The sequence below is a fragment of the Podarcis cretensis genome (assembly GCF_951804945.1).
Source record: "Podarcis cretensis genome assembly, chromosome: 11".
NCBI lineage: Eukaryota > Metazoa > Chordata > Lepidosauria > Squamata > Lacertidae > Podarcis > Podarcis cretensis.
The window spans coordinates 9,024,312-9,168,490 of NC_137180.1; the positions used below are offsets into that span (position 1 = coordinate 9,024,312).

The window sequence follows — 144,179 nt, forward strand, 5'->3', positions numbered from 1 at the left end:
CCTGGTGCAATGTGGACAGCACATTGTCATGCGCCTTGATCCTTCAGTGTGCTGTAAATCAAGACCTAACCTGCAAGAATTGATCTCTAGTGAGTTAGATGAAAGGATCTTGCTTCTCGGGAACATTCATTCCTGGCCTTTAGCAGAGCAAAGCCAGTGTGCCAAATGTGATATACGATACAGATTACAGTCCAAAAGGAACTTGGCTTATTTTGCTTAGGACCTTTAAGAGACCTCTGATCACGATGAATTTTCTTCATCCTGGTGAAAGATAAACTGTAAACTTTAATTCAGAGCTAACTTTTGGTGAACTCTATTGCACTCTCCCCTTCAGGTTTCCCAACACTTGCATAGTGAATGATGTAACTTACGTTTTGAGTAATAATAATTCTGATTTCAGCCAAATGAAGTTATCACGTTATCTGGGAAATGGCTAAGATCACTGAGTTATCAGGTGTGGCGATCATATTTGAATCCAAATGTCACTCATCTAGGCCAGAGCTAGCAAAACATAACATATCTTTAAGGGTGCATAATGTGGCTAGCACACTCTTTCCCCACATGACATAAAATTAATTGAACTAGTGCTAGAATGCCTTTGGTACATACAGTCAGTGCTTTTTTCTAGAAAAATAGGTGCCAATACTCACCATGAAGTTGTTTTAGTAAGTACCACATTTTTTAATAACTGGAAAAGAGGTGCCAGTACTACATAACCTTGAGTACCCCCTGGGGGGGGGGAGCATGGCATGCAGGGTTTTTATAGCCTTATTTTTTTGTTGAGGCCATTTTGCTTTTGAGGCTGATAGAAGAGTTTGGATTTGATATCCTGTTTTATCACTACCCTAAGGACAGGGGCGTACGAAGTGGGGGGCAGAGGGGGCGGTCCACCCAGGGAGCCACTAGGGGTGTGTGTGACAAGATGGCCTCTGCCTCCCCCCAGCTGCAGAGCGGCCGAGGGCACACGCAGTCCATACGGGCGTCCGTACGGGCTGCCTCTTGCACGGTAACCGTACAGGCTGCCATGCGTGCACACTCCATATGGGATGCCGCACATGCGCAGTCTGTATGGAATGCCGCACATGTGCAGTCTGTATAGGCTGCCCTGCCCTGGGTGCCGGAGAGGGCTCCTCCGCCATTGCCTAAGGAGTCTCAAAGCGGCTAACATTCTCCTTTCCCTTCCTCCCCCACAACAAACACTCTGTGAGGTGAGTGGGGCTGAGAGACTTCAGAGAAGTGTGACTAGCCCAAGGTCACCCAGCAGCTGCATGTGGAGGAGTGGGGAAGCGAACCCCGTTCACCAGATTACGAGACTATCGCTCTTAACCACTACACCACACTGCATCTACCAAATAAACAACTTTGATGGCAACTTAGGGTACCATGGTTCGACACTTGAAAACTAGACTTCGGAAAGCTTGTCCATCGGTTCAGTTCTCTAGTCATTAGCTAGGAGAACAGACTGAACTTGAAAACCTGTTGCAAGCATTGAAGTAGGTGAGAAATAAAATACATGGGCAGGGATGATGTTGATTCCTCAGCATGAAAACACAACTCCTCCACGCACTTATTTTGGATCGCCCAACCTCCTCTGTACAAGCCGTCAGCATTCAGTAGGGAAGGCCCATAAACTGGTTAACTGATTTTATAATGAATTGATTTTAGAATGCTGTATTATTTTACTGTTGTTAGCTGCTCTAAGCCCGGCTTTGGCTGGGGAAGGCGGGAAATAAATAAATTTTATTATCATCATCATCATTATTATTAAGGAAGGGGGGAGCCTGTTTTAACAATGACTCAGATTTTTAAATGAGTACATCTGGGAAGGTCCTCCAAAGTCCGTGGGGTGATGGACTGAGATGGCTTTTTGAAATTAGCATGCTAATAGTTTCAGAGTGTCAGGCCGTATGTAGTCAAAACAGCACCAAACATACACGAGAGGAAGGTATAAGCAGACTTGGGAGAAATCACAGGGTTTGAAGATGTGCAACAAATTTGAATAAAATAATTCCCATAGTGAACCCCCCAAAACCAGCCCAGTGAGGACTGAGCATGCTTAGTGGACATGGAACACTGACTGATGGTTAGGATTAAACAAACAAACACACCCTTGGGAGACGAAATAGAAAGAGAAGCTCTTCACACTGCAACATTTTATTGCAGGCCTGACTTGTGAATGTTCTATTTTCCTTCTGTAAGCCTGCACTTTAGTTGCCGAGACTCCCTTCTGAAAAACGCATGTTCAAATGTGTTGTCTTTTTGCTTTGGCAAAGCAGCAACATGAAATACTCTCTGTGCGCAACAGCCCCTACATGCTGATAACTGAGAAATCCCGGCTACATCACCCGGTGAGGGTGACGTTAAAGCTTCAGTGGAACCGTTCTCAAAACATTCAGTAGAATCGACTGATTTCTTATGTTTATATAGATCTGTGGAGCTTATTTAACTGACAAATTGGATTTTATTTCCTAGTTAACTATATCTTTCAATGACCGATCATCATCGAAACCTGAAGTAAATGCTACCTGATTAAAGTAGTAAAGGTTAAAATATTTAAAACACATGCCGTAGACCCGAGAAATCAAGTCAAGATGTGTATGGGTAAGAATTATTAGAGGGTTTATGAAATCTGCCCCGAACAAATTAATTCATCTGTTTAGCCAAAGGCCTGTCAATGAATTCAAGAGCCATTTTTAAAAAGAGAACATCTGTTGCATATTTAAAGGTTCTGTTTATATGTGAATATAGTGGATTATTCTGTCCAAGGGAGGATACACAGTTTACATAAATGTAGTCGGAAGTTAATTTTAAATTGCTCTTATGTCACCGAGGATCAAGATTAATCTAATAATTCTAACAGGTTTTTTTTAACTCTCCAGGATGCATGGAAGAAGGTGAATTAGATCTGGATTGGGACTGGGAAAGAGATACAACAATATAGTATAAACACTTTTACCAACAACCCTCTCCTGCTTGGACTACGGCAATGTGCTCTATGTGGGGCTACCTCTGAAGGTGACCCGGAAACTACAACTAACCCAGAATGCAGCAGCTAGACTGGTGACTGTGGGTGGCCACCGATACCATAACACCAGTCCTGAAAGACCTACACTGGCTCCCAGTACGTTTTCGAGCACAATTCAAAGTGTTGGTGCTGACCTTTAAAGCCCTAAACGGCCTCAGCCCAGTAGACCTGAAGGAGCGTCTCCACTCCCATCGTTCAGCCCAGACACTGAGGTCCAGCGCTGAGGGCCTTCTGGCGGTTCCCTTCCTGCGAAAAGTGAGGTTACAGGGAACCAGGCTGAGGGCCTTCTCGGTGGTGGCGCCTGCCCTGTGGAATGCCCTCCCATCAGGTGTCAAGGAAATAAACAACGGCCTGACTTTTAGAAGACATCTGAAGGCAGCCCAGTTTACGGAAGTTTTTAATGTTTGGTATTTTATTGCTTTTTAAATATTCTGTTGGAAGCAACCCAGAATGGCTGGCTTACAATTATTACAATTCTAATAATAAAATGTAGGGCATTCAGATGGAAGCAAATGAATAATAGTCCTTCATCCCCCCCCCCCCCCAAATATGCTTTTCTTCTTCTTAAACAAGCAAAGGTTGTAGGGGTGGGGGAATGTAGTCCTTCAAATGTCACTACAACACCCATCATCAATGATCATTGACCACCCCACAACATTGGGTGGCGATAACCTAGAGCAGTGTTTCCCAACCTTGGGTCTCCAGCTGCTGTTGGACTACAATTCCCATCATCCCTGACCATTGGTCTTGGTAGCAAGGGATGATGGGAGTTGTAGTCCAAAAACAGCTGGAGACCCAAGGTTGGGAAACACTGACCTAGAGGGTCTCCGGTTCCCTACCCTGGTCATAAGGGCATATTATTCAAAAAGCAATGAGGCTTTTAATTCATGACTGAGAATGCCTTGGTTGCCCATATTAACATTCTTTGTTAGGAGAAAGATAGAGGAAGTGTGGTGTTATGTATTGAGTTGAATAGGATCTAAAATGCAGCAGTCTGATTGGTCTCATGTGGCCTCATTCATTTTCCTTGAAATTTGGTGGTTCTGAGTGCCACTGCACATGGTATTCCTTTGGGTCAATTGCATGCACTGGAATCAGGGGACACTGTCTTGTAATGGTTCTATTCCTACCACATATGGTGATTCCAGAAGGGAGTTCTGATGTGGTTCTGCAGGGATATATTCTATTGCCCATGGTTGTTTTTTTTAAATAACTGTACATGAAACTGCCAATAAAGGTCACCCAAAAGTTTGGAGTACAGTAGAATGTCATATGCAGGCTGATGTCACCCATCTCTGTCTCCTTTCTGCTGAAACCAGGCTTGACAGCTTTGGGCCTTGAACGAGTAGCTGGCCATAAAATGTGGAGTGGCAAATTATATGGCCAACTCCTGATTCAAAACACTGGCGGATGTGGTGGGCAGGAGGAAGGGTGCTGCATCATATCCCCTTCTTCTGCTTTCTTCCTGCAACTTTCCTGTAACCAAGCAGGGTTCCAGATGCGAGTTTGCTCTCCCAAATGTGCTTCTGGGACATTGGTTGGAGGAAAAACACTGGCAGGGGGCAGGGGAAGAGGAGCTGATGGGGGGTGAGATTGGTGGGCAGGGTTAACACTGAACGGGAATAAGTTAGAAGAAGAAGAAGAAGAAGAAGAAGAAGAAGAAGAAGAAGAAGAGGAAGAGGAGGAGGAGTTTGGATTTGATATCCCGCTTTATCACTACTTGAAGGAGTCTCAAAGCGGCTAACATTCTCCTTTCCCTTCCTCCCCCACAACAAATACTCTGTGGGGTGAGTGGGGCTGAGAGACTTCAAAGAAGTGTGACTAGCCCAAGGTCACCCAGCAGCTGCATGTGGAGGAAGCGAACACAGTTCACCAGATTACGAGTCCACCACTCTTAACCACCACACCACACTGGCTCCCAGTGTGTTGGAGTTCTAAGGGCATTTGGAGGCACATGTATATGCACAATCCTCTTTTCCAGGACGCTTCTCTGTAGTGGAATGAGGGTCTCCTTTCTGCAGTGGTTTCATCCAGTGCCTTTTCAACTGTCAGGAGTGTGTGCAGGAGCCAGGCCCTGTGACCAGTAGGGCTTCGCAGGACTGGGGCCTTCCTAAGTTTGTTCTGGAGAGGCAAGGCGCGGCCTCACAGGTGAGGCCAATTGGTAACTCACAGCACCTGGTGGCAAGAGCTGGAAAGGGATATAAGGTCAGCATTTTCCCTTCAGCTCTTTGCCACAGCAACACGTTCCCTGCCTTGCTGTGTTTGACTCTTTGCTTCTTGATCCTCGGACCCTTTGACTTCGTGACTCCTTGCTTCCTGACCCTCGGACCCTGGTTCTCTGACCCTCGGCTTTCTGACTCCTGGCTTCTGGTCTCCCGTTCCTGCTCCCACCCCGCCATCTTGCCCCTGGTCCTAAGCCAGGACTTCGATCGCTCGTGAACCGGACTGTGACATCAACCTTCCTTCTGCCTTGTCTGCTTCTGTCTTGTAGCAGATCCTGGGCTTTATCTTTGCGGAGAGCTTAGGTTATAGCATGCTATGCTTAATGAACCAGAAGTATGCCCTAGAAAGGCCTGTGCCAACCTCATGCCCTCTAGATGCCGAACAGCAACATGCAGCGCCCAGCATGGCTGCAATTCCCATTGGCTCCATGTATGGCTGTGGTGGGCAGGGCTGATGGGATCTAAATATACGGAGGTTGCTGCAAGCTTCCCTACGAGTTCTAGAAAACGCCCAGCACTGCCCCTTGTCTCTGTTTTGCAAAAGATTATTAGTCACATTAAACACGCTGTCCTTTGGTGAAGTGTGTGACTACAGCAATGTCTTGGAGAACACCCCTGGGTTCTCTGAAAAATATTTTGAAAGCCACTGGTTTAATATATCAACAAGTTATATTAAGGGACATGGGTGGTGCTGTGGTCTAAACCACAGAGCCTTGGGCTTGCCGGTCAGAAGGTCGGCGGTTCGAATCCCCGCAATGCAGTGAGCTCCCGTTGCTCGGTCCCTGCTCCTGCCCACCTAGCAGTTCAAAAGCACGTCAAAGTGCAAGTAGATAAATAGGTACTGCTGCGGTGGGAAGGTAAACGGCGTTTCCGTGCGCTGCTCTGGTTCAGCAGAAGCAGCTTAGTCATGCTGGCCACATGACCTGGAAAAACTGTCTGTGGACAAATGTCGGCTCCTTCGGCCAGTAAAGCGAGATGAACGCTGCAACCCTAGAGTCATCCGTGACTGGACCTAACGGTCAGGGGTACCTTTACCTTTAATATAACAACAAATTATATTAAAGGATGCAGATTGATCCGTCATTCTAAGAGTGTCCATTCATTGATTTGGTGTACAAAATAGTACAGGACATCTGGGAAACCTACTATCCACAAAGTTAAACACTTCCCGGTTCAGAAAACCAGGCTCAGGGTGGCCAACAACAAATTTAAAACACCTTATTATTATTCATGTTTTATACTGTATTTTATGCTGTTTTTTGTTGCATCAATTAATTCATAATTCAAAAATCAATTTAGGGGGAAATCTATTCAATAAACATTAGATGATCACCAGGGCTAGCTGGCTAAATTAGTCCTCTTTGGGCCAGCGAGGAGAGCAGGGGAGAATTAGCTGTGTGGGATCGCAGAGCGGGTAATCTTCATAAAAAGGGGAGGGGGAGGGAAGGAAGGGGAATAAAAGATCAGGCTAAGTTCTAATTGAAAGCCAGGTGGAATAGCTCTGTCTTACAGGCCCTGCGGAAGGAAGTTAAATCCTGCAGGGCCCTGGTCTCATGGGACAGAGCATTGCACCAGGTCGGAGCCATCACTGAGAAGGCCCTGGTCCTGGTGGAGGATAATCTGACTTCCTTAGGGCCCGGGACTTCTAAAACATGATTATTCATGGACCTTAAGGTCCTCTGCAGGGCAGACCAGGAGAGGCCGTCCCATAAATAAGGGTATCATGCTCCACCAACTGGATGCCACTGTTGCCAACAATCTTAGTGGGGCTGACTGAAGTCATGTCTTCTCCAGCTGATTCCCTCTGTAGAACATCTGTTGTTGGCAATATGGAGACAAGTCTATAAAGGTCCCGTAAGCCACTGAAAGGTTCTGATCCCTCTGTTTATTTACCTACATGTTATACAACTTTCCCTTAGGCTCTCAGTGAGGCTCGCTGGCTTTTTAACAGTTTGAACACTGGCTAAATGCCACTCTGAAGAAATTGTAGTTTGTAAAATGGCTGTGTGGTCTGAGTTAAGAACGCACAGGAAAATAATACACTTTGAAAACCCCACACATTATTTTTAAACTGCAAAGCCAACACCCAGAAATTTCAAAAGCTGCGGTTTGTGACAGAGGTTCTCCAAGATGTGCTTATTTGTCCAGAGGCTCTGGAAACACTGACATAAAACAATGGCTTTGAGTGCTTTAGGGGTTTAGATAGGAGGGGAGAGAATGGAATACTTCTGGGATGAATGGAGTCCAAACCTATGCATGTTTACTCAGAGGTAAGTTCCACTGAGTTCAATGTAATATATTCCCACATAAGTGTTTACAGGATGGCAACCTCAGCGAATTGCAAATTAATATAATCTTTTCAAACCTGAAAAATAAAGAAGATTGGCAAACATACTACACAAACTAAGATACAATTGTTGCAAAACCCATATATAATAACATCCCATGCCGACTTTACAAAACAAGACAAAAATAGAATTCCATAAGCAAAGACATTTTAGCATGTTGTAGTAGAATCAACAAAAAAGCTCTAAGTTAAAAGTGCTAAAAGATTGTAAGCCTGCAGGCAGGGCTCGTCTTTAGTGTTATTTATCATACAACATTTTGTTTTGCAAGAGCTTTAGAAACAATTACAACGAATAAATAAAGCACGTGGTTACTCAGAAGTAATCCCCACTGCATTAAGTGCAGATTGTTCTCAGGGAAGTGCGCATAGAATTGCAATCTTAAGCAGGTTTGTAGACAAACAGGAGTGTGGAGGAGCTCTTATGTTGCACCAAAGCCTTCTGTGTCAAAGAGGATGCAACGGTTGATGAAAATAGGAATTACTCCCATGATACTAATTATTTATTGCGGTACTTGTTTTCTGTCACCATAAATAAGGTTTATTGAGGTTAAGGGTGGTACTGAACACTATTCCTACTTAGAATAGACTCAATGAAGTTAATAGACATGATAAACCCAGGTTCATTAGAAGGGGTCTACTCTGAGTAGGACTTAGTTGAATACAACCTAAAATACATTTGTAATCTCCAGAAAGCTTTTCCTTCAACTACTATGCCTGGTGGGAAAGTTCTGTTGTGTTCTTGGAACCATGTTCTTTCTGTCTTTTTTTCCCTTTTAAGTGAAGTAACTAACACATAATAAAAAAAAATTCTCTGAAGGATAATTAATTACTTTGATTCAACGGAACCAGAGTCACCATAGAAGTGAGCTTGTTTAACTTCTCCTCTAAGTGTTCACATGCTTTTTTGAGAAAAAGAAAACAGGGCCATTCCGCCTAAAAATCAGCTACAAATCCAATAGAACTGACAAGCGTCGTTACGTTGCCCATTCCAGGCAACTGTGTAAGTTGAGTGTTGCTGACATGATCCATTTATGGACAATATTTATTTAAGGACACGATTTCAGAGTTTCTTCAGGTCACCCATTAATTAAACAGACACAGTGGGGAAATGAATCAACAGTACATAGCATTTGTAGAATTAAATACTTTCAAGATTACGCAAGCTGAAAGACACACCTTCCGATTTGCAACACATTTTGGAAAAGGTAATATTTCTGACTGGCTAGGCAGATTTTTGGCTTGGGAAAACATAAAGTGGCATATTATAGGTGTATAAATAGAGTATAAAACTCACTATAACCTTTCTGACAACATACTTCAGCATTGGTAAAATACTTTTATTTTTAGAACTAAAGTCTCCTCTGAGAAAAACTGGCCTAATGATTTACAAAAAGGATTGTTGATCACTGCAGAATTACTGTAGATGCTCTAGACTGAAATGAACATTTGCTCAGCCTAAAGCTGCAATATTGTCCTATTTTGAAATATTTCTACATCATAAATCATAGTAACATTAGTCAGCATTTAAAATGCTACTGTGATATCCTTATATCTTACCCCTTTAGTCCTGAGAATTTTCTAGATTGTCCCTGATCCAGAGTTTAAAAAAAGGTAAAAGGACCCCTGACAGTTAAGTCCAGTAGCAGATGACTCTGGGGTTGCGGCGCTCATCTCTCTTTACAGGCTGAGGGAGCCGGCGTTTGTCCGCAGACTAGTTTTTCTGGGTCACATGGCCAGCATGACTAAGCCGCTTCTGGCAAAACCAGAGCAGCGCACGGAAAGGCCGTTTACCTCCCTGCCAGAGTGGTACCTATTTATCTACTTGCACTTTTTGGTGTGCTTTCGAACTGCTAGGTTGGCAGGAGCTGGGACCGAGCAACGGGAGCTCACCCCGTCGTGGGGATTCCAATCGCTGACCTTCCGATCAGCAAGCCCAAGGCTCAGTGGTTTAGAGTCCACAGTGCCACCCACGTCTCTTGATCCAGAGTTTACCAGGGGGCAAATAAGACCAGCAAAACCAGGACCTGCATTTTTTCCATTTGTGTTAATTTGAACCATATTTTTAGTGTGCAATCCTCTGCACATCTTCCTATGACTAAGCCCCACTGGACACACTGGGAGTTACTTCTTGGTAAACATGCAGAAGATCGTGCTGTCAAGAAAACAAAATTGCTGAAAGGCTTGTGGTGGCTTGAGGATGAACAGTACGCTGAAGTATTCTTTGCTTGCTTTCCCGGTGATTACAGATGACACTCCTCCCCCAGAATAAAAGTATATCTAGCCCAACTGTGAGGCTTGTTCTTGCAAAGAATTATGGTTTCATCCAACAGAACATGTATTTTGATTAAGTACCAGTTACATTATTTAGACCAGAGGTGGCTAACCAGTGGCCTTCCAAATGTTGTCAGACTCGAACTCCCATCATGGGAGTTGTAGTACAATTCCATCTTGGGAATTGTAGTACAACGTTTGGAGAGCCACAGGTACCGTATTCTGATTTAGATAAAACAATGGCAGATGAAAATTGTGCTACATTTTAGGACAGGACAGATTATGAGACAGTAAGCAAGAGTATTAAAAACCAGAGGTCAATGTGCTAATTCATCTGGCTCAAGGGTCAGCAAACTTTTTCAGCAGGGGGCTGGTCCCCTGTCCCTCAGACCTTGTGGGGGGCCAGACTACATTTTTTTGGGGGGGTATGAATGAATTCCTGTGCCCCACAAATAACCCAGAGATGCATTTTAAATAAAAGAACATATTCCACTCATGTAAAAACACGCTGATTTCTGGACCGTTCACGGGCCGGATTTAGAAGGGGCCTTAGTCCGCCTACCCATGATCTGGCTGATAGATTTCTTTATATCTTGATCAGGAATATGGAACGAGAAATAAGTTTAGAGAACCTAAATGTGTTTTCTATCTACATTTATTTTTAATATTGCTTATTCTAATCAAGTGCATTCTATTTTTGATGTGTTGTACAGTCAGTTTTAAGGTAGGTGAGGAAGAATGAACCATTATGCATATTGGTAACATGCAACTGGCCTCAGACAAAGTAGTCTGCAATATTACAATATCTGGGGTAGTTCAAATATGAAGAATACCAATCCTGATACCAGCAATGAATACCTTTTAAATTCCTTGCAACTCTGCTGTGTTGCATCAAACACAGGATAAGAAAATGGTGAATAAGTTTGCAGCTGGCGGATAACCGAGGACACACGATCTGCTTCCTGTGTATTGCAAGAAAAATGAATTCATGCATCCTTCATATGGTTAAATGTACAGCATGTGCTGTATGGGCAACTGTTTTGTTTATATATTTAATTTGTATTCCCCCTTTTCACCAAATGGTCCTCAAGGTGGCTCACTGAGATCAAACAAATTCTGTAATAAAATACAACTAAAACAGCAATAGAGCACCAAGTAAACAACATTAAAACATGCAAGTAAAACATTAATTCAGTCAATCAAAGACAACCAATTAAAACCAAGAAGAGCATATTTTGAAGTCCGTTTATAGATCTGCCTATATAAAAATATTTCAGGTTGCAATCCTAACCCCTGAATTCAGTAGGACTTATTTATGTGCAAACATAACTGCACAAAATTCCAAACATGAGACTTATGATCTGTTGTTCCCTAGAACTGCCACTCCCCTTTTGCCCACAAGGTTTCTTTTTGGTCTACTTATATTTTCAGCAAAACAAACCACCAAGAACACACCTGTCCATACAAAGGGATCCCCAGTTTAAGGTACTCAGTATGCATTGTGTTCTGCAACCACTTCCTAATTCCCAAGCATTATGTATCTATGCACACACCCCTCCGTGCTTTTTTTGTATCAGCATGGATTTGGTGGCATATTAAGTTCAAATAAACAAAAGTACTTAAAAAAAATTAAATACAGAATATTGTTGGTCCTCAAGGATAGAGCAACAATAAGAATTTTCCTGATTAGTGCAGCTAGCTGGTTTTCTAAGACCCCATGTAGCGCAATATATATAATTTCTCAAGGGTAGGCAAATCCCTATTGTTTATTTTATCAGCATTTAATGTCATACATGGACCTATGTTCACAGATCACATTTAAGTAAAAGTGTATTTCTTGTGGCATTGCTTCAGAATGAAAGTAGTCAAATTTCCAATTGTTTGTATATTTTGGCTAGTGCCAGTTCGTTGGTACTAGATTACATTTGATTTTGAGCAACCTCCCTTCAATTCCAAAACAGCTAGTGTGAAATTAGAGTAGAGATTTCCTTGTGCTGCAATAGTACTCTGGTGGTTCATGTTTTGAGGATTAACCAGCTATAAACCATCTTTCATAGTTTCTGTTAAGACCGTGCTCTTCTCCAGAGACAAATGGATCAAATATCTGCTACGTTTGGAACTGGAAATCTCTACAGGGGAAACCGTAGTCTGATTTCGAGGCTGTAAATCAATTACCCAGCGCCAGATTGGTGTGATTACTGTTGCGAAGTCATAGAAGAGCAGATATGGAACACCCATACTTTTCTTTGTGCACAAGGGCATTATTATTAATTATTCCTATTAAAATTGCCTATGGCTACTTGAATTATCTTGCTTGACTGCACAACATCACGAGAGCACTATTAAAAGGGAAGCTTTTAATATCTGATGTATTATTGCATTTTAATATTTTGCTGGAAGCCGCCTAGAGTGGCTGGGGAAACCCAGTCAGATGGGTGGGGTACAAATAATTGTAATTGTAATTATATGAATGATGGCAAACCGGAGTCCGAGCAGCAGCTTCCCCAAGGTTTGGGCTTCCCATTGTAACTTAAGCCCAGAAAGCTACTCGAAGGAGTCCAAATTCAGCAGTGGGTTTGTACTACAGGAGCAGACAAAACACAGAACTGCTGTTGAAAGGCAATTTCACAGCAGCACAGCAGGCAGAAAACCGGCAGCCGCTGAGATTTCACCCCTCCCATATCCAAGAATCTCCTGACGAGTCTGCTGATTCTCCTGAGAGGAGGAGCAGCGTGCTGCTTTCTACTTATTCAGCTCCAGCACCAAGTCAGTCAGTCAGTGTGTCGGAGAGAGAGACTGAGTGTTAGAGATCGTGTGTAGAGATAAGGTTACTGCTAAGAGCAGCTGCAGACACTCAGTGCAGCATTCATTTATGCTTAGACCTATTTAGCTCTGTATAATAATAATAATAATAATTTATTATTTGTACCCCGCCCATCTGGCTGGGTTTCCCCAGCCACTCTGGGCGGCTTCCAACAGAGATGAAAAATACACTAAAATGTCACATATTAAAAACTTCCCTGAACAGGGCTGCCTTCAGATGTTTTCTGAATGTCAGGTAGTTGTCCATCGCCTTGACATCCGATGGGAGGGCATTCCACAGGGCGGGCGCCACTACCGAGAAGGCCCTCTGCCTGGTTCCCTGCAACTTGGCCTCTCGCAGTGAGGGAACCGCCAGAAGGCCCTCGGAGCTGGACCTCAGTGTCCGGGCAGACCGATGGGGGAGGAGACGCTCCTTCAGATATACTGGACCGAGGCCATTTAGGGCTTTAAAGGTCAGCACCAACACTTTGAATTGTGCTTGGAAACGTACTCGGAGCCAATGTAGGTCTTTCAAGACCGGTGTTATATGGTCTCGGCGGCCGCTCCCTGTCACCAGTCTAGCTGCCGCATTCTGGATTAATTGTAGTTTCCGGGTCACCTTCAAAGGTAGCCCCACGTAGAGCGCATTGCAGTAGTCCAAGCGGGAGATAACCAGAGCATGTACCACTCTGGCGAGACAGTCTGCAGGCAGATATATAGTTTTGTATCATAGTTGTAGTTATAGAATAAAAGAAGATATTCTACAGAGCTGCTCTCCGAGTCGTTTATACACTGCCAGACTCTGCTGGGCGACGACTGTATTGTGGAAGTGAATCCGGTGCTCACAGCTCTAAGCTGCGAGTCCACAGCACTTTGACCTGCTCCTGTGTAAAAGGTGGTCTCTGGAAGTGCTACCCAGCTCGCCTAGCCCAGTCGGGGTTGAAGTGCATGAGTCCAGTTGGTGACACTGGCTCAGGGCGGTGCTGATGGGCGCAGCGTTTTCCCCCAAGATGGCGGTGCACTGATAGGCTGCACCTGTTGAATTTCTGCCTGCTGAATCACGATGCTGCCAGAAGGCAGCTCTAGGCGCAACAACTGCTCAGTAAAGCGGCTTTATTTTTATTTCTTTTTCTTCACACAGCTCCTTGGCTTTGACTCCTTTCTTCCTGCGGTCTGAGCTCCAGCCGCCGCGCCAAAGGAGCAAGCGGAGACTGCGAGCGAGCGCAACAGCTCCGACCTCCCTGCGAGCAAAGTGAGAACTGAAAGCAGCAAAGGGGGTGAGGGGAAGCACCAAACTTCGTTATCGCGAGAATTGGCCGCGCGAGCAGGCATCAAAAGCCGTTCGTTTTCCCACTAGAGATAGGAAAAAGCTTAGAGTCGGGAGTTTCCTAAGAGCAGGAACTCCTGCCTGCTCCTCTCCTTGGCTTCTTCTGCTCAGCCCCGCATCGTGCCCTGTGGGAATTCTCCTCCTTCGGCGCCGACAAGCGAGGGTGAGACAAGGAAGGGGAAATGGAGCTCGGATAACAACCAACAGACTCTGAGGCCGGGCGGGCAACTCTGTACTGTTTAAGTCTAGGGCGATTTCATCCTGAGAGGAGATGCTCTGTGGAGACCCGGACCCCGCGAGACCACAGCTGGATCTCGCGAGACCTTGCTGCTCGCTTCGAACTAGGGCAGCTTTGAAACCCCGGAAGTGGCAGAAGTTGCGGCGGCTTCTCGGCACGTGAGTTCGGGGCTTTTGCCTCGCGCGGGGGAACTTCCTTTCCCCCAGCCCGGAAGTGCCCTTTAATTCCAGTTATTCCTGCCTACATCTTAATGCTAAAACAGTGAACAGGGCTGACTACTGCAGTCGACACCAAGATAATATCAACAAATATCTGAAATGTTGTTTACAGGTAATGTCACCTGTAAATAAACAATAAACGTCCATTGAAAATGGCAAAAGTAGTTTCTTTCCCAAATAGGTTTAGGTTTGTGAGCCCTGCCCATGTTTCCTAAGGAGATTTAACAAACTGAAGGACGTCGTCCTCTTTCTATGCTCCTCCCGAAGGAAACATGCAGATGGGGACAGGTAAGTTTCTACAGAGATTTTTTTGTATGAGTGGGACTGGGAGGTAGGAACTAGGTATGTGCAAATAGACTAGTTATTGTCTCACCTTTATACATTTAATCCACTTACATACCGTCTTCTCTTGTGTATCGTTTACTACAAAGTTATGCCTTAACTATGCTTTCTCAGCCTATTTTTTGATTTAGTTTTCCATGTTAATTCGGTGCAGTTCTGTTACAGTAGATTTTGACAGCTCAATGACTAAAGGGATTTAGCAGCGAAACGTCGGTTTACCGGAACAGAATCCGAACACTGAACCACTGGTATATCACAAGTGGACTCTTTATTTACTGCGTTTGCGATTGTTCAAGATAAAATATATTTTGGAAAGAGAAGAAATGAGCACTGAACCACTAACAAGTGAACTCTTTATTTACTGTGTTTGCTGTTGCTTAAGATAAAACTGATTTGGGAAAGAAGCTTCTTTTGCCAATAGTAAGGTTGCTTACTATTTGTTTACAGATAGTTGTCTTGGTGATATTATCTTGCGCATCTGAATGCTGGCTTAGAAGAAGGGTCTCCTGCAGTGCCTTTGTGTGAGTTCTTGGGCTGAGGCTGCTCTAACCTGATGTCAGGGCTGCTGGGGAATCTGTGGCCCTCCAGAGGTTGCTGCATTTCAGTTGCATTTTCAGCATGGTCAGGGGTGTTGTAAGCGCAGGCCTTACCCTTCTTTCATGTCGTATTCATGGACATAGCTAGGATTTATGTTTGGGGGAGGGGTTAGGACACCCACCTGTTATCCTCCTCTGTCTGCTCTGTCTAGCAGATTCGGAAGTCAAAAAATAAAATAAAAAGTAACACCAGGGAGTACCTTTCCCGAAGTTAACAAGTATATTTTGCAAAATTACAAAGAACACGCCTTTTCTCATCTTATTTTCTTTTTCATTTTACCTCTTGGATTTGCTGAAATGCTTCTCTGCATTTCCCTCAAATGTGGTTTTTGTGTGCGCACTCAGTAAGCATTACCCATGGAGACGCTCCCCTGCCATCATCACCCTTAGCCAGGTTTACACTCTCCGCAATGTACCGAATGACTGTTCTAGGGTACAAGGGGAGCTTAGCTGAGCAAGAGAGATGAGCAGAACCTTTTCTGTGATAGGATAAAAGATTTCTGCCTCTTTTACTAGATCTGCTATGTCCAGCTCTTTCAACTGCTCTTTGCTGAGTTTCTTCTCCTTCCACATGGTGTCCATCACTCAGTCGGGTTGCCAGTTGCATCGCTAGAATGTGCCACAACATCATCCAAGTGACTTCAACAAGCATTTCAGTTTCAAATATTATGATTATTTCTACTTTTAGTTAAGTCTTTTTATTTATTTACTTGATGGGGGCAGCTGCCTCCCCCTGCCCCCTGGCTACGCCCATGGCCCTATTGATTCAAAATAGATAAAAGAAAGCACTTCTTCACACAGCACATAGGTAAACTTTGGAACTTGCTCCCACATGAGACAGTGATGGCCACCAGCTTGGATAGCTTCAAAAGAGAATTAGATAAGCTTATGGAGGCTATTGGTGGCTACAAGCCATGATGACTACACTAATGCTGCTGAATGCCAGTTGCCGGAAACCGCAGAAGACGAGAGTGGTCTTGTGTTCGGGTCCTGCCTGAGAGTTTTTTACAGGCATCTGGTTGGCCGCTGTGAGAACAGGATGCTGTTGGCTTGATCCAGCAGACTCTTCTTACGTTCTTACATTTACTGTCCAGAGGATGTGGTTAATGAGCGGCCTATAAATACCAATAAACAAATAATTGTCTTTAGCTTCTGCTCTCTTTCCTGCCACCTGCTGCTTGTTGATACAGTGGTACCTCGGGTTACATACGCTTCAGGTTACAGACGCCGCTAACCCAGAAATATTACCTCGGGTTAAGAACTTTGCTTCAGGATGAGAACAGAAATCGTGCTCCAGCGGTGCAGCGGCAGTGGGAGGCCCCATTAGCTAAAGTGGTGCTTCAGGTTAAGAACAGTTTCAGGTTAAGAATGGATCTCCAGAACGAATTAAGTACTTAACCCGATGTACCACTGTAATTGAGTCAGTTTAGTCACACACTAGCCCCTTTCTCAAGAGATGTTTAGGCTGCAGCTCACTGCACGCTTACCTGGGCCAAAGTCCTTTTTCAGGGCATCAAACTGTCAGCATTTTATACTGATTTTCTGCAGATTGGTATTTCATGAAGAACCCCACTTCAGCTATGCTTGTCACCTTTTAAGAAAAGAATTATAATTATAATTGAGGGGGAGACTTTTTGTCCTAAGTGCAGAGCACTTACTCCCTCTCATAGGGATGTACGAGAAGAAGGGCTGGTTTCTTAGCTTGATATGATGCCTCACCTGAGATCTCCTAAAGCCTGGATGACTAACCCAAATCTCTGCAGAAGATGCTCGACTACAACTGTTGATTGCGTGTCAAGACCCCGCAGCCACCCCCTCATTGGGAAATAACACACACAAGGACATGGATATTAGGTTTATGTTACTGGGCAAATTTGGCCACAACTTTATCGAATTACAGAATGTGAGCAGTATTGGCTTAGGCATTGATTGGACCTGACTATATCTGACTCCTGCCTGATGTGCAGGAAGTCTGGTAAGGGTAAACCACCGGATGGAGGAGCCCTGTCAATGCAGACCAACTCGAGCTCCCCCTGGTGTTCCCATCGGGGTCGTGTCATGGCCCTAGCCTCTGACCCGGGCTTCGGACAAAATCAGTACCCCCGGATTCCTTTAACGGAATACACTTAAGCTTGGAGGGGCAGGTGATGGCCACACCTCCCCTCCCCCCCACAAGGTCAAACAATGCCTAACTGCAACCCTAACAAAGTTGTGACGATTGCTACGAGGTAGGCGAAAACCAAATGGCCCGTGCCAATTTGTCAAGTGGAAAAATTCCTACCAGGCCCCTCAACAGCGACCAACTGCAGTCCATAGCAAGGCCAGTGCCTAAAACCTGCAAAATAGGGAGGGAGGGTGGGTGATTGAGGAAGCGAGCCAAAGAGGAAGCCCGCCGGCTCGCCCCTCCGATTTAAACAGACCCGGCCAAGCCCCCCCCCCCCCCCGGCCAGCGGATTGGCCGGCTGGGCTCTGACATGGCTGGGATCCCCCGGTGGGGAGTGGGTGGCCATACGGTCCAATGCAACTTCTCTCCACTGGGAAGTGGAGCAGATCTGCTGGCCATACTGGCTGGGGCTGATGGCAACTGGAGCCCAACAACATCTTGAGGGACACAGTTTTCCCCCTCCCCTGAAGTGAAAAGTACAGTTAGCTGGTGTAGTGGTTAAGAGTGGTGGACTCGTAATCTGGTGAACTGGGTTCGCGTCTCCACTCCTCCACATGCAGCTGCTGGGTGATCTTGGGCCAGTCACACTTCTTGAAGTCTCTCAGCCCCACTCACCTTACAGAGTGTTTGTTGTGGGGAAGGAAGGGAAAGGAGATTGTTAGCTGCTTTGAGACTCCTTAGGGTAGTGATAAAGCGGGATATCAAATTCAAACTCTTCTTCTTTTTTCCAGCATGGAGATGTCATTATCTGGGACATTATGTTATGATAGCATTTGTTTCGGGTGTTCCTTTATGGAGGTTGATTGTATGTTCGAAATGTCTGTTAATGATACTTGCCTCTTATCTTGTTAATACTAATTTTTTGCTTATGCTTGTTTCTTTTCTCCCTTTCAGTTTTATAGGTATTTGGGGATCCATGCTTATCTATAACTAAGAATGTCTGATGATTTGGCAGGTGGGTGATTTTTCTGTTACCTTGAAGAGAACAGTGTTAGGATGTGTCTTGATTTTTGCAGGACTAATTTAAAACAGTTTGCATCCTAACTTTATGTGGGCTTATTCAGAAAAAAAAGAATAGAATTTAATTAAGTACACGCCACTGAATTTCATTCAGGTTGAAACACTATTTTTGTTGTATGTGATTTTTAACAGGCAGATGGCAAGTTGGAGATAAATGTCTTGCTCCTTTTCCTGAAAATGAGAAGCTTTGTGAAGCCACAATAACATCCTTGGAAACAGATGAAAATGGGAATTCCTTTGCAGTTGTATCTTTTAGGGGCTCTCAAGGAAAGAAAATACTAGTAGCAAAACTCTGTAGCATCAAAACCAGTAAATATGCCCAGAAGAACTTAATATTTGATGACAAAGATTTGGAGAAGCCTCATTTCCCTGGCAGAAGATTTCCCTCATCTGCAGTTGACTATGAGCTGTCTAAGGATGGAGATCGGATCCCATATACAATTAATAGATACCTACGTGATTATCAAAGAAAAGGGGCCCTGTTTTTATATGGACACGCTATCTGTGGTAACGGGTGCATTCTTGGAGATGACATGGGCCTTGGAAAAACTGTACAGGTATCTTACCTCCTTTCTGCTATTCTAAGGACAAAAATGTGTTGATGTCTGGAGCAGAGTAAAGAATTGGCTGAATTTTGCGAGGGTCTCTTGTGTTCATGATGATTTGTGCTCGTGATGATATTGGGAACTCACAAATTCTGTTGAGTTGCCAGTCATTTGAATGATTGTGGTTTCCTGCTTTTAGTGGTTCTAAGTTTTCGCTAGGGGCTACCATCTCTGTTTGCTCCGCTCATCAAGCCTGCTTACCCCTTTGTCAACTCCCCCTCCTTCATACCTGGCCAACCCTTTACACCTGACCCTTAGCATCTCAGCTATGTCTTTGCCTATCCACCCCACTTTGGTGAAATTCAACAGTGTGTTTAGTCTGTGCCAAGTATTGCAGCTTGTCAGGTGGAATGATCACCCTTTCCTCTCCAGAGGTGGAGGACAAGGGCGAAAAGCCCATTGCATGAACTTGTGAGGACAACTGAATTTCTCCTGCCCCTTGATTTGTTCTGCTTCTTAGTATTGTGTTTGTCTGTAGCTGCTTTGATAATATTTATACCTAGGTTTCATAATTAGATAATTAACAAAACAAAACTTAGTAAGCCACAGCCACTCCCCCCCCCCGTTTTTCTCTCCTCAGTTGAGAAGCCTTTAGATGCTTCAGGTGTTTAAAAAACCCCTCTAGAAAGAATTAAGCTAATGATATTAATGAGAAAGTTGGGAGTCCATTCTTCTGTCCTGACCATGATATTTGATAAACCTGGAAGGCAAACAGATGGTGAGACTGGAGTGAGGTCTTTAATTTTGCCAGAATTGTCACAAAGTGGGAAAGAACTTAAGACAGTGATCATGAGTATACAGTCTCTACGCTTCCTTTTAAAAACAAGGCTGATTTCCTCTTGCTTTTTTTATATTGCCTGTTGGGGAATTTTATTACACTCTTTCCCAGACACTGGTATATACCACTGATTGCAAAATGACAGTATGTGAGGAAAGATAGACTGTAAAAATGCTTTCTTGTCAGCGTGGGGAAGGAAGCCTGCAACATTATTTTCTCAGAATGGCAATTCATTCTTTCACTCCAAGGATGAAATAGCACTCTGCTGTGTGAGACATCCAGGGATTAAACTCCAGACTGGTTTTATTCTACAGCTTCTTTCCATAATTTACCACTTTCTCTTTTTTAAAAAAAAGTTTCCATGCATGGCTTGCCACCTATTTTGTGTGTCATTATACTTGATAATAGCAGTGGTTCATGATGAGAACCAGGAATCCAATTAGAAGCATCTTTTTCACAACAGTTTGAATTTCATTGTAAGCTGGAAGTGGATATGTGGACGAATATTTTCTTTTCTTTTTAAAAGTATTTTTCATGGAATTTTATCCACATTACCCAAATAAAATAAAACTTCATGAGACAAAAAACCAAGCTGAATCCAAACCAAGGCTGGCATGGGATATTACATTTACAAGAAGAAATGATAAAGCTGGTTAATGGATGAATATTTTAAACTTGCCTGTTTTTTTTTCATCCTGGTCACCTAGCTGAACAGTAAAATTCTGGTTTAAGCAGGACTAGTTTGTGAATGTGATTAAAGTAATATTGACTTTTAATTCTACAACAAGCTAAGGGCATCATTGCATGTAACTAAATTAGTGAAATCAAAGCAAGTGCTGCAAATTGACTTATACGGGTCATTTTCTGTGCCTACATGGTTCTTTTTATAGCAAGGGTGGGGAATCTGTGATGCTTGATCTATTTTTGGGTTCTAGCTCCTATCTACCCCAGCCAGTGTGTCCAAGGGTCAAGGATGATAGGTGCTGCAATCCACCATCTGGAGGGCTACTGTTTGCTACCCATTATTTATATGCTGCCCATTCCATCTTGGGACTTGCATTAGAACTGGACCTCTGGTGGCTCCAGATGCCCTGGCTCTGATTCTGCCCAGGAAGAATGAGTCCTGTGTATCAATAAAAGGAGTGAGATTCTCCTGGCAGAAGAGGTTGGACTCCCTGTTACACTTGCCAGCACAAATTACTTGCATTTGTTGTCAGGAGGACTCTCCTTTCTGCAACCCGCACATTTTAGGAAGGGCTAGTTGGCACATGTTTCCTCATCTTGAGAGCTGGAGACTCTGTGACAGATGAAGAGTGTTTTGGGTCCCTTTCCTTGCTTAGCTATGGGACGCAGGTGGCGCTGTGGGTTAAAGCCTCAGCGCCTAGGGCTTGCCGATCGAAAGGTCGGCGGTTCGAATCCCTGCGGCGGGGTGCGCTCCCGCTGCTCGGTCCCAGCGCCTGCCAACCTAGCAGCTCGAAAGCACCTCCGGGTGCAAGTAGATAAATAGGGACCGCTTACCAGCGGGAAGGTAAACGGCGTTTCCGTGTGCAGCTCTGGCTCTGGCTCTGGCCAGAGCAGCGATGTCACGCTGGCCACGTGACCCGGAAGTGTCTCCGGACAGCGCTGGCCCCTGGCCTCTTAAGTGAGATGGGCGCACAACCCCAGAGTCTGTCAAGACTGGCCCGTACGGGCAGGGGTACCTTTACCTTTACCTTTTACCTTGCTTAGCTGTGGGATGCTGTATTTAGTTGCAGCAGTGGGGCTGGCTGAGGTTCTGTTGAGATTCCTTGTCATTGGAGTCCTGAGGCAGTGTATCTATATGAGTTCTGAGAAAACATGTCTTAGCAAACTATCTTTCCCATTTGTTGTGAATCTTAACTGCTTTTTTGTGGAAAAGGCCGTTTCACCAGTTGAACCATCATCAAATTCCTGCTTGTTCCCACAGTTCTTTTGATATATGAACAGAGCTATGTAGTCTTCCGCTGTGCATCAGAGTTTTGTTCGGAGTGCAATTTGGTTATTATTTTCTCTTAAACACTTCAACTTGCGTTTCTTTCTAGGTTATTTCCTTTCTGGCCGCAGTGCTGCACAAAAAGGGGACACGTGCAGATATTGAAAATAACATGCCTGAATTTTTGCGAAGAACTATGAAAAAAGAAATGCCATCTGCTCCAAAGAAAGTAAGCTTAGGGCAGTGGCGTAGCGTGGGGGGTGCAGGGGGGCCGGCCGCACCGGGCGCAACATCTGGGGGTTAGGGTTAGGGGGCGCAAATCCACGGGTTAGGGGCGCAAATTACTTGCCTTGCCCCGGGTGCTGACAACCCACGCTACGCCACTGGCTTAGGGGCATCTTGAAGATACAACAATACAAACCGTTTTTAAGTGTAGATATGCTTTATGTATGTGAGGTTCTATGGACCACAATTACACAGCGTGACCCCCGCAATATGTTATAGAATGTGGTGGTTGTTGGTGGCATGGAGAACTCTGATCCATAGGCTTCTTCAACTCCTGTGATAATTGAAGGACCATTTGCTGACCCTTCCAGTAGCTTGGAGAATAATTCTGCTTGCCTGGAAAACATTTTTTGTGACCCCAATAGCGCCTAAGCAATTTCAACAGGCTTCAGATAATTTAAGTGGGCTCTTGGTTCCTAACAAGCAGCTGAAGTGGGGATATGTTTCACTTCCCCGTTAATATACAGGGGGATTCTTCCACCTTCTTGCCTCTGTACTTCTCACGCCTAGTTGGGCTGGCCTTCGCCATGACACTTCTAGGTTCTGCTTCCTGACCTACCTTCTGTTCCTACCTCTTTCTTAGTCAGCTGTGTTAAAATCCCTAGGTGCTTGGTAACAGGACACAGACAGATCTTCCTTCCCTGCTTTGAGAGGGTGACTTTCCAAGGTTGATATAAATTAAAAACAGTGGATTTTGAGTATTTCACCTCCATCACCACAAAGAGTCCTCTCTCAAACTTTGCTTGTCACCAGATTTTGGCTAGGAGCCAACTGACACTCTTTGACTGTTGGCATTCCCTTGCCATCTGTTCTTCCCCTCGTCTTGGGCATTTTCCAGGTTTGCTCCAAGTAGGCATGCTTAGAACTTGCATGGTCCTGAGCAAAAATGGGGAGAGGGGTGTTCCATCAATGGGCAGACTTCCGTATGGGCTGCTTTACGCCTCAAGGGATTCAGGTTACATAAACTTGCCATAGAAACAAGATGGTGGCTACATTGAAAGAAACTCTTCTGGCTGGGTCTTAATGAGCTTGAAGGACCTTTTTTTCTGGGTTCCTCTCACTGTGCTGTGCCCAGGCAGCTGTAAAGTATAGGATAGCATAGGAATATTAACAGTGTGGGGGTTTTGTACTCAGACGCAGCTTGTATGTATTCAGCACTTTGTATCTGGTTCAGAAACCACATCACATTCTTCTTTCCAGCCTTTCCTGATTGTGGCACCCCTTTCTGTCCTGTATAATTGGAAAGATGAATTGGATACCTGGGGCTATTTCAAGGTGATAGTTCTGCATGGCAATAGAAAGGACTACGAAATGAGTCGAATCAAGCAGGGGAAATGTGAAGTCGCACTAACAACATATGAAACCCTTCGCCTTTGTTTGGATGACCTTAACAGGTAACACAATTCTAAAAATTACCTCTACTGCAGACAATGAGTGTGGGGTTGTTGTTGTTGTTGCTGTTGTTGTTGCTGTTGCTGTTGCTGTTACATCCTAAAGGTACTCTTGCAAACCTAGGACACTGAATGCTTGAAACCTTTGGGAGAAATAAGAGAAAATGCATTGAGCATATATATTGTGGCTGTAATCCTATGCACACAAGTTGTCAGTGGTTCCATTGCAAACTGTGGGACTTAATTTCCAATTAAACATGCATAGGAGAATGAAAATGTCTTCAACTGCATTGCAGAAATATATGCGTAAAGGGGAAACGGTCAAATTTTTGCTTGGAGTGGAGAAATACTTCTCTAGTGTTTTTTAATTGCAACTAGTGACATTTGATGAAGTCTGGGGCAGGGAACATTTTGGCAACCACCAGTCAGTGGGAGGGTGTAGAGGAAAGGGCTGTAGCCAAAAACACCACTCTCACTCTAGGCAAGCTTCAGTAATGCAATAGAACCATGATATTTCCGAAATGTGAAACATTTAGCGCTTTTATTAAATGCTAGCCCTGTTTCTTCATGTAATTTTGAAAACTTTATTCAGTAGACTGAGCACCAACCCTAATTTTTACCCTAAAGTATGAATCACACTGAAATGGATTCTTGCTGGATGGCAAATAATGTATTGTACTTGGTTTAATCTCCCGGCCATCAGTTCTAAGTCATTCCTAATTGGTGCGATCAAATGTTATCTAGCCCTGCCTGTAGCTGTTAAGTTATGGCTGTTATGGACTTCTTTGGATAATTACAAAATCCCAGCTGAAAGTTATATTCAGTTTCTCTCCCCGTCTCCCTTCAAAGATAAACCCTTTCTCCCTAATACAGAAATCAGTTCTTTTCACTTGCTGTTTGTAAGGAGTGTCAAGAATTTCTCTGTAGCTCTGTAGCTACAAATAAGCAGGAATGTCTGGTCACAATCAGTTGGCACAACCCAGTCAGATGGGTGGCAAGCAAGCAAATAAATTATCTATCTATCATCTATCTATCTATCTATCTATCTATCTATCTATCTATCTATTCCCAGGGAAAGACAAGCCAGGTCTTGCTGATCAAGCCAGGTACCTGGGCATCTCCGAATGGGCCCTGCTGGCTGAGCTAAGACCATATTAGGTGTTCTGCAAGCTTGCAAGTACTATACTGCACTTGGCACCAGTTCCCTGAGGTGTGGGCAATGCTGACTTAAAAGGCCCTTGTCCAGTTCTGTCAGTACTGACATCTGTGCTGGAGGGGATGTCAATGGGTGCTTCTCTCTGAGAAAACCAAGCAAGCTATGTCCACAGGCCAAGGAGGCTCAGGGGAGAGGTTGGCTCCCATGAGTGGAATGGTCTGTATTTTCCCCTTATCTGTTTCTTCTTCAAGCTTGTATGAGGGGCTGGGTTTGGGGGGTTGTCATCGTCATCTGTATAATTTATTATCACCAAATTTCTGAGGGTGGTGGAACAGCCAAGCACCAGAGGGGGGTTGTAGGGAAAGTGATGGCCTTTCAGGTATTTGGGGCTTGAGCCATGACAAAGATGTAATATGGAGCATAGATGAGAGGGAGTGCTTTGAAATGTTCTTTTTAAACTTTTCAGCTACATTTTTTAAAAAAACTTGCTGTATTTTTTTTTTTTAAAAAACCCTTTTTTTGTTTTGATACTCTGTACTCTCATTCTCCCAGAACCATGGAAAGTTCAGTCTTGAGTGTCATTGTTTTGCATAATATGGGAAACCTCATTGGCAATAGCTTATGAAATAATATATTTGGAGGATTTAGGGAGACTCTCATAATTTCTGGTTGTTTTCCCAGCTTAGAGTGGTCGGCTGTCATTGTAGATGAAGTGCATAGAATCAAAAATCCGAAATCACAAATAACCCAAACCATGAAGGCGCTAAAGTGCAAGGTTCGATTGGGACTTACTGGGACAATTCTGCAGAACAACATGAAGGAACTTTGGTGTGTCATGGACTGGTAAGCACAATAAAAGTGAAGCTTGCAAGTATAGGTTGAATGCTCATTCACTGTTGATGCCATTTTATTATTTATCTACATACACAGATAGTGTTTTGCACAGTGTTTGAGTTATGGCACGGCCAGTTTTATAAATGCTCTAATACCACGTTTCAGTCCATGTGGTGACATGGATATCACTCTTAGGGGTACATTCTCTGGTATCTAGAAAATGAACATATTTAAAAGTATGCATGGGAATTTAGTTAGCCAGCAGCTGGAACACAACAGCAGACAGAGAATCTGGATCTTTGGTTGTAGAATCCTACTGGATATGTGAGTGCTGGAGTGACACACAAGAAATCACAGCAGATGGAAGAAAGAGGTCACAACAAGAATGACAATATGTCTACTGATTTTTTCCTGTCTCTTAGGGCTGTACCGGGACTTTTGGGTAACGAAGCACGATTCAAGAAGGAATTTTCTGATCCAGTAGAACATGGTCAGAGGCACACTGCAACCAAAAGAGAACTAGCAACAGGTCGAAAAGCAATGCAGAGGCTAGCTCAGAAAATATCTCGCTACTTCTTAAGGCGTACAAAAGCTCTTATAAATGATCAGTTGCCCAAGAAGGAGGACAGAGTAAGAATGATCAGCTACAATAAATTTGTCCATAGCTTTTCAATGTGGATTTAATGAAATTTGGCGCTGTGGTGTAAACCACTGAGCCTTGGGCTTGCCGATCAGAAGGTCGGTGGTTCGAATCCCCACGACGGGGTGAGCTCCCGTTGCTCGGTCCCAGCTCCTGCCAACCTAGCGGTTCGAAAGCACGTCAAAGTGCAAGTAGATAAATAGGTACCGCTCCGATGGGAAGGTAAACAGCGTTTCTGTGTGCTGCTCTGGTTTCGCCAGAAGCGGTTTAGTCATGCTGGCCACATGACCTGGAAAAAACTGTCTACAGACAAACGTTGGCTCCCTCGGCCAGTAAAGCGAGATGAGCGCCGCAACCCCAGAGTTGTTCACGACTGGACTTAACTGTCAGGGGTCCCTTTACCTTTACCTTTACCCTTGTAGACATATGGGGTGGGTGGGAGATCCACTCTGTCTTTTGCAAGTGGGAATGCACATGTGCAGCTGTGTTTGTGCACTGGACTGGGGCTGGTGGGGCTGTCAGGTGCAGTTATGGGAAATCCATTTGCTGTTAGCAGTGCTCTGCAAATACGTAGGCATGAATGGGTCTAGAGAAGGACTGAATTGTCTCCTTGATTGCTAAAATGTTTTTTTTCTAGTAATTTTAGTATTGTGAGTCAGTGTAAGGAAAGGATCAAATACTGCTGTTAAGCAATATTGTTTTTGTCATTAGCAATTTTTCTCAAAATAGGACTTTCCACAGACAAATGATTTTTTCACATCTAACCTTTCATATTTTGCCCAGAATTTGTAATTACAAGCCCAAATAACCCCCATAGCTCAGTCTGCAAGCTTAACGTCTTCAGTTCCCATGCAAAAATTTGTTAATGGTCCGGAGTTCTGAAGATGTATTCATTTAAAAGACTAGTGAGAGGCTTTTTGCTCTCATACTTTCTTTTCTTCTGATAAATGCATGTAAAAACCTAATTGAATTGTTAAATGGAAAAAGACTGCCTGGGCTTGTCATCACCATCGTGAAAGAGTGCATGCATTTCACTTGTCTTGCCTTGTACGTTGAGCATAAGAGTACATTTTAGAGAATACACAATCACACATACTTTTAATAAAGATGCACATTTGTCTGTTGCTTTTCCTTCCTTATTTATACCTACCTTTTAGCCAAAGCCTGTAATAATACAGTCTAAACTGGGCTTTCTAAAGAGAAGATTAACAGCAATGCCACTCGGTTGCCTTTAATCTTGCAGCTTTCATTTCATTTCATTCTCTTGATAATGTGAGTATATGTTCAAGATACTTTTGGATTATTATAGCACAGCATGGTGTTGCTGCTTTGTGGGTGGCCTAAATTCAGGAGTGATCCTGGGATTTCTGCATCCTGCTGGTTGAGACCAAAAGATGTCATGGAGATGCCACCCATGGTCTTTGAGAGGAAGGATAAAGTTTGTCATACCACTGTACAGAGCCCCTCCCTCCTACATCAGCAATTCAGAATCTCAATGGATATCTAAAGAGCTGGCTGTTTCCCTTTATCCCCTTTGTGTTCTGCAATAGTATGTGCCAGGAAATGGCAAAATAGATCTTTTAAGAGCTTCGAAATCTTTGTAGCCTTACACTGATGCATTTTGAGTCCTTTCCTCTCCTGCACATACTGGTTGCAGATTGAGAAGGATTGCCGCAATTTAACTTTCATATTCGTGACAGATTGTGTCATTTAAATCTAAGATATTAGCCAATGACACCCCCCCCCCCTTTTATATGGTGCTAAAGTTTACATTTATTTTGCAACAACAATGAAACATCGCATTGAATTAGGCTGTGCCTGTCACGATCATTATCTTCTTGCAATTGTTCATAATAGCTTAACATTTTTATTTGTGGTGTTTTCTTCCCCTCGTTTTGCATTTTATCCTGCCAGATGGTTTATTGTTCTCTGACCGAGTTCCAGAGAGCTGTGTATAAGACTGTGCTGGAGACAGAGGATGTGCAGTTGGTGCTGCGAGCAGGGGAGCCGTGCAGCTGCAAGAGTGGCCGCAAAAGGAAATATTGCTGCTACAAAGTAAGATGTTTGGACAGGTTTGATTGTACTGCCAAGTTCCCTTCTGCAATGTGCAACTGGCACACTCTGCTCTGCTTCCATGCCGACTTTTCACTCATGGATGTGAAAGTGGGGCACAGACGATGGATACAACGTGGAATAAAACTCATTTACTCCTCTGGCAGTCTAGGTTTTTGGATTCCCAGTACAGTGTTACCTCTGGTTGTGAACGGGATCCATTCCGGAGCCCCGTTCGCAACCCGAGCAGAATGCAACACGCGTCTGCGCTGCACGGGTCGTGATTTGCTGGTTCTGCGCATGCATGTGTTGTCATTTTGAGTGTGCATGTGTGAGCGGTGAAACCCGGAAGTAACCCATTCTGTTACTTCCGGGCCGCCGCGGAATGCAACCTGAAAATGCTCAACCTGAAGCATATTTAACCCAAGGTATGACTGTACAGTGGTACCTCGGGTTAAGTACTTAATTCGTTCCGGAGGTCCGTTCTTAACCTGAAACTGTTCTTAACCTGAAGCACCACTTTAGCTAATGGCGCCTCCTGCTGCCGCCACCACACGATTTCTATTCTCATCCTGAAGCAAAGTTCTTAACCCGAGATACTATTTCTGGGTTAGCAGAGTCTGTAACCTGAAGTGTATGTAACCCAAGGTACCACTGTACTTTCTTTTACCACTCACTTTTCTTCTTTCTATTTGGATTTCATAAGCATTGAGGTTGAGTTACTCAAAAAGTCATTATTAAATAGCCCAAACATGTTGTTGTTGTTAGACTTGTTAGTCTTAGGCAGGGGTGGAGGAAGGGGGGTTCAGTCTGCACTGGGTGTCACCACTGGGGGGGGGGATGTGACAAAATGCCGGGCGGCACTCAACGTGGGGCCTGCAGCATGCTGGAGCCACGCGTCTCTCACGCGGTAGCTTGGGCGCGTGCAGTCTCCACACTGCCCAAACGGTTCGCCCGCTGCCTCCCCCCCAGCTGTAGGGCGGCTGACACTCCTCGGAGGCCCCGTGGTTTGCCCGCCCCTATGGGTGGCTCACCTCGCCCCTGTGCGTGCCACCCCAGGCACCCAAGGGTCAGCTTCCTCCACCGCTGGTCATAGGTTTGGCATTTAAAGTATTCAGGAACACCCTTTCATACTTAATTTTTGATACCACATAAAGTTTTACACGTTCACACTGGAGCCTGCTTCTTCAGATGCAAGTGTAGATTGGCTGTCTACAAGTGAATGTCACCATTATTAGTTACACATATAAGGCATTAATGGAACGGTGTGGGAAGCAGCAACTTGGGGCGTGAGGTAGGGGGACTCGGGGTCATGATGTTCAAAAGCAGTTGCATGTGCTTAGGCTCAAATCAGACATAATGCCAAATTATGGTTTGCCAGCTGAGAATAGTTTTGTGGGCTCAGGAGCTCTTTCCACTGCTTCTCAACTTCCTGGCTTTCTTAGTCCATAGCTTGCAGACATCCACTTTCGACAGAATGTGGTTGGTGCCTCGACCCATGGCTTGAAGTGGGTTTAGAAACCATAGCTTCAAATTCTAGTTTAGAAGGGAGGTACTAATCATCGGTTGCCCATTTAGGTGTCATGGCAAACCTGCTGATGAAAATGAGGGAGGGAGTCTGCTGGGCAGGCTTCCAGTTGCCGAACCAAGACTTGGTGTTTCAGCCACATCGAGCCTTTGTTTCACGTAGGGTTAAGGGACTAAGCTGTGTAGGTTTTGAAGGTTACTTCCACTGCCTGTGGTCTTTTTGCACTAATACAAACATTTGCTTTACACGATTCTCTGTGCTATTATAAACCTTTGTGGTGGACGGTTTCTTTGCATTTGTGCTCTCATGACGACTGGCTTCAGCCAAAACAGCTGACTTAAAAATAAAATAAAATAAAGCCCCACAAATAGACAAGGGTTGAAGAATAACATTGTAAAACATTGTTATGTATGCTGTACTTTTTCAGCAGCATTGGTAAAATAGTAGTAAGCAGACAACATGTAGAAAATAGTTGATGAAAACACTTCTGGAAAAGTGAGGTCCTTTTTCCTTGAATATTAATTTGTTCCCTGAGTGACTTTTTTATGGTGCAAAATCACATTGGACTGATCTGCTGGCTGATATTTGTTCATATATCTGTACCCTTAAAATATTCCAGTTGATCTGAAGTTATCCATAAAGCAGGCTAGTCGGTTACTTTTTAAAATATGGCAAAATAGAGGAGAAGGTGGGGAGGATTGTGAATGTTTTGTGACATGTCCTTAGAAGTTATATTGCTAAATCATGGTATATGAAAGAATAGCTTTACTATTGTATTCTCGTGAGATTCATAAAATGCACGGTCTTAATTTTTTGTCATGTTTACCTCAGTGGAACTACCACAGAGTAAATGGTCAGTGAATCATCACCTAAAAATCAGCCAGGCATGGCCGGGAAAGTAGTTATTTGATATAGGCGCTGATGTCATTGCTGGTACACTAGGAAGCTGTTGGATTATACTTTCTGAGTTGTTTTAGGTTAAATATGTTTTAGATGTATGTGAAACAACACCCTGAATCCTAAGCATACGTAGTTTGGCATTAATTCCCTTGGGAGTAAGTTTATGTATGCGGGTGGCACTGTGGTCTAAACCACATAGCCTAGGAATTGCCGATCAGAAGGTCGGTGGTTCGAATCCCAGCGATGGGGTGAGCTCCCGTTGCTCGATCTCAGCTTCTGCCCACTTAGCAGTTCGAAAGCACGTCAAAGTGCAAGTAGATAAATAGGTACCGCTCTGGCAGAAAGGTAAACGGTGTTTCCGTGCGCTGCTCTGGTTCGCCAGAAGCGGCTTAGTCATGCTGGCCACATGACCTGGAAGCTGTCTGCGGACAAAGGCATATGAGATGAGCGTGCAACCCCAGAGTCGTCCACGACTGGACCTAACGGTCAGGAGTACCTTTCCCTTGCCTTTAAATCTATGTAAGATCATAGCCTAACTTTCCTTTAAAGAAAGCAATGAGTGTTAACAATTGTGATAAATGGGATACAGTCCCTCAGGGAATACTCCAGCATGGAAACGAAACACTGGGGTGAGGGAACCTTCCCCAGGCCTGCGGCAGCCATGAACCCTAAATTGGCCTCATTTCCAGTTTAGGGGAAATTGAGGTTAAAAGGTAAATTCTGCTTGAAGTTGCACCTGCAGCTTTATTTCCTTGCATCTTTATCCAGATCTGCTGAGATTGGATGACACCAATAAGCAACAGCGTTAGAATTCCAGGATTATAGTCTGAGAGTCAGAGAAATGTGTGCCACCCTGTGTATCACCCTCTTCCACGCACTGACAGAGCTACTCAGTTATGGTTGGCAACAGGAACGGCCAACAAGTTGTGGTCATTCCGCTCTTTTGCAATTAATAGGCACACATGCCATATTACTGTGTCTGGCTATAAAGCCAAACCAGGCGATCAGAGACGTAAAGTGCTTAAACACTGTTGTTTAGTCGTTTAGTCGTGTCTGACTCTTCATGCCCCATGGACCAGAGCACGTCAGGCACTCCTGTCTCCCACTGCCTCCCGCAGTTTGGTCAAACTCATGTCTGTAGCTTCGAGAACACTATCCAACCATCTTGTCCTCTGTCGTCCCCTTCTCCTTGTGCACTCCATCTTTCCCCACATCAGGGTCTTTTCCAGGGAGTCTTCTCTTCTCATGAGGTGGCCAAAGTATTGGAGCCTCAGCTTCACAATCTGTCCTTCCAATGAGCACTCAGGGCTGATTTCCTTCAGAATGGAGAGGTTTGATCTTGCAGTCCATGGGACTCTCAAGAGTCTCCTCCAGCACCATAGGGGTCTTAAAAATTTTTTTAAAGGACACCAACCAATCATCCAGTTTTTTCAACAGGCATGGCCATTTGTATAGAGGTGGGAGGAGGGAGATCTGTGCTATAAGTTTGTACTGTCTGAGAGAAATTATTACTGAGCAGTAAAATGGGATGCTCTGCACTGTCTGCATTCTTTTCAATGTCGTGCATTCAAAAATTCCTGTCAGTTGCATGCAAAGTAGATGCACAAGGTGGTTGAGAGTGGCCTGTACCACTTCCAAGTGCAGGTGGGAACAGTACCATTTTCGAAAATTCTGCCAGAGCTTCCTGCCAGTGAGCTGCCTTGAGCTTCTCTTCCCCATCCTAAGATGGTTAATTTTTTTATATATATTTCTGCAGACAAATGCTCATGGCGAAACAATGCGGGCATTATATTTCAGTTACCTGACGGTCCTTCGAAAGATTGCTAACCATGCTGCACTGTTACAAACGAACCACACAAGCAAACAGCAGGTCAGTCTGCTTGAACCCACAATATTTTGAGGAAGAACTTAATGGCTAAATTACATTGCTTTCCTCATTTTGATGTTTTGTTAATTGTTCATATTGTTGAAAATTATTTCAGTCATATTCAGCTCATACAGTGGTGCCTCGCAAGACGAAAAGAATCTGTTCCGCGAGTCTCTTCGTCTTGCGGTTTTTTCGTCTTGCGAAGCAAGCCCATTAGCGGCTTAGCGGATTAGCGCTATTAGCGGCTTAGCGGATCAGCTGATAAGCGGCTTAGCGGATCATCTGATAAGCGGCTTAGCGGATCAGCTGATAAGCGGCTTAGCGGCTTAGAAAAAGCGGGGGGAAAGGGGAAAAAACCTGCAGGAACTCGCAAGACATTTTCGTCTTGCGAAGCAAGCACATAGGAAATTCGTTTTGTGAAGCACCTCCAAAACGGAAAACCCTTTCGTCTAGTGGGTTTTCCGTCTTGCGAGGCATTCGTCTTGCGGGGCACCACTGTATTCAGAAAACACAGTACTAATTCCTATAGCTTTTAATCTATTTTTCAACCCTTAAAGTTAGTTGGATCATCTTGCTCCTGTAACTGTTGAAAAAGTGTTTTAGATTTCTTCTTATGCCCAGGATGTTAATTACAGATTTGCCAAATTTTATCCTCCTTCTGCACAATTTTTGTTTCATTTCAGGAAGCCTACATCACAAGGGTGTGCAGCCAAGTGTTTTCCAAATTTCCTGATTTTGTGAAGCTTAGCAAAGATGCAGCCTTTGAAACCATTTCTGATCCAAAGTATAGTGGGAAAATGAAGGTAAATATATGGATTGAAGTATACATTATGTGGCAAAAAATAGTTGATATTAGCTTTCATGGTTTCTTTAAGATAAAGGTCCACTGTTTACATTTCCATTACCATGTAATTCCATAGAAACTGGGTTTCTGTGCAAACAAATGTACCATCTATGTGCATGTTGAATCTCTTGTGGATCACGTTGTATATATATTGAATTTGCCTATTTCCACCCTAACTTCATTGCAGGTAAGATGTCTGGAAAGAAATAGACCAGAGCACACATGGAAAAGAATGAACCTTCTTCTCCATGTAATCAGGTCCCTGGTTTTACAGTCTTTTGCATTTTTATAATCTATACTTTACTACTACAGATGCACTTTAAAAAATGAAAATAGTAAGACACCAGTAAAATAAAGGCTTTAATCAGATATTGTTGCCCTCAGGAGATTCGTTCTAATTTTAAACAGTCTGCCAAGCTTCAGCTAAGAAAAGGTTATGAAAATATTGCAAAGACAGCTTTTAAAATTATATTTTACTTCAAAAGCTCAACTGTTTTAATTCTGGGGTTTTTAACATATAAAAAGGCAGGGATAACCTATATCAATAAACCACTACGGCTGAGAAACTGAGCAAGAGTGAAAGAGCTGGCTGAATAGCTAGGGCAGTAATAAGGTGGGGTTTGGGATTTTTACTTTTTATTGCATCAACTTGTGCAGTTTCCAAAGTATTTCAGCTCTGCCGTGCCCCTGCTTTTGTTCATCCACAGAGTATCAAGGATAGCTTCTGTGTGAAGTAACTCAGGAGGCGCCTGACACGCCATTACTGGGCACCACTTAGTGAATGTTTTTTCCTGAAACAAGACAGTTAACGTGTCCTGCTGATCAGGCCAGTGGCCTGTCGAGTGTGCTGGTCTCACAGTGGCCAATCAGATGCCTATGGGAAGCCCCAGAGCAGGAACTGAGAGCTTCCCATTGGTGATGCCCAACATCCAGTACAGTGGTACCTTGGTTCACAACTGTTTTGGATTACAACCGCATCAAACCTGGAAGTTTGTGTCCCTTTTTTTGGATTACAACCCATTTTTTTTGGATTACAACCCCTTTTTTTTTGGAGGCCCCATTGGCGAAAGTGCGCCTTGGGTTACAACCTGTTTTGGTTTACAACTGGACCTCCGGAACAGATTATGGTTTTAAACCAAGGTACCACTGTATTCAGAAGTAGGCTAGGTTGAGAGGTAATGACTGGCCTAGTGGGCTTTATGCATTTGAACCCTGGTCTCCCAGGTCTTAGTCCAACACTCTAACCACTACACCACATTGGTTCTCTACTTGTGTCAGTCTGCTTTGGGCATTCTGGATTCATATAGTTTTCCTTTTCAGTCTTCTCTATTTGTTGCTTGCCTTTCTTCTGATCTGCCCTGTGGAATACTGAAATACCTACCATGCTGTGGAGTCCTCTTAAATTCCAAAATGACATGACATTGGTTTATTTTCTTTAAGCAAAGTGGATTTGTTTTCAGGATACTCATTTGGGAATTAATTATGTGAGCATATTTGTTCTCCTCACTTTCTCCCCTGGTTGTTTTGTAGGTAAACTCATTTTACCCTTTAATTTGACCTCCTTGTACCTAAGAAAATAAAATTGGAGTCTGAAATGGCAGGACTTAATTATTTTTTTACCCATTAAAACGATCCAGTTTTGACAATTTCTAATTGAATTGAAAACCAAAGCTCTCCAAATATTTCCAGTTCGTGCCTCTTCAATTCACCGTGAAATTGGATGATTGGGCCTACAGTGTGGGTTATGAACAGTACGATTGCTGCTTTGTATTCAAGATTTTATCTGCCATTATAGAATGAATCAGCTAAGTCTCCTCTTGTCATTTGGAATGTTTTGCTTTCAGGAAAATCTGTGCAAATTAAGAGGTTAAGTATTTATCACTGAATCAATAGCATTGTTTAAATATTTATTGCCCATTGGGAATAGGCTACAGACATTGGACAGAAAAATTCCTCTTTCCCCTTTTGTGTCTTGCCTCTGCACGGTGTTCTGGAATTACTGTTTGCCAGATGTGGACATGCTCCTTTGGAGAATAACAGTATCACTGTTATACAGAATGCTCTGGATTATTTGCTTCCCTACCAGAAGAGCATTGCGTGTGGGCGGATTATTGGCATTTCAAGGTCTGTGCAAAGTCTGGGAAGCCACGACCTACTGTAAACAGACCAACAGAGGACACTGGGAGCGGGGAAGGGCATATAGCTGGCTGATTATTATGAGAAGCCAAGTTCCAAGAAGTTCTGAACTTGGATGTTGTTCAGCAGGCTTAAAAGGGGGTTGGCTCACTTCAGGGTGACTATTACGCTCTGGGGTTTATTAAAAATGTCGTCGTGTGGTCATGGCCTTGTAAATTAAGGGTATCACATGCTGGGCAGCTACAATGCTACAAATATGTGATTTGCCATCCTTGCATTGTGTTTCCATTAAGATCACACCTCCTGCACTGTTTCGTGAATTTTCTTTTATAGCTGTTTTAACCAAAGCCATGCGTTATCTGTACATTTTGTAAAATGTTTATTTTATACATGTTTAAATGAGTGCGTTCGCACAACTGTATCTCTGATCATTTGATATCTTCTTACGGAGCAATCCAAACACAAGATTCACTGGTGTAAACGGAGGTTGGAATAGGTGCGTCTCCAGCAGAATTAGCTGGGTCTGGGGTCTGTCAGGAGCTTGTCTTACACTCGAGTAGGACCCTGGCAGAGATACATGCCCGAGTGGCATGTTCTCTCCCTCCTGGTCAATCGTTTGGGAGCTTCAAAAGCTTTCTTCAGCCCGAACATCACAGCGACCGATGCCAACAGACACCGGCACACTTAGGGATCCGCAGAGTCTTCGCAGCTTGCGTAACAGACCTCAGCAACTCAGCATTTTGGCTAATCTACTTTATTTACATATAAACACACACGGAGCATTGCAACATGGCTCCCCCTCTCTCTCTAGCATCGGACAGCAAAGAGAAAGAACAAAGGACAATAGTCCCACTTCATGTAACACAGTAACACAAACATCCTGTCTCCGTCACTTCCCACTTTGTGGAGTCAAAACATACACTGTCATGTGAGAGACAAAAATCCCACGACTGCAATCATGGAGCAGGAATTCTAACAGGCTCACCTGGGGTTAGGCCAGCTGGGGTCCCTCATCCTGGCTCAGCTGGCGATACACTGGTGTAAGCCTTTCATTCTAGCACAGCTGCAGCTCGCCTGGGGCAAGTTCCACAAACGGGGCATTCCGGGGTAGTGGCAGGGGACAAGCCATAGCAGGGAGAGATTTACCCCCATTCCAAACTCTAGCCATGTCAGTCAAATGCAACCCAGCATAAGTTACATTGGCAAATAGCATGGTGTAAAGCAAACACAATTTTAAAAGCTGGTTTTGCCTCTGCTAGGCTTGGGATGGCTCAGCTGGCGGTAGGCCTACTTCTGAACAAAGTTTGGAACAGGGGAAGTTTACTCCAGGATAATATATCCCAGCATAAATTGCACTGGATTCCTGCCATTTCCATTGACCTGCTCATCTTTTTAGTTTGTATGAGGTCACTTCAAATCAGTTGACTTGTTTTTTCTTCTTCTTCTGGATTTGTTGTTGTGTTTTTTAAATCCACAACTTTGGAAAGTTGTAATATATGTGAAAATATATTTTGCCTGAGGTTTATTCAATAACTCTTTTCTATGGTTTACTTCCAGGTCCTTCAGAAACTTTTAAATCACTTCAGAAAAAACAAAGATAAAGTGCTCCTTTTTTCCTTCTCAACCAAGGTGAGCTTCATCTGATTTGTAACAAAACTGACTATAGCTTTCTTTGTTATATGGTTAAAAACCAGTGTACTCTTATTTAATACAACTCTATTTAATACAAAGTTTTAATACTAGTACAGTTTTTAATACTAGTACAGTATTTAATACTAGTACAGTTCAAATGAAATAGAATAAAATGGTAAAAAAGATAAAGGTAAAGGACCCCTGACAGCTAAGTCCAGTCGCGAACGACTCTGGGGTTGCAGTGCTCATCTTGCTTTACTGGCCGAGGGAGCTGACGTTTGTCCGCAGACAGTTCTTCTGGGTCATGTGGCCAGCATGACCAAGCCGCTTCTGGCGAAACCAGAGCAGCGCACAGAAACGCCGTTTGCCTTCCCGCTAGAGCGGTACCTATTTATCTACTTGCACTTTGGCATGCTTTCGAACTGCTAGGTTGGCTATTTTGTATTTTGTATTTTTATAGAAAGATAGAAAGTCCATGTTGGCCTAGTAGGTAAAATGACTGATGTATTTTGTAGGCTGTCATGCAAAATATTGCGAATAATGCTGTAATTTCTAGCTTTCCGTCTTCAAGAAGTAAAATGGGTAAATTCCAGACTTGGAACTTCTGGGCACTCTTCTAAGCAATGGGATAATAGTCTTTGTATGAGCTAATAGGGGCAACGTAAGAGAACATGGAACTGACTCTAACTATGTATAGTAAAGCCTAAGGCATTGAATATTTCTGCATCATCATCCACTTAAAGTATTAAATATGATAATAGCCCAGTCTGCACATCACAGTAATTCCTAGTTCATAGTTTACCAGGTGATTGCTCCTGCTTTGTGCCTGCCTTCAATCCAGCAGGAGCAACAAACCATCATCCCTCAGCTTAACGGTATAACTGAACCAGGAGCCATGGTTTGTTTTACTCAAACAAACCATAATTCGTAAGCCAAGACCAAACCTTGTTCTTGTTTGGATAAAGTCAAACCATGACACCCCCCCCCAAACACTTTTGTGTAGGGAAAACTTGAGAGTATTTCCTCATACCCCATAATGATCACACCTGTGGCTGTTCAGTTGCATGCTCCCTTGTGCGCATGCGCACATAACAAAACAGATGCATGTACAATTATTATATTATGAAGTTCTAATGCTTTTCCTTACACAGAAGGATTTCCTTATAGGAAAAACGTAAGGTGTGAGGCAGCTCTTGGATAAACTGAGGATGCAATCCTGTTCACACTTCCAGAGGGTAAGTCCCATTGAACTCAGTGGGACTTACTTCTGAGCAGAGATGCGGGTTATCCTATGAAACTTTCTTGTCAGTGCCCAGGCCAAGCTGTCTTGCCTCCTTCTCTTATGTGTGAATTCCTGCAACTGACTAATGGGACTTGGGGAAATGGCACATGAGATAAGGCAGGGTTGCCTGGATTGAATTAAAAAATGAATGTAAACATTATCTGAGTTCTCCATATCAAATTAATAGTTCGTTGCTTCCACTGGAAAAGCACACACTATTTAAACATACCACTGCACTAAATGGAAAATGGAAAACGTTAAGTGTTTCTGCAAGTTAATTAAATATTTGTGATTCTATGACTTTGGAGAAAGAGTGATGGTAGGAAAACTCTGAGCTGTTACAGACCTTCAAGACACTTGATCTGCCTGTTTTATTGTGGTTCTTTTTAAATGGTACTAATTGCCTGGTCTCCCCATCTCTTCCACCAGTTGCTTGATGTTCTGGAGCAATATTGCATGGCATCTGGGCTAGATTACCGAAGACTCGATGGAAATACAAAAGCGGAGGAAAGGGTCAAGATAGTAAAAGAGTTCAACAGCATGGAAGAAGTTAACATTTGCCTCGTTTCTACAATGTAAGAAAACGCTGTGTCTGCTTTTGTCTAGGTAGTTAAGAGATTTATAGCAAATTTACTGCACTCCCACTTGATTGATCTTGCATTTTGTCACTTCCTTGGGAAGAAGCAATAACATTACTGTCTGCTGTTATAAGACTGGGAAGTAGACTGCATCAATCAAGACCATTAGGGTAGAAATGAGTCATATCCCTTACGTATTTCCATATTTCTTCGGTCTTCGTCTTCGTCTACCCTTTCTGAGGATCGCTTGAGATTGAAAATGACGAGTGATAATATTAAATAAATAAAAGCCCCCCCCCCTTTTGTTCCCCTTTTGGAACCAGAATAATCTTGAATGCAGTTGTTTTCGAAAGCTACCACCCTCAGTTTCGTTTGAAAGAAATTAGTAGTGACATGCACAAATAGAAACTCAGAAATTCAGTTTAAAATTCAGTTATGGGCCTCGGCTGTATTTAATGCTTAGAGTTAATCGGTCTATATTTTTCACTCACCCTTCACAATATCACACCCTTGTTTATAAGATGCCATTTTGTTTGTCACTCACGAAGCCCCCAAAAAGAGACCATTCTGTTTTGCTGTGTTTAATACCAATACAGTATAATAGTCTTCAAGGCCTCCCACTTATAGGGCTAGTTTCAGACAGTAGCATTGGGTGATCATACCTGCTATTCTGTGGGGTGTTGCAGGCTGTTTAACATCTATATGCAATTGTTGGGAGATGGCAACAGAGGTTTGATGTCAGCAGTGTGCTGATGGCCCCTAGTTCTATTTTTATGTTGCAGTTTGATGCAGTGGGGGAGGGTAGGCTGGATGAGCGCCAACAAGTTGAAGTTATGGCCTTGTGGATTCTTTATAATTTATAGTTGGCTTCTAGGTGTGGGAATTGGAAAATTTGCCAGTTGTGGATGGGATTGTGTTCCCTCTGAAGGAGCAGGCAAGTACAGGTAAAAGGTAAAGGACCCCTGGACGGTTATGTCCAGTCAAAGGCAACTATGGGGTTGTGGCACTCATTCCGCTTTTCAGGCCAAGGGAGTCGGTGTTTGTCCACACAGCATTCCAGGTCATGTGGCCAGCATGACTAAACCACTTCTGGCGCCACGGGACATTGTGACGGAAACCAGAGCACACGGAAATGTCGTTTATCTTCCCGCTGCAACAGTACCTATTTATCTACTTGCACTGGTGTGCTTTCAAACTGCTAAGTTGGCATGAGCTGGGGCAGAGCAATGGGAGCTCACCCTGTCAAACCGCCGACCTTCTGATCGGCAAGCCCAAGAGGCTCAGTGGTTTAGACCACAGTGCCACCCGCTCCCCCTAGCAGGTACGTAGTTGGGGGGGGGGTGATCCTTGATCTGTCTTGTCGCTGGAGGGCCAAGTTTCCACAGAGACTAGAAGCACCTTTTCATAACTTGGAGTAGTACGCCATTTGTGGACATTCACGGACAGGGATGGTGTTGCCACTGTGACCCATGATGACTGGAACATGCTGTTTGTAAGGCTGCCTTGAAGACTGGTCTGGAAGCTACAGCTAGTGTATAATGGGATGCTGGGTACAACTCCTACCCATGGTATAGATTACCACTGTTAAAGGAGCTGCCCTGGACTTCAGTTTGCTAGTGGGCTAAATGAACAGTTTTGATATTGACCCACAAAGCCCTAAAGGGCTTAGGACCAGGTTATCTGAAGGAACACTTCCTGTACAGGCTGGTCCAGTCACTAATGTCATTTACCAGGACTCTCCCTGTTGTGTCACAGACTGTGGAAGCTCATCTTACGAGGACCAGGGAGAGGACTTTATTTTATTTTATTTTGTGGCTCCCGCTCTTTGGAATAGGCTCCCCTGCAGAAATAAGGCATGCATCTACTGTGATGCAATTTCAGGTCTGATTTCTGATGCCAGCCATGTCCCCAAGTTTCTTAAAACATTGGGCTGGCTGTTAATGCTAGTATATTTATTTTATTGTTGTTCCTGTATTTTTAATGAATTTTATTGCAAACTGCTTTGAGATGTTATCCTAAAAGGTGGTATATAAATATTTTAAATAAACAAAGTAATAATATTGTGTCAGGAAAAAATAAGCCTAATTAAAAACCCATAATTTTTCTCAGCTATTTTTCTTTTGTTTTCTATTTTTAATTCCAATAACTTTTCTTAAAAGAGAAGACCTAAGGTATGGGGAGGGTATTTTTAGTTACTTGAAGTTATTTCCTGCCAATTGAAATGTAATAGGATTAATCACTGGAATTTGGTGGATTGGGTTCAAAGAGAGACTGCAAACCCATGTGATGTTATTGATGTGATGTAAAATTCCTACAAAATGCTTCCGATTTCATCTTTGAAGCCTACCCAGAATTTGAGCTGCTTTATTTGTAAGGAAAATGTGTTCAATATGCAACTGTTGGAGAAAAAAATGCCACATTGACACATATAATTTGACTCCCTGGAAAATACATGCAGGGTAACTTATCTCTGATCCATGCAAAAACTCTGAGGATTTTAATGAAAGCAAGTCATCACATCTTGTCCATGCAACTTGTCAATATGGTTGAGGTTTAGCCAATTTATTTAAAAGAGTGTCTTCTTAATGGCTTATTTTGGATTGTTTTCGGTCTAGTTTATTAAGTGGTGGAAAAGAATTGTTGCAAGGAAAGTAGAAGCATAACATTTTAAAAGTTTAGTAAGCTTCATTTTCTTGGAGTTTTTGAACCCAAGTGAACATAAATTGTGTCCTGTCCCTTCAAACTGAAGTACAGCACATTAGTTTAATTGAATGTGGCAAGCGACTTTTCCTGTAAATGGAACAACGTAGTTAATGTAAATCTCTGTACCCCGTTCTTTCATCCTGTATAGCTTTGGGGAAGAATGAAAATGACCTTGAGGTATCTTGTACAAAACAACATGGTTGGAAAATGTACATTGTTTGTAGCGTAATAAATGTGAATGTCACTTTCCATCGCTAGTATTGTGAGATTATGGAAGATGATGGGACAGTAGCTCTATTGCACAGGAACAGTGAAACTGCAGTAAGTTTGTTCGTTATGATGAGAGAAACACTATTTGTGGTTTCTACCATAAGCAGTATAGTTAGTGGCATTATTTATAGCCTTTTGGAAACTTGAGAACTTTCTGCCAGTTTGTCTAGGAAAAATGCTCGTAATAATGCTACCTTATGTACAAATAGTGATCTCATTTAAAAAAAAAACACATTTCTTCACCTCTTTGTTTCTTCTGTTGTTATAAAGGGCTGGTGGACTGGGGCTCAATTTTGTTGGTGCAAATATTGTTATACTGTTTGACCCAACATGGAATCCAGCGAATGATCTTCAAGCCATTGACAGGTACAGTCAACTTGCTAAAAACTGGTTACTTTGAAATATAGATGTCGCTTCTCTTTTTTATTTCTCTTTTCTTCTTCTTTTTGACCCTGGACTTTGTTTTTTTCAGAGCTTACAGGATTGGCCAATGCAGGGATGTGAAAGTATTTCGGCTAATCTCTTTGGGGACGGTGGAGGAGATGATGTACTTACGGCAGGTTTATAAACAGGTAAAGTTTTCACTGTGTTTTTGTTCACATTGCTGATTTTTTTATATCAAATCACTGCACTTGTTAACCAGTTGTTTGTGTAAAAATTAAAGTTGACCTAATATAACATGATCTTTATCTTTGCTTTATGGCTTTTAAGCTAATTTAATAATTCTCATATATAATTTAAACTCTTCCTAGAGAGAATAGAATGAAAGAACATATACTAGGGTGCCTGCAATAAATGTTCACATTTAATTCATCATTTAATAGTAAAGGGCAACATTTATCATGGCAGAGGCATAAATAATAAAACACCTAAACACTTCTGACACTCCCCTTTATTTCTTAAGAAGTACCTAGTTCTTACAACAAATTATCAAGTTTCACTTTCATTTACAGCATTTGTGCCCATGCTTTTTGATTTTGAAGCATAAGTACATATATAATTGCTTTGGGTCACATTAATCTTTTTTATATACAGTGGTACCTCAGGTTACATACGCTTCAGGTTACAGACTCCGCTAACCCAGAATTAGTGCTTCAGGTTAAGAACTTTGCTTCAGGATGAGAACTGAAATCGTGCTCCAGCGGCGTAGCAGCAGCAGGAGGCCCCATTAGCTAAAGTGGTGCTTCAGGTTAATAACAGTTTCAGGTTAAGAACGGACCTCCGAAACGAATTAAGTACTTAACCCGAGGTACCACTGTACTTTTCTTTTCTCACTCCTCTTCTCTCTTTTCTTTGTTCCTTGCTTCACTTCCTTTGTAGTCTCTCAACTGTCCAAATTTAGATTATAACTTCATTAGGGCATGGAACCCTCTCGCTGCCTGTGGGGGGGACTCCCTGGTTCTGAATGGGGTAACTGTGCCCCTGAAGGACCAGGTGCGCAGCCTGGGAGTCATTCTGGACTCACAGCTGTCCATGGAGGCGCAGGTCAAATCTGTGTCCAGGGCAGCTATTTATCAGCTCCATCTGGTACGCAGGCTGAGACCCTACCTGCCCGCGGACTGTCTCGCCAGAGTGATGCACGGTCTAGTTATCTTTTGCTTGGACTACTGCAATGCACTCTATGTGGGGCTACCTTTGAAGGTGACCCAGAAACTACAACTAATCCAGAATGCGGCAGCTGGACTGGTGACTGGGAGCGGCCGCTGAGACCACATAACACCGGTCTTGAAAGACCTACATTGGCTCCCAGTACGTTTCCGAGCACAATTCAAAGTGTTGGTGCTGACCTTTAAGGCCCTAAACGGCCTCGGTCCAGTATACCTGAAGGAGCGTCTCCACCCCCATCGTTCTGCCCGGACACTGAGGTCCAGCGCCGAGGGCCTTCTGGCGGTTACCTCGCTGCGAGAGGCCAAGTTACAGGGAACCAGGCAGAGGGCCTTCTCGGTAGTGGCACCCCCGCCCCGTGGAATGCCCTCCCACCAGATGTCAAAGAGAAAAACAACTACCAGACTTTTAGAAGACATCTGAAGGCAGCCCTGTTTAGGGAGGCTTTTAATGTTTAACAGATTATTGTATTTTAATATTCTGTTGAAACCTGCCCAGAGTGGCTGGGGAACCCAGCCAGATGGGCTGGGTATAAATAAATTAAAGTGGTGCCTCGCAAGACAAAAATAATCTGTTCCGCGAGTCTCTTCGTCTTGCGGTTTTTTCGTCTTGCGAAGCACCCCGATTAGCGGATTAGCGGATTAGCGCTATTAGCGGCTTAGCGGCTAAGCGGCTTAGCGGCTTAGAAAAAGGGAGAAAAAAGCGAAAAAAATCGCAAAGCAAGCCCATAGGGATATTCGTCTTGCGAAGCGCCTCGAAAAATGGAAAACCCTTTCGTCTAGCGGGTTTTTCATCTTGCGAGGCATTCGTCTTGCGGGGCACCACTGTATTATTATTATTATTATTATTATTATTATTATTATTATTATTTATTACATTGTAAAACGCCGTATACACCAGTGGTGCTCTATAAATAAGCGCCCTGATAAACATTAGAATTTTCTCACATTGTTCACTGGTCTTCTAAAACTTATCTTCTCATGGTTTGACCTAGTGTGTTGTCTGAACCTGGGCTCTTCATTGATCTCTCTCCAGATGTATCACAAGCGGTAGCCAAGGTTTATTCTTGGATTTACAGCTCATGGTTTGCCTGGAGAACCACATCACTAAACCATGACCTAGCTTATGGCAAGAGGATCAGAGGAGGAGTGCAGCAGCTGCAATCTCCTCTGCAGGGAACTTTATTATTGTGTGTTTTCAGTAATGGGTTATGTACATTAAACTCCTTCAACGTTGAACTCCTTCTCTTGACACCTGGCCGATAAAATATTAAAATTAAAATAAGAATTACCCAAGAACCAACATTTAATGGTTTTAACAATACTGGGTTATATCCAACTAAGTCCTACTCAGAGCAGCAGATCCATTGAAACTTACGGGCTTAAATTCATGAATTTTAGTGGATCTATTCTGAGTACGACTTAATTTAAACATTCTATGTGGAAATGAATTCTTCTCTACACAAGTTGCAACTAATATTCCTCTTGAAATAATTTGAAATAATGAATGTTACTAGTGTTGGTCTCACTGTTTGTTTGGGGAGGAGGAAAGTAATATTGCTGGTAATGTGATCAGTTCAGAATAAATAATTGTAGAGGTCCTGAAGTTCAGGTCTTTTACAGAAAAACACTGTCAAAACAGATCAGTTTTTAGGCCAACTACCTTTGACAAGACTTTAAACATTCTTAAAAATCCTGCCCACTATACATTTTGTTAATTAGCTTACAGGCAGCATTAATGTATGTTTGAGAAACTTGATTGAAATCATTGCCTTGTAAATTCATGTGAAGTTTCCCAATAGTATTTTCAGATGATGTCAGTCCATGTATCCGTGTAAAACCTTTTTTTTAAAAAAAAATCACAATGCCGTTTTTGCAAACAAATTATACTTTAAATTGTGTTGGGTCAGGATTTTTGACCAGCAAGTGGTGATTACACCTTTTTGTTAGATTAGGAAGAGAGTATTGCAGATATTAATATTGTGCAGTTTGAAGCGACTAGAAGCATAAGGCCTGACTCCTCTTGGAAGAAATCATTGTCCAGACCCATAAAAATATGATTCAAACTTTTACGTGCAGAACTCTTCAAAAACAGAACATAAGCATCAAAGCACAGGCTCCAGCACAGGCTCAGCATCTTAGACATAAAAGATAGCTCCAAGAATTAAAATGGTGCCTCTCTCCCCTATTCTAGCCTTCTTAAGGCTATGCAGCTCTTTTTGGAGAGCCACTATCCTATCCTTTTGTTCTCTATCAGAGAAAGGCTAACAGCCACCATCCCTTCAAGATGGCAGATTTGCAACTCAATACTTTTGTCATCTGATCTCAAGTTACAACACTCACATGTTAGCTAGCAGAAAACAATAGTTGGTTAATTTTCAACTCATCCAGAGCTTTGAGTCCACTTAGAAAACTACTGTGGAAAAAAATGCCAATGTTAGCAGTACACATTTAGCCATTTTAAACCTTTATTGATACACATACATTTTCCATTTCTGTGTCAATTAAACCGATTATGCTTCTGGCATTTGGCAGTTCAGGGGACAACAAGCCTCACAACATGGTACAACACAGTAAGTAACAGGTGAAACCTGCAAAAAACATTGCAGATCTGTAAAAGGATTTCTCCAGTGTTGGGCTCTAAGCAGCCTTGAACAGGAGCTTCATATTGCTTTTCAGGCATGTAGATTTTTCAGGAAGGATGAGCGGCAAAGGATGTCTTTATTTTCCTTCTATCTCCAATGTCTTCCCTTATTGTGCTATATATACTGTGCCACCGGCCTCAGATCTGAGCATTTTATTGCTCTACAGCAAGGTGGTGGAAAGTGAGAGTAGTGGGAAACCTTTTTTCACCAGTTGTGGTCCCACATTGGATTTTGCCCGTTGACTATGAGGAAGGGACAAGTAGGCTGTTTCTCAAGTAATATGAAAGCCTTGGTGGTGCAGATGTAGCCTGTGGATCATATATTGCTTTCCCCTAGCTCATGTTAACTAAATTCTCATTTGATTGTTGAGGATGGTGGCAGTGGGGCTGTCGCCTATGCCTGGAGATAATCTACTTCCTAGCTTGTTTATTTATTTGCAGTATGTAGCTGGGTAGTTGTTGGGTGTGTTGCAAAACAGTGTATCTGCTGGAGTACATTAGCACAGTTATTTGGTTTCCTATGTTATACAGGGTACACAGGAGACTTCAGAGCACATTTTCTTTATTTTCCAATAACATTATTCAGGTTAATATTACTCCACAATGGTGGCATCTGCCAGGGAAAATAAAACACAATATTTTACTCTTTTAGGAGTTTCTGCCTGCTCTGGCTAAATTGGCACATAAACTGTAAATGCCAGGAAATTCTGACATGTTGCAGGAACATGCTCCTGAATTATTATTATTTTTTTATGTTCTACTCTGTTTTAGCAACTGCATTGTGCTGTAGTGGGAAGTGAAAATGCCAAGCGGTATTTTGAGGCTGTGCAAGGATCAAAGCAACACCAAGGAGAACTTTTTGGTATTCATAACCTTTTCAAGCTTCAGGACCATGGATCCTGTCTGACAAAAGAGATTCTGGAGGTGTGGTGTTTTACCTTTGTCCTTTTGAATAATATTTGTGCATCTTTTCTCTGTATCTTACCAGGCCTGTGAAGAAACACATGTTTTGAAATGTGGGAGGATTTTCACAACAGTAAAGTTAGTAATGTTGCTTTTCTCACCACAGAAGAGAGATCCAGTCTAGTTGCTAGTGTAACTTTTCCTTAACTTGGGGCTGGGGAAACTTTTTTGTCTCAAGGGCAGCATTCCCTAATGGGCATCCATTTGGGGGGCACATGCCAATGGTGGCTAGGGCCAGAGGCAAAGAAGTAGGCCAAGCAGTTGGCGTAACCCTTTGTACAGTAGGCTACCTTCCAGTCAGAATAAGAATAAGAATTTATTATTTGTACCCCGCCCATCTGGCTGGGTTTCCCCAGCCACTCTGGGCGGCTTCCAACAAAGATTAAAAATACATTAGAATGTCACACATTAAAAACTTCCCTGAACAGGGCTGCCTTCAGATGTCTTCTAAATGTTAGGTAGTTGTTTGTCGCTTTGATGGGAGGGCATTCCACAGGGTGGGTGCCACTACCAAGAAGGCCCTCTTCCTGGTTCCCTGTAGCTTTGCTTCTCGCAATGAGGGAACTTCAGCATCTGGGCAGAACGATGGGGGTGGAGACGCTCCTTCAGGTATACTGGACCAAGGCCCTCTTTACACGCAAGCAAGCAACCAGCATGTTCACAGTTCAAAGAAACATTCCAGCCAGGCAAAAGTATTTGAGAAGGGCACAGAATATCCCCAGACAGAGAAAAGGTATAAGCTGGGAAGAGTTCTGAAGGCTTGAGCTTCCTCACCACCACATTAACTCTATATTTTAATATTTATTTGTTTGAGAAACTCCTAACCTGCTTTTCATTGAATATGCTCCCAGATCAGGGTACATCGTAGTAATTCAAAATGAATACAGTTAAAGCCAGTATAGTTCCAAAGAGCAAACAAGAAACAACTTACCGTATTTTTCGCACCATAGGACGCACTTTTCCCCTCCTAAATAGCAAGGGAAAATGTGTGTGCGTCCTATGGAGCGAATGCAGGGGGGAGGCAGGCGGGAAAAGCCCCCAAGAGCTGCACACAAGCTCCATGTGGCTCTTGCGGGCTTTTCCCCAGGAGGGAGAAGGGACTGACTGGCCACATCAGTCCCTTCTCCCTCCTCGGGGAAAAGCCCCCAAGAGCGGCGCACTCTTTAAAGGCAGCGTGGCTCCTGCGGGCTTTTCTACGAGGTGAGGGAATCCCCCCACCTCCCGGAAAAGCCAGGAGAAGCCCCTTTAAAGAGCGCGCGGCTTCTGCGGGAGGTGGGGGAAGCTGCAGCAGATTCCCTCCTCCAGCGGCAATGTGTAAGCAACTCCTCTCCCACTTTCCTGCTTCAAAGCAACTACGGAGGAGGGAAGGAAGGGGACCATGGATCCTCCGCTGCTGACAGCTGCAGCAGATTCCCTCCTCCGTGATTGCTTTGAAGCAGGAAAGTGGGAGGGGAGCAGCTTACACTTGTGTAAGCAGCTCCTCTCCTACTTTCCTGCTTCAAAGCAACTACAGAGGAGGGAAGGAAAGGGACCATGGATCCTCCACTGCTTGCGGCTGCAGCAGATTCCCTCCTCCTGGGCTCCCTTTGAAGCAGCAAAGTGGGAGGCGAGCAGCTTACACTCGTGTAAGCAGCTCCTCTCCCACTTTCCTGCTTCAAAGTGGAGGGAATCCACTGCAGTTGCGAGCAGAGGATCCATGGCTCCGCTTCCTTCCCTCGAAGCAGGGTGCGGGGGTGCAGGGGGGAAAGACGGCAGGGAATCGATGCCAGGCAGGAAGACACAACCACACTTTGACCACTGAAAGTCCACCCCAGCCTCCCCTGATTTCCACTGAGACGGCCAGGCTAATCTTGATGGCCATAAGTCTGGCTCAGCATTATTAACTGGACTTAGATAAGCCATGGTTCCCCTTCCTACCCTCCTCTGAGGCTCAATTTAAAGCAGCAAAGCGGACAGGAGCCGCCCGCTTTGCTGCTTTAAATAGTTTAGTGCAACATTTTATTCAGAATATTTTTTTCCGTATTTTCCTCCTCTAAAAACTAGGTGCGCCCTATGGTCAGGTGCGCCCTATGGAGCGAAAAATACGGTAAGCAAGTCCATCAAGGGCAGAGATGCCCATCTGCACCAATCAAGCTGAATGATTGAAAAAAACACACACAAAAAACACCTAGTGCCGAAAACCCATCATAGCGCCAGTCGAATGTGAGAGGAGGCGGCATTCCCTGAGCAGAGCGTCATTACAGTACTGAGAAAAACCCTCTTGTTTGTTGCCACATCGTGGATATTTTAGTTATTCACATACATCGTACCTCAGAAGTCAAACAGAATCCGTTCCGGAAGTCCGTTCGACTTCCAAAATGTTTGGAAACCAAGGCGCGGCTTCCAATTGGCTGCAGGAAGCTCCTGCAGCCAATCGGAAGCTGTGGAAACCACGTCGGACGTTTGGGTTCCAAAGAACATTCGCAAACCAGAACACTCACTTCTGGGTTTGCGGCGTTCCGGAGCCAAAACGTTCAATATGCAAGGCATTCGACTTCCGAGGTACGACTGTGTGTGTGTGTGTGTGTGTGTATTAATAATACCCAACCAGGAAAATATCAGGAATTAAGGTCTGCTAACTCTGTCCTTGAATGCAAATAAAGCAATTCCCCCAAGCCTGCTGATGCCCTGACATAGCTCTCTGTGTGTGCCTGTGCTGCCATTTTGGCTACACAAGGATCAGCACTCAGAGAATGGCTCCATTATTAGTATCTAGAACAGGCATGCACTGATGTGCAGAAAGGTGACTGTTCAGACCAGCGAGTCTACATGATGTAAACTTAACCATTAGTAAATTGCTTCATTTTTTAGAGAGAGGGCCAAGTGGAAGCTGGTGTCATGACAGCTACTACATGGTTAAAAGAGGAACCCCAAGGAGACACAGCAGAAACGGTAAATTATCAACTTGCCTTTCTGTTTTCACATGTTATGAAATGTACTGCTTTAAGATTTTGGATCTGCTAACTGTGATAAAGTCTTGAGCTGTCAGTTGTAGTAGACCCGGAGGAAACGAGGGGAAAAACCTAGGATGGCGGGATTAGAAGTGTCCTAAACTTCTCCGTACTTCAAAACATTTCTGTGCACATTGTATAAAGTTACTTTTCTGGCTTATGAACTTATGTGGCTTTTTTCATTTTGAATCTGCCAAGTGATTTTTTTGGCAGAACAGCATATCATACCAAATAATAAATGGAGAGGAACAAGGAATTTAACAACAAATTATTGGTATTTTTAAAGCATACACTTGTGAAAGAAAGAAAGAAAATGTGGCCATTAGAGGTTGAGTTTAATGGTGTCTCCTTGGCTGATGGAAGCTTTTTTCCTTCTAGCAGGCGGGTGGCGCTGTGGTCTAAACCACTGAGCCTCTTGGGCTTGCCGATCAGAAGGTCGGCGGTTCGCATCCCCACGACGGAGTGAGTTCTCGTTGCTCAGTCCCAGCTCCTGCCAACCTAGCAGTTCGAAAGCACGTCAGTGCAAGTAGATAAATAGATACCGCTGTGGTGGGAAGGTAAACGGCATTTCCGTGCGCTCTGGTTTCTGTCACGGTGTCCCCTATCCATGCGCTCTGGCACTCGTCATGGTCCTCCATGTGCCAGTAGCGGTTAAGTCATGCTGGCCACATGACCCAGAAAACTGTCTGTGAACAAATGCCGGCTCCCTCGGCCTGAAAGCAAGATGAGTGCCGCAACCCCATAGTCGCATTTGACTGGACCCACTTCTTCCATCCACTGGATCAAAGAGCTTTCCATCAGAAGAGGGGTGGGCACAAATGGGTATAACTCTACATCATTTTAGAAAGGCCTGTTTTCTGCTTTTAAATTCTAATGTTGTTATAATTGGGTACCTTGGCTTATCTATAATTAGTTTTGCTATTTGTGTAGGTGTTTTTTTAAAAAAACCTTTCTAAAAGAAGTCCAATGTAGCTCACATAGCTACTATACCATAAATATACTGTAAACGGTATCATCAAAATGTCACACAATAAAACAGAGACTCCATTAAACATCCAAACAAGTCCTGTAATAATAAGTAAAATGTCTTTTTTTTATCAAGAAGTTTTTTGTTTCTGTCATTAAAGATTAGCTACTTCTGCAGTGTGCCCTCTTACAAATAATTCAATTAAGCCTGTAATTGTAAGTGTATTGAAAAGTAAGTCCTACTGAATGGAGTTGGACGTGCTTCCCAGTTGCCCTGTAAGCATCAGCCTATAAGTTGAGCTTTTTAGCTTTGGTTGCTGTCGGGTCAAATAATAATGCATCTCTAAAAGCTGCACAGAAAACGAGACATTGGAAGATATGGTAAGAAAATGAGGAAGTTGCTTTTCCATAACCAAATACAGTGGTGCCCCGCAAGACGAACGCCTCGCAAGACGGAAAACCCGCTAGACGAAAGGGTTTTCCATTTTGGAGGCGCTTCGCAAAACGAATTTCCCTATGGGCTTGCTTCGCAAGACGAAAATGTCTTGCGAGTTCCTGCGGGTTTTTTTCCCTCCCCCCCCCCTTTTCCTAAGACCTAAGCCGCTTATCAGCTGATCCGCTAAAAGCCGCTAAACCGCTCATAGCGCTAATCCGCTAAGCTGTCAATGGGCTTGCTTCGCAAGACGAAAAAACCACTATACGAAGAGCCTCACGGAACGGATTAATTTCGTCTTGCGAGGCGCCACTGTAGTAGGTAACAAACCAGAGGGAATGGTTTGTCAATAAGCAGATAATAAGAGTCAATAAGCAGATAATCTAGAAGCACTTACAAACTTTAGTTGTGGTTTTTTAATATATATATATATATATATATATATATATATATATATATATATATAAAAAATGCAGTTTTCCTACGTTTTTAAATGTCTGATAATTGTATTTTATGAGCTGGATCCATGCACATCCTTTTCAAATAGAAGGGCTCCTTCTCTCCGTGGCAGGAATTCTGATCCAGCAATCCGTAGAAAGAGGGAGGGGAGCCCCTGTTCCAGTTCCTACGTAGATCCCACAGTGCACTAGAACAGGTTTTCAGGAGGCTCCTCCCACCCTCTGTTTTAATAATTCTGACTATGGCATGTCACTTGAAGATTGAAAGTAAGCACTGATAGTTTGAAGACAACGTTTTAAATTGCAGTTTTGTTTCATATTTTCCTGTTTCTCGCATGATTTCAGCACGCAGAGGGTGGTTGTGAAGATCAAGACCCTGCCAGCCCCAGTAAACTGTCGAAAAAGGAAGAGTTCGATTGTGGCAGTGACTTCAGTGACGAGGAGCCTGTGAGAAATTCCAAAGTGAAAGCAGAACAAGGCCGATCTTGCAATGCAAAAAACAGCAAAGTTCTGCAGGGACACCTTACTTTGCTGCAGTGTGGATTTCCTAAACTACTAGAAAAGGGCACTGAAATTACTGAGGATGATAGTTGCATTGCTGTCTCCAGTGGTGAAAGTGCTGGCGGTAAATCAGTGTGGCAAATATCTAAAGAAAGCTCCCGAAATGAATGTTCCCTGAAAACTGAGGACCACTGCAGTACTGCAGGACCTTGGAGAGACTTATTGTCACCAATCAAAGCTGCGAAACAAGAGTTGCATAGAGAAACTACAGACTGTGATTATCCTGTTTCACTACACCCTGAAGAAGAAAAGGACTCTGGAAATAAATACAAAGACATGCATATTTTAAATCAAGTTGGGGTCGTTATGGAGACAGAATGCAGTTCAAGTGACAGTGATGATATCATATTTCCTTCTCAAGTTCCTACTGACCAGAAATCTGTTAAAAGCAATAAAGGTGCAGCAACAAATTGTGAATGTTTAGGAACAGTAAAAGGCTCCATGCATACGTCTCTGCAAAAGCATTTGACTTCCGAGCACAGCAGCAGCAGGAGTGTTTCACCTTACAGCAAAATGACACCATTTGAAAACATCCGAAAGATCACATCAATGAAAGACGCAAGTGATATCAGTGATGAGTCTGATGATATTGAGATGTCTGGATCAGGAAAGCAGAAATTCACCGGCATTCTGAAAGAAAAACGGTTCTGTAACAGATGGCTTGATCCCTCCTCCACAAGAACTGTGTTGCACAAGAGCAATTTGAGTGTTGGGGAAAGCGATGCCGATTCTCACATAGATGAGTTCTCATCACCAGAAGACAGCTTCCCAATTAATATACGAAGAGAGGCGCTAAACAGTGAGAGGTGTGGAATTCAAATTAAGCCCAGATCGCCAGTGTATCCTAAGAGTCCCTCTTTGACTCTGAGAAAACGAAACCAGTCTGATAAGCGCCAGAGTTCTTTCAGCGAGCAAGTATTTGAAAGCCAAGGAAAAAATGTGGGATCCCTGGACAGACTTCTTGGTAATTACAAATATATCATACGGTGCAGAATAACCAATAGGGTTCCGTGAATGATGCTTCAAAGCAAAGACACTTTGAGTTTTCTCTAATTCCTTATATGAGTGTATTTACAGCAGGCAGGGTTGGAAAGAATTTCTTTACAAACCTGGAGGATTATTTTGTCAAATAATTGTAAAGACCTGTTTCTAAAACAAAAACAAATATTGGTGAAGACAAAGCCTTAGCTGTCTCATAATCCTATATCAACAATTAAAGCTTTCTTTGAAATTGCCATTAGCACTTAGAATAAGGGGAGCTTTTGAGACAGGTTTACTGCCAGTCTGCATTACAGTCTAAACTAAGCTTTATTTCAAATTAAAACTTTCTTCTGTTTTATTGGTCTTACTACCGTGTTTACTGGAGTCTAATGCGCCATCAAATCAAGTGCGCACCTCCATTTTCAGAAAATTGAAACCAAAAAAAGTATTTGCTGGAAAATGTAAATGTGCCATCGAATCTAACGTGCACCTTAATTTTCGCAACGTAATTTGGCCAAAAAAAGGTAAGCATTAGATTTGAGTAAATATGGTAGATTCACTGTTGCTCTTATGCTATCTGTTTGGACTCTAAATTGTGGAGTGTTTACTTTAACCAGACACTGTTTGTATTGTATGTGCTTACAGACAATACAGAACCATTTGAGTTGTTAGCATCTCAAGATGATCAAAAATTGCTTCCGAATTTTTGCTGCTTTCAACAGAGATTCCATGTTCCAATTTAGGAGTGCAGTCCAAACCCTGGGCTACTGCCCAATGAGAATTAACAGAGTGAAAGATCCACAGCTCGGATGCATCTGTCAGCAGGGCGGGCAAAGAGCAACCAGGCCTGGATTTGGGCTGACGCCGTCACATGACAGCAGTGGGGCTGACTTGGGATCTAATGGATCTCGGACTGGCCCTGCCTATATCTCTTCCTGCCTCCAGAGTGCCCCATTTTGGAACTTTCCACTGGCTGCTGTGGGCATCAGCAGCGGCGGAGGAGGAAGCTGCTTGGGCGCCTGGGGCAATGCGCCCAGGGGCAGGGCAAGGGCGGGGCAAGCCGTGGGGCTTCTGGAGCCTGCCTGCCTCCTCCCACTCAGCTGCCCTACAGCTGGGGGAGAGGCAGCGGGCAGACAGTTTGGGCAGGAGAGACTTGTGTCTGCAGGCCCTGCAGTGAGTGCCATCCAGCTGAGACCACATAACACCGGTCTTGAAAGACCTACATTGGCTCCCAGTACGTTTCCGAGCACAATTCAAAGTGTTGGTGCTGACCTTTAAAGCCCTAAAAGGCCTCGGTCCTGTATACCTGAAGGAGCGTCTCCACCCCCATTGTCCAGCCCGGACACTGAGGTCCAGTGCCGAGGGCCTTCTGGCAGTTCCCTCGCTGCGAGAAGCAAAGCTACAGGGAACCAGGCAGAGGGCCTTCTTGGTAGTGGCACCTGCCCTATGGAACAGGGACAGCTTTTGCCCAATTCAGCCCCCTGCCAAGCACAGCACAGCACAAAAGGGGGTTGGGGTTTCACCTTAAGAGAGGTTAATCTTCCTTAAAAGGATAAAAATTCAAGGTTGTAGGTTTGAAATTCACATTTGGGTGAATTAAGAGTTGCTAGGATGCTTAGAGACTCAAGAGTAGGCTCACAAAGCTTAAAATTTGCTTAAGTGTAGATGCAAACACAGACCAAAGTTCAGAAAGAAAACTGTTTTGTATACAAATTGTGTTGTGGTTTTTTTTTTAAAAAAAGGACTTAAAGAAAAGAGGGAAAGGGCAGGAGATTCAGGGCTCAGTTCTCCCCTAACAATGCCTGCTGGTGCAAAGTTTCCTTTTGTTTCATTGAATGCCTACCTGCCAATCGTGTTGTATCCTTAGATGAATGAACTCTTGTGTTTCTTTTTCAACTGATAGGTGATGTTGCAGAAGTGTCGTATGTTCACTCAAATCAAAATGTGGTTGGTTCAAGCAAGGCGGAAAATCAGATGAGTCGGTGGGCGGTGCAAGACGTGTTTGAACTGCAGCAGTTTTCGCAGCTCCCTGCAAATGTAGCCGTACGCCCTGCCAAGGTAAAGGGAAGGATTTGTGGAATGTTTTCTGTTTCTGTTGTTGGTTTTCGACCTCAGTATTTCCCTTGCTTTTCAATATTAGCAACCGTGAGTGATCAAAGGCCTAGTTCCTTGGACAAGGTGCCTCCAACAGAGTCCAAACAAAGCGCTTGCTGCTATTTTTGTATCAAGGGGGCTAGGAGTTCGGTGGATAATACGTTACAAAAGATAAAATATATTTTCACTCTGAAATGCTTAACGGACATCCCAAGGATGTTATGTTTGTTGAATGGTTTCTTTAAAGGTTCATCATTGTTCCACTCGATGTGTATGTCTTTAAGGGGCCAGAGCAAAATAACAAGACCCAGCTTTACAGCTGTGAAACATAGCAGGTGCTGCTGAGTTGTATTGATTAAGCTGTGTCAGCAATTGGGTAGAGTATATAAGGAGCAGCACCTAGCTCTCCCATTACCCTGGGGGATGGGTTGGTGGTTGGGTCATGTTTGTTTGTTAATGTATTTAGTGTAAAAGGAGTTTTTGTAATTAAAACCTTGTTTAAGTTATTTTTGAGTCCCTTTTTAATGCATGGTCTCCCCAGCAAGCTCTCTGCAGCGCTACTATACTGCAAATAGCCAACAATGTTGTGTACCTTTGTTTGCAGTAATTTTTTTTTTTTAAACTAATATTGTAAAGCGCATGCTCTGCTTTCCTTTGGACCACATCAGCAAGGCCAAGGTCTTGGCATCTGGGCAGCCCAGAACCTCTATGCAGGCTGCCCAGGCTTGCGCCCTGAGGAGGCCACTTTGGTGCTCCTAACACAGCGGTTTGCCCCCCAGAGGCACACGCCATTGTCTCTTGAGGCAGACGGGTGCCAACAACAATATTGTCAAAAAAGCATACCATTTCCCTATTTTTGTTTGATAATACATGCAAACCTAGAAGCCTGTCTCCTATGCATGTGTTGCTTAATTTCAATAATATACAGTCATACCTCGGGTTGAAGTAGCTTCGGGATACGTATTTTACGGTTGCGCGTTGTGGCGACCCAGAAGTAACGGAGCGCGTTACTTCCGGGTTTCGCCGCTCGCGCATGAGCAGACGGTCAAAATGACGTCATGCGCATGCATAGAAGCAGCGAATCACGACTCGTGGGTTGCGTTTGGTTCTGGATGCAAATGGGGCTCCGGAACAGATCCCGTTTGCATCCAGAGTTACCACTGTATATATTTAAGCACACATCTTCCTTTGTCTCTTGGCTTCTAATTCCAGTTTAGGATTTATAGGCCACAACATTACAGTGATGGTAGAAACTGCACTGGACAAACGTCTTCCTTCTGCGCTGCTTTTGCAGACACAGGAGAACTCTCGGTGTCTGACATGGCAGTCATATGCTACTTGACTCCCTAACGTGGAGCCTGAAGTCCTTTCTCTCAAACCCTCTTCCCCCTGCCCCCTAGATTCTCTTCTCCTTTGGTTCCCTTTCTTCTGATACATCCCTGAGGTCAGCTTTCAAGTCAGAGAAGCTTTTAATCCCAGCCAAACTGACAGCTACCATCTTTCACAAAAACTGCATTGTAAAACTTTTCTTGTTCCCAGAGCAGTTCACGTGTTGATGCAAATATCAGGTTGTACCCAATGGAGTTTTCCCATTAGGTGCAAGGACTTCTGTCCCTCCTCTCCTCTTGCAACCTGTTCAGATCTGCTGGAGAAGGTTTGGAGAAACGCAGTAATAGATTGGGTGGTGCTGCACCAGTCAAGGAGAGGAATTCTGTTTGTGTAGGTGGAAGGTCTTGTGCTAGTGGCACAACTTTGTTGGATACAACCTATTGTTACTCTCCCCGAATTGGTTTCAGAGTCTCAACTGTCATAAGTGCCGTTTCATACAGATTAAAGAACCAATATCTGCCCTTAACAGTAGCCTTTTATGAAGAAATTAAGAAAGCGTATCCTAGCAGAGAGATAGAGTGATGAGGAAAATCTGACCTACTTAATTTCTTTGTCAGCTACTGTCAATGGCATGGAAACACAGCTAGAAAGAAGTTGGCAGTCATACTTTTCTCATTTACACATTCTTTGTGTGCTTAAGATGTGTGTAGGGTTGCCTGTGGAATGGTTTCTGCGTCTTCAAAAGCTTCAGGAAAGGCTATGACTGGAAAATCTGTAGCTTTCCCAGATTAGGGATTCAGCATTGGGGGGAGCTGCATCTGTTTCATTTTGCAGGGATAGAGTTTGTGTTGACAGGATTGGATAGTGACACATCCAATGAGGCAGTTCATCTATTTCCTCCTCATGTGCCAATACTAAGAGCAGATCCACACAAATACATTTTAAGCACGTCTGTCACTCATGTGAGCACACAGCTTTGCCCAGTGAAAACATTGCGCCTGTAGTTTAAGGATGTTTGGAATTGTAGTTCTGTGAGGTTGAAATTACAGTTCCCAGCATTCTTTGGGGGAAGTCGTACGCTTTAAAGTGTTTGCCGAAATGCTTTAGGTATGTGCTGTGGATCTGCTTTTTAAACAACTATTTTGTACCTCTATCCTCCCAGAGATTTGTATGTGCAGTATAAGATTAATTATACTGTATGATATTTATTTATTTGACTTGTTAGCTGTTCACTACAAAATAGTCTCCAAACGATTTATAAGCCCGTAATATGCTTTCATTGCTGTTAGTAATGTATGTTAGTTAGTAGTTTTTCTAAATTATAAAAAATATTAATGCTCAAAGTAGTATAAGTATACAGATTTATCAGCTCTATAGTCACACACAGATCCCTGCAGGTTTGCAAAAGCTCACAGAAGAGAAGAAATGAGAATCTTTTTTGAAGATTTGCTGCCCCTCCAATCTCTGACCCTGACTCCAGTTTTTCCTTTGTGACCCACTCCTATCTGAGCACACAGTCCTCATTAGGACCATCGGATCTTGCTCCCCTATTTTGCTATCTCTATTCATGATCCTGCCCACTTATTTCACCAGTGCAGAAATACACCAGTGCAAGAAAACCTTTAAACCTACGGTGCATCATTTCACGAACAGTGCCTTTGCAAGCCACTTACATTGCGAGGCTGCAATGTATGTTAACCTTACTTGTCCCAGAAAGTGTTAAATGCAGGGATAGAAGCAGGAGACGACAACGTAATGGTTGTTAAGAATCATACCTTGCCAGGTCATGGATTGGCACCACATACACCACCCCTTCTGTGGAGATGGAGATGCCAGATTCTTGATGTGCATTAGATACTTACTTGGAGAAAAGTCTGAACAGGAAATGGAACCTCAGGGCTGTTGGTGGTGGTGGGGAAATGCCTAGAGATTTCATTTATTGCCTTTACCACATACTTTGACAAAGCCATTAATCTTTCTGCAGTCTTTGACTGCTATGTCCTCAGTGTACGGCTAATTTTCATGTGCGCTGTTTAATTGCTGATGATTCATATAGTATTTTTTTAAAAAAGACTACACTTTCTCTCTGCTTTCCTCTTCTTTCCTCTAGCTCAGCCCCTGTAATAAACTCAAAGAACATTTCATGAAATAGGAAATCATGGCTGCTCTGGACTCTTATCTTTTTCTACTGGCTATTCACTTATTCTTAATGGGCACAGTCTAAGAGGAAGTTAGTCTTCTTTCGGTTCCACTGAATGAAGTGGGTGGGAAGCTTAAGCCGTCTGCTTTTATATACAATCTGCTTTTACATACAATTCATGTTTTTCAAAAAAAATAAATCTTGGCTTGTGTTATAAGCCCGCCGCCTGACTTTCTCCTAGCGCAGAGCCCGCCGCCCGCCGCCCATACCCGGCGTATAAGACGACCCCCGACTTTTTAACCTCTTTTCCAGGGTTAAAAAGTCGCCTTATACGCCAAAATCTACGGTATATGCGATTTCATTTAAACGTGTGGTGCCTCGGAGCGTAACTCCTGCATACATAGGGAGTTGCCTGTACAGTACTAAAAGCAGCATAGTCTCTTGTTTGCTGCAAACTCTGTTGCATAGCCTAAGGATTAATGGACCAGGTTATGGGAGGGATTTTTCTGATGCATAGGTTCCAGGGCGGGGGGGACGACAATTTTGATTTGTGTGACTCCTGAAAGTTTTGAAATTTCAGATTTAACACTACATTAATAAAAGGATTTGTGGGTGTCCTTGCCTGTATAAGCTGTTTTATGCAACGGGAAATTATTCTGAACACTGAACACTGGACACTGAAAACTGGACACAGCAATCTCTGAACTGTGGTAGGTTTTGTGGTCTGGAGGACTGCCCAGTTGAAAATAAACTTAAATTTCATCTGTAGCAGATTCTCCTTTAGGTCATGGGAAGATGCTATAAACTTCACTCTGTCCCTTATCAGCCGCCCCAGAGAGGGGAACTGTCCTTTTGCCGCCGCTCCAGGCAACCTTGCAGGGCCCCCACCCTTGTGGTGCAACACCCCTGGGACACTCCGGACGGTCCTGGCCGCCCCATTGTGAGAAAGGGATGGGCACCCCCTCTGCCCCGTTCAGATTGTGGGTGCCTCAGCCCCATCCCAACCAAGCTTGAAAACACCTCAGGTCTATAGAGTTGGTGCCTCTGTGGTGGATATCAGATCAATTACAGATTATCTTGCTTCAGTTTCTTTCAGCGCTGCTACTGCTCCTTCTGCAAATACTAATACAGTGGTACCTCGGGTTAAGTACTTAATTTGTTTCGGAGGTCCGTTCTTAACCTGAAGCACCACTTTAGCTAATGGGACCTCCTGCTGCCGCCGCGCCACTGGAGCACGATTTCTGTTCTCATCCTGAAGCAAAGTTCTTAACCTGAAGCACTATTTCTGGGTTAGCGGAGTCTGTAACCTGAAGCGTATGTAACCTGAAGCGTATGTAACCTGAGGTACTACTGTATATTGTTATGTATGTATGTTTCTTCATTGTTTGAGGAGGTAAATCTAATTTGAAAACATTTCAAAGTAATAATAATAATAATAATAATAATGGCTGTTTCCATTCAAAATTGAATAGATGGGAGCAAAATGGAAGAATACCCTTATGGGGTAGAGTTAAATAAAACTGGATATATCCTTTCTAATTGAAGTGTGCCAACTAAAATATCCACTAAATATTTGTTAACTTTTTATTTCTACTTTGCTTACATTACAGCTATGTTGGGGGGAAAGCCATCGCATTCTGACTGGTCTGAATATTGGGTGTTCCAGGTTTATTTCCTTTAATTTATTTTGTTTTAAAGGTTGCCTGCATCCTTTTTTGAAAAATAAAAAAACTCCCAACAACATAAAAGTAACTTGAGCCTTCTGGAGTCAGGGAAAACATCCTCTTCTACTGTTTCCAATCTATTTTGAATTGGATGTCTGGGTTCCTTATTTGATTCCTTAATTAATTTATGTGTTAATTGGCAAAAACAGCTTCTGTGAAACAGCCTAAATAAGAATTCGAAATTACTGGTTTCTGGAATGGCCCTTGTTTGGCTCCTTTGAACACTATGTGTAAGAGATCCTCTTTTAGCAATGCCCACCCACCTCAATCCTTGGTAGCAAAAAGGAGGAAAAATAATTATATGAAAGGGGACAGGATACATTTCGAAGGTTTGAAGAAATAATATTCCGCAATAGAATTAATTTGCTTTTTAAAATACTGTACCTTGGTTTTATACGGAGGCTCTCCCTCCCCCCCCTCCCATCAATTGCTTGTTTTCAACTTAAGTTTACTTAAAGTTTTACTGAAAAGGAATATACAAAGACAGCCATTGAATGGAGGATTAATCACTATGGCAACTGAAATGTGGTGACTGAAAAGGGGGAGAATGTATTCTCCCCTCAGCTTCCTGCCAGCTGTCATACTCAACCTTTGCGGAGTGAATCCAGTCCAAAATATAGACTATGACCAGCCCTAAGAAACTATATCTGTATTTTTATAAATTGGTACAAGTATCGCACTATAAAAGAAGACTTAATCCCCTGAATTGGATGACAGACACTTGGCACTCTTGACAGTGTTTTGACAGAGAAATAACAGTATGCTTTGTAGTAAAACCTGGATTAATGGTAAACCCCTCTTTATGTTATTGCAGTGTGGTGTAAATGAAGGAACTAAGCATTCTGTCAGCCCGGGGTTCAACGATGTGCCCTTTCTATGCCCAGTGCAGGTTTAAGTGCTCTGTGGAGTACTGTAAATACAAAAGTAGCGTTATTAAGAACCCTTTGTGCCACTTGTATTTTGTATTACATAGGTATTTTTCATAGGTCATGTCAACAAAAGGATTTCTGTCAGCTGCAGTAGATTTGAGCGCAGAGCATCTGTGCAGATCTTAGGTTCGGCCAAGAAAGCTGAAAGAGGATGCACAGCCCATAGGTTTTCCAATGGTCTTTTTGGCCCATGACAGTGAGTCAGACAAGAAACAAAAATAAAACACAGCACAAAATCCCCACAAACGTATTTCCCTATTATTGAGCATCCCAGTTTCACTGCACAACAAATAGCTAACTTGTAGTTTTAAATGTCTTCTAAGTGATACTGTGGGGTTTTTTTTTAATGGTTGGTATGGTGAAGCCACTCATGTTTGCTAGAGGGGCTGTTGTGCTGAAGTTTAATCTGATGATACGTGCTTTGGCTTTTAATGTTGAACTATTTCTAAAAGGATTAGAATTTGGAGATGAAGCCTTTTCTGAACTTCAGTGATGGTCAGGACCGTGGTGCAAACAAGTGGCGCATACATAAGTGCAACTCTATTCTTGGGTCTGAGATGGGCAACCAAACAGCACACTTCTGGATTCATGTCTCTGATAAATCTAGCTCAATGCAAGGAGGTTACTGGGAAGCAGAAGCTGGTACCAGGGGTCAGCAAACTTTTTCAGCAGGGGGCCGGTCCACTGTCCCACAGACCTTGTGGGGGGCTGGACTATACAGTGGTGCCTCGGGTTAAGAACAATTCATTCTGGAGGTCGGTTCTTAACCTGAAACAGTTCTTAACCTGAGGTACCACTTTAGCTAATGGGGCCTCCCGCTGCCGCCGCGACACTGCTGCGCGATTTCTGTTCTCATCCTGAAGCAAAGTTCTTAACCCGAGGTACTATTTTTCGGTTAGCGGAGTCTGTAACCTGAAGCGTCTGTAACCTGAAGCGCCTGTAACCTGAGGTACCACTGTATTTTGGAAAATAATAATGAACGAGTTCCTATGCCCCACAAATAACCCAGAGATGCATTTTAAATAAAAGCATACATTCTACTCATGTAAAAACACGCTGATTCCTGGACCGTCCGCAGGCTGGATTTAGAAGGCGATTGGGCTGGATCCGGCCCCTGGGCCTTAGTTTGCCTACCCATGTGGTACACAATAGAGGAAGATTTGCCCTTATTTGACCTGTTGCCTTATTACAAGTGCACCCCTGAATCTGGACTATGCAGAGGATCAGAATTTCATTTAGAAGAAAAGAGTTTGGATTTGATATCCCGCTTTATCACTACCCTAAGGAGTCTCAGACGCGGGTGGCGCTGTGGGTTAAACCACAGAGCCTTGGACTTGCTGATCAGAAGGTCGGCGGTTCGAATCTCCGCGACAGGGTGAGTTCCCGTTGCTCGGTCCCAGCTCCTGCCAACCTAGCAGTTCGAAAGCACGTCAAAGTGCAAGTAGATAAATAGGTACCGCTCCGGCAGGAAGGTAAACGGCGTTTCCGTGCGCTGCTCTGGTTCACCAGAAGCGGCTTAGTCATGCTGGCCACATGACCTGGAAGCTGTACACTGGCTCCCTCGGCCAATAAAGTGAGATCAGCACCGCAACCCCAGAGTCGGCCACGACTGGACCTAATGGTCAGGGGCCCCTTTACCTTTAAGGAGTCTCAAAGCGGCTAACATTCTCCTTTCCCTTCCTCCCCCACAACAAACACTTGTGAGATGAGTGAGGCTGAGAGACTTCAGAGAAGTGTGACCAGCCCAAGGTCACCCAGCAGCTGCATGTGGAAGAGCGGAGAATCGAACCTGGTTCACCAGATTACGACTCCACTGCTCTGAACCACTACACCACACTGGCTCTCTGTCCATAGTTGAGTATAGTTTGAGTTGATATGAGAGTTTGGTGCTAGTAGAGTTGGAAAGGTTCAACTAATCCAACCCCCTACAATGCAAAAATCTCAACTAAAGCATTCATGACAGAAGGCCATCCAACCTCCCCTTAAAAACCTACAAGGAAGGAGTGTCCACAACCTGTCAAGGGAGTCCATCCCACCGTTGAACAGCTTTTACTGCCAGAAAGTTCTTCCTGATGTTTAGTCATAGACTTGTAGAGTTGGAAGGGACCACGAGGGTCATCTAGTTCAGTCCCCTGGATTCTGGGAATCATTGGTTCAGGTCCTAGCCTCCAGAGCAGGAAAAAGCAAGCTTGCTTCATCTTTTAGATATTTTAATATTTTTTTTAAAAGATATTTATTAGGATTTTATATAATAACAATTCAACAAAACATTAAAAAGAAACATTACACAACAACACAATCCAGCAAACAAAAAGAAAATAAAATAAAAAACATAAAAAACAATAGGAAAAAACAAAGAAAATCTAGTTTTTAACTTATTATCTTTGTAACCCTTTTTCCTGACTTCCTCACATCTCCCTTTTCTGTGTTCCCTTTTACACAATGAGATTCAGCAATTCCTTACCCTCTTTCAACTCTTAATCAATATCATACATTTCAACCCATTATGTCTCCAATTTTTCTTTTCCTTTTAAATCCATTTTTGCATATTCTTTAAAACTTATTCCCTTATATCATTTTGTTTAATTTCAACATAATTTTGCTCTTGTCTTTTCACCCTTTTCCTTAAAAATATTTTTGCATATTCCTTTTAACTATATCACTGATGCTATATTAACTTTATATCTAACATCATTTTAACATTCAAACATTTTACAATGTTTTTGAAGATAGTCTTTGAACTTCTTCCAATCCTCTTCCACCGACTCTTCTCCCAGGTCTCGGATTCTGCCAGTCATTTCTGCCAATTCCATATAGTCTATCACTTGCATCTGCCATTCTTCCAGAGTGGGTAAATCTTGTGTCTTCCAATACTTTGCGATAAGTATTCTTGCTGCGGTTGTTGCATACATAAAAAATGTTCTATCTTTCTTTGGCACCAATTGGCCGACAATGCCCAGGAGGAAGGCCTCTGGTTTCTTAAGGAAGGTATACTTAAATACCTTTTTTAGTTCATTATAGATCATTTCCCAGAAAGCCTTAATCCTTGGGCACGTCCACCAAAGGTGAAAGAATGTTCCCTCAGTTTCTTTACATTTCCAACATTTATTATCCGGCAAATGATAAATTCTTGCAAGCTTGACTGGGGTCATGTACCACCTGTATATCATTTTCATAATATTTTCTCTTAAAGCATTACATGCAGTAAATTTCACACCAGTGGCATCTTTTAGATATTTTAAGATGGCTATCATATCTCCTTTCAGTCTCCTATTTTCCAAGCTAATCATACCCAGCTGCTTCAACCATTCCTCATCAGGCTTGGTTTCCAGACGCTTGATCATCTTGGTTGCCCTCCTCTGCACACATTCCAGCTTGAAATTTTGCCAATTCTCAATACAGTGATACAAACTTAATTCGTTCCAAAGGTCCATTCTTAACCTGAAACCATTCTTAACCTGAGGTACCACTTTAGCTAATGGGGCCTCTTGCTGCTGCCGTGCCGCCATTTCTGTTCTCATCCTGAGGTAAAGTTCTTAACCCGAGGTACTACTTCTGGGTTTGTTAGCCGAGGTACCATTGTACTTGATTGTCACTTGTGAAAATGTTCTGGATGTTAGTTTGGGTGGATGTGTTGCATTTTAAAAGTTTAAAAACTTTTTTTTTTTTTTTACCCAGAAATCCTGCATCAACAGACATTGCTGGTGGGTCTGTTTAGCCAGGTGGATTTTATCTAGAAAGTTGAGTAAAGCTACTTCAAGGGCAATTCATGATTGCTTGAAGCTCGCTCTGCTTTTAACTTGCAAGATACTGTATTTACAGCAACTTTTTTTTTTAGCCCTCCAGGGAGAAATTTTCTAACAGTTGATTTTGTGAAAAGTTTCTTGAGGTAGGGGGAAGAACACAAAACCGTTTTAGACACGTTTAGAATTGTTTTTGTCCTTTTCCAATTATGGGTGCCATCTGGGTATTTATTTACAATGAACAGTATTAGTTTTACCAGTAATTTTGTTCCATTACAAACACAAAATTTGGCTATTTTCCAAATAGACTTAAAAAAACAAAACACCTTTTGCATTTAAACATATGTATTGGTCAAAGCATTTGCTACTGTTTAATGAATGAGATGAATAAATGAACATTATGATGTTTTAAAAATCTTTGAAAGGTGACATGCTGGTTAGTCTGTTTTCCATTAATACCATTATTAAATGTTAATACCCCTGTGATTTCTGCAGTGGCTGATATAAAACTATGTAGATCGGGAACTGGAGTCCCCAGGTTGAAATCCAGCCTGAGATTGCTAACCTAGGGGGAAAACAAGTATGTGAGGGAAGTGGTAACTATGGTGAGAAGATTTTTTGGAAGCCCAACTTGCAGGATAGATGGTGCTCCAGCCAACTCCCTGTTTAGGGAAGTTTTTAATGTTTGATGTTTTATCACATTTTTAATATTCTGTTGGGAGCCTCCCAGAGTGACTGGGGAAACCCAGCCAGATAAATAATAATAAATAATAATACGGTGGTACCTCTGGATACACACGCCTCTGGTTGCGTATCCTTCAGGGTGCGAACACGGCAAAGCCAGAAGTATTTTTCCGGGTTTTGCCGCATGCGCAGAAGCGCTCTACCGCCATGCGTGCATGTGCAGAAGTGGTCCCTCCGGTTGCGAAAACCTCGGGATCCGACCAGAGCTCTGGAACGGATCCCGTCCGCAACCGGTGGTACTACTACTACTACTACTACTACTAATAATAATAATAATAATAATATAAACAACTCCTCCCACCCCCTCCTCTAAATGTCCTTCCCATACAGCTAGTTGTATTGGTTTGGTTTTGAAAATCCCTAGTGAAAAAGAAAGATTCCTAACCAAGGTAGACGTAAAAAGTTCTGAACTGTATTGCATATATCTTCTGATTACGCCTTGCTGGGTCACCTTGCAGTTGATGCCATTACAGTACCTCAGGTTACAGACGCTTCAGGTTACAGACCCTGCTAACCCAGAAATAGTACCTCGGGTGAAGAACTTTGCTTCAGGATGAGAACAGAAATCGCGTGGTGGTGGCGGCAGTGGGAGGCCCCATTAACTAAAGTGTATATAATATTTTATTAAGTTTTATCCAAGAAAGAAATTACATGGGAAAAAAAACACAGAACAAATAAACACTCAAGCAAATAAACATTCAAGCATAATACGAGTGTTGAATGGTTTCTTTAAATGTAAAGGTTCATCATTGTTCCACCCGATGTGTATGTCTTTAAGGGGCCAGAGCAAGGGCCAGAGCAAGATAACGAGACCCAGCTTTACAGCTGTGAAACATAGCAGGTGCTGCCGAGTTGCATTGATTAAGGTGTGTCAGCATTTGCATGTAGTATATAAGGAGCAGCACCTGGCTCTCCCATTACCCTGGGGGATGGGTTGGTGGTTGGGTCTGGTTTGTTGTTGATGTATTTAGCGTATAAGGAGTTTTTGTTTTTGTAATTAAAACCTTGTTTAAGTTATTTTTGAGTCCCTTTCTTTTTAATGCATGGTCTCCCCAGCAAGCTCTCTGCAGCGCTACCATACTGCAAATAGCCAACAACAAGAACCAAACAATTAACATGTATGAAGAACAGAGAAAAAACAAGAAAAAAGAAAAAGATTAAAACACTAAAAAGATTCAAAAAGTTAAAAATAAAAACCCCTCTCTTTAATTTCTTACCGTTCATAAACTTATTTCTTTGACTTCCTCACCCCCCCCCTTTCTTGTATTCCAGTTTAGAATTAATTAGCAAATTCCTGCCCCATTAACTAAAGTGGTGTCTCGGTTTAAGAACAGTTTCAGGTTAAGAATGGACCTCTGGAACGAATTAAGTTCTTAACCCGAGGTACCACTGTATTCCTTTGAAGAGTTACATTGGTGAGACAAGCATTACCAGGACCCCTCATGATAATGCATAGCTCACCGCAGCCAGAGGCTATAGACAGCATCCCATCTGTGAGGCTACAGCTGCCATACCATAAGCTCCATCCTTTGCTAAATGTCTGCATTCCCTGTGAATTAACACTGTAGGGGCTGCACCCTTCTATGGGTTAACAGGGATACCAGGGCAGGTGGCTGGGTGAAAACAGAACCAGGGAATCAAAGAGTGAAGTTTTCTGTGGCACAGCAGACAATTTAGGTGGTGATGTAGCTAAGTGAAATTTGGGGTATGTGTTTGTTCATCAAGGAGACTGTGGGTTGCAGCCTATAGCATGGACCTTCTGGATTGACTGTGCTGAAAAGGGAGAAGTTGAAACTGATGGTGATATTGGTACACAGTTTAATAAATAATATTTTGAAATGTGTGATATGCAGGGAGATTTTGAAGGCTGCTCAGAAACTGCAATTGCTATTCAGTGAGTTATGTTATATTACTATTGAAATATGTAAGCACCAGGGACAAATGGAAGGGGAAGAAATGGAGGCAGTGAGAGATTTCACTTTCTTGGGCTCCATGATCACTGCAGATGGTGACAGCAGCCACAAAATTAAAAGATGCCTGCTTCTTGGGAGAAAAGCAATGACAAACCTAAACAGCATCTTAAAAAGCAGAGGCATCACCTTGCCAACAAAGGTCCATATAGTAAAAGCTATGGTTTTCCCAGTAGTGATGTATGGAAGTGAGAGCTAGACCATAAAGAAGGCTGATTGCCGAAGAATTTATGCTTTTGAATTATGGTGCTGGAGGAGACTCTTGAGAGTCCCATGGACTGCAAGAAGATCAAACCTATCCATTCTTAAGGAAATTAGCCCTGAGTGCTCACTGGAAGGACAGATCGTGAAGCTGAGGCTCCAATACTTTGGCCACCTCATGAGAAGAGAAGACTCCCTGGAAAAGACCCTGATGTTGGGAAAGATGGAGGGCACAAGGAGAAGGGGACGACAGAGGACGAGATGGTTTGACAGTGTTCTCGGAGCTACCAACATGAGTTTGACCAAACTGTGGGAGGCAGTAGAAGACAGAAGTGCCTGGCATGCTCTGGTCCAGGGGGTCACGAAGAGTCGGACACGACTAAACGACTAAACAACAACAAGCACCAGGGAAAGCCTCTACAGACTCTGGACTACTCCTGTCAGACTGGCTTTCAATGCTTACCATTCTGCTTGTTTTTGTTTTAATTCTATGATGTTGCTTAGTTTGCAGTGTTCAGACAGTTACAGTTAATTTTATTGTATTTTAAATTTTACATACTTATCTTTATTTTATTTTAGATGACTGTTGTTGTCTTCATTATTTCCGTTTTCATTGTGCAGGTTGCTTTGAGAAACCTGGGTGCAAAAATAGCAAGAAATCGGTCCTGACTCATTTGAAACATCTCCTAAAATGATGTTACTCTGCAATCTGAATTATATTTTACTAGCCAATATTTATTAACTTTTAAAAATTATTCTTACTGTAATTGTGCATAGCGTATTTTTATGAATGTTCAACTTATTAATATTTAAATAAATGTGCTACTAACTAATAATAATAATAATAATAATTGTTTTTGTACGCTACTTGAATGCAGCCTGTTGTGGAAAAGTGGGGCATAAATGAGACCATAGTAATGAAGTGTACATGACCAGTTTCTCAATGACTAGCTCTCCCTCTCCCATTTTAGAAGGCACCCTTTTTTGGTGTCAGCAACCTAACTGTATACAGTGGTGCCCCGCAAGACGAATGCCTCGCAAGACGAAAAACCCGTTAGACGAAAGGGTTTTCCATTTTGGAGGCGCTTCGCAAAACGAATTTCCCTATGGGCTTGCTTCGCAAGACGAAATGTCTTGCGAGTTTTTCCGACTTTTTTCCCCTTCCCCCCCTTTTTCTAAGCCGCTTATCCGCTAAGCTGATAAGCCGCTAAAAGCCGCTAATAGCGCTAATCCGCTAAGCCGTCAATGGGCTTGCTTTGCAAGACGAAAAAACCGCTAGACGAAGAGAATCGCGGAACGGATTCTTTTCGTCTTGCGAGGCACCACTGTACTGAATACAGAGACAGTTGAAAGTGATGTTTTTTCACAGAACATTTTTTGACATGTTTGGGCTCCAGGGACAAGTTATCACTTATTAAAACATAGCAGTCCGATTTCCTAATAGAAATATCAAACAGCTGTTGGGGGACCTTGACATCAACAACTCAAAAAGGCCACATCTGTCCCCTGTAAAAAAAACCTAAACCAAACCTCAGCTAGGAGCATAGGAGAAAAGTTAGGTGAAAAACGAATAACATGCTATATTTCACATTTGGTTTAGAAAAACAGGAAGAGTCCGTGGGAAGCTTTCTCAAGGAAGAGGAACACCAAAAAGGATAATTCAGTAAATGAAACCAGCAAGCCTTCAGTACTTTACATTAGACATCCTGTCTGTCAAAAGAAGAAGGAGGTTCACCGAGTTGGCGCCATTGCCTTCCTGGTTGGAAAAACACCCCAAAGAATCCGCAAGTAAGAATACAATTTGCAAAAATGACCTCCATTACTGTCTTTTCTCAGTTTGCTTTATATAACCTTTAGCTTTCAGTGGGGATTATTAATAATGTTATGTTTAAAAGCAGTATTGTTTTGAAACCTTTGTGATTTTAAGTGTAACCTTTTGGGAATAAACAACAGAAAATATTGTGGAAAGACAGTAAAACGAGCAGTTCTGATGGTGCATTGCAAATACCTTCAGTCAGGTTTGCTCAGCTTTTCTGAGAAGTTAGAGCATGTTGATTCTTCTAGTTTTCTATTAGAGTGATCATGTCTAAAACATAATATTGATGTATCCTGAAATTTTTCCACAGTAGGTTAGTGTTGCTGGAATTGTGTCCTCCTTTTAATGGTTGGAATTGCAATTTTTAGAAGAACTTTTATTGTCTAGCCAATAAATGGGGGGAGGAGAGGAGGAAAAGTCCCACAGGACTTCCGCTGCTGGGACTCATTAGGTGAATCTTACCTCATGTTTTTGCAAACCATGTTATATCAGCTTTTTGTAAACCATGGTTTTATAAACTATGGCTTGGCAATAATTCTGAATTTTCTTTTTTCTGGAAACCTGGAAATTAGTGTTACTGATTCATGTTGTAAGATATCCATCCCCTTTTTTTTTGTTTATTTTTTTACATTATTGGGATAATTAGTTATGCTTTGTTTCACTGATGGCTGTAGGAAACAGTTTGAAGAAATGGCATCTCATTTTCAGAAGGCTTCAGTGGAAGAACTCGCCAAGCATATTATCAAAACTACATCAGAAGAAAGGCAGAAAATGCTGAAAGAATTTTACAGTGCTAAATATCCAGCGTTAAAGGACCTATTAAAAGTTGATGTTCCAGTATCTGTTTCAGAAGGAAGTGAGGAAGGAGATGTGCACAGAACCCCGTTTAGAAAAAGAAAGGCAATTTCTAAACGTGGAAAATCAAAGTCTGAGTCTTCAACAGATCTCTACAGCCAAAAAAGACATGACGCAGAAGCAAAGCAGTTTCAATTTCATCCCTTCATACAGGCTGCTGTGTGCCATAATGTGGAAGATAAACAATTGCCCACTGTCATTACCCAAGATAGCGTTAGTAGGAGAAACAGCCAGGCATTCAAGGACTTTATGGCATCTGACTCATTAAGCAGTAAATCAGGAATAATTGAGGGGCTGTCTGCAAAAGGACAGCCAAACTTGAAGGGGATGGAGTCGCCAAGAGAACCCTTTCTGTCTCCACCAGAAAGCAGACATGCTCAAATGTGCAAGAAAAGCTCTTTCGCAGACATGCTAGGAGACATCTCTATTTTAAACGACCTCTTCAAGAGCCATGAAAATAGACCAACAGAGGCACCTAGGAAGACTCTCACCGGTCCTGCAGTAAAAGCACGAACTCGGCCAAAAGACTTCTGGGACATGCTGAATGAACCGAATGATGAGAGCCTCGAAAAACTCACAGACGTGGCAGTCATAGAGAAACTGTGCCAAAGAGCTTCTACAGTCACTTCATCCAAGAAGGAAGAGGATGGCGAGAAGTCTCTTTGGAAGAAAAATGACAATTTTTTATGGAAAAGATATGCAACTGACACAGATGACAAATCTTTGTCTGGCACATGATGTCTAATTTCGAAGAAAACAAGAGGAAAACATCCACAGGTGTTAACAAAAAATATCATTCCTACCCCCCCCCCCCCCCGGAACTGGCCCAATGAATTTGCAAGCTTCTTAAGTGCTCTTCCCGCCAGTTTCCTTCTCCCTCCTCTCACAACTCCTTCAAAAGAAAGGTTGTTTTCTTTTCTCTCTCGAAAGAAGGAAACCTCTATGTTTTGAAGGAATCGTGAAAGGAAAATATCCTTGAAAAGAGGCTGAAGAAATACAAAACACATTGCATTGGTATTGAGAATAAGAGCGGGTCGCTCTTACAGCACCTGTGGAGATTTTCCTCCTGTTTGGCTGTTGACTTGTGAGTGCTCTTGCTTCTGGCTCCTAATTCAGTTTTAAACAGTTAAACTAGGGAAATAATGTTCCAAAGCCGCGAGCCTTCCCCATAAGTCAGTGCAGCACCCATATCAGAGTCCCATTAGACTCCCATTTCCCCTGCTTGTCTGCACACATGAAAATTCTGCCTGCCGTCCATATTCCCATCTACATCATCCCTTCCATTTAGTCAAGTTACTTGTGTCCACACAAACACATTGGATGGGCCTGGGAAGGAGGAGAAAATATAAAGATCCCTCTGTGCACAGGACTTTCAACATCATTGGTTGAACGGCCACATTCTTTTTATGTTTCATTGTAATTTGTTGGCCTCTGTACACTCCAACATTTTTGTCATGTTTTCTGTCAGCAAAGCAGTGGCAAAAGTGTGGGATTTAACCAGATACCTGATTGGTACTCCTCTGAGCTACTAGATTAACACTAGCACACTTTCAGACACAAGCGAAGTTAATCGCTGCAAACACTTTGGGATTAATCAGGATTGCTCTGTCCCAAACGTTGTGACATCTTGAAAAGTGCTTGTTTGATGATGAACTAGTTTGGCAGCTGCTGAGCTGATAGCGTAAGAGGCTCCTGCAAATCTATCAAGTAGTATGTATCATCAGACATCACAACGTTAGCCTGGAGGGGGTATTGAGCAAGAAGAGGTAGCCGTACTCTGCTACTTTGTGATATCTGAAACGATTTTGAAAGATAGGGCAGTTCCCCTGGGATCGTTTATACAGCAAGGTGTGTAACTTTAGCAATACAAGCCTTGCAGGCATGTATTGTTGTCTCATTTCACACCTGCTGGAAACTAAAACTTGAAGGTATCAGTGTATGAAAAAAGCAGTATGGTAACCAGAAACCTGTAAGATTTTATTGGGGGATACAAACTTTTAATGCTAGTGTTTTAAACTAAGGACTTAAAAAAACACATCCTTACTGTACATATTTTTTCATCCTAGTTTTAAAATAAATGCACATTTTATAAAGGTGATTTGTGATCAGACCTGCCACTACTTGCCACAATGGGATGTGTTTCCACCCATGTGATGTCTGGGTGGTTGATAGTGTTTGATTTGTTTCCAATCAACTTAAATCACACATCTCTATTATTAATCAGCTTCTTGGCCATCATAACAGGAGAGTTTAAACAGTTCTTCAGCTTCTTATCCTTCTTAACTGGGGAGTTCAAATGGTTCTTCAATATTTTGCAGGTATCATAATTGGAACACCCAGTAGGCGATCCGTTAACTGCATTTGGCATTGCTGGGCACTGGTTGCCAGATACTGTAATGCAGTGATGGCCAAACTTGGCCCTCCAGCTGTTTTGGGACTACAACTCCCATCATCCCTAGCTAACAGGACCAGTGGTCAGGGATGATGGGAATTGTAGTCCCAAAACAGCTAGAGGGCCAAGTTTGACCATCACTGCTGTAATGTGTCTTGTGAAAGATATGCACAAGCCTCATTTAAATGAATGAAAACTGCATAGCAGCCTTTGCTTGCTGTTTCACTTCACCGTGCCGCTTTCTTGAATTAATTACAATTGGCTAAGTGCATAAGTAATTGCCACGTTCGCATCACTAAATTGGTAAATGAATTGCCAAGTGGTTTTGCCAGAAAAATGATGAAATTTCAGCTTGGATGAATTTATTGCAAGCATTTTGTCTGAAAATGAAATCCTTTTACATACGATACCTCACGTGTGCAGCTGTGAGCATTTATAAAATCAGCAATGTATCATTGGTTCCTCTGTGCTTCACTTCCTCCAAAGTAGATTTGTAGAACATGCTCCTTTTGGGGATTGATTTGTACTGTCCCTTTTGATGAAATTAAGATGGTAGTAAAAACTAAGGCAAATAAGCAAGCCCTCGGCTCCCCAATCTCTCTCATTGCCAACGAAAGCTAATAAATGAATAAAGAACCTACCCATAGGGACGCAGGTGGTGCTGTGGGTTAAACCACAGAGCCTAGGACTTGCCGATCAGAAGGTCGGCGGTTTGAATCCCCGTGACGGGGTGAGCTCCCGTTGCTCGGTCCCAGCTCCTGCCAACCTAGCAGTTCAAAAGCACATCAAAGTGCAAGTAGATAAATAGGTACTGCTCCGGTGGGAAGGCAAATGGCGTTTCCGTGCTCTGCTCTGATTCGCCAGAAGCTGCTTAGTGATGCTGGCCACATGACCCGGAAGCTGTACGCCAGCTCCCTCGGCCAATAAAGCGAGATGAGTGCCGCAATCCCAGAGTCGGCCACGACTGGACCTAATGGTCAGGGGTCCCTTTACCTTTACCTTTAAAGAACCTACCCACACGATGCTGAAACAGTAACCTTGCCCATGCACTATGTAAGACAGGGGTCATCAAACTTTTTCAGTAGGAGGCCAGTCCCTCAGACCTCGTTGGGGGCCGGACTGTATTTTGAAAAATAATGAACGAATTCCTATGCCCCACAAATAACCCAGAGGTGCATGTTAAATAAAAGGACACATTCTACTCATGTAAAAACATGCTGATTCCCGGCCAGATTGAGAAGGTGATTGATCCGCCCCCGGGCCTTAGGTTGGTCTATAACATGGTCTATAACATTTCTGTCTCACATTGAATGTAACTGATCTGTAAAAAGGATTCTATGAACTGAAAGCAGAGACACCGTATGTACTTTTGTAACCCAAGAAAATCTTTAATAAAAACCATTTTTTAAAATAGCTAGATTTGGAAATTATTTTTTTTCCAAAGTCAAGAGAAGAACCTTGCAAATTTGGAAGCTCACGTTTGCCTCTTCCATTATCTGTATTTTGCCTGCAAAAGTATTCTCAGCCTTTTAGATTTTAATCTTCTGTGTTACTATATTTACTTATTAAAGCTTGTATTCACCCTTTCAATAGCGGTGAACAGGGCAAGTTAGAATTAAATAATTGAAAGTACAATAAATAAATAAATAAACATCTAAAATGCTTGCAAGCCTATAATTAAGCATAATGTAGTAGTGTTTGCTTTAACTAGATGGAGTAGAGCACCTCATAATTAAGTCTCTTTAAAACTTTTTAATACCCTTTGTTGACAATCCCTTCAATGAAAAACATCTCTATAGAGTTCTGCTAAAACAAACATTTGTTGAGGAAAGCTAATTTCTTGTACTGAGAGGCACTTTTCAGTTTTATGAATGGCCTGCACTGTGGACAGATTATCATTATATCCCACATAAGTTATTTAAGACAATGAAAATCTTAGGTTTATTGCCAAAGAACTATGACCCTGTTGCACTCCAGGCCACCCAGCTTCCCCATTAGAAACAGTAAGAATTCCCTGGGGTCTCTATCAGCTAGTCAGGAGACAGTGCAGAAGAGAATACCCTCGGCCATGCCACAAAATAGTCTGCAGAAGACAAGGTAATGTGTAAAAAGCTTTTCGTGAAACTTGCAAACAGGTGGTTAGCCACATCCTTTGCCAACCTGATTTTCTTCAGATATAAGCTGTAATGGCTACAGGCAAAAGGAACTGTAGTCTAGAACAGGGGTCAGCAACCTAAGGCCCATGGGCCAAAAGCGGCCCGCAGAGGTTGTTTGGTTGGCCCATGAGCTGCCCACTCGCATGCTGGGCTAAACCAGCACGGCATGGGGACTCTTTTCTGCGGTGCTGGAAATCACATCTGTGCACGTGCAGACGCCGAAAATCGTAGGCGCGTACACTCACGTGCATGCGCAATCCGGCCTATGGAGGGATCTCTGCAGGACTGATCTGGCCCAGGCAAGATAAACCTTGCTGACCCCTGGTCTAGAACATATGGAAGGCACTAGGTTGGCAAAGCCTCGACTGTCCTTTCCATAGACTTTCAGGTAGGATACAACCTGTTTGTTCAGTTGTATGGATCCATACAATGGATGACCTTGGATCCCAAATGCCCTGGAACTCGGACGTTTTGGCTCCCAAACTTGGACGTGATTGTTCCAGTTTGCGAATGTGCTTTTGGAACCTTAATGTCCGACGGGGCTTCCGCAGCTTCTGATTGGCTGCAGGAGCTTCCTGCAGCCAATCAGAAGCTGCGATTTGGTTTTCAAACGTTTTGGAAGTTGAACGGACTTCCGGAAGGGATTCTGGTACAAATGTATATGTTCAAGTCCTCCTGCTAATGTCTTGTTCCAAAGGCATTGCTGTGTGCAGTACAATCACTTAGTAAGAAACTAGTCCTTTGTTGATTACAAAATTACTATATTGGCAACCTCACATTTATGGATGCTGAATCTTTGTGCAACTGCACATACACACATCAGACCAAACCTGGAAGTGGCCCAAAAACATCACAAAAAGGCATGTGGAGGAATGTGGTGTTTGCAGGCTTTTTCAATGGTATTTCAAATACAGTGGTACCTCGCAAGACGAATGCCTCGTAAGATGAAAAACTCGCAAGACGAAAGAGTTTTTCGTTTTTTGAGTTGCTTTGCAAGATGAATTTCCCTATGGGCTTGTTTCGCAAGACGAAAACATCTTGCAAGTTTGTTTCCTTTTTCTTAAAACCGTTAATACCCAGGGTGCATTCAGGGGGTGCAGTTGCGACTCGACTTCGAGGAGGAACTCATAGCACGCGGTGTGGTAGCCTTTTTTGAGGTTTTTGAAGACTTTGGTGATTTTTGAAGCTTTTCCAAAATCTGTGCTTCGCAAGACGAAAAAACTCGCAGAACGAATTAATTTCGTCTTGCGAGGTACCACTGTATATGCGATTTCACTTAAACATGTGGTGAGTGCGTAAATGGGGAGTTGCCTGTACAGTACTAAAAGCAGCATAGTCTCTTGTTTGCTGCAAACTGTGTTGCATAGCCTAAGGATTAATGGACCAGGTTATGGGAGGGATTTTTCTGATGCATAGTTTCTGGAAGGGGTGGGAAAGCAATTTTGATTTGTATGACTCCTGAAAGTTTTGAAATTTCAGATTTAGCACTACATTAATAAAAGGATTTGTGGGTGTCCTTGCCTGTATAAGCTGTTTTATGCAACGGGAAATTGTTCTGAAAACTGAACACAGCAATCTCTGAACTGTGGTGGGTTTTGTGGTCTGGAGGATTGCCCAGTTGAAAATAAACTTAAATTTTATCTGTAGCAGATTCTCCTTTAGGTCATGGGAAGATGCTATAAACTTCACTCTGTCCTCGCAGTAGACATAATGCATTTTAGTTTGCTAAATATTGAAGTTCAAGGTAGTTTGCACCAAACAACCTCAAAAATACTCATGGCACAACAGTTCTGTGCTTCTAGCAATATGCTGAAAACCTACCTGATTACACAAGCATTTCCAGTCCATTGGTACATCCAGGCTGCTGCTGGGGTTACTGAATTATTGCGATTTTTATATTAATCATGAATTTGTGTCTTACTGCTTATATTGTTTGGTTTTATTTGTTTCTACACATGACTTTGACACTTCAAAATATAAAGTGTCATATACATGTTTTACATACCGTATTTTTCGCTCTATAGTCACACTTTTCCCCTCCTTAAAAATAAGGGGAAATGTGTGTGCGTCTTATGGAGTGAATGCAGGCTGCACAGCTAAGCCAGAAGCCAGAACAGCAAGAGGGATCGCTGCACAGCACTCCCTCTTCCTGTTCTAGCTTCTGGCTTAGCTCCTCAGTCCCTTCCCCCACCTCCTGGAAAAGCTTCCAAGAGCTGCGCGGAGCATGTGTGCGGCTCTTGGGGGCTTTTCCCCGAGGAGGGAGACGGGCTGCCCTTCTCCCTTCTCTGGGAAAAGCCTACAGGCGCCGCGCACACGCTCCACGCAGCTCGTGAAAGGGAGCGCCGAGCAGAGCCTGGGATGCATACAGGCTCTGCTCAGCGCTCCTTTTAAAGAATATTTTTTTCTTGCATTCCCCCTCTAAAAACTAGGTGCGTCTTATGGTCAGGTGCGTCTTACGGGGCGAAAAATACGGTAAATAAAAACATCAGACTCCCAGGAGGTGGCTTCATTGCTCCGGGTACGTAACATGTTTCATAATAGAAAAGTACACTTGAGTTATGTCTCTTAAAGTGTGCAAGAATAATAAAATTACCATAAACCTTGTCATTCCAAGTACAGCCAGGATATGATGATGATGATAATGATAATGATAATAATATTTTATTTATACCCCGCCCTTCCCGGTTCAAAAACCGGGCTCAGGGCGGCTAACAACAAATTTAAACACTTACTTTTAAAAGCAGCATAAAATACAGTATAAAAACATGAATAACAAAAAATTCAAAAATAAAAAATCAATTTAAGGGAAATAAGCATTAGATAATCCCCAGGGCTAGTTGGCTGAATTGGTCCTACTTGGGCCAGCGAGGAGGCCAGGGGAGAATTAGCTGTGGGGGTCTCATGTTTTCTGCCTTAAGTTTAAAATGGCCTTTAGAAAACTACTATTTCTCTTCTAGCTTAATGCTAAGATATATATTAGGGACGCAGGTGGCGCTGTGGGTTAAAGCCTCAGCGCCTAGGACTTGCCGATCGAAAGGTCGGCAGTTCGAATCCCTGCGGCGGGGTGCGCTCCCGCTGCTCGGTTCCAGCGCCTGCCAACCTAGCAGTTCGAAAGCACCTCCGGGTGCAAGTAGATAAATAGGGACCGCTTACCAGCGGGAAGGTAAACGGCGTTTCCGTGTGCGGCTCTGGCTCTGGCCAGAGCAGCGATGTCACGCTGGCCACGTGACCCGGAAGTGTCTCCGGACAGCGCTGGCCCCTGGCCTCTTAAGTGAGATGGGCGCACAACCCCAGAGTCTGTCAAGACTGGCCCGTACGGGCAGGGGTACCTTTACCTTTACCTTAAGATATATATTTGTGCTCCCCCCCCGGTGTGTTCATGTGCCAAAAAGGAGGGCATGCAACAAATTCTCTGCAATATACAAAGTGGCAGAGCAGATGCATTTGCCCTGGCCACAAAGAACCAAATTCCTGTGGGATTCAAGTCATTTCCTCTTTGGAAGTGGCTTCTCAAGCAGGAGTTTTTATATGGTACCCCTAAGAGGTTAAAAAGGGAAAAGGCAAATTCATGGAGGGTAAGACTATAAATAAGGGACGCGGGTGGCGCTGTGGGTTAAACCACTGAGCCTAGGGCTTGCTGATCAGAAGGTCGGCGGTTCGAATCCCCACGACGGGGTGAGCTCCCGTTGCTTGGTCCCTGCTCCTGCCAACCTAGCAGTTCGAAAGCATGTCAAAGTGCAAGTAGATAAATAGATACCCCTCTGGCGGGAAGGTAAACGGCGTTTCCGTGTGCTGCTCTGGTTCGTCAGAAGCGGCTTAGTCATGCTGGCCACATAACCCGGAAGCTGTACGCCGGCTCCCTCGGCCAATAAAGCGAGATGAGCGCCGCAACCCCAGAGTCTGCCACGACTGGACCCAATGGTCAGGGATCCCTTTACCTTTACCTTTAAGACTATAAATGGCTACTAGACATGATGGGTTATACCATGCCTCCGTGGTGTGTGACAGTAACGCTTCAAAATGCCAGTTGCTACAAATCTCAGGAGGGGAGAGTGCTCTTGCACCCGGGTCCGGTTTGCAGGAACTCCAGGCTTCTGGTTGGCCGCTGTGGGAGCAGGATGCTGGACTAGGTGGGCCATTAGCCTCATCCAGCAGGCTCTTATGTTCTTGGGTTAGGTAGACACAGGGACCCGACTCCATCTCCATCATTGATAAAGCCCTACTAAAACCCACAAAACTCCTAAACAAGTACAGTGGTACCTCGAGTTACAGACGTTTCAGGTTACAGACTCCGCTAACCCAGAAATAGTACCTCAGGTTAAGAACTTTGCTTCAGGATGAGAACAGAAATCAGGCGGCGGCAGCGGGAGGCCCCATTAGCTAAAGTGGTACCTCAGGTTAAGAACAATTTCAGGTTAAGAACGGACCTCCAGAACAAATTAAGTTTTTAACCCGAGGTACCACTGTATACATTTTTTTAAAAAAAACAAACAAATTAAAACATAAAATCAGCAAAACTCTTGAAATATGTAAGCTTGCTGAAATATAACAGTTTTCGGCGGGTATCTGAAAGAGCATGGCAAGTGCAGTTGCTATAATTTTGCTCATGTCCGAAAGACTGGTCTCCCATCTCCCCAGCAAACTCCCTCTCCACACATAAAATTTGGCAAGTTGTGAATGCCGCTGTGGTATCCCACATCCTGATAAAAGAGGGATGAGAAAGAAAATAAACTGGATTAAGGTTTCTGCATGGAAGCCCTCCCCACAACCATTGTCTGGATTCCGTCTCAAAATACAGGACACTAATAAAAAAAAAATCCACTCACACTGAGTGTTGTCCTTCCTCCATACCTTATTTTGGTCCTTGATTACCCTTTTTTATGTGTGTTCCTTTCACTGAGCCACATAGAACTTTTGAGAACCCAATTCTGCCTGCTGCTGCTCTATATAAACCATGGCTATGCCTGAACAGGGGAGTTCCCAGAGAAGAGATTGTGACTTCCCTGCTCCTCCGCTGGTCCTGCTGCTTCCACGTTCCCACCAGCTAAACCTGGGCTAGTGGTTTCTCACCTCCAGACAAACCATGAGCTGTAAACCCAAGAACAAGCTTGGTTACAGCTTGCAGTTTGTGCGGAGTGAGATAATCCACGAACCCAGGTTTGGATGATGCACTAAGCCAAGCCATGGCTTAGCACATGGTTGTGTAGGGCCACTGGGGGAGGAGTAGAGTGGCTATGACCTCCTCTATGGCTTAGATCAGGCATCTCCAAACGCAGCCCTCCAGATGTTGTTGGACTACAACTCCCATCATCCCTAGCTAACAGTGATCAGGGATGATGGGAATTGTAGTCCCAAAACATCTGGAGGGCCAAGTTTGGGGGTGCCTGACTTAGAGTTTCATGCAAAACCTTCCACTGTGCTATTACCAAGGCCCTTCAGTCAATCTACTCTGTTGCAGAGGATGGTCTGTAACATGTTAATATGCCCCCACCCACCCACCCACCCCACCAGACACATAAATTACAGCTTTCAGGTAGAGAAGATTTACTGTGGAGACGACCTGTTTGCCCTTACATCTGATAACAGGGACCACCAGAAGGGAAGATTGCTTGCTTCTGTTTTCTCCTCAACAGATATTGATTGTATCTTGCCCTAAGGGTAAAAGCTGTGGTTTTTTAAAAAGGGACTAAATAAATGACTATGTAGTCTGATAGCAGACTCCCCCCAACCTTTTTGTATTCAGATAGCCACATAACTCACAAGTGGTGAAACGAGAAGGAAGTTATGATGATCTATCCAATATAAGTGTGGGTAAAACCTCTCACAGAATCTAGCATGTGTTTTGCACATGCCCCATATGGTAAAGATCCTACCTTTTATAAGTGCTTTTGAGAGTTGATACAAGCTATACTAGGGCAGCGTTCTGTTTTTCTACACTTCACACAAATGTTGGTTGCTGTTTATCATGTGCCTGTGAGGGGTGCAGAGTATTGCATCACTACCGCAAAAAAATAAAATAAATGTAAATAAGCTGCTTCTTCTTTTGAAAGCAAAAACACATCCACATTATAAAAGATTTGTCAAGTGAACATTTAATGAGATAAACTGGCATATCTGGATAAAAGGATAAAGCGCAGAAGACAATTCTTTACCAATTCCACTGCTTCTCCTTGAACAATATTCACAATTTCATTTCATTTCTTAACCATAATAATAATAATAATAATAATAATAATAATAATAATAATTTATTCATACCCCACCAATCTGCTTGGGTTTTTCCAGCCACTCTGGGCGGCTCCCAACAGAATATTAAAAACACGATGAAACATCAAATGTTAAAAACTTCCCTAAACAGGGCTGCCTTCTAAAAGTCAGATAGTTGTTTATTTCTTAGACATCTGCTGGGAGGGCGTTCCACAGGGCAGGCGCCACTATCGAGAAGGCCCTCTGCCTGGTTCCCTGTAACCTCACTTCTCGCAGTGAGGGAACCGTCAGAAGGTCCTCGGAGCTGGACTTCAGTGTCCAGGCAGAACGATGGGGGTGGAGACGCTCCTTCAGGTATACACTATGAATTGCGCTTGGAAACATACTGGGAGTTTTTCAGGACTAGTGTTACATGGTCTCGGCGGCCGCTCCCAGTCACCAGTGTAGCTGCCGCATTCTGGATTAGTTGTAGTTTCTGGGTCACCTTCAAAGGTAGCCCCACATAGAGCGCATTACAGTAGGCTAAGCGGGACATAACTAGAGCATGCACCACTCCACTCTCGTGAGACAGATAGGGTCTCAGCCTACATACCAGATGGAGCTGGTAGACAACTGCCCTGGACACAGAATTGACCTGCGCCTCCATGGACAGCTGTGAGTCCAAAATGACTCCCAGGCTGTGCACCTGGTCCTTCAGGGGCACAGTTACCCTGTTCAGGACCAGGGAATCCTCCACACCTGCCTGCCCCATCCACCAAAAACAGTACTTCTGTCTTGTCAGGATTCAACCTCAATCTGTTAGCCACCTTTCATCCTCCAACCACCTCCAGACACACAGGACCTTCACCGCCTTCACTGGTTCTGATTTAAAAGAGAACTAGAGCTGGGTATCATCTGCATACTGATGAACACCCAGCCCAAACCCCCTGATGATCTCTCCCAGCAGCTTCATATAGATGTTAAAAAGCATGGGCGAGAGGACAGAACCCTGAGGAACCCCACAAGTGAGAGCCCAGGGGTCACACTTTATCTAAAGGTTCCAGGGTGGTGTGCAAAAAGTATGGCTTCAAATCTTGGTTTCTGTTGCATGACGAGCTTGGTCATACAATCGACCTAGCTGCATCTCCACCTATCTTTTTTAAGATTTAGGTCAACAACTTTGGACGAAACTGAAAACAAAAACAAAAGCTCAATAACTGGTTTGAGGAAAGTGGACCAAATTGGGACTGGTGCCACGCTAAATTTGACCCACAGGTTCCTCATCCCTGGTCTACTCTGGGGTTATGGCGCTCATTTCACTTTACAGGCCAAGGGAGCTGGCGTTTGTCCGCAGACAGTTTTTCTGGGTCATGTGGCCAGCACGACTAAGCCATTTCTGGCACAATGGAACACCGAAACCAGAGTAGTGCACGGAAACGCCGTTTACCTTCCCGCCGGAGCAGTACCTGTTTATCTACTTGCACTTTTTGGCGTGCTTTCGAACTGCTAGATACATTTAATACAGTGGACGCTCGTGTTGCGAACATGATCTGTGCAGGAGGCACGTTCGTAACCCACAATGCCACGTCTGCGCACGCGTGGGTTGCCATTCGGCACTTCTGTGCATGCGCAAAGCACGATTTAGCACTTATGTGTGATTGCCAAAACCCGGAAGTAAGCCATTCAGGTACTTCTGGGTTTTGGAGCATCCGTAACCCAAAAATCCACAACCTGAAGAGTCTGTAACCCGAGGTATGACTGTACTTAGTATCTGACTCCATGCTCTGTGTGTATCACAGCTTTCCGGGTAGAAAATATATCAGTGCCTGCAAAATGTAAAACCCCACAAACAGTAGAAATACCTTGAGAGAATGGCCTGTTACACCAATCAAAAGAAGCAACACATTTTACTGCACAAAAAGGCACTGATTGCTCAAGGAAAGCATTGTCAAACCTTCACATCTTGTATGTAGAGATGGTCTCTGCAAGCAGCAAGAAGTCTAGCTTTAAAGTTGTGCCTCTTGTTGTGTCCAGCCTCCCCTTTAATAGGCAGTGTCTGAAACTGCAAGGATATCAGCTGCCTTTTCCCTTCAAAACCTGCCTATAAAAGCAGAAGGGTTGGGGGGAAAGGATTTCTGTGATTTCCCCTTCAGCATGGCAGGCATATACTGTAGTAATCCATTTTTTCATCAGCTTATTGCTAACAATCAGCCACCTAAGCTCTGAAAACCTCCTTTTGCCGTTAGTTGTAGATGGATGCTTAAAGGATTTAAGAATGTCAGTCATCATCTTGTTTTGCAGGAGAGGGGGGGGGTGGCAGGATCGGTGGGGGGGGTGGGGGGAGGAAAAGGAGGAGTGAGCCGGAGTTCAGAAATTGCACTGTGTGTGTGGTCTGAGGTTATTTTCCCGTTTTATGAAATGCATGCTTCATTCTGGGCTCAAGCAAACCTTGTGCGTCACTGAATGAGCCCCTTATCCACTTTCCAAAACACTGGGAGGGGGAAAAAAAAAAGATTTGAAAGGGCTCTGTGGGCGGATTGCAACTATCAGCAAAAGTGAATAAGCGAACTTATTTAACTCAGGTGTCCCCTCCCCCGAAGCTTAAACATAACAACTTTAAAGCAACATATGGCCATGGAAAAAGAGAATACAAACCTGAATGCTTATTAGGGTGGGGCTGCTTGAGTTTGAAAGCCAGATTACAGGGTCTAGATGTGCACAAGGAGCTATAAAATCATGGTCAGAAAGGGAAATGGGGGTAAGGCTTGGGGAAATGATTAAATGACTGCTCAGGCTGTAACTTTGGTTGTGCAAGTACCATACATTTAAAACACATTTTGCCCCTCAAAAGAATTCTGGGAACTGTTGTTTGCCCTGCACATAGCTACAGTTCCCAGCACCCCCTGAGGAACTATAATTCCCAATGTTCTTTTGAGAGGAAATGTGCTTTAAATGGATGGTATGTGTGCAGTTTTCCTCAGGCATTTACCTTTCGACCTACATACCAATTACAGTTCCCCCCAACATAAGTGCACTTACTGAAAGGAAATAAATCTCAGGCAATAGTTTTATATACCGTATTTTTCGCCCTATAGGACGCACCGTCCCATAAGGTGCACCTAGTTTTTTTGGGGGGAAATAAAGGGGAAAATTTTTATTTCCCGCCCATGTGCGGGGCTGGGGCGGGGGAAGCCCGAGCTTCCCCCGACCCCAGCCCCCAGAACAGGCAACTCTCCGCAAGCCGTGGGAGCCTTGCGGAGAGCTGCGCAAAGCCTGGAGAGCGAGAGGGGCCCCTCTCGCTCTCCAGGCTTCAGCAAAACCCTGAATTCGCCCCATAGGACGCACACACCTTTCCCCTTCATTTTTGGAGGGGGAAAAGTGCATCCTATGGGGCAAAAAATACGGTACTTTAACTTTACTATCCTTATTTTACTTTATTTTTAAACTGGCGTTGGAGCCTGGCAGTTGCCATTTTTATTTTCCCAGAATGCAGTGGGCTCACCCTGGTGCCCTGTCCTAACAGTGCTATTTAATCACACAGGTAATGTGACGTGTAGTTTGGCACTCACTTGCAACAACAACAACAACAATAATAATAATTCATTATTTATACCCCGCCCATCTGGCTGGGTTTCCCCAGCCACTCTGGGCGGCTTCCAACAAAACACTAAAATACAATAATCTATTAAACATTAAAAGCTTCCCTAAACAGGGCTGCCTTTAGATGTCTTCTAAAAGTTTGGTAGTTATTTTTCTCTTTGACATCTGGTGGGAGGACGTTCCACAGGGCAGGTGCCACTAGCGAGAAGGCCTTCTGCGTGGTTCCCTGCAACTTGGCTTCTTGCAGCGAGGTAACCACCAGAAGGCTCTCAGCACTGCACCTCAGCGTCCGGGCAGAACGATGGAGGTGGAGATGCTCCTTCAGGTACACTGGGCCGAGGCCATTTAGGGCTTTAAAGGTCAGCACCAACACTTTGAATTGTGCTCGGAAACGTACTGGGAGCCAGTGTAGGTCTTTCAAGACAAAACACAATCTGCAATCTCCTCCTTCTCCAAGTCAGCTAGTGTTAGTATTACACCTTTGCTTTATCTGTGTCGTGATTCCGCGATGGCCACATGTAACCTGTGTTGGTTTCTATTTCCCTCACTGAGCAGCAACTGCAGTCACAAGACATTGTTTTGCATTCCACAGTAAGAGTTACTGTTGGTTTCCCACGGGAATGGGAGACTGGATGTGACGTTCACTGGTTTCCTGTTTTTCACTGTTTCTCTCGGTGTTCTTTGTTTCCGAGAGGAGTTGCTTCTCTGCTCTCACAGAGGCAAGATGCACGTTTGTATTCTCTCAGCATAGAAGTGTAAATAAAGTTGAGAATGTGGCACATACTGCTTATCCTTCTGCTGTGTGACGATGCTCTGCTTGGGCTCAAGATATGACGAGCCTGTATCAGCTTCAGCTTCAGATGGGCCGAAGCTGGTCAAAATCTCACAACCTGGTACTCAGAAAAGCTAGAGGGACCTGACTTGGGGTAAGGCAGCTTCCCATGTTCTTAAAATCTCCTGGCCAATGGCAGGAGCCGGAGTGTGCTGCCCTTCAGCTCTGAAGGCCTAGAGCAGCACTACATATATACAGTTTTAGGATTACTTTGGGAACAGGATGGGTTGGTTGGTAGGAATGGGGGAACTGGGCCCTTTCAGACTTACCCTCAAAGGGTTTTGGAGTTTTGTCTGGGCTGCTCAATGGGCCACAATTCATTCTGGGATGAGCGACCATCTTCTTGTCTATCCTATCTTCTGGACGCCACTTTAATTCACATCACCTGGCAGCTATCTCTGTAGGGTGAGCCGTTTGTGTGCAGCAATTCTACAAGCACTGGGCAGTCTCCTCTTGAGTTCCTTGTGGCATGTGGAGAAAATTTGTCTGGTACTCTCAATGAACTGCCCATGACAGACCCCCATTAGTTGAGAGTTAGGCTGCTTATACACCATATGTTTAAAGTGCATTTCTACCCCCTAACAAAATCCAGCAGACCCTCCAAGTGTTGCAAGTTTTCCGGTTTCTGATTTGATCCTGGAATGTCCCACTTTTCCTTAAAGGTAAAGGTAAAGGGACCCCTGACCATTAGGTCCAGTCGTGGCTGACCGGGGTTGCAGCACTCATCTCGCTTTATTGGCCAAGGGAGCCAGCGTACAGCTTCCAGGTCATGTGGCCAGCATGACTAAGCCGCTTCTGGCAAACCAGAGCAGCGCACGGAAACGCCGTTTACCTTCCCGCCGGAGCGGTACCTATTTATCTGCTTGCACTTTGACGTGCTTTCGAACTGCTAGGTTGGCAGGAGCAGGGACTGAGCAACGGGAGCTCACCCCGTCGCGGGGATTCGAACCGCCGACCTTCTGATCGGCACCTCCTAGGCTCTGTGGTTTAACCCACAGCGCCACCCGCATCCCAGCACTTTTCCTTAGGGTGTTCCTATTTTCATCAGAGGAATGTTGGAGGGTATGGAGTTATTAAACCCCCGAGCCATCTGAAGGCACCCCAGTATAGGGAGGGTTTGTTTTTCTTTTAAAAAAGTTTAATGTTTTATTATGTTTTTATATATCCTGTAGTTAACCCTTCCCTACAGTTCACAGGATTCGGAGGGGTGTGTGTGTGTTTAAATGTGTATTGTATACATAGCCTTAAAGTGTCTTCCACACAGGGCGGCTGTGATGGCAACAAGGGGCATTTATAATTATGCCCCCTAATTTTTTTTTTGCAAGTGGGGAGAGCACCTAACGAAAGACCACCTAGTAAGTCAATGGTGGTGCTGGGATTTGAACTCGGACCTCTGGTATGCAATCTGCAGTGACTCTAGCCAAAAATCGCAGGCCACGATCCCAGCCATCCTTGCCCATCCTTTTCTCATTAGCCAGTTCCCCGTGTGAGTGGTCATTGAAGCCAAATGCCACATTCCTCGCCCTCCTCAGAGAGAGAGCTGAAAAGTAAGTTTGTATGACCACGAGGTACTTCCAGACGGATTCTTTGTACGCTTCCTAACCACACAGTAAACCCCACTGCCAGCAGCAGGGCTTTATTCACTGCCTGGCCACTTTAATGTCCGGCTCCCAGGTGCCAGACAAAACTGCCAGACCTCCATGACTCCGTCCAGATGAGCTCTCTGCCCCCCCTCCAAAGCTGCATTGCCCCCACCTTCATCTCTCCTGCGTATGAGTTAAGCCAATTGACAGGAAGACAGAAAGAGAGAGAGAATGGCCTCCCCGGCTATAAAACGAATTCACTTCTGAAGCTAGCAATCATCAAAACCTCTCCCTGGAAAAAGATCTCCAAGGCTGTTCCTATTATAGTACCTGCAGCTGAGCTTAGGCTAGTAAATGACCACAAGCTCTCTCAGGGGACTGTGGGTGTCGAGGCAAAGACACATGTGAAAAAACACACTGGCGCATGTTTTCGAATGCTAGAGGTAGTTTTAGTAGCCCATGCCTGGTTCTGATTAATATCCCAGCCCTTCAGATGAATGGAATGTAAACCACATACCAATTATTGGAAACCCATGAAGGAAACTCCCTTTTCCGTCTCTCTATCTATCCATCCATTTGCCCACCCACATGACTAGAAGGGCTTTGAAAAATGCCTCCTTCTTACAAAAAATGTGGAAAATTCTGCTTTGCAATCCCCCCCCCCGCACCCCACACTGGGTCTTCAGCCCTATGGTAAAACCAAAGAGATAAAATTGCATCTGGAGCTTTTAATGTCAAGAAAGAAAGAAAGAAAGAAAGAAAGAAAGAAAGAAAGAAAGAAAGAAAGATTAGCTGTCATGCAGATTATTTCTCTCTCACAGCCGCAAACAACAACAACATTGCACAAGATAGAGTCTTGATAACATTACTCAGTCATATTCTTCCTCATCTCCCATAAAAGTCATTTACTTAGTTAAGAATCCATATAAAATATATCCCATGGGGGGAAATCCAAAACTTTCAAATCTGTCCTAAATGGACAGAACAGCAACTGAAACATGTTTCTCAACAGAAGAAGGAAGCAGCTTCACCAAACTGGGTCCCCCCACACTTCTTCATGATGAGATGCGCTACACCATTAATAGCTTTATGTCTGGTTTGTGTGGGAGCTGTGATGGTCTGGGACTTGGGCTCGGACTTGGAACCAGAGGAATCTCAGTCTGCACCGGATCCTTTGCCTCAGGCATCATCTGAACCAAGTCTGGGGCCTGATCCTGAAGCACCAGCTGGGCCGAGTCAGGGGCCTGAGCCTGCCCTGGCTCCAGATGCGGGGATTACCTCATTGCCTTCAACTGGGCAATCACTTACACCTGCTCCACTACCGGTTTGGTCAGGGGAGGCTGAGGCGGCCCGTGGGTCTAGTAACCCACCAACATCTCCTGAGCTGCAGAGACTAAGGTATGAGAGAAGGAAAGACCTGAGTACTCGCAGGAAGAAGTGCTCGCCTTTGGGTGAGACAGGGAGGTGAGTCACTGGGGGATCAGGACCAGCCGCTACCCCGACAAAGATAAAAGGCTGTTGGACCCCACCCCAGGTTGCAGGAGCAACATTGCTGTATGCCAGACCCTGCCTGAGATCCTGTACCTGTCCTTGCTTAGTTTCCTGCCTCGTGTCCTGCCTTGACCCTGTCGGACTGACTCCTAGCGGAGCCTATGGATTCTGGACCGGACCTGGACCGTGGTTCTCGGGTTACCCCCAGGCCCAGCACAGGAGCGGGGAATGACATGATAATCAGCCTGGTTTGAGAAACCAGGGGCTCTCCAGTTATAGCTCAGCTACAGCTCCTGTCATCCTTGACAACCTGCCATATTGGCTCAGGTTGATTGTGAGTTGGAATCCAACATCTGGAAGGTCACAGGTACAGTGGTACCTTGGTTTGCATACGTCTTGGATTACAAACATGTCAAACCCAGAAGTGTGTGTCCCGGTTTGCAAACTTATTTGGATCGCAACCCCCCTTTTTGGGGGGGATAACGAACAAATTTTTTTGGAGGCCCCATTGGCGAAAGCGCGCCTTGGGTTACAACCTGTTTTGGTTTACAAACGGACCTCCGGAACGAATTATGGTTGTAAACCAAGGTACCACTGTACCTTCTTCCTACCTTAACACCTTCTCCTCCTCAGTCTGGGCTGCTGATTCTGAGTAATATGAGCCTTGCTCATGATTCAGAAACTGTTAAGTTGTGGGTGAACATATCAGACGACACAGCGATTCTTCAAACAGCTCTTGTTTATTCACAGGCCAGGACAGAACTGAACTGAAGGGTTCCATCAGCCTGCTTATATAGCGCTCCAGTACAACGTTACTGTAACAACTTTCTAAAACTATCGAATCACTGAACGTCACTTTTGATCCCTTATTTGCATAACTATCTACAGTATCCCCCTGCTGGCCCAGGGTGAGAACTTCAGTACATAACAGAAACCACCAGAGAAGCATTTCCCTGATGAAGGACGCTCCTCTTAGACCAGAAATGATGTTCCAATCCAGCCATTGCAGACATGGATCCAGCTCACAATGCATCATCACCTTTCGGAGAGGCAAAGGCTATATTTGGAAGAAACATGGTTGTGTAAACACTCCTGTGTACTTTAAAACCCGTGTGCTCCAACTGCGGATTTGGGAAGTTGGGTACACACGACATTTGCCACAATCCACATGCATGCTGAATCTGTTCTTTTTATATTAAATATTTTGGTGCATTTCCCCTCAAACCAGCTTTGATCCAGATTGAGAAAAAGAATGGCCTAGCTGTGTTTTTACCTCAAGTCAGAAAGTTTCAAAGTATTCTTCCCATTGCTACTTCCCGACATGGTGTCACCATCTTGCCAGCCACAGCAACTGGAAGCAGTAATGTGAATCCGTGTGCAAAGAGTTTTAGAAGACATTCCATTGGGGAGATAAAATGTAATATCCATTATTGAGAAAGGGAAATAATATTGGTAGAGGTAGCAATCCATGCCAGAGACACTATAAATCAGGAATTTGTGCAGGGCCCTAATTTCCCTGCCTCTATCCTTCTAACTAAAACACAGTGCAACGGCGAGGTTTGGTTTCCTTGTTCCCAGGAATGTGCTTGTGTACATGTTGAAAAACCCAGCAGATCCATCTACGCACATCAGGGCAAGAGGCCTTAACTGAGTGGTATATTTGCATTTTGAACATCTGTGGTCCTAACAAGGAACAGAATGGTTTTAAATTGCAGCAGTAAGTGCTGTGTGAATCAGACTGAATAAAACAGCCAGGCAGACCTTGGAAAGCTGGCGGAAGCTTGTAATGCAATATACAGAGTGCAGTAAGTCTTGGATTTACACAGCAGCCGTCTTTTTCTTTCTTTCTTTCTTTCTTTTTTTTTTTGCCGCAGCTGTTTTATGATACTTTGCTGGCCTCTAGAGGGACATACAGCATATAGACTGAAGTACTTGGCTAACATAGTAATAAAATTTAAGCACCCTATTGTACCCTTATATAAAAAAGAATGCCTGGGGAGAGGATAACTGTAATGCTGGTAAATTCCTTAAGGAGGGGGACATGGAAAAACAATATTATTTTTTTTACCTTTTCTTCCCATGCATCACCCTCCTTCTGCTTAGGCCACCACTATCCTTTTTTGGAAGAACTGCGTGTTACGTTTTCCCTGTATGACACACACATGCTCTTCACAGAGCCTCCAAGTGTCCCTATTTTCCAGGGATGTCCCCGATTTAGAGAAGCGGTTTCTGATTTGATCCTGGAATGTCCCACTTTTCCTTAAAAGGTAAAGGGACCCCTGACCATTAGGTCCAGTCGCGGACGACTCTGGGGTTGCGGCGCTCATCTTGCTTTAATGGCCGAGGGAGCCGGTGTACAGTTTCTGGGTCATGTGGCCAGCATGACTAAGCCGCTTCTGGCAAACCAGAGCAGCGCACGGAAACGCTGTTTACCTTCCCGCCGGAGTGGTACCTATTTATCTACTTGCACTTTGACGTGCTTTTGAACTGCTAGGTTGGCAGGAGCAGGGACCGAGCAATGGGAGCTCACCCTGCCGCGGGGATTCGAACCGCCGACCTTCTGATCAGCAAGTCCTAGGCTCTGAGGTTTAACCCACAGCGCCACCCACATCCCTTTTCACTTTTCCTTAGGATGTCCCTATTTTCATTGGAGAAATATTGGAGGATATGGAGTTATCCGACCTCCAAGCCGTCTGAAGGCAATCCTGTATAGGGAAGTGGGTTTTTAAAAAATAGTTTAATGTTTTACAGTGGTACCTCAGGTTACAAACACCTCAGGTTACAAACACTTTGGGTTACATACTCCGCTAACCCGGAAGTAGTACCTCAGGTTGAGAACTTTACCTCAGGATAAGAACAGAAATCGCGCGCCATTTCTGGCACCTCAGATTAAGACGGTTTCAGGTTAAGAACGGACCTCCAGAACGAATTAAGTTCGTAACCAGAGGTACCACTGTACTATGTTTTTATATATGTTGGAAGCTGCCCAGAGTTGCTGGGGCAACCCAGTAAGATGTGTGGGGTATAAATAGTAAAATTAACGTCACGGAATGGGACGTCCCTATTTTCAGCAGAGAAATGTTAAAGGGTATGTCTTCATAATGGAGGAAGATCAGAATTGTGAGAGACAGACACAATAAACATGGATAACCAGAGTACTCAAAGGTGAGCTTTCTCAGACCATCTCCGCAGCAATAGTTGTACATTTATATTTATGTTTCTGTATATTTTTAGAGCAAGAATGAGGAACCTCAGGCCTGCAGGCCAAATGTGCAATATGCTGAAAGTGCCTTTTGTATAGACTATTACTGCTGTTTCAAGCAAATAAGCTGGTTTGCCCACTGCTGGATAGGATGCAGAATGGAAAAATGATTTGAATTTAGAGAAAAATGTTGTTGTGCACCAGAGTGCCCAACAGGCAATTTGTGCAGCTAGTTCATTTGTGCAGCTAGTTCATCAGGAACAATGATTGGAAAGCACTAGGAGTCAGTACTCTGATATAATCCCTGGTGTTTGCTACTAACATTGTTCTTTGAAATAATAATAATAATAATAATAATAATAATAATAATAATAATAATAATAATTTATTATTTATACCCTGCCCATCTGGCTGGGCTTCCCCAGCCACTCTGGGCGGCTTCCGAAAACAAATTAAAATACTGTAATACCTCAAACATTAAAAGCTTCCCTAAACAGGGCTGCCTTCAGATGTCTTCTAAAAGTCTGGTAGTTGTTGTTCTCTTTGATATCTGGTGGGAGGGTGTTCCACAGGGCGGGTGCCACTACCGAGAAGGCCCTCTGCCTGGTTCCCTGTAACTTGGCTTCTCGCAGTGAGGGAACCGCCAGAAGACCCTCGGTGCTGGACCTCAGTGTCCGGGTAGAACGATGGGGGTGGAGACGCTCCTTCAGGTATACAGGACCGAGGCCATTTAGGGCTTTAAAGGTCAGCACCAACACTTTGAATTGTGCTTGGAAACGTACTGGGAGCCAATGTAGGTCTTTCAAGACCGGTGTTATGTGGTCTCGGCTGCTGCTCCCAGTCACCAGTCTAGATGCCGCATTCTGGATTAGTTGTAGTTTCCGGGTCACCTTCAAAGGTAGCCCCACGTAGAGCGCATTGCAGTAGTCCAAGCGGGAGATAACCAGAGCATGCACCGCAGGCAGATAGGGTCTCAGCCTACATACCAGATGGAGCTGGTAAACAGCTGCCCTGGACACAGATTTGACCTGTGCCTCCATGGACAGCTGTGAGTCCAAAATGACTCCCAGGCTGCGCACCTGGTCCTTCAGGGGCACAGTTACCCCATTCAGGACCAGGGAATCCTCCACACCTGCCCGCCTCCTGTCCCCCAAAAACAGTACTTCTGTCTTGTCAGGATTCAACCTCAATCTGTTAGCCGCCATCCATCCTCCAAAAGCCGTGTTTGTATAGGAATAAAGATTGATTGCTCTTTTGTTCAAAACGGTTTCAATATTTTTAAATATTGATAAAATACTGCATCTACTCTAGGGCAAAGCAGCACACTAATGCAGCTGTTTGGTCCTTCAGCTCATGCAGTTTACAGATGTTGTTTTTTAATGGCCTTTTTTTTCCGTTTCCCCATCTTCTTCTTCCAGTACTGCTCTTCTTTCACATGTGCTCATCCTTCAAGGCAGCTTCCCCCATTCCTGATGTATTCCAGGTATTGTGGACTACAACTCCCATCATCCCAATCATTGGCCATGCTGACTGGGGCTGATGGGAGATGTAGTCCAGAACATCTGGAGGAAATCAGATTGGAGAAGGCTGCTTTAAGGTATATCCATTCTGTTTTATTGTTCCTCTGGATCTAATCAGTGTGCCAGTGGGCAAGCAACAATCTGTTTCTCGTAGATTTTTACAAGCTTCCCTTTGCCTTTTGGATAATAAATTATTCCCCTGGCACACATACAGAATTTAAAATGCCCCTTTCACTGTTTGGGTGCAATGGATTGATGTTAGCTGATGCCAGTGAGCTTTCACTCACAATGACCCCCATGATCTCTTCCCTTAATGGGAAGAGATGGGATGGAAGAATCGTGTCAATTTCACTTCTCTCAGATTCTCATTTTTCCAATCTTAAATTCAGTTCTCCACATTTCTGCAGCAATTTGCAATTTTAAACAAGGGTCCTCATTAAAGTTCTTCAGCATTTTAGCTAAGGAACACATCTTTGTATGCAGTTTTGACTAATAAGATGCAATATAATATATTGCATTTGCGTGTGTTATTTTCACAAATATATCCATTTTTATGTACACTCCCCGGCATCGCAAAATTAAGATTTTTTTTGAAAGATGGCTGCACTTTGATTCTCATATTGTTTGAGGCAGTGTGAATTTGGTAGATTTTACTTTAAATGCAAACTGGATCTAATTTCTTCCTCCACTGTTAATTCCAAGGCCACAGCCAGTTCAGACTCCATCAATATGTGTGTGACATTAGGATTTGGTGACCCAAAGTTTGTTTTCTGGTTGCAGGGCATCAGCCATGACCAGATGAATGCATTAATGCCCACTTTAAGTTAAAAGAACTCAGGCAGAACAGAATCCATATCATATGCAAGTTCAGATTTAACTCAATTTTTTTTACTTTAAATGTGTGTGTTGTTGCTCTTGCTAAGTGATCAATGTTAGAAGTGGGTGGTTTGCTCAGAAGCCCTTTTCTGGTTGCATGGGAGCTAGCGCATGATTCTGAGCCATCTCATTTTGGAGTGCATGCCTTACGAGTAAGCTTAAATGCAAAAGTTTGTGACAGGCAATATGTTACCTATTACGTCAAGTACTGAGCATTACAGCATTTACACTGCATCACATCAAACAAGAAATGTTATGACATACTCACCATCATAAACCTTAAAGGATTTTCCCAACCCAAACATAGCCCCGTATCTCTGAAACTGGATGCCTGCTGTCACTGTTGATAGCAGCAGCCCTCTGATCATAAGAGCCTGTGGCTGAGTGTGCAAATGCTTACCTGTCAGTGCTCCACGGAGAGCCAGAAGCAATGAGCGGTTTAATGTCACCTGCTCTAGTTACAGCTGGGTAGCTTGGCAACTCTCCATATTTGCCTGTGATGAAAGTATTATGAGGATTCTAATTGCAGAGGCTGCAAATTTATCTGTGGCTTATTGTTTTCTGCTTCCAGGATCTAATTTGCTCTGGATGCTCTCACATGACCTCCTTCCACCTAGATAGACAGATAGAGATATATGATAGATAGATAGATAGATAGATAGATAGATACAGGGCTGTATATACCCGGAGCTGTGAGGGGTGCAGGGCACCCCGGTGCCAAATTCTGTGGGGCACCAGGTACCCGCTGCTGAAGCCGCCTAAACTCTTAACTATCTACTTGTTATGAAATAATAAATAATTTTGATCAAGCTAGAAAAACAAAATACATATATACCTAGGTATTACCAAAATGTATACCTACTGTTTCACTAAAGGACTTTCAGCTTTGTGCGCTCATTTACCAAAGACGCGCCACACCAGTGGCAGCACTTGTCATTCACAATGGTGGCGCTTGTCATTCACAATGGCGCTGTGTACGCAAAATTAACTCTTACATCAACATATTATGTTACGTATTGTGTTGAGCTGCTATGCGGCAGTGGGGTCAGCGGCACCTTTGAAACGACTGATGTTCCTCCTAAGAAGGTGCCTAAACAATACTTATAAGTTTAAGTGTGGTGGTGTTGTGTACTTAAGTATAAGTGTATTGTAAATAAATGAGCAAATAAAAAAGTTTGTTTCTTTATCCTCCCTTCTTTTGTAAACAAGAGATAAGGTGCAAGCATGGTGTCTGACATAAGGAATTCTAGTGATTTTCAGGGCACATAGAAATTTACCATGGGTTAGTGGCATGTTCACAGGATGCACCTTCAATCCAGAAGAAATCAGATGTTTAAAAGATTCAAATGTAAATCTGGAAGGCTTGTTTAATCTGTGATGAATGCCAGGATGAAGTGTGTGTGTGTGTGTGTGTGTGTGTGTGTGTGTGTGTGTGTGTGATATTTGTTAACCTCTTTCTATGCCAAATCCTGGTAGATTGATCATTTCTTTAAAAAACAACAAAGAACAACAACAACAACAACCCACCACTATTTGTAACAAGATAATACATCATTGTAAAAGTAGATTTTCAGTGCTTCCAGACTGGGGCTTAATTGGTAAATGGGCTGTTGAGATATTGCAAATGTCTTGTTGGCAACAGTTTTGTTTGTTACTTATCAGATTTCCCCTGATAAATGGTAAATCTGGATTAAATAGGGGAAAATATAGGCTGCTGTTTTGATGTTGACAATGTCATTAGATGCTGCTAAAAACCCCAAAATCATAAAAAACCCCTTGCATGAATGAGAAGCACCGTCCCACCATAAACACCCGTCTGGAAGCATCCTTTAACCATCAGGAAAATGGTTAATGTCAGCAACCCCCAAAGTGCAGTGTTCTATCCTTCTATAGACACCAGCCATCATAAACTCCCTTGAAAGATCCGCTTTATCTTAATGTGATTGTAGGAGATGCTGGCTGAGAAAACCTTCGGTGACAACAGCTCTATCTCCAAAGGCCAAGAGTAAATAATTCCTTGGAAACTGCACAAGGCTTGTCACTAGGTAGTTAAACTGCAATATAGCAAATGTCCAATATAAGCATTGACTTACAAATGAGGTTGGAAAGAAAAACACGGCTGGCTGAAACAAGCCAGCCCATCAAGCCATGAACTCCCCATGACAGATCGCTGAGAAAGTTTGTGACCTCCCTTTTCATAGAGCTGGACACAGACTTGGATGAGAAATTGCTGTTAATCTTCCTAAGCCCTTCAGATAAAGCAAATGATACAGCTAAATAAATGTGCAGAGATCGCCCGTTTCAACTCTACTTAGCATGCTCCCAAGCCATTCCTGCCTCTATCCCTTACTGGCCTCCTTATTGCATTGCATAATTTCCCTTTCTTCACCTGAAAAGGAACTCTATACTTGCTGCTGCTTTTTGTACACAGCTACCAAGAGTTTTTGGGACATGGGTGGCGCTGTGGGTTAAACCACAGAGTCTAGGACTTGCCGATCAGAAGGTCAGCGGTTCGAATCCCTGCGATGGGGTGAGCTCCCATTGCTCGGTCCCTAAGGAAAAGTGCTGGGATGCGGGTGGCGCTGTGGGTTAAACCACAGAGCCTAGGAGGTGCCGATCAGAAGGTCGGCGGTTCGAATCCCCGCGACGGGGTGAGCTCCCGTTGCTTGGTCCCTGCTCCTGCCAACCTAGCAGTTCAAAAGCACGTCAAAGTGCAAGTAGATAAATAGGTACCGCTCCGGCGGGAAGGTAAACGGTGTTTCCGTGCGCTGCTCTGGTTCGCCAGAAGCGGCTTAGCCATGCTGGCCACATGACCCGGAAGCTGTACGCCGGCTCCCTCGGCCAGTAAAGCGAGATGAGCACCACAACCCCAGAGTCGGACACGACTGGACCTAATGGTCAGGGGTCCCTTTACCTTTACCTTACCAAAAGTTGACTCATCAGGTCTGGGTAGTTTTATTATTACTTCAGTTACCCATCTGTAAAATGAGACGTGAATGTTATAAAATGACTGAGCAGCCAGTATATATAATAGACAGACAAGGATGGTGCCGTGATGCTGATTGGCAGTGCCGTCCTTCAAGGATGGGGCTCTCTGAGGCTTCAGTTGACATCCCTGAGAAGGCAGATATTGGCACATGTGAGAGAGGTTATACGGAGGGGACTTTTCAGGCCCACAGCCAGGGGCAAGGAGTTGTATTGATGTCCCCTCCCCCTCCCCCCAAATCACTTTGCCACATGCCTTTGTGCAAGAAGGACAGGAAGTTTCTCCTATGTTTGATCTCACCACAACAGTGGCAGTGCATCACAGCACACATATGCTTCATACACTCCATATTCTGATAGGTGATTTTATACACACACACACACACACACACACACACACATTTGTTGTTGTTTAGTCGTTTAGTCATGTCTGACTCTTCGTGACCCCATGGACCAGAGCATGCCAGGCACTTCTGTCTTCCACTGCCTCCCGTAGTTTAGTCAAACTCATGCTGGTAGCTTCGAGAACACTATCCAACCATCTCGTCCTCTGTCGTCCGTCTCCTTGTGCCCTCCATCTTTCCCAACATCAGGGTCTTTCCCAGGGAGTCTTCTCTTCTCATGAGGTGGCCAAAGTGAGGTGGCCTCAGCTTCACGATCTGTCCTTCCAGTGAGCACTCAGGGCTGATTTCCTTCAGAATGGAGAGGTTTGATCTTCTTGCAGTCCATGGGACTCTCAAGAGTCTCCTCCAGCACCAGAATTCAAAAGCGTCAATTCTTCGGCGATCAGCCTTCTTTATGGTCCAGCTCTCACTTCCATACATCACTATTGGGAAAACCATAGCTTTAACTATACAGACATTTGTTGGCAAGGTGATGTCTCTGCTTTTTAAGATGCTGTCTAAGTTTGTCATTGCTTTTCTCCCAAGAAGCAGGTGTCTTTTAATTCTGTGGCTGCTGTCACCATCTGCAGTGATCATGGAGCCCAAGAAAGTAAAATCTCTCACTGCCTCCATTTCTTCCCCTTCTATTTGCCAGGAGGTGATGGGACCAGTGGCCATGATCTTCGTTTTTTTGATGTTGAGCTTCAAACCATATTTTGCGCTCTCCTATTTCACCCTCATTAAAAGGCTCTTTAATTCCTCCTCACTTTCTGATATATATATATATATATATATATATATATATATATATATATATATATTATTAACTTTTCTGTTTTACAATTTAGAATCCTCACTTAAACATCCTTAATGACTTCCCCTTCTTCTCTTTCCATGGTTCATTTTGCATATCATAAATCCCTGCACATTTTACAAAAACTAAAGCATTCAGTACAGTATTCCATTATTATAGCCATCAAAACTTATTTACACTGCTGAATTTATCTTAATGCTGCCAACGTTTCCAAGTGTACACAATCTTTTCCCGTCCTTTCAATAAACATTTTCCAATCTTCTCTAAACGTATGTTCTTCTTGTTCTCTTATTCTATATGTTAAGTTTGCAAGCTGCGCATATTCTGTCAGCTTAAGTTGCCATTCTTCTTTAATTAGGACCTCGCTTGTTTTCCATTTTTGGGCTAACGAAACACGGGGCATAGTAGTGAATTATCCCCCCCCCCCCAAGGACTCTGTTGTTCTTGGTTTTTTTGGGGAAAGTACTTTTAAACATTTTTTTCAATTGATTATGGATTATTTCCCAATACTCTTTTACCCTTTTAAAGGTCCACCACTTCCTTGCCACTTCTGCTCCTCTGCCTGCATTTTCTCAGACTATGTATAATCTGCTTGTTGGGACAGATGGGCTTTCCTAGCCTTTGGGCCACTCTTGATTTTTGCACCACCCCGCCCTCCATACCGCTGGCCTGCACTCCTGGCAAGGCTGGTTTCTAGGTACACCTCTGCTCACAGCACCTTGAGCTTGAAGGCAGCATTCCTAAACAGAAGGATCAGAAGAGCTCTGCCGGATCAGGCCAAAGGTCTATCCATTCCAGCATCCTGTTCTCATGGCGGCCAGTCAGATGCCTACAGGAAATTTGAAAGGAGGACCTGGTTGCAACAGCACTCTCCCTAGGAACTGGTGTTCAGAGGCGTAAGTGACTTCACTCAATGGTGGACCATTTATTATTTTATTTTATTTTATTTTATTTTATTTTATTTTATTTTATTTTATTTTATATTTTATATTTTATATTTTATATTTTATATTTTATATTTTATATTTTATATTTTATATTTTATATTTTATATTTTTTATTTTTTTTATTATTATTTTTTTAAATAATATTTATTCAGATTTTTTAAAGATTACAAAGAGAACATAAGAAAAGCAAAAAACAAAAAGAAATACACAGTACAACACAAAAACAGAAAAATACAAAGAAAATAAAAATAAAAAATGCAATCATTAAAAAAGAAAAAAGAAAAAAACAATTTAAATCCTTTACAAAACACTTCCCTTTTACTTATTTTCTTGACCTCCCCACACCTCCCATTTCTGTATTCAAATTCAGATTTTTATTTCAGCAAGTCCTTTCAACCTTATTTTTTAACTTAATAATTTATTTTAATATGTTATTATTTTACTTTCTCTCTTTCATCCATTTCCTCAATTCATTTTTGCTTAATCTTCTATATCTAGTCATTTTCCCTATATATCCTTCCAACCTTATTTTCCTTTAGTTTAATTTATTTTAAAAACCATTTTTGCTTTATCCAATCTTAACTCTCATCCAAATTTATACTTCAATACTTATTCTTAAACCATTTCTCTAAGGTCGACCAAAATTCCCTTCCACAATTTCCCCAATTTTCATGTAAATAACAGGACAAAAAGAAAACAAATTATAATTATATACCCTTTGAATTCCCAATTTCTATTCCACCCATACCCCCTTCCCGGTTTCAGTCCCCAACATGTGTCCATCAGTCTCAATATACAATCAGCCTGGAGATCTCAAGTCCGAAGCTCTTAATTCTCTCTCACTTCCTCTCTGCCAGTCTTTTTGATAGTCCTTAATATTAAAAACCAAGTCTCGGGGAAGCTCCGGCCCAACAGGATCCACCTTTCTTCCATCCAGGCCTTCATGCTTAAGAACTGAGCCTATGGGGTATTCCAAATCTTGTTTCATACTCCTTTCAAATCCAAATGTCCCCAAAGCTCCATCTTCCACCTTAATCAAATTTGCAATCCTTAGGTCTTCAGATCTCCACATAAGGAGATCTCTCCACTTTTCACTCTCCAATTCAGGCCGGACTTTCCACATCAGGTTTTTATTTTCCTTTGTTGCCGTCATGTCAGGCCTCAAATTACCATTCTCCTTTAACTTCTGCAAAATTACGGCTCCCCCTTCCTTTTCTTCCGGCACAACATATATCTCCTTCTCCAGATTCTCAACACTCTCAAATTTCTCTATTTGTCCAGTTGAGTAGGCTTCCTGCGTCAGATCCTTGTCCTTATCAAATTCAATGAAAATATTCACTGTTAAATCCAAAGTTGTAGCATTTGTAGCCAAAACATCAATTTGACCTTGCAACTTTCCCAAGAGAACAAATGCTCTGTTCAGTTCAGCCTGTATTTTTCCTCCACCAGCCATTCTTTGTAATGTCCTGAAGCCCCCTCTAAGGGAGTTTTAGTTCCTTGATGTTCCTTTCAGCACAAATCCAAAAGTCCAGTTAGTTTGTATCAGCCCTTCCTTTTTCAGGAGCAAGTTGTAACAAAATGTAACCAGCATAAGCAACAGAAACAAAGTCCTCTTTTTGCATCTTGACAGCTAGTTTGACAGCTGTCAAGATCTTCTTTACCTCATCGCCAGGCTCTCGCGAAACACTCCCGGGTCCGGGGGGGGGCGCTTCAGCTCCCAAATTTGGTTCTTTTTCTGCAGGTTCCCCTGCTTCCAATAAAGCTCTTATAATGCCAAACCATGAAATTAAGATCTTTTACAAAAAAAGAAGAAGAAAAATTCTCCTCGACCTTAGTTAACGGGTCCTTTGCTTTAAGTTGTTTACAGAGAGGGAAGGCGGACTTCCTGTTTAGACCTTCCCCGATCGTGCCGAATTTAAGAAATTTTCTTTAAAGTTCCAATTTCCGTACTACTCACGGGTTGTTGCTTTAGAGTCCAATTGTTCACAAGAAGAAGTCAGCGCTCTCCGACAAACGGCTATGTGGCTTCACTCCGCGGAAGAAGCAATCGACTCTCAGCACCGCGCCGCTCACCCCGTCCCACTCCGGAGCCTTTAAAAAGTCTCCTTCGTGGCTTGGGGGGCGCAAATGGTGCCCACCGAGTCCCCACGCTCACAGGCTTCACCCGCCTGTGATTTTTGAGGGTCCCCGCTTCGCCGCAGCGGTAAGACCCGATCCCGCGGAGCCGATCCCTCCGGAGCTCAGAGGGAATCCACCATTAGTCGTTGGCGCTAACCCGGAAGTCACATTTTTATTTTATTTTATTTTATTTTATTTTATTTTATTTTATTTTATTTTATTTTATTTTATTTTATTTTATTTTATTTTATTTTATTTTATTTATACCCTGCCCTCCCCGGTCAAAACCGGGCTCAGGACGGCTAACAACAACAACAACAACAACAACAACAACAACAATTTATTTATACTCCGCCCATCTGACTGAGTTTCCCCAGCCACTCTGGGTGGCTCCCAATCAAGTGTTAAAAACAATACAGCGTTAAATATTAAAAACTTCCCTGAACAGGGCTGCCTTCAGATGTCTTTTAAAGATAGGATAGCTACTTATTTCCTTCACATTTGAAGGGAGGGTGTTCCACAGGGTGTTATCCACAGGGTGTTATCTGATGTGGATAACAGGGTGTTATCCACATCAGGTATAAAAACAATTGATTAAAATACAACTTAAAAACAAGATTAAAATGCTACTTAAAATGCAGCCTCATTTCAGTGGAAGCCCAGATCAAAAACTGTCTGGGGGGAGAAAACATCAAATCTTCACCAAATCCAACTATCCAGACTGGTCCTACGTGGGCCAGAAAAGCCAGGGAAGTCCCCAAATAAGGGTTCCATCACAGAAGGAAAAGGAAAGAGGGGGAGGGGACCAGGCTGGTTCCAAGCCAAAGGCTAGGCAGAACAACTTTGTCTTATATGCCTTGCGGAAAGAAATCAGATCCTGCAGGGCCCTGGTCTCATGAGGGCCAGTGTTGAAGAGGCCCTGGCCCTGGTTGAGGCTAATCTGACTTCCTTAGGGCCCAGGACCTCTAGAGTGTTCCTATTTATGGACCTTAAGGTCCTCCGTGGGGCATACCAGGAGAGGCGGTCCCGTAGGTACGAGGGTCCTAGGCTGCGAAGGGCTTTAAAGGTCAAAACCAGCACCTTAAACCTGACCCTGTACTCCACTGGGAGCAAGTGCAGCTGGAAAAGCACTGGGTGAATGTGGTCCCGTGGCGAGGACCCCGTAAGTGTCAGCATCGCCCTTGAGCCAGTGTCACCAACTGGACTCATGCACTTCAACCCCGACTGGGCTAGGTGAGCTGGGTAGCACTTCCAGAGACCACCAGGTCAAAGTGCTGTGGACTCACAGCTTAAAGTTGTGAGCACCGGATTCACTTCCACAATACAGTCGTCGCACGGCAGAGTATAGCAGAGTCTAGCAGTGTATACACGACTCGGAGAGCAGCTCTGTAGAATATCTTCTTTTATTCTATAACTACAACTATGATACAAAACTATATACAGAGCTAAATAGGTCTAAGCATAAATGAATGCTACACTGAGTGTCTGCAGCTGCTCTTAGCAGCAACCTTATCTCTACACACGATCTCTAACACTCAGTCTCTCTCTCTCTCTCCGACACACTGACTGACTGACTGACTGACTGACTGACTTGGTGCTGGAGCTGAATAAGTAGAAAGCAAAACACTGCTCCTCCTCTCTGGAGAATCAGCAGACTGGTCAGGAGATTCTTGGATATGGGAGGGGTGAAATCTCCTCAGTAAGGAGCAGAGTAGTGCAGCTATTCCTAGACCACTCAGTCAGGACAACGATCAGGAACAAAGCTGATGACTAGTAACTTGATTTTGTAGTTTATTATATATGGCAGCAAACTCACAAGCTATATACAAGTTACTATATACAGACACAAACTTTATCACTCTCCAAGCACTCCAGAATACTCCTTGTGACGTCAACATATGAGAGAGTGCTGGAGGTGAAATAGTTAAACAGGTTGCCCAGTCAGGACCCAGGGGGGTGGAGTCAGAGGGACTATAAAACCAGCTCTGGGAGGGGCAAAGGGAGGAGTTCGTTGGGAGTTGGGCGGTTGGTTGGAGTGGGAGTGAGTTGGGATAGAGTCTGTGGGTAGGTTGAGTTAGTGTAGTGAAATAAGCTGAGTCAGGAACAGTTAGGGGCTAGGAAGACAAGTAAATATCTGAGAGGTGGTTTAGTGAGTGAGAGCAGGTAGCGGAAGTTATAGGTCTGGATAGGCACCCCATGATTGTAATTGACCATACCGTTTATGAAACCGCACGCTTGTTAAACTGCAATAAATAAACAGAAGTTTATATTCCAATTTAAACCTGACTGGACTCAGTATTGTCCCAGGTAGGACCTGGGTGGTGGCAGCGAGAAATATAGTGGTGGCACAGGGATCAATAGATGGCGAAACATCCGGGGACCCTGTGTGATCGCCACACTCCTAACTAGCCAAACGGTGTCATAGGCCATGCTGCCTATATGAGAGACCTCAGCCATCGCCGAGCTGTTATGAGGTCCTCTTATCTCCAGGCAAATTTCTCCCGTGCTCTGTCTCCCTAGCCTGTAGTCAAAGCACCAATTGCTCACTTGCCAAGCTGCACGTAGACTATGAACTCCAACACCATATGCTTTGCATGCAGACAGTCCTAGGTTCAATCTCAGATGTCTCCAGATGAGGCTAGGATAGAGCCCTTTTTGAAACAGTGGAGGGCCACTGCCAGTAAGCGGAGATAATTCATGGACCAGTGGCCTGACTAAGCATAAAGCAGATTTCTTCCACTGCTTATGAAGGGTCCCTGACCGCACCAGCCATTTGGCTGCCACCCACCAAGGCTCCTGAGATGGCTGGAGCCAGCTTTCTGTTGCCACCAAGTTACCAGAAGGTGCAATTTGAGACTCATGGCAGGGCCGGTGTAATTTATGACAATATGACACATGGTCATGTTCCGTCTCACTTGCATCAGGGTAGACTTTACCGAGCCACATGGTGCATTAATCATCTCAATGCAACTCTTTATTTTTCTATTCTCTCCTCCCTGTTTATTCTACAGAGCATTTTCAACAATGCCAGCTCCTTTCTCACCATTAATAATTCCTCCGCTGCGTCTCTGCAAAACTGTTGCTTTGTTCCATGCGCCTGTCACTCTTTTATTTAGATTGCCATTCCTTGCAAAGTGCTACATAAATTTACGACACTTTGTGATTTATGATCATATGTATAGGATATATTTCAATATGGCCTCCAATTTTATGTTTTTATAGTAATAAATACAGTACTTAGGACTGCTCTCAGATGTTTTATTTTTTAATGTTTTTCTTGATTTTTTTAACACTGAAAAATAGACACACACACCCTCTTTACAGTTTGGAGAGCCAGAACCCCCAAAGCATTGTTTTATCACATTTATTGGGCAATACAGCACTTTACTTGAAGATGGGCATCTAAATTTCCATAGTGGCAAAAACAACGACTCTTGCAAACATGCTTACAAATTAACCAACGAGACATAGATGTTGTTTTGATACAGAGCAGAGCAAGTACAAATGTTCCCCTCTTAGGAAAATATTTAGGCACAGCTGTTGCTCTCAACTGTCCCATATGGTTGTGTTTTCAAGCATGGCTTGAACTTGAAGCAGTTTCCATTTATAAAAATTCTTTAGCGAAATCATCTTTCCAATAATAATAATATTCACATGTGTGCCTTTGCTTCTAATGTGTTTTTTTTCTAATTAATTAATCTCCTAAAACATACCTCCCTTGCCCTCTTGCTTTGCCGCATTTGCATTTTCAGTCCTCCATAAGTCTTTAACAGCATTAACGGTGCGGAAAGCTTAGGTTACCTTGTTTTCGTTTCAGGGAAGTTAGACTTATGCTGTTATGACAAAGGGTACAAAATGTCGCTTACCAGATGTAATGTGTCCTCATTACCCATCCAGTCTGATCGCCAAATTCTGAACATGCTCATCGAAAGAGTTTCATGCGCTGTCGTCTTTGCTGCTTGGTTCTCACTCAAGGTTTGAAATGGCTAGAAAGCGTTATCATTTGCATGGCTGAAAAGGAATGAAATGTCTATTAAACATGAGAGGTGGACTTCAGGTATGTCTAAAAGGTAACAGTAAAAGTAAAGGATCCCTGGATCAAAGGATACTATGGGGTTGCGGTGCTAACATCTTGCTTTCAGGCCGAGGGAGTCAGTGTTTGTCCACAGACAGCTTTCCGGGTCATGGGGCCAGCATTGACTAATCTGCTTCTGGAGCAATGGAACGTGACAGAAAACAGAGTGCATGGAAACACTGTTTACCTTCCCGCCACAGCAGTACCTATTTATCTACTTGCACTGGCGTGCTTTCGAACTGCTAGGTTGGCAGAAGCTGGGACGGAGCAACAGGAGCTCACCCCGTCGCGGGGATTCAAACCGCCTACCTTGCAATCGGCAAGCCCAAGAAGCTCTGTGGTTTAGAACACATGGTTATAGCAGGGGTTGGGAACTGCAGAAGTTGAGGAGCTATAACTGTTAATGCTGTATTGTTTTTAACACTTGATTGGGAGCCACCCAGAGTGGCTGGGGAAACTCAGCCAGATGGGTGAGGTATAAATAATAAATTATTATTATTATTATTATTATTATTATTATTATTATTATTATTACTCGCTTTAGCCCCAACCATAGGCCAAGCAGGCTAGTGCTGATAGGAGCTACATCTGGCGTAGCACCAATTTCCCATCCCTGCTGTAACCATTTGTATCGTATATATACCTGAACTCTCCCCATTCCTGGGTTACAAGCATAGATGATATTGTATTGCTTAAGGTGGAGGGCTACCCCAAGCCATTTTGCTGCTTGAGGTGAAGAACAAGATGGCAGTCTTCCCCATTTCATATACAGAAACCAACCAGACTGGCTGTTCATTCTTACTTTCAGATGATGGGTCAGTGTCCACCACTGACGGCAACAGGGTGGCTTCAGAAGCCCAGAGCAAGCCACAAGGCCCACACAGGTTTATTCCCCAGCTTTTCACCGTTGCTCTCCACCCTGCCTGCTGCCTAAGGAGACCATCTCACTCTACATAATGATGATGATGATGATGATGATGATGATGATGATGATGATGATAATTATTTATTTATTCCCCAGCCACTCTGGGCGGCTTCCAACAAAACACAATAACCTATTAAACATTAAAAACTTCCCTAAACAGGGCTGCTGCCGCTTTGCCGTGCGTTTGTGGGGAGGGCTCTTCCCCCTACTAGCCCATTCTCCACCTTGGGCTTGGGGACGGGCCCCACACTCCACCTCAGCATAAAAGACTCCAAGGAGGCCCGGGACACTGCTGCTGCCGCTTTGCCGGTGAGTCTTGGGGAGGACCGCTCCCCCTGCAAGCCCATTCTCCAAGGAGGCCTCGGAACATCGCTGCTGCCGCTTTGCCGTGCGTTTGTGGGGAGGGCTCTTCCCCCTGCAGGCCCACTCTCCATCAGGCCAGGGGGCGGGGCCCATGCTCACCACCGCCGCAGCTTCGGGGACACTGGTGCTGCTGCAGCGATTGTTTGAAGTGTTCTTATATGTTTTAAACTGTTTTTATTTTTTTGCTTTGTTGTACCACCATAAGCGGTGGTTTTTATCCATGTACTTTTATTTTGTTTTGATTTATTTTGGGTTGGGGTGGGGTGGTTGGGGAGTGGGGTGGGGATTGGTTTTGTTTTCATGTAATTGTTTTTGTTTGTTTGCTTTTATATTCTGTAAATGGAGGCGAGTATGAGGCTTGGGATTCCTACCGTGGAGGGGCGAGGGAGGTATGGCGGTGGGGGCAGATGTCATAGGCGAAGGGGATCGAGATACGGATATGCTCGTACCCCTTCCAATCTGCGCCCCATCCCGAGAGACAAGGGTAGGGTGAGCAAGGATTACTCACCTCCGTCACTGGTGTTGTGCAATGCCAGGTCTATAGGCAACAAAACCGCCACCCTGCGAGATTTCTTCACCTCGCAGGGGGTTGACCTGGCATGTGTGACTGAGACCTGGGTGCGCGAAGGGGATACTGTTACCTTACGAGAGATGGCGCCCCCGGGTTTCTCCGTCCTTCACCAGTCGCGGACTGTGGGCCGGGGGGGGAGGGGTGGCGTTATTAATCCGGGAAGATTGTTCTTTCAGGGCTCTACCATCGCCATCGATCCCCGGCATTGAATGTGTTGGCCTAGTGTGGGGCTCCGAGGTGAGCTTGGCTGTCTGGCTGGTGTACCGGCCACCTAGCGCACCAGCAGCCACCCTGTCAGGCCTGCTGGAGGCGGTGGCCGGCTGGGCCTTGGAGTTCCCTAACCTATTGGTATTGGGGGACTTCAACATCCATGCTGATGCCACTCCCTCCTCACAGGCTCTGGACCTGGTGTCTTCCATGGCGACACTAGGGCTCTCCCAGTTTGTTTCGGGCCCCACACATCAAGCAGGCCACACGCTGGATTTGATCTTTGGCGTCGGTATAGATGTGATCATGTTTCCTTCGATGAAGGTGCCATGGTCTGATCACTATGCTCTGAAAGCCAGGATTGACGTTCCACCCCCACCCTGCTTGGGTGGCGGGCCAATTTGGGCTCGCCCGTAGAGGCTGATGGACCCTGATAGATTCCGTCAAGCCTTGCGGGACCTTTCTCCCCCTTGCGACTCATTGACTGAGCTTGTTGAGGCCTGGAATACCCAGCTCCTGGCAGCCATCAATGAGATCGCACCTAAGCGCCCTCTGCGACCCCGCAGAAACCGGGCTCCCTGGTTTACCGAGGAGCTCCGGAAAATGAAGCGGGACCTCAGACGGCTAGAGCGAGTATGGTGGGGTGCCCGTGACGGAGCTTCAAGAACATCTTATAGGGTTTTTATGAAAACCTACGAGATGGCAGTGAAGGCCGCTAAAAAGTCCTACTTCTCGGCCTCCATTGCATCCGCTAGCTCTCGCCCGGCGCAATTATTTAGTATAATTCCGTCTTTAACGTCCCTCGAAGGACAGCCAAATTTAAATAACAATCTGACACACAGCTGTGAGGCATTTGCGAGCTTTTTTGCGGAGAAGGTCTTGTTGCTCCGCCATGACCTCCCTGCCAATTTGGATACAATAAAGGAACTGGAGGCCCCTCGACTGTCCTCGGGTTCAGTATTGGACCACTTTGACTGGATATCCCCAGCTGATGTAGACAGACTCCTCCGAGCTGGAAAGCCCACCACCTGTCCTCTCGACCCATGCCCGTCCTGGCTGATTAGAGCGTGTCCAGACGAGGTGCGGGCCCCCCTGGGGGATATCATCAATCTGTCCCTTGGCACCGGGACATTCCCAGGGGAACTGAAGGAGGCAGTGGTGCGCCCGCTCTTAAAGAAAACATCATTAGATCCCTTAGATCTATCCAATTACCGCCCGGTTTCGAATCTTCCATTCCTGGGTAAGGTGATTGAGAGAGCGGTTGCTGAACAGCTTGGTAGGTTTCTGGATGAAACATCAGCTCTGGATCCATTCCAGTCCGGCTTCCGCGCTGGTCATGGGACCGAGGCGGCTCTGGTCGCCCTAACAGATGATCTCCGCAGGCAGCTGGATCGAGGCGGGTCGGGGCTGCTGATTCTTCTAGACCTGTCAGCAGCCTTCGACATGGTCGATCACGAACTCCTGGACCACCGCCTTGCCGACGTGGGGATCCAGGGCACAGTCCTTCAATGGCTGCGCTCGTTTCTCTCTGGTCGGGGACAGAGGGTGGCGCTTGGGGGGGAATTGTCATCCCGCCACTCCTTGGTGTGTGGTGTGCCTCAGGGTGCAATACTCTCCCCGATGCTTTTTAACATCTTTATGCGCCCCCTCGCCCAGCTTGTCCGGAGTTTTGGGCTGGGCTGCCATCAGTATGCTGATGACACCCAACTCTATTTGTTGATGGACGGCCACCCGGACTCGGCCCCAGACACACTGATCAGATGCTTGGAGGCTGTGGCTGGATGGTTACGTGGGAGCCGGTTGAAGTTAAATCCTTCGAAGACAGAGGTCCTCTGGCTGGGACGGGACGACATGGGACTGAGGGGGCAACTCCCATCTCTTGCGGGGGTGCAATTAGTGCCAGCACCGTCCGTTAAGAGTTTGGGTGTAATCTTCGATACCTCCCTCTCCATGGAGGCGCAGATTGCAGCTATAACAAAGGCGACATTTTTTCATCTCCGCCAAGCTAAGCAGTTGGCTCCTTACCTCTCTCGCCCTGACCTAGCCACTGTGATCCACGCGACGGTCACCTCCAGACTGGATTATTGTAACTCGCTCTACGTGGGGCTGCCCTTGAGACTGACCCAGAAACTCCAGCGGGTGCAGAATGCCGCAGCGAGACTCCTTACGGGGTCTTCGCTTAGAGATCACATTCATCCGGTGCTATACCAGCTGCACTGGCTCCCGGTGGAGTACAGGATCAGGTTTAAGGTGCTGGTTTTAACCTTCAAAGCCCTATACGGCCTAGGGCCCTCGTACCTATGGGACCGCCTCTCCTGGTATGCCCCACAGAGGAACTTACGATCTTCAAATAAAAACACCTTGAGGGTCCCAGGCCTCAGAGAGGTTAGGCTGGCCTCAACTAGAGCCAGGGCTTTTTCGGCTGCGGCTCCAACCTGGTGGAACGCTCTGTCACAAGAGACAAGGGCCCTGCAGGACTTGACTTCTTTCCGCAGGGCCTGCAAGACAGAGCTGTTCCACCTGGCATTTGGTCAGGGCGCAGCCTGACTCCCTCCTCTGGCAATCTTTACAAAACTTTAGTTTATGGTTGCCATCAATTTTGATTTTAATTCATTTTTATAATGTTTTATAATGTCATACTGTTTTAGTGTTGTTAGCCGCCCTGAGCCCGGCTTCGGCTGGGGAGGGCGGGATATAAATAAAATTTATTATTATTATTATTATTATTATTATTATTATTATTATTATGTCTTCTAAAAGTTTGGTAGTTATTTTTCTCTTTGACATCTGGTGGGAGGGCGGGTGCCACTACCAAGAAGGCCCTCTGCCTGGTTCCCTGTAACTTGGCTTCTCGCAGCGAAGGAACCACCAGAAGGCCCTTGGGGCTGGACCTCAGTGTCCGGGAAGAACAATGGAGGTGGAGACGCTCCTTCAGGTATACTGGACTATATAATGGTAGGGCCAATTCTGACAAGAAGGGCACATGTTAACTCTGAAAATGCCTTGGCCCCCCTTTCCCCTGCAGTGAGAGTTCCATGTCAAAGTGCAGTTCTCAGCCATGAAACACAACATACTAAGTGCGGTAGTTTCTGAGCACCTAGAAGCATCCCTTCACTGACGAACTACTTGGTACAGTCAATGGTCAGCCTGTATTCCATGTCCATTGAGCATGCTCAGTCCTCACTGGGCTGTTTTTTAATCCCCCAGTAAGGTTCTTTTTTTGTATTTTGGAAACTTTGAGGTCCCCCTGACACTGCTGATACCTTAGGGTGTCCAGGTGCAAAAAAGCAGGACTTCCTGCACCCTTAAGAGTTCTGCAGAAGATAAAAATTTAAACAGGAGCCTCGCTTGGCTTTTACATCTGGCTGCTACCCTATGATACCTCCCTCTTGTGTACAGATGGCTTAATCTGTACTTCTCGCAAAATCAGATGGCTGAAAAGTTGTGAGCAAATGGACTGTACCACTTCAGGCCACAGTGGGTGAGTTGTTGTTTTTGAATACCTTTAGCTGCCTGCAGCTAGCATTCATTCTGCCCTGTTTCTCCCCTGGCCTGCTATGGAGGTTTTATGTTTGCTTTCAAGCTCAGGCAAAAGCTTCAAGTGCTCATGCTGAGAAAAAGAATGAAAAACAGTCAGAAAAGTGTAGCCAGGAGCCATATTGGTGCTCACTTGTTTTCCTAGATGCATTACCACAGTAAGCTCCATTTTTGTGGCACCTAGTTGGAATTACAATCATGCAAAGTCAACACTAAACTTGCCCATATGGCACTGAAATGATACTAGGTCAGCTCTATAGTGTGTTGCTAAAAGACCAATCAGGGACACGGGTGGCGCTGTGGGTTAAACCACAGAGCCTAGGACTTGCCAATCAGAAGGTCGGCGGTTCGAATCCCTGCAACGGGGTGAGCTCCCATTGCTCGGTCCCAGCTCCTGCCAACCTAGCAGTTCAAAAGCACATCAAAGTGCAAGTAGATAAATAGGTACCACTCCGGCGGGAAGGTAAATGGCGTTTCCGTGCGCTGCTCTGGTTCTCCAGAAGCGGCTTAGTCTTGCTGGCCACATGACCCGGAAGCTGTACGCCGGCTCCCTACGTTGGCCAGTAAAGTGAGATGAGCGCCGCAACCCCAGAGTTGGCCACGACTGGACCTAATGGTCAGGGGTCCCTTTACCTTTAAAAGACCACAGAATTACAGGAAACCGCTCTCGCCGTTGTAGCTTGTTTTGGCAAAAGTGTGGATAAAGTGCTATCAGTTAAACCCATTTGCGTGACTCGCTCTGCTTATATGTGCTGCTGAAACTCCCAAATATATTTCAGCAACTGGTAAAACTGGGAGGAGGCACTTGCTCGTGGAATGACAGTTTGCAATCCACAATGCTTATAAATTAACCGGGATAAAAAGATGCACAGCTTGCCTTGAAGCAATGCTGGTAAAAACAAAACAATTTGTTCTGAATGCAGCAAGTCAGCTCTGTTCGATGGTAGCCCAGGATTCCACTCAGCACCTCGATGCAATTCGTTTGGAAATGGGTAAAAGAGTGTGATTTTCAGGAGGGCGGGGGAAAGCGAAAACAAACATTTTTACTAATCAAGTGACATATTTTGTTTTTTTATATATAAATTTTTATTAAGAATTTTGTTAATACAGTAAAGAAAAAAAGACAGAATAAACAGAGAACAAACAAAGAATAAAACAAACATAAAGTTATACATCTTGTAATAACCATCTTTTCTTCATTTTTTCCTTTTGGACTTCCTCACCTCTCTCGCTCCTACATTCCAAGTTAATAAAACTTTAGCCAGCAACTTATCACCTTATTTTCATTCTTATTGTACACAATTCCAATATTTTATCCATAACTTTGAATATTTTTATCAAAATCCTAAATACCTAGTTTTAACATGATATTCATTCAAAATTTATCTTTCTCATGAAATTCACTCATTCTCGTAATCTTTTCAGCTAACTTTATGGTGCCCTGTTATTTTCAAATCTCTCATCCTTCTTAACACTCATATAATTTACAGTGTTTTTGAAGATAGTCCTTAAATTTCTTCCAATCCTCCTCCGCTGCTTCTTCTCCCAGGTCTCGGATTCTGCCGGTCATTTCTGCTAACTCCATGTAGTCCATCAGTTGCATCTGCCATTCTTCCAGCGTGGGCAAATCTTGAGTTTTCCAATGTTTGGCGACAAGTATCCTTGCTGCTGTTGTTGCATACATAAATAATGTTCGGTTCTTCTTTAACACCCTCTGGCCAACAATGCCCAGAAGGAAGGCCTCTGGTTTCTTAGGGAAGGTATACTTAAATACCTTTTTCAGCTCATTATATATCATTTCCCAGAAGGCCTTAACCCTAGGGCAAGTCCACCAGAGGTGAAAGAATGTTCCTTCAGTTTCCTTGCATTTCCAACACTTGTTATCTGGCAGGTGATATATTTTAGCTAGCTTGACTGGGGTCATGTACCACCTATATATCATTTTCATAATATTTTCTTTCAGGGCATTTACATGCCGTAAACTTCATACCGGTAGTCCATAACTTTTCCCAGTCAGCAAACATAATATTATACCCAATATCCTGTGCCCATTTTATCATAGCTGATTTAACCGTTTCATCCTGTGTATTCCACCTCAGCAGCAAGTTATACATTCTTGAAAGTAATTTAGTCTTAGGTTGTAACAGTTCTGTTTCCAATTTCAATTTTTCCACTTGGAATCCTAACTTTTTATCCAATTTAAAAGCCTCTTTAATCTGAGCGTAATGTAACCAATCTCGCACTTTATCTTTAAGTTTCTCCATACTCTGCAATCTCCAATTGTCTCCATCTCTTTCTAATATTTCCCACTATTTCGGCCATTTGACCTCCATATTGGGTCTTTTCACAGCCTTAGCTTCCATAGGTGAAATCAAGTGACATATTTAGCTAGAGAGGGTGTGGGCCATAGGAAAGGTGGAATGCAAGGGAGCTGGAGCTGGAAAAAGCCAGAGGAAGTGAATTGAGAAGGAAGCAGAAAATGGGGTCCCGTCTTCATTCTCCCTTTAAAGCAGTGTTGTCCCACTTCAAACAGCCATGGCTTCCACTGAAGAGTCCTGGGAAGAGCAAACAGGGAACAAAATGTCCATGTGTCAATGACAAGGAGCAGCAGAAGTAAGGAAAACTGAAATCCTCATATTGATTTTGAAATTAAAACCAACTCTGTCTTTGGCAGTCAGGCTTTTAAGTGAAGATCAGCAAAAGCAAGAGGATCTGTTCCCCTTCTGGATTTAAACCAGAAAGCGTCTTTCTCCGATGCCATATCAAATATCTCAAGGTGCCAGCTGTCTGCTTGCTTTCTGTTTCTTGCTCTGGGGTTCGCACAGGGACAGAGGAAACAGCTCTGCTGTTCTGCCTGCTTTATTGCATTTGCTCCATTGTGAGGCCCCAGCTTTGGAGGTCGAAACACACACACACACACTGTGTTAATCCGTTCAGAGAGTACCAATTTGTTATTTTACTAAATCCCGTCATTTTTCATAGAATCCCAGACCTGTGACTCAAAAGTCCTCAAATCTCTATGGTAAAAAAAAAATACTTCACACTTAAAGCATTCTGCACACAAAACCGTGTGCCCAAGTTGAAGCAAACAAGGCATGTTATGCCCTTGGCCTTAATTTCTAAGATCAGATGCTTGGGGTCTGTAGGTTACACCCCCTTGTGATCGCCTTTCTCCTCATTCTAGAGCAGGCATAGGCAAACTCGGCCCTCCAGATGTTTTGGGACTACAACTCCCATCATCCCTAGCTAACAGGACCAGTGGTCAGGGATGATGGGAATTGTAGTCCCAAAATATCTGGAGGGCCGAGTTTGCCTATGGCTGTTCTAGAGGTATGGGTTCTGTTTTGTGGCTAGTCAAGAGGCAGCACAATGCTCAGTCTCTATATTGGACAAACTGCAGCCCTAGTGTCACACAAGGCCCTTCTTAGCCTAATTTCAAAAACTCTCTACAAGTTCATACCTCTGGCAAGAGTAATTTAGCCATCCCACTGCTGCCCCACAGGAGAGAGAGAAAAAGGGAGAACGAGGTACCCTGTCTTATTTTGGGCACAGTGGCCATGTCTCCTACTTTATACAGTAGAGGACAGTTGTTTCTTTTCTGAAGAGCTGTCAGAGGACATTTGAAAGTGTTCTCTGAGTGCTAGCCAGTCCAAGTCTTGTTTAAAGATAAGGCATCCTTTAAAAAAGGAAACCAGGAGCCTTGAAGTTGTCCGTCAACAAATACCAGCACAGGGCCAGCAGGCTAAGCCGGCACTCAAGTCACCTGGTGTCTTCCTCGCTCTGGTGATATGTATTTCTATTTAAATCTCAGTCATTATTTCTAAATTTGCATGAATACGTGTACCTTTCCGTATGCAAATATTGTGCAGACTGATGTTCTCTTTTGGATTCTTTCTCGGAATCCAATGCAAATCTCAATTTGGCTGGGGAAACCCAGCCAGATGGGTGGGGTATAAATAATAAAATTGTTGTTGCTGTTGCTGCTGCCACTGCTGCCGCCGCTGTTTTCTTTTTTTCTTTTTTTCAGTTTTGTTTATTGATTTTCACAATTATCACAGAAAAAACAACAAAACATACAATAAAAACAACAACACAAAATAGAATTTTTACTTCACATCCATAATTTCATTTCATTGATAACTGACTTCCTCGAATCCCCTCTATCCGAATTTCATTATATCACCTGTATAACAGTTCTCCAACTTCATATTTCTAATAATATTCATTCTTTTCTTTAACTAACCACTTCTCCTTTATTCTTATTCTAATCCTTAATATTTACTACCACATATCCTTATTCTACCCCTAGGCCTATTTGTTACTTCCAAGAATTTTCTGTTTAGCTTATATTACAATATTTAGTTAAATATTCTTTGAATTTCTTGCTGCTGTTGTTATTTTCTAGCAATGTCTAACTAGCCACCCTACTTTTCGCTCTGGCCCTGCCCACTCCTGGCTTCAGCTCCACGTGAAGCTCTCCACAGATTGCCCCCAAAGGAATGCAGCATTTGACAGGAAGAAACCTAGCCCAGGCCCACTGTATGTTCCCCTTCTTTATTTCTCTCACCCCTGTTTTCTTTGAAAAGAGGTTTCGGGATGCTTGTGCAATTGCCGCTGCATGCAGTCCACACAGGTGAGAGGATTCTTGCCTGTACGGTTCACCTCGCCCTTCCAGGCACGCTTACAAAACACGCAAACTGAGGACCTCCCACGGTGCTTCTTGTGAGGTTTGTGCAGAAGCCAGGAAGCTTAACTGCTTGGGCAGGTTCTTGCAGGAAGCCCAGATAGCATGGGAATAACAATGAGGGCAGCAGCAACCACACTGCAAAGGCTTTTATAGACATGCTAGGAATCTGAACCATGTGGGCAGATGTCTTTCCATTAGGGATGAAGGAGAAATTTGTTTCAGGTCACCTTTGAAGGTGACTTTACATAAAATGCCAACTTCCCAAAACAATACATGAACACAAAGGCAGTCATCCTTTGAAACTTGCTCTGGTTTTTTTTTTAAAAAACCAGAGTCATACTTATTGAGTTTATTGACAAACGACATACCCAAGGACAAAAGGAATATATTTTTGTATCTAACCGCAGCCGCAAGAATACTTGTGGCAAAATATTGGAAAACAGAAAAAGTACCACAAATGACAGAATGGCAAGTGAAGATTTGTGAGTTTGCTGAGATGGCAAAAATGACTGCAGCAATCAGGGGCTGTTCCAATCAAAAATTCTACACAGAATGGGAATGTATAGGGGAATACATGAAGAAATATGGTGTTAAAGCAGAACTCTTAATAGGCAATTGTTAAGAGTGTAAGGACAAAAGAAGTAATTATAATTTAACAGTTTTCAAGTTACTCTATTTTATCAAAGCAACTAGGAAAAAAATATGAGGATGGGAAGATCTCACACAGGTGAAGGGAAGCAGTGGGGAGAAGGGGAGGGTTAGCTTGAATTTGGGAAATAAAATAATATATGGGACAGCAAAGGATATAATAGCTTCTTATAGAATAGTAATATATTGTAACCAGAATAGGTTTAAAAAGGGAAGTAAATGTACTTTTAGTATTTTCATTATTGTAATAGTTATTATTATTTCTTATCAGTAGAAGGCAATTTTAATTTAGGCTTCTTTGTTTTGCTGTCTGTATAATTTTTTTTTTTAAGCCAAGGGGGAAAAAAAGGAAACTTGCACTTCTTTGAATTTTGCAATTCCATTCTCCAGCCAACTAAGCCCAGTACAATAATGCATGCATTCGGGTAAATCATACATAAAATGCATGGATTAATGAGAATTGCATATAGAAATGCATTATAATAGGAGAAATTGTTTTGCAAAAATATTTTTGGCAACATTACCTACAAAATATGTACCTTAGTAGAAATTCACACTAAAATGCTGGTGAATTTTCACGAGGACTTTTTTTTAAAAGAAAATTCATGAAATGAAAATGTGGAGAATTGGACTTGGTATAGGAAAAATGATGAAATGAGAGAAGCTAAAATTGATGGATTTTCCCATCCCTGCTTCACATATATCAAGACTGGAACACAAAGGCAACCACTCCCAAAAAATGAGAGTCAAGGAGAATTATGTCTCTGTACAAATTAAGGTTCCAAAGAGTCGACAGAGAAGTGAGTTCCTGATGGTTCAGGATAGTCAATAAATACAAAACTGAAAAATATTTGTGAGGACCGAATGTGAAGGAATGTCAGTCATGGATGGGACCCCATTTTGTCCTGCATTTAGTCATATTGCTTTACATTATTGACACCAATACAGTCGTACCTTGGTTTTTGAACAGCTTAGTTCTCAAATGTTTCGGCTCCCGAATGCCACAAACCCGGAAGTGACTGTTCTGGTTTGCGAACTATTTTTGGAAGCTGAATGTCCGATGGGGCTTCCGCGGCTTCCGATTGGCTGCAGGAGCTTCCGGCAGCCAATCAGAAGCCGCGCTTTTGTTTCCGAACATTTTGGAAGTCGAACAGACTTCTGGAATGGATTCTGTTTGACTTCTAAAGTACGACTGCAGTGGCTTTGCTCTGTAGAACAAACAGTAGCCTGTTTTTGGTGGGGGACAGAATTGACCACCACAATGGTGTGAGTAAAGGTAAAGGGACCCCTGACCATTAGGTCCAGTCGTGGCCAACTCTGGGGTTGCGGCGCTCATCTCGCTTCATTGGCCGAGGGAGCCGGCGTACAGCTTCCGGGTCATGTGGCCAGCATGGCTAAGCCGCTTCTGGCGAACCAGAGCAGCACACGGAAACGCCGTTTACCTTCCCGCCGGAGTGGTACCTATTTTTATCTACTTGCAGTTTGACGTGCTTTCGAACTGCTAGGTTGGCAGGAACAGGGACTGAGCAACGGGAGCTCACCCCGTCGCGGGGATTCGAACCGCCGACCTTCTGATCAGCAAGTCCTAGGCTCTGTGGTTTAACCCAAAGCACCACCCATGTCCCTTTGGTGTGAGTAGAAAGGGTTAAAACCATTTCTGCCTCTTTTGTGGCCCAGACCCAGCTCTCTGCCCTCTTCCCCAGCACTCGTTTAAAGAAAAAGAAAGAAAACAAGAAACAAGTGCAAACTTGCCTGTGAATATAATGTGCAGTTGAGCCTGTAGCATGGAATAAGGCAGGTGAACTCTTCATGCCTACGGGTCAGGATTCCCCTTTTGGAAATTATCATTATTCATCCTGCTACAGCTGCAAATAGTAATATTGTCTTTCTCCAGGCGTCTTTCTTGGACCACATAGCCAAAATACGTATCATTATTTCAGTATCACTTTTCTGGTTTGCTGTATCAATCACTTTTCATGTTACAGCCAAAGGATGTCGGGGGGGGGGTTGTCTGTGGCGGAGGGAGGAGGCAGATTCAATCATCTTCAAAGCACATACATTACTGGGGGGAAAAACATGTATGCATTTATAATAAAGCAAATTTTCTAGCCCCCAAATTGTGACCTAAGCAACACCCCTGTGTAAAAAGCTGTCATGCATTTTCAGAAAAGATGAATATGTAAAACATTTTATTTTTATTACATGCTTCAGTAACATGCCGGAACCAAAATACCCTGCCCATATTTAACATCTTTACTGATTAGAAATGATTCCCCCTTATTCAAATTGACCCCCACCAATTAATCAACTGAAACTTTAGTTGATTATTCTACCCAGTAAAGCTTGCAGTTCTAATAATCTTTATTTTGTATTTATATATATATAAAGTGACTCATGGGTTATTATTTAATTTCTACTTGAACAGATCTGAAACTGCTATCTACCAGCAATTTGACAAGAAGCTGAAAACAAAAAGTTGCTTTGAAATCTAATGCAAAAGTCATTTTCATACTAATCGCAATCTGTATGGTCAATGGAATTTTGCTTTGACTGTGAAGCACAATTGTGGGGTTTTTTTAAGGCTCATCTTTGCATCCAGCAAATGTTGTGCCTTACATCTCTCCCCCCGCCCCCCGCCCCCCTGCTACAATGACTTCATGTGCTAACAATTTGACTTAATGAGTAACTGCAGTAATGTGCAGTGTGGAAATATTGTTACAAGTCTGCAGGCTTTGTAAAGCATTGCGTTGAAAGATATGTAAAATGTATAATTACTCTGAGGCCTTGAATGAAATCCCATTCTCAACTCAATCTTTTTTTCTTTTCTTTTTTGAAAAAGCAAAACGAAAACCTTTGTCTGGACAATATACATGGGGCGCTTCAAACATGGTGCATTGAAAGCCCTTTCATGAAGGAAGAACTAGGGGCAGGGGAGACGGACTCTAATGATCACACATGCATTTATTTTACTACATGTGCATTTATACAGTGGCCCAATGCATACAAACTATTCCCAGTCTTCTAACCGTGATTAGGGCATGGGGAGCATGTCATGGGCTTGCACACTTGCTTTCTGGTTGCACCTGAATTCCTCTTCCTTCCTTGTTTTGTATTAACCACAGTACAGTGTCACATCTGCACTGGTTACTGACCAGCATGTCCCTGGGGTTTGAAATGTGTTTGCAAACCCTACTTATCAGGGAACATTAATAGATAAAGGACCCCCTGACAGTTAAGTCCAGTTGCAAACAACTCTGGGGTTGTGGTGCTCATCTCGCTTTACAGGTCGAGGGAGCTGACGTTTGTCCGCAGTTTTTCCGGGTCATATGGGCAGCATGACTAAGCCGCAACAGCGCAATGGGACACCGAAACCAAAGCAGCGCCGTTTACCTTCCCGCTGGAGTGGTACCTATTTATCTACTTGCACTTTTTTGGTTTCAAACTGCTAGGTTGGCAGGAGCTGGGACTGAGCAACGGGAGCTCACCCCGCCGTAGGGATTCAAACCGCCAACCTTCTGATCGGCAAGCCCAAGAGTCTCAGTGGTTTAGACCACAGCGCCACTCGCGTCCCTATTATGAGGGAACATTAACCATAGTTAACTCTGGTTCAGACGTACTCTTGCACCATGGTTAAAATAAACAATGTATATGGGAGATGAGAAAGAGGGGAAAGAGTGTACAAGCCTTAGTTAAGAAATAAGAAATGCTACATTCGTACTGGATCAGTGAAACATATGGCAATCTACACACTGTCCGCTATATATAGACATAATTGCTGAGTAGAACATATGCATTATTTTTTAATGTGTGATACTGCCAAATCATCTAAACATATTCTAAGCGCTGGTACAAGTAGAAAAACCAGTCTCTGCCTGAAGGCTTACTTTTGTAATACACATGGCATGAAAGGAAAAAGGAATGAGGAGGGTAGAGGAAAGCAAGCTTTGGAGCAGCTGCAGCTTCACTGACCAGTAGACGTGGCCAGGTTGGTCTCCCTTCTTTCATGGAACCACTAGTGACCCTTGGTTTGAAACAGCCCCAGGAATTTGTACTTCTATGTAGAATTATCAGCAACTTTGTCTCTTGACTTGTTCTTTCCGGGGATGCAATCAAATTGTTGCAGGGCGATGGGCTTTCCTCATTGTTTATTTTATTGTGAAGTCTGCCAGTTTCCTTTCCTAATGAATCCTTTACAAGATTTCATGTACGCATGCTGGTAATTGTATTTGGAAATTCAATTTGCTTGGATGCAACAAACAAGTTGAACTTAGATTGAAACGTAAGGAGATTTCCTTCCCTAAATATTTACTGCAATTAGACAGTCTGTTGAATCTGCCCTTCCCGTCCGCTTTGGTGCCATGCTGCTGGCAATTTGTTTCTCATTACTCAACACAGTGGAAAATTATTACGGTGAGATAAATGTGGAATCCACAAGTCAGTGATGTATCTGTCATCAATTAGAGTTGTTTCCCTCAAAATCTAAGCTTTTATGATTTAAAGGGATAAAGAATGGATTGTGCTAGTTTGTACTCTTGGGGAGGGGAATGCAGAGCTAGTCCTTGTTTATTGGTATTGCGGGCTGAAAGGAAAAAGAGTTTTCATACCGGGCTGCGGCTGCACAGTCCAAAGTTGTGGGACTGATATGGCAGGATTCTGGAAAAATGGTTGAGGCAACCAAACCAGACCTGGAGTAGCTCGGGATCCTGTGGTACAAATGTTGATTCACAACAGGACAGCAATTGCAGTTCTCTAGTGACAGTTGTGTGTTGTTGCCGTGTCTCAATGCACGCTTGATGGACAACAAAGCAGGTTGCACATAGTTCATGCATAAGTTATACAGCAGTGTACATCTAACTAAAACTAATATTGGGATTTGTACTCAGGCATAAATGAAAAGGGACCCCTGACCTTTAGGTCCAGTCGCGGCTGACTCTGGGGTTGCGGCGCTCATCTCGCTTTAGTGGCTGAGGGAGCCAGCATACATTTTCCAGGTCATGTGGCCAGCATGACTAAGCCGCTTCTGGCAAACCAGAGCAGCACACGGAAACACCGTTTACCTTCCCACCAGAGCAGTACCTATCTATCTACTTGCACTTTGACATGCTTCCGAACTGCTAGGTTGGCAGGAGCAGGGACTGAGCAATGGGAGCTCACCCCGTCGTGGGGATTCGAACTGCTGACCTTCTGATCGGCAAAGTCCTAGGCTCTGTGGTTTAACCCACAGCGCCACCCATGTCCCTTGTACTCAGACATAGCTGGCCTTATAAGAGCCAGACTACACACAACAACTTCTCTGTCTCCTTTATAAAGATTAGACACTGAGGGTTCTGATCAGGTAAAGGCAAAGGGACCCCTGACCCTTAAGTCCAGTCATGAATGAATCTGGGGTTGTGGCGCTCATCTCGCTTTACTGGCCGAGGGAGCCGGCGTACATCTTCCAAAGCAGCGCACGGCGAACCAAAGCAGCGCACGGAAACACCATTACCTTCCCACTGGAGCGATACCTCTTTATCTACTTGCACTTTGGGGGGTACTTTCAAACTGCTAGGTGGGCAGGAGCTGGGACAGAGCAACGGGAGCTCACCCCATCGCGGGGATTCGAACTGCCAACCTTCTGATCGGCAAGGCCTAGGCTCTATGGTTTAGACCACAGCGCCACCCACGTCCCCTCTGATCAGGTGGGGTTGCCCTATTTCAAAAAGTAAAATTCCTGACACCCGAAGAGTTCTTGAGCTTTTTTTTATAGGAAGACCTTGTGTTTTTTGGGAACTTGAGCTTTTTTGAGAGGGGAACATAACCAAAAATACTGATTTTAAGCTTTTTGAGCTGTTTCTGCTGCTTTTTCCATCACATAGCCATACATTCGGGTTTCCTCTGACATTTGGTCGATTTGGGAAAATTCCCCCATGATGACATTTTTACACCCGAAAACCAGGACATGTCAGGAATTTTCCTGACATATGGCAAGCCTATGATCAGGACCAGGATCATGGTGTGGGCGGTAAGGGTGAATTTAACCCTTTCCCCCACCCTATGACCCAACATGAATGTCCCCAAAAGTGCAAGGAGGGAAATGAAAACTGGCACCCACATAGCATACTGTGGCCCCAATCCTGACTGGGTCACCCACTGACTGGTATTTACAGTGTGTTGCTTTTTAAAGATACATGTATGACTTTGTGATGCTAAACCACATGTTTTGCTTAGTCCTAGCAGGCCTGGTCAAACTTGGCCCTCCAGATGTTTTGGGACTACAACTCCCATCATCCCTAGCTAACAGGACCAGTGGTCAGGGATGATGGGAATTGTACTCCCAAAACATCTGGAGAGCCAAGTTTGGCCAGGCCTGTAAGGTATAGGACAAAGGCTACCATAGTTAGAGTGTAGATATTATTAGTGAAAGCTCACAGCAGAGGTTGCAAATAATTCCTCAGCCCTATCATTTCCTTCCTTCCTTGTGGGTCAGAGAATTTTTTTTTTTTTAAAAAAAAAAACCTTGTAAAAAGGTTCCAGAAATTTTGTGGGGCAGAATTGCAGCTGTGGAGCACTTAACCTTCTTTCCCCATGTGTTACCTTTCCAATAGCAATAAGCACCCCACCAATGTATGTAATTAAATAAAGGAAAAATAGTGAATGAAATCTAATCAAATCTCTGTTGTTATGGTCAATGACCAGCACGAAGAAACAGTGATGTAGTTGCCTGCTTTATAAAGTATCACGTATCCAAGTGCATCAGTCAAATGGAAATGTTTCCCCATGCTTCAGAAGTTGTCAAAAATGGGGGTCATTGTTTCATTTATAGTGGGAGCTTAAGACTTCGGCTGGGCCTAGGCACATCAGAGAAGCGTTACAGTTGAACACATTGTAAATTTTGCATGAGAAATCACGTTGGCAAAAACTGAACTCTACAGCGCTCCCTGGTGTCACAGTGTTATAATGCATTTACAACACGTATAAAACACTTTTTCTTTACCAATCTAGCTGAGTCCTTTGAGGAAGTGTTTTTTGTCACCAGTAGTTACATTGTAGGCTGAAACCCAGTTTTCACAGAGGCAAGAAACACAGGCCTCATAAAGATCTGATAGCTAAACCTCTGGTTACAGCATACATTGAAATCATGCCGTCTGGGGAAAATGCTGAGATTTTTTCTGTTAAGAGATGGTGCTATAGAGTACAACAATTAGCTCTAGACAGTTAAATTAATCCAGTGGGTAGTGTTATGGGAATATTTAGCATAACGGCCTTGGCCCAGTATACCTGAAGGAGCGCCTCCAACCCCATTGTTCAGCCCGGACATTGAGTTCCAGCTTCGAGGGCCTTCTGGTGGTTCCCTCACTGTGAGAAGACAAGTTACAGGAGACCAGGCAGAGGGCCTTCTCGGTGGTGGCACCCGCCCTGTGGAACAGGACATCTCATCAGATGTCAAGGAAATAAACAACTTTCTGACTTTTAGAAGACATCTGAAGGCAGCCATGTTTAGGGAAGTTTTTAATGTTTGATGTTTTATTGTGTTTTTAATATCCTATTGGAAGCTGCCCAGAGTGGCTGGGGAGGCCTGGCCAGATGGGCAGGGTATAAGTAATGTTGTTGTTGTTGTTGTTGTTGTTGTTGTTGTTGTTGTTGTTGTTACTACTACGATGACGACGACTACTACGAAGTTGCCACTGTAAAAGGAAGGAAGGAAGGAAGGAAGATTAAAGAAAGAAAGAAAGAAAGAAAGAAAGAAAGAAAGAAAGAAAGAAAGAAATGTATTGTTCAAGTTATGAAGCCCCAGCAAGTATAATTTGATTTTTTGGTTCACATCCAGTGATATTGATTAAAGCAAGGGAACGGCTCTTTGACTATTTGATCGCTTGCCGCTGTTATAATGGGGCATTCCTGTAATGCTTTTCTCTCAACTCTTCCTCTGAGTAAGTTACTATGATTTCTTTCTTTTTAAAAAATATATATAGTTTTTAGGCAGTTGACGCAAAGGTTGTCCCAGCTCTGTCATGCTGTTTTACAAGGCCATAACTTGACCGACCCCCCCCCCCCGCCCACCTTTGCTGGGATAAAGTTTGAAGGCTTTGCTTTGAGAGTCCCTCTGTTTGGTGGCCGGATTACTGCCTTGTAAAACAGCATGACAAGACTGTTACCGCTGAAAAAAGAGCAAGCCAACCAGAGATCTTATTGGCCAACACTTTGATTTCATGTGACATAATGTTTGTATTCTTCAAAGTAGCATATAAAACAGAGTTTGCTACTGTAACACCTAATAACTTACTTACATTTGGGGAGCAATTGGAAACATATATTTTTTAAAAAAATTAAAAATCAATTTGCGCAATATATTACTTCCCTGCTGATATAATGATTTGTTATTGCGTAAGTACACTTAGGCTAGATGCTTATTAGGCTAGACCCTATGACAGCCTTTGCCAATGTCTGTGTTGTCTATGGCTGATGGGAGTTGTAGTCCTAACCAACAGGAAGGTGCTAAGTATTAGCTTGGGAGTTGATATCTGATGGCTCTTCTAGGGTCTTGGCTCTATAGCACTGTTGCCTGGCTCCTCTGATACACTGATTTTTCAACTACAGTGGTGCCCCGCAAGACGAATGCCTCGCAAGACGAAAAACCCGCTAGACGAAAGGGTTTTCCGTTTTTCGAGGCGCTTCGCAAGACGAATTTCCCTATGGGCTTGCTTCGCAAGACGAAAACGTCTTGCGAGTCTTGTGAGTTTTTTCCCTCCCCCCCTTTCTAAGCCGCTAAGCCACTAATAGCCGCTAAGCCGCTAAGCCGCTAATAGCCACTAAGCCGCTAATAGCCGCTAATGCTTCGCAAGACGAAAAAACCGCTAGACGAAGAGACTCACAGAACGGATTATTTTCGTCTTGCGAGGCACCACTGTAGTGGTTTGGGTCCAAATTTTTTTCCCCAAAAAAAATTTTTTTTATTGGTTTTTACAATATTATCGACAAACAAACACACAAGACGAACAAACATAACAAACATAACTAACATAAATCATAACCTAATTAAAAATAACAGTTATTAACTTTGTAAAGCGACTTCCTCGTTTCCCCTTGGTTGAATTTCATTGCATATCCTTATAACGGTTTTCCAAATCCCAATTTTTTTAAACATTAACATCTTTAAATCTTCTCCTAATAGTATTAAACATATTATTTTATTACTTAACATAAATACAATCCTAAGCCCATTAAATATCTGGAAGCTTTTTCCGACTAGTTTAACTTAACAAATTTAGCTAAATAATCATTAAATTTATTCCACTCTTCCTGATACTCCTCCTCCTTCTGGTCGTGGACTCTTCAGGTTAGGTCGGCTAGCTCCGAAAAATCCATCATCTTCATCTGCCATTCTTCTACTGTTGGTAGTTCTTGAGTTTTCCACTTTTTAGCTAACAAAATACGAGCCGCACTTGTGGTATACAAAAATAATTTAACATCTTTCTTGGGCAATTCCAAACCTGTTATTCCAAGAAGAAAGGCCTCTGGTTTCTTTATATGGTTTGGGTCCAAAAATTAGATTGCGTGCCAACCTCAGGTGGGTTGTACCAAGGACACAACCATTATTTTATTCAGTTTGATTTAGGCATGAGTGTGCAAAAAAAAAAAAAAAAAAAAAAAAGGAAAGAGGGGACATAGCAGAAAGATTGTGTGGGGGGTGGGTTAAGGAAAAAGCATGAAAAGGAGAAAAAGAAAAAGAATATATGCAGTTACAAAATAAAAGCAGATCTCATATAGCAGATTGGGTTTAAAGATGGGTTCTGGGACTGAAAAGATTACAGACCACTTTACCATTGGGAGCAAAATGTACCCTCTCTGAGGAGAGACAATTTATATTTTTATATTGAGGAATTTATTTCTCGGGGGGTAAATAGAGAGAGAATGACGTAACCTCATCTATCAGCACCTAGCAAGTTTTTTTTTCATATCCCAGAGCACACTTTTAATTGACGAAAACATTTTGTACTACAAAGACAGCCCGATTCCCAACTGGTAACATTCCCACATGCAGTGCCTCCGGATAGGACTTTTCCATAATGGCTCTGACAGGCCCGCCAATGTTGTTGGTTGAAGCTTAAACCCCAAGCGGGCAGCCGTGGGGCTTGTCTGTGTTTTCATTGCATGGCTAATGAGATGGTGCACGATGCATTTTCTGTGTCAAACCCCCCAGAATTTCACATTATAACGAAAACTGCCTCTGTTGTCCGAAGAGAAGCCTTCCATAATGAACTTGCACTCAGATTATCTCATGCGGAAGGGAACGCAAAAATGACCTGGTACCTACATAATGCTAAGCCGAATAATGGCTTAGTATGAATGAGCAGGTTTCCAGAGCAAAGATTGTGGCTGCAGTGCTACGCCGTTCCTCACCTGGTCTGCTGTCATCATGCTAAACCATGGTTTTACTTGGTGATATACACAGGGCCATCTTAACTCGGAGGTGCGAGGGGTGCATGGCGCCCAGGCGCCCAGTTCTGGAGGGCACCAGGCCGAGAGTCTGGGGCCAAGTTGGAGAGTCCAGGGAAGAGCCCCCTCTGGAGTAGTGGAGCCCAGCTGCGCGTTACTCGGACCCGCAGCTGCTCAGAGCCCACACGGGGGGTGTCTCGTGGGGGGGGGTTGCGTGCAACTCGACAAGGCTCTGGCGTGCCCCTCCGCCACCGAGAAAGCAAGGAGGCAAACATGCAGCGCGGATTGAGCAGTGCAGCTGCCGTCCCTCCGTGTCACCTCCAGTGGGGGAAGAAATGTGGGTTGACATAGCAGACGACACAGCGATTTCTCCAAGTAGCTCTTTATTTTGTAAGCTGGAATAGAACTGACTGCAAGCAGCTCAGCCGGCCTGCTTTTATAGGCAGCCGGCTGTCAACATTGTAGCAACAACAGCCCAGCGTTTCCCGCCTAAAATAACTGACGTGGACCTGAGTGAAAACTATCTACAGACCTGAGTGAAAACTATATACAGTATCCCCCTGCTGGCCCAGGGTGAAACTTCACTACATAACACCCCTCCCCACCGAGATAAGGCGTTAGTTACAATCGTAATGGTTTCCTTATATACAGCACTACGCGTAATGGTTCAATTAGGCACAAAAGCATATCGGTTACATTTCCCATACTTAGACCAACAGTGATACATGTCCAACAACATAGTCCTTTAAATAAGTTGGGCGCTTGGAAACTCTGCCAGACCGCCGGGGACTGGTAGCCAAGTCCAGAGGGCCACACAGTTCTTGCTGAGGCTGTGGTGCGACCCTAGGTGGTGATGGAACCAACTCCCCTGGATCCGCTGCTGTGGGTGGAGCCTCCGCAAGTGGAGTGGTCTGAGTCTGTGGTAAGTCTGGCAGACCCTCTGAAGCGGCTTGGTTCGGCTCCACGCTGGCAGTTTGCGAGGGAGGTGTAGGTGGGGCCTCGCCATCTGTACGTGTCTCTTCTTGAGCCGCAAGCGCAGTTGGGGGCACCACGGTAGTGTCCAAGTCCCCAACCCTGCGCCTAAGCTGGTCTATGTGCCGTTGCCACAAGCGTCCGTCTTCGAGTGCCACCTGGTACGAGCGAGGTCCAGTGACTCCCACTACTGTGGCTGGCTCCCAAGGAATGTCCCCCACATAGTTCCGGGCAAAGACCTGGTTTCCTGGGACAAATGACCGTGGCGTGTTGGCACAGCCTGGGGGTTCAGCCACGGCAAAGTCCGGGTGCAGCCGGTCGAGCGGTGACCTGAGGCGGCGGCCCATAAGCAGTTCAGCAGGTCTCCGCCCTGTGGCCGCATGAGGGGTGATGTGTTGCACGAACAAGTATTCGGCGACCCGCTCATGCCAGTCTCCCCGGTCCAGGCGCGCCAGTGCCTCTTTTGCCGAGTGCACCATTCTTTCCGCTTGCCCGTTGCTGGATGGATGAAAGGGTGCCGTTAGGGCATGGCGGATGCCCAGTCCCAAAAGATACCGCTCAAACGTGCCTGACGTGAACTGCGGTCCGTTGTCAGAGACAAGGACATCAGGACACCCATGCGTTGCAAACAGGCCTCGCAGCACCCGGATGACGGCTTCGGTAGTGGTGGAGGGCATCAGGGCGACCTCCAGCCATTTGGAATAGGCGTCCACCACTACCATAAAGGTCCGGCCGTGAAAGGGGCCAGCCAGATCGATGTGCACCCTCGACCAGGGTGTCTTTGGCGTCTCCCAGGTGTGTCCCTTAGCTGCCGGTGGTGCAGGCCTCGACTCTTGGCACGCTTGACAGGCGGACACCCAGGCAGTGATGGCATCGTCCATATTAGGCCACCAGACGTAACACCGAGCCAACGCCTTCATTTTGACAATTCCCGGGTGGCCAACGTGCAGAGCCTCCAGGACGCGCTGACGGAGTCCCTGGGGAATCACGACGCGGTCTCCCCACAGCAGACAGCCGCGATGAGCTGAGAGTTCATGTTGTCTGGTTGCGAAGGGCTGGAACTCCGATGCAAAAGGCCCTTGTGGCCACCCCCTCCACACCCAGTTGAGCACCCGGCTGATGGTGCGATCCTGGGCAGACGCGGAGGCCACAGTGGCAGCCGATACAGGCGCTGCCGGAAGATCCTCAATCAGAAGGAGCGATGAAGCTGGAGCCGGGTCTTCCACAAATGCTGGAAGAGGGCAACGGCTGAGGGCGTCGGCATGGCCCATCAATTTCCCGGGGTGATGGATGAGCCGGTAGTGGTAGGCAGCCAGGAAAACAGTCCATCGCAGCATGCGTGGTGAGAGGACCGGTGGAGTTGGACGATCACCGGCGAGGAGGCCCAGGAGTGGCTTGTGGTCAGTGATGAGGTCAAAAGTCCTGCCATAGAGGTATTCATGGAACCTCTTCACTCCAGCCACAAGTGCCAGTGCCTCCTTGTCGAGCTGGCTGTAATTCCGTTCCGTCGGAGATAGCGTCCTGGAAAAGTAGGCGAGCGGTGCTTCTCTTCCGTCTGGAAAACGGTGACTAAGGACAGCACCGATGCCAAAAGGTGAGGCGTCGCAGGCAAGGACCAGCGGCCTGGATTCACTGTACTGTACCAGCACACTGTCTGATGAAAGGAGAGCCTTGACCGCGTTGAAGGCCGCCGTCTCCCGATGACCCCAGGCCCAAGGCGTCTTTGTGCTAAGGAGTCGGTGAAGAGGCTCAGCCACTGTGGCTTTGTGGGGCAGGAACATGTTATAAAAGTTCAGCAGCCCCAGTAACGCCTGCAACTCCGTCTTGCTCTTTGGGGTGGGGGCCTGCTGGATAGCGCGGATCTTGGATGTGGTCAGGTGAAGGCCGGAGGCATCGATAAGATAGCCCAGGAACTCTACCTGTGGAACGGCGATCTGGCACTTTTCCCTCTTTACCTTGAGCCCAGCCTCTTGGAACCTGGTCAGCACGGCACGGAGGCGCTCGAACAGCTGCTGGTGTGAGTCTGCAGACACCAAGACGTCATCAAAATATGGTACCACGCCCGGAAGCCCTTGCAGGAGACGCTCCATAAGGCTTTGGAAGATGCCAGGAGCCACACTCACCCCGAACTGCAACCGGCGGCAACGGAATGCCCCCCGGTGGGTGACGATCGTCTGGGCTTCAGCAGTGGCATCATCGACGGGCAGTTGTTGATAGACTTGGGCAAGGTCCAGCTTAGTGAAGACCTTACCCTCACCCAGGGAATGCAGCAGGTGTTGGACAACAGGAACCGGATAAGCGTGCTGCTGAAGTGCCTTGTTGATCGTGCACTTGTAGTCAGCGCAGATTCTCACTGACCCATCTGGCTTGACAGGCGTGACGATGAGGGTTTCCCACTTGGCGTGGTCAACCGGCTCCAAAACTCTGTAAGTATTTCTGTAAGTAAATTTTAAATTTTTTCCAATCTTCTTCCACCAACTCTTCTCCCTGGTCTCGGATTCTGCCAGTCATTTCCGCCATCTCCATATATTCTATTACTTGCATCTGCCATTCTTCCAGAGTGGGTAGGTCTTGTGTCTTCCAATGCTTTGCGATGAGTATTCTTGCTGCTGCTGTTGCATACATAAAAAAATTCCTGTCCTTCTTTAACACCAATTGGCTGACTAAGCCCAGGAGAAAGGCCTCTGGTTTCTTGGGGAAAGTGTACTTAAGTACCTTTTTTAGTTCATTATATAGCATCTCCCAGAAAGCCTTAATCCTTGGGCATGTCCACCAAAGGTGAAAGAATGTACCTTTCTCCCTGGTAGACACTTATCTGACAACATGAGGAATGTAATTAACATTTTGAAGAGCAAACTTTAATTACAACTTGTGGTATTCCTGGAGTGAGACAAACCACAACCCCAGGTTTATACATAATGCAAAGCCAAACCATGGCTTAGTTTTGGGGAGTGCACAGTTCCAGGACTGGTGGGGAGCGAGCTGTGGCTTGCTTGTCTGTGCTAAGCTATGGTTTGGCTTAGTGTTATGTGTGTTCTGGGCCATTGTCATCAGTGCTGGATTTACTTACAAGCTAAACAAGCTATAGCTTAGGGCCCCACTCTATTGGGGGCCCCAAAAAAATTTAAAGGGGAAAAAACCGGTATTAATTGTATTTCAGTTCAACAATTACTTTGATAAAATACATATTTTGTTATGTGCAAATGGCTTTAGATACATATTAGGTCCATAAATTACCATATAGCATATATACCTCTCCTGGTATGTCCCACAGAGGAACTTACGGTCTGCAAATAAAAACATCTTGAAGATCCCAGGCCACAGAGAGATTAGGCTGGCCTCAACTAGAGCCAGGGCCTTTTCGGCCGCGGCTCCAATCTGGTGGAACGCTCTGTCACAAGAGACTAGGGCCCTGCGGGACTTGACATCTTTCCGCAGGGCCTGCAAGACAGAGCTGTTCCACCAGGCCTTTGGTCAGGGCGCAGCCTGACCCCCCTCCTCTGGCAATCTGCACAGAATTTTGCTTATTGGTTGCCGTCAATTTGATTTTAATTAATTTTAATTAATTTTTATAATGAAATGTTTTTAGAATCGTTGGATTATTTTGATTGTTGTTAGCCGCCCTGAGCCCAGCTTCAGCTGGGGAGGGCGGGATATAAATAAAATTTATTATTATTATTATTATTATTATTATTATTATTATTATTCAACACACAAAACAGCGACAGTTTGTTATTGACAGCTGGACATATAAAGGGCCCCATTACCTTCAGGAGCTTAGGGCCACATCAAACCTAAATCCGGCCCTGATTGTCATAATCAGTTTCTTTATATATGTCATCTTCTATAAACACATCTTGACACTCCCATACAGGTGTGTATAGTGAGGTAGCTGTTGCTTCTTAATTACCTTTTGCAGAGTTTTTAGAAAGGTCTTCTGGGCTCCTGCTTATTTTTAAATGAAATTGAAAGCCCTCTTATCAACTTTATAAAATTCATTCTTTTACTACAGAATGTGCATTTGTGTTCTTATGCCTAATTATTGTTTTGGTTCACCTTTACTGATAGATATTCATCAACAATTTGGGGTGGCTTTTCTTTCTTTCAGTTTGCATTATCGGTGAGAAAGTTGTGTGTTTTCTCTAGGCAAAGCTGTTTCCTGTTTAATGTTCTGTTTGTGCGCAGCATTATTCGAAATTAATTTCAGATCACAACTCAGATTTCTGTGTTGTGCTGGTATTAATAATTCCGGGTGAGATATTGGTGTCGATTTTCCCATCTTGCTCATGTTTTGTCGCAGTCTTAATAAAATCTGGCCCTGTGCCCTGGAGGTCTCCCCTCCAGTATAGGCAGAGATCTCATGAAAATTGTGATGCAGCCCATAGCTTCCCACAGCTACTACTAGATGCACTGAGAAAAGGAGGTGCAGTGCTTTCAACCAAAACATATATATTGTTTAATTTCCTGCATCTGTGTTATTATGACATCACACTGATCTGCAGAAGTTATCAACTTATTGGCTGGGATCAAAAGAATTGCTTAGGCTTTTGTCAGGGACTTGTGCAGAACTTTTAATGTTTATTTTTCTTCAAGGAGCAGAACGGCATGCCATCTAATAAACTACTTTTGAAACTACCCTCCATTCCAAAATCAGTAAGGGTGTGGCCATAGGATTAAAATGAGTCATAAAGTTTCATTGGACTCATGGATTTGGTTTCACAGTATTGTACATTCTGCCTGTTTATTCACTTGTTTCACACTATTGGTGCCAACTAGGGATGGGTGTGGGACCCGGGTGGCGCTGTGGGTTAAACCATAGAGCCTAGGACTTGCCGATCACGAGGTTGGCGGTTTGAATCCCCATGATGGGGTGAGCTCCCGTTGCTCGGTCCCTGCTCCTGCCCGCCAGCAGTTCGAAAGCAAACCAGTGCAAGTAGATAAATAGGTACCGCTCCAGCGGGAAGGTAAACGGCGCGTCCATGCTCTGCTCTGGTTTGCCAGAAGCGGCTTAGTCATGCTGGCCAGATGACCCGGAAGCTGTATGCCGGCTCCCTCGGCCAATAAAGCGAGATGAGCACCACAACCCCAGAGTTGGTCATGACTGGACCTAATGGTCAGGGGTCCCTTTACCTTTTAGGGATGGGTGATTCTATCAATTACAGTTTCTCTCCATTTCTCATCCCCCCCCCCCAGTCTCAAGTTCACTTGTCCACATTCCCACACCAGTTTGCAAGTTTAGTGTAAGTTTCTCCTAGTATACATGTTTGTATGCAATTTTGCCAAACATACACATTTTTGCATACAATGTCCCCCAAATATGATGCCTTTTGTATGTTATTTTCGGTAATATAGACATGTCCGTGCATACTTTACCCTAGTATATGCAATTTTGTACACAGGGTATACGGTGTTGCACAATTTGGAAGGATTGTTGTGTTTCACTTCTGATATTGTTTCAGAAAAGTGTGTGTGTTTTGGCAGGTTCACCAATAGAGGTGAACGGAATCAAATTTCTCCCCATCCCTTGTGCCGGCAGAAACTTCTGTCCCAACACGAATAGCAGCTTTGGAAGAATGGTTTTGCCAGGTGTTTAACTGGCCTCTGCGAATCTTAGGAGATTCAGGAAAGACGAGAGGAGGTCCTCTTGCTTGAACATCTCCTATGGACATCTTGTTGGCCACTGTGAGAACAGGATGCTGGAACTTTTATGTTCCCTGCATACCATGGTCTTAATCCTGATCAGCCTACCAGTGACTGGTTTGTTTAGTGTCACGTTCAATTTGACACTTAGCCACGATCATGTTTGCACTTTTTTAAAAATAAAGAACAAATAGGTGCAGGGGTGATCAAGACTATGGCAAATAAGAAGGGGATCTAAGGGGATCTAACCCTTATGCTGCCATGGTCGCAGTAAAAAGCACTGAGTCCTGAAATTGCTGTTTTCGTTGGCAGGGAAGCTGCCTATTGCTTTTTCTTTATGTATGCAACAACAGCAGCAAGAATACTCATCGCGAAGTATTGGAAGACACAAGATTTACCCACCCGGGAAGAATGGCAGATGAAGCTGATGGACTATATGGAATTGGCGGAAATGACTGGCAGAATTCGAGACCAGGGAGAAGAGTCGGTGGAAGAAGATTGGGAAAAAATTAAAGATTATTTACAGAAATACTGTAAAATTAATGAATGTTAGAAAAATGTTGGAATGAAGTTATATGGCTTTAGCAGAAATGTTATAAGGAACTAAGTACAAATAGATTATTAATGTATTAAAGGGAAAAAATAAGGCCAGAATATGTTAAGATAAATTACAGGACAGAAAATAGAGGAAGATGGAAAGGAATTGCTGAAACAGTTAATTAAAGTGGAATACAAAAAGGGAGGTGTGAGGAGGTCGCTGAAACAAGCGAACGAAAGTTATGATATCGAAATTAATGGATGTGTTTTTAATTGTTTTTGTCTTGTTTGGTTGATTTAATGTTTTAGTGTTAGTGTTATGTAGTGTTTTTGTTTTTGTATTGTATTGTTTTGTTTAATTTTTTTGCTTTCTTTTGTAGTCTTTAAACTGTTAATAAATATTATTATTTTTTTTTTTTAAAAAAAGAACTTTGCTTCAGGATGGGAACAGAAATTGCGCGGCAGCAGCGGGAGGCCCCATTAGATAAAGTGGTGCTTCAGGTTAAGAACAGGTTCAGGTTAAGAACGGACTTCCGGAACAAATTAAGTATTTAACCCGAGGTACCACTATATATATATATCGTAGCAGCTTAGAAACTTTTCACCCATGGAGAAATATTGGCTCCCTCCAGCACTGACAGCAGCTGCCGGAATCCAGAGGAGTGAGGAGGAAGTGATATTTACATTATATTTGCATTCCTTGCAAATTGGCATCTGCTCTAAACATTTCAACCATAAATGAGGACCTGGCCACTGTGTTTGCTCCCCCCCCTCAAACGTCCCTTTTGATATTTAATGCAATGTGATGACTGTGGTTACTAAAACCTAAAAAAGACATTTGCAAGCTATCAAAAGCGAGGGTGCCGCTCATAGGACTAAATGGGAAACACTGCTGGGTCTCAGGATATTTATAGAAGGATAACCTCGCCCCCATTTGGCCTTTCAGGGAGGTCCTCTTAATTACTGATAGTGTGTGCCTTAGCCATGTGTACTGAATGCAACACTGAGAGTCACAAGTCTCCCCTCCTAGTTTCCTTTTAACTTTACAGCTCACCACAATAAGTGTGGACCACCCAGAGAGCTGGCTGAGTGGTGAGGTTTTTGTTTTGTTTTGGAGGGGAACTTCTCCTCTGCTTCTTTATGAAGTGCTACCACGTCCTACAGAACTGTCTCTCTGCATCAGCTCATGCCTTCCAAGTTGTTCATTGCAGACAGGATTTAGGGCTATCCTATTCCCATGCTGCTAATACAGTTGTACCTCGGATTGTGAGCGTGATCCGTGTGGGAGGCATGTTCACAACCCCCAGCGTTCGCAACCCGCAGCGCTGCGTCTGCGCGCGCACGTGACTCGATTCAGCACTTCTGCACATGTGCATGACATCATTTTTTGCTTCTGCGCATGCGCGAGCGCCAAAACCCGGAAGTAACCCGTTCCGGTACTTCCGGGTTCGGTGTGGTCCGCAACCCGAAAACATGCAATGTTCATAACCCAAGGTATGACTGTACAATGTTGTGATTGTTGATAAAGGAAAGAGCACAGACTCTTTCCGTAGAAACTGGCAGCACAGTGTGTTGCTCTGTTGTGCTTCGTCAAAATATTTTTTGCTTGGGGCGTGCTGCGGACTCCTTAATGCACTTATGGGTCCTGCATCAAATCACTCATCTGGATTTGACCTTCTAACATCCCTGTAGCTCAGGCATCATGCCAGGCAATTAAGACACCTCCTCCGAGTTTAAAAAGAAATGTTCCAATTCATTGCATGTTGATTTCTTGCTGTGAAAGCTGGCTCTTTTGGAATGCCGGATGGGATGGACAACACAGCCTTCCAAAGCAGCTCGTAGAATCAGAAAGAAAGGAAATGCACACCATACATTTAAAGCACATGACTCCACCCCCAAAGAATCCTGGAAAATGTAGTTTATTAAGAATGCTACAGTTCCCAAGATTTTTTGGGGAAAGTCACATGCTTTCCTAGGGAAGTTTATCCATCGGAATCAAAGGTAAAGGTAAGGTAAAGGACGCCAGTCGAATTCAACTATAGGTATCAACAGTTTCTTGGCAGTGGGTACAGAGTTAGGCCCCCTTTGCACTATACATTTAAAACCGTATCATACCACTTTAAAGAGTCACGGCTTCCCTCTGAGAATATTGAGAACTGTAGTCAGCTGAGAAGATCATGAGAGTTGTTAAAGGTAAAGGTAAAGGTACCCCTGCCCGTACGGGCCAGTCTTGACAGACTCTGGGGTTGTGCGCCCATCTCACTTAAGAGGCCAGGGGCCAGCGCTGTCCGGAGACACCTCCGGGTCACATGGCCAGCGTGACATCGCTGCTCTGGCCAGAGCCAGAGCCAGAGCCGCACACGGAAACGCCGTTTACCTTCCCGCTGGTAAGCGGTCCCTATTTATCTACTTGCACCCGGAGGTGCTTTCGAACTGCTAGGTTGGCAGGCGCTGGGACCGAGCAGCGGGAGCGCACCCCGCCGCAGGGATTCGAACCGCCGACCTTTCGATCGGCAAGCCCTAGGCGCTGAGGCTTTAACCCACAGCGCCACCTGCGTAACACCTGAGTTGTTAGGACGCCCTTATTACCTTCACAGAGGTGCAATTCCCAGAGTGGTCTAACAATCATTCCCTCTCCATACTGACCTCTGGAATTACAGCTCTGTGAGGGGAATAGCACTGTCTCTTGACAACTCTCATTATCGTTAACATATTACAGTTCCCAGGATCCTTTGGGAGAAAGCTGTGACTGTTTAAAGCAGTATCATGATGCTTTAAATTCATAATGCAGATGGGGCCTTGGTTTTGCTTAGAGTGCAACTACTGAAATCAATAGGACGTAAGTTAATCATGAAAAACTAGGTCACATTGATTTCAATGGATCTAATCCAGGGATGGCTGAAGTTTGGTTCACTGAGGACATCTAGTAAATCCAAATCAATCATTCTGTCAAAATGTATACTCTTCGCTCTCAAATGTAAATGTTAAACTGTCCCCAGTGCCATCATAAGGACTCCAGCAATCGCCACAATGCAGAATTTAGTGCATGTTTGTAATTTGTAAAAGACTTAGCCGGATAAACTGGCATTCAGATGATTGTGGTAAATATACATAAATAAAAGGCATTGCAATCACCTGTCATAATATCCTATATTGTTATAGGTCAAGATGAGAAGCCCCTCTGTGGGACTGACTTACTTGCTGTGAGAATTCAAAGGCTGTTTATCTCGATTAGTTAAAGACCTATAATTGCAGCAGTTTGACCTCAAGGAAGGTAATTACTCTACAAAAGCTCTCTACAGGAAACCAGACATTAGACTTGGCTAATTAGGCTGACATTCACAAGCTGCCCTTATCAGAATGCAGATGGTTTGGCAATAGCATCTATAAATGCTGCATGAGTTGTTCACATAAAACTTCTGCCACAATAATAGCTAAGATTGGAGTTATTTTCTTGCTGCCTTTTAATACCTTTCTTCAAGAAAAAAAGGAAGAAAAGATCCCTTTTCCCAGAGGCAGTTTCCCAGGAAGAAGGATGGACGCTGACAGCAGCCTGGAGACCAAAGCAATTTATTATGGGGTGGAATGAATGTATTATATGAGGTGAATGTTTTTGTCATTCCATGTCCCGATGAAGCTGATTATTCATCTCGCCACCTGTTGGAACGTTCTTTGAACCTTCAAACTGTACCATCTCTGTGCTTTGTTTTTGTTTTGTCAGTGCATCTTGTATTCCTCTTCTTGTATGGTTTATAGCTGGGATGTGCTATCCTGACTACGGCATCATCTGGATGAGCTCTACCACTGGTCAAAGAACAAATGGTTTAGAATAATACAATTCTAAAGAATTGGAAGGGATCCTAAGAGCCCTCTACTCCAACTCCCTGCAATGCAGGAATTTCAGCTAAAGCATGCAGGACAGATGGCCATCCAACTTCTGCTTAAAAACCTCCAAGGGAGTCTGTTCCACCATTGAACAGCTGTTACCATCAGAAAGTTCTTCCTAATGTTTACTCAGACTCTCCTTCCTTGTAACTTGAAGCCATTGGTTTGGGTCCTACCTTCCAAAGCAGGAGTAAGCAAGTGTCCACGTGCCACAGCGGCGTAGCGTGGGTTGTCAGCACCCGGGGCAACGCAAGTAATTTGCGCCCCTAACCCCTAACCTGCCGCCACTGCCAGCTTCTTCTTGCTGCTGGCTGGGCTGGGGTATTTATGGTAAGGTAGCCACGGCGGCGGCGGCGGCGGGTCCGTGTCAGGTGATCTGAGGCGAGTTGCCACTGGCGCTGCCGCCCAAACAACGCCGCTTGCCCGGAGGAGGAGGAGGGCAGAGAGGCGAGGAAAATGGAACATGGCCCAGCAGCTGCAGCGGGGCTGTGAGGAGGGGCTGCCTGGCGCGCCCTCCGCGGCCCTGACACGCGGGGACCGCGGCGAGCGCTGAGAGCCGCTGCCTGCCGGACGCCTTCAGCTCGGACGCGCGCACAGCTCGTCGGTTCCGCGAGACATGGGGCTCTGCTACAGCCTGCGCCCGAGGCTCTTCGGCGACTCCGGAGGCGGTGAGCGCGCACCCCCAGATGTTGCGCCCGGTGCGGCCGGCCCCCCTGCACCCCCCACGCTACGCCACTGACGTGCCAGGCCTTCTGGCTATCAAATAACTATTATTAAATAGCCCACAATCTGCACCTCTTTATGAGGAATATGTGTGGCTCATCTAGTTAGGAACTACACCCCCTCCCCCTTATTGATCATGGACACGCTATAAGATAACTAAAAACAGAACACTTGTTATTCTACCAGATGATCAATAATAATAAGAGTTATTCTGTTAGTGCATATGATTATCATATTGCTTATGCATGCACACACACCCTTACAGGAATCAGTACTTTTAAAGCTGCAATTCTTTACTTGCTTACTGAGCATAAGACCTATTGTATTTGTTATGTACTGAAGTTCTCACCCTGGGCCAGCAGGGGGGTACTGTGGATAGTAATGCAAATGAAGGATCGAAAGTGACGTTCAGTGATTGGATAGTTTGTATGCAAATGAAGGATCGAAAGTGACATTCAGTGATTGGATAGTTTTAGAAAGTTGTTACAGTAACGTGGTACTGGAGCTCTATATAAGCAGGCTGACTGAGCCCTTCAGTTCAGTTCTGTTTCAGCTTACAAATAAAGAGCCGCTTTGGAAGAATCGCTGTGTTGTCTGATATGTTCACCCACAACTTAACAGTATTCAATAGGGCTTACTTCTGAGTAATGTGCATGTACAGGATTGTGCTGTAAAGCTACAATCCGCTGCACATTTACTTGAGAGCAAGCTCAGCTGAAGACAAGGCTTTTAAATGGAAAACTTTATCCCTGTGTGTATCTCTGTTGGATCCATTATTCTTTTCACAAAGAAAATACTTTTTAATTGTTTTTTCCTATATGGAATGGTTTTTAATTGCTTGCATATATGGAATGGTTTTTAATTGTTCTAACACACGGAACTCTAATTGTCAGTGGTTGTGCCATAGTCCAAGAGCCAAATGCTCCTAAACTCTTTCCCGGCCTTTGAGAGTACAGGAATCAGTACTAAAGCAGGGCTGGCGGACGTTTCACCATTCACGTGTTTCTGGACTGCAACTTCCACCAGCTCCCCAATGACTGATGGACTTCAGCTCCTATCAGCACAGCCAACGATCAGCTGTGGACGGCCACACATTCCATAATCTCTGGTCGAGATTTGTTTATTTATTTCTATTTCCAGCATTTATACCTCACCTTTATAACAAACATTTAGGACAATTTACAATAAAAATGTATGCTGTGGCTTTTAAGGAAAACAGTTGAACAAAGGATAGAATATCATTTGAAGAATACAGCCGTACCTTGGTTTTTGAACAGCTTAGTTCCTAAACATTTTGGCTCCCAAATGTCGCAAACCCAGAAGTGACTGTTCCGGTTTGCAAACTATTTTTGGAAGCTGAATGTCTGACGGAGCTTCTGGTTTTCGAATGTTTTGGAAGTCGAATGGGCTTCTGGAACAGATTCCGTTCAACTTCCAAGATATGACTGTACAATTGTCAAAATAAATAGCAGCAGGCAGACCAAAAAACCCCCAGAGGAATATAATAATTAATATAATTATTATTTATAATCTGGCTGAGTTTCCCCAGCCACTCTGGGCAGCTCCCAATCGAGTGTTAAAAACAATACAGCATTAAATATTAAAAACTTTCCTAAAAAGGGCTGCCTTCAGATGTCTTTTAAAAAGAGGATAGCTGCTTATTTCCTTGACATCTGAAGGGAGGGCATTCCACAGGGCGGGCACCACTACTGAGAAGGCCCTCTGTCTGGTTCCCTGTTACCTCACTTCTCGCAATGAGGGAACCGCCAGAAGGCCCTCAGCGCTGCATCTCAGTGTCCGGGCTGAATGATGGGGGTGGAGACACTCCCTCAGATATACAGGACCAAGTAAACACAGAATCAAATCAAAAATCAAATTTTAACTGCTAAAAAGAAAACACAACAACAAAACCACAACAACAAAATTAACTCCTAAGATGCAAAATGGAAAACTCAAAAAACAAAAACCAGAATACGGAATGGGCTTTGCCTGGTTCTGAAGGATAACAAAGATTTGGCCTGGCAGTTTTCCCTTGGGAAGGAGTTCCACGATCCACATGCCACCACAGAAGGAAACTCTCTCTGGTAACCACCCACTAATCTATGCAGCAAAGGGTCTCCGGGGATGATCTCAGTTGCTTGGCATGTTCATAAAGTGCTATTCTCCTGCCTTTGGTGGTATGCAAGCACCTTTGGTAACTCATAAGTCAAAGTAATTATAATAATTATGGTAAACCAGCATTGCTGGGTTTGGTCATACAGATGTTAATGACATAACTCAACTTCGACAGGGTATGCAAAGCTTTGGTACATACTAGCATGCTCTGGTCCATGGGGTCACGAAGAGTCGGACACGACTAAACGACTAAACAACAACAAAGCATCATTATAAGAAATGTCCCAAAAATGCTTGCAAACCATGAGACCTAAGATTTAAAATTTTAAACTAAGACTTTGATCATTATAGGGAGGAGTGCTGAACTGCAATAATACTAATATCCAGAATTCCATAATACTAATATCCAGAATTCAATTGGACACACCAAAGGGCTCCTGAATTCCCAATGTTATTTTTGAAAGCGTTTCCTTTGGATGGCAGACTGTGTCATTAAGCAGTGCTTGAATTTTTCTTCAAAAGTATCAAGGATCAAGCTGAGCCTGATGCAGCAGCACAAAGTGGTTGTTAAAAGGGCTAATGCAAACTTAGGCTGCACTGACAGAAGCCTAGTCTGCTCTGTTCTGTGGTGGCTGCATTTGGAGTTAAGAGCACTGTTAAAATGACATTTTAAAAACGACACTGGTGTACTGGCAGGTTAGCAAGATGGCGAGTGGTCTGGAAGTGAAGTACTGTGAGGAATGGTGGAAGGAGCTGGAGAAATTTAGGCGAGAGAAGAAAGAAAGGGGAACCAGGGGCGTAGGAAGGTGTGGGTGGGTGGTGCGGTCTGCCCTGGGTGTCATCCTTGAGGGGGTGACAAAATGGTATCTCTCCTGGGAGTGACGCGGTGGCTGGGGCCCTTACACTGCCCGAAACGTTTGCATCTGCCAGGCGGACTCTGTGGGCGGCTCACCCCACCCCTGCCGCTCCGGGTGCCGGAGCAGCAAGCTACGCCCCTGAGGGGAACGTAATAGCTGCCTTCCAATATCTGAAGGGCTATCATGCAGAAGCTGTAACAGACTTAAAAAGGTAAAGGGACCCCTGACCATTAGGTCCACTCGTCACCGACTCTGGGGTTGCGGTGCTCATCTCGCTTTATTGGCCAAGGGAGCCAGCGTACAGCTTCTGGGTCATGTGGCCAGCATGACTAAGCCACTTCTGGCGAACCAGAGCAGCACATGGAAACACTGTTTACCTTCCCGCCAGAAGGTACCTACCGTATTTTTCATCCTATAGGACGCACTGTTCCATAAGGCGCACCTAGTTTTTTGGGGGGGAAATAAAGGGAAAAAAATTATTTCCCCCCCAGGCGCGGGGCTGGGGCGGGGAAGCCCGAGTTTCCCCTGACCCCAGCCCCCAGCCCCCAGAACAGGCAACTCTCCGCAAGCCATGAGAGCCCGGCGACAGGCTCCCACGCCTTGCGGAGAGCTGCGCGAAGCCTGGAGAGCGAGAGGGGTCGGTGCGCACCGACCCCTCTTGCTCTCCAGGCTTCAGCGAAAGCCTGCATTCGCCCCATAGGACGCACACACATTTCCCCTTCATTTTTGGAGGGGGAAAAGTGCATCCTATGGGGCGAAAAATACGGTATTTATCTACTTGCACTTTGATGTGCTTTTGAACTGCTAGGTTGGCAGGAGCAGGGACCGAGCAACAGGAGCTCACCCCGTCACGGGGATTCGAACCGCTGACCTTCTGACTGGCAAGTCCTAGGCTCTGTGGTTTAACCCACAGCACCACCTACGGAACAGACTTATTCTGTGGCTAAATTATAGGGCAGAATGCAGAGAAATGCACAGCTGGGTCTCTACTCCCAAGGCTTTGGGGCTATGTCTGTTGAAGAGCAGCCCCCACCCTGTGCCACAATGCCACATGGCAAACTACTTTGGAAAAAGAGATGTCCAGATCAGTTTGTCATATAGCATGGGGAGGTCTACTGCTCAGGAAAAAAATGTGTCAAAAATTCCACTGGGCATGCCAAGCCCCTAAAGCAGCTCTTTGGATCCCAGGCATTATAAAGCCTGTGGTCCTTTTCAACATTAGAAGTCAAGGACTCATCATGTGTCTAGGTCATCTTGTCGTTCTTTGAAATGACAAATATCAGATTTGGTCTGTAGGAAAAGGCTTCCCATAGCTTAATTAAAACATTTTATTGCGAGTGTGTCTTTTTAAATGAGCTCATATTTGTTGAAAGGCCAAATGATGCAATGTTCAAAGTACATCACTTGGCTTGTTAGTGCCATAAATACACATTATGAATGAAGACATGTTTTAGGAAGGGAGAAGCATGGCTGGGGTAAAGATGAATCAACAATCAGAAATATTAATATCCCTCAAAATGAATACTTGCTTTCTGTTCTGCCCCCTGTCCCCAAATAATGTTACTTTTAAAAAGTATTTGGCTTTCTAGCAGCCAGATGACTTTTATATTCTGCATAATCGTTCCTGAGTTTAATACAGGAAAAGCTTACAATGTCTTCCCCTATTTTAAAAATGAGATGCAACTGAAAGGAGAAGGGGGGAAGATTAAACCTTCCCAAGTGGATTTCGATATTTTCTATTCTCATTTTAAATAAAATGAGTCGTCTTTCATTATTTTGATACATTT

At 44.1% G+C, this 144,179-nt stretch overlaps 1 protein-coding gene across 6 annotated transcripts; it reads left to right on the plus strand.

Moving 5' to 3' along the window:
• Positions 1-14,316: 14,316 nt before the first annotated feature.
• On the plus strand, positions 14,317-73,950 carry ERCC6L2 (ERCC excision repair 6 like 2). 6 transcript variants are annotated; one of them, XM_079995995.1, is made up of 20 exons: positions 14,317-14,390; positions 18,447-18,507; positions 18,705-19,129; positions 22,016-22,135; positions 23,392-23,585; positions 25,420-25,581; positions 25,995-26,202; positions 28,127-28,267; positions 32,449-32,562; positions 33,243-33,362; positions 37,097-37,168; positions 38,883-39,028; positions 42,275-42,370; positions 42,477-42,576; positions 47,024-47,176; positions 50,066-50,146; positions 52,408-53,587; positions 55,508-55,662; positions 70,079-70,266; positions 70,969-73,950. In XM_079995995.1, the coding sequence occupies exons 2-20, from the start codon at positions 18,489-18,491 to the stop codon at positions 71,885-71,887; spliced, it is 4,593 nt and encodes a 1,530-aa protein (XP_079852121.1). In that variant the 5' UTR covers positions 14,317-14,390; positions 18,447-18,488; the 3' UTR covers positions 71,888-73,950. The 6 variants fall into 6 exon arrangements, with proteins under 6 accessions (XP_079852121.1, XP_079852119.1, XP_079852120.1 ...); XM_079995993.1 differs by lacking the exon at positions 14,317-14,390 and adding an exon at positions 14,398-14,738; XM_079995994.1 differs by lacking the exon at positions 14,317-14,390 and adding an exon at positions 14,398-14,562.
• The last annotated feature ends 70,229 nt before the right edge of the window (positions 73,951-144,179 follow it).

Excerpts from the sequence above, each read along its gene's own strand:
- ERCC6L2 (XM_079995995.1), top strand. Across the intron at positions 26,203-28,126 it reads TGCCCAAGAAGGAGGACAGA|ATGGTTTATTGTTCTCTGAC; the intron begins GTAAGAATGATC and ends TTATCCTGCCAG. Across the intron at positions 47,177-50,065 it reads TGACAAAAGAGATTCTGGAG|AGAGAGGGCCAAGTGGAAGC; the intron begins GTGTGGTGTTTT and ends TTCATTTTTTAG.